The sequence below is a fragment of the Biomphalaria glabrata genome, chromosome 6, assembly GCF_947242115.1.
Source record: "Biomphalaria glabrata chromosome 6, xgBioGlab47.1, whole genome shotgun sequence".
In the NCBI taxonomy this organism is placed as follows: domain Eukaryota; kingdom Metazoa; phylum Mollusca; class Gastropoda; family Planorbidae; genus Biomphalaria; species Biomphalaria glabrata.
In genome coordinates this window covers 47,158,699-47,302,877 of record NC_074716.1, presented here as the reverse complement: position 1 = coordinate 47,302,877, position 144,179 = coordinate 47,158,699, and the positions used below count along the sequence as shown (strand labels likewise).

At 35.3% G+C, this 144,179-nt stretch overlaps 5 protein-coding genes across 18 annotated transcripts in view; 2 read left to right on the top strand and 3 right to left on the bottom strand.

Annotated features, from left to right (window-relative positions):
• Window positions 1-1,361, bottom strand: part of LOC106077731 (cilia- and flagella-associated protein 298-like) — a 10,891-nt gene extending 9,530 nt beyond the window's left edge. The window contains exon 1 of one of the 7 annotated variants that reach the window (XM_056031554.1): window positions 1,230-1,361. Coding sequence is in view for 2 of the 7 variants with exons in the window: in XM_056031549.1 (XP_055887524.1) it covers window positions 387-412 (26 nt within the window). In the remaining 5 variants the exon portion in view is untranslated. The other 6 variants (XM_056031551.1, XM_056031550.1, XM_056031556.1 and 3 more) reach the window with 6 other exon arrangements.
• A 161-nt stretch (window positions 1,362-1,522) lies between these two features.
• Window positions 1,523-29,965, top strand: LOC106078376 (DNA helicase B-like). Of its 2 annotated transcripts, none has more exons than XM_056031544.1 (19): window positions 1,523-1,685; window positions 2,123-2,432; window positions 2,974-3,229; window positions 4,869-5,038; window positions 5,692-5,957; window positions 6,672-6,890; window positions 7,513-7,703; window positions 8,751-8,897; window positions 9,984-10,321; window positions 10,466-10,611; window positions 11,455-11,604; window positions 12,122-12,314; window positions 18,442-18,526; window positions 19,921-20,347; window positions 21,202-21,273; window positions 21,924-22,082; window positions 23,444-23,662; window positions 24,503-24,611; window positions 25,179-29,965. In XM_056031544.1, the coding sequence occupies exons 2-19, from the start codon at window positions 2,225-2,227 to the stop codon at window positions 25,988-25,990; spliced, it is 4,167 nt and encodes a 1,388-aa protein (XP_055887519.1). In that variant the 5' UTR covers window positions 1,523-1,685; window positions 2,123-2,224; the 3' UTR covers window positions 25,991-29,965. The 2 variants fall into 2 exon arrangements, with proteins under 2 accessions (XP_055887519.1, XP_055887520.1); XM_056031545.1 differs by lacking the exon at window positions 1,523-1,685 and adding an exon at window positions 1,751-1,773.
• A 3,542-nt stretch (window positions 29,966-33,507) lies between these two features.
• On the bottom strand, window positions 33,508-74,705 carry LOC106077828 (trithorax group protein osa-like). Of its 6 annotated transcripts, none has more exons than XM_056031699.1 (19): window positions 73,953-74,705; window positions 71,318-72,250; window positions 63,256-63,393; window positions 62,724-62,924; window positions 62,524-62,562; window positions 54,278-54,401; window positions 51,672-51,776; window positions 51,353-51,469; window positions 50,005-51,228; window positions 49,016-49,524; window positions 47,912-47,986; window positions 45,593-45,784; window positions 45,026-45,245; window positions 44,146-44,905; window positions 43,284-43,624; window positions 43,032-43,127; window positions 38,902-39,089; window positions 38,672-38,795; window positions 33,508-38,558 (listed from the first exon to the last, which is right to left on the bottom strand). In XM_056031699.1, the coding sequence occupies exons 2-19, from the start codon at window positions 72,044-72,046 to the stop codon at window positions 36,013-36,015; spliced, it is 7,728 nt and encodes a 2,575-aa protein (XP_055887674.1). In that variant the 5' UTR covers window positions 72,047-72,250; window positions 73,953-74,705; the 3' UTR covers window positions 33,508-36,012. The 6 variants fall into 6 exon arrangements, with proteins under 6 accessions (XP_055887674.1, XP_013093991.2, XP_055887676.1 ...); XM_013238537.2 differs by having other exon boundaries at window positions 74,063-74,705; XM_056031701.1 differs by lacking the exon at window positions 43,032-43,127 and having other exon boundaries at window positions 74,063-74,705.
• Window positions 74,706-88,608: 13,903 nt separating this feature from the next.
• On the bottom strand, window positions 88,609-105,286 carry LOC106077870 (uncharacterized). The gene is made up of 6 exons (XM_056033585.1): window positions 104,919-105,286; window positions 101,627-101,901; window positions 99,891-99,947; window positions 98,550-98,698; window positions 93,531-93,678; window positions 88,609-90,867 (listed from the first exon to the last, which is right to left on the bottom strand). The coding sequence occupies exons 1-6, from the start codon at window positions 104,977-104,979 to the stop codon at window positions 90,715-90,717; spliced, it is 843 nt and encodes a 280-aa protein (XP_055889560.1). The 5' UTR covers window positions 104,980-105,286; the 3' UTR covers window positions 88,609-90,714.
• A 6,134-nt stretch (window positions 105,287-111,420) lies between these two features.
• Window positions 111,421-129,445, top strand: LOC106077741 (alpha-taxilin-like). Of its 2 annotated transcripts, none has more exons than XM_056033164.1 (14): window positions 111,421-111,576; window positions 118,259-118,431; window positions 118,817-118,958; window positions 119,860-120,142; window positions 121,077-121,216; window positions 122,053-122,163; window positions 123,058-123,123; window positions 123,682-123,810; window positions 124,620-124,739; window positions 124,945-124,998; window positions 125,624-125,716; window positions 126,124-126,219; window positions 126,904-127,027; window positions 128,414-129,445. In XM_056033164.1, exons 2-14 carry the CDS (start codon window positions 118,307-118,309, stop codon window positions 128,815-128,817), a joined length of 1,887 nt encoding a protein of 628 aa, XP_055889139.1. In that variant the 5' UTR covers window positions 111,421-111,576; window positions 118,259-118,306; the 3' UTR covers window positions 128,818-129,445. The 2 variants fall into 2 exon arrangements, with proteins under 2 accessions (XP_055889139.1, XP_055889137.1); XM_056033162.1 differs by lacking the exon at window positions 111,421-111,576 and adding an exon at window positions 116,950-117,080.
• Window positions 129,446-144,179: the final 14,734 nt, after the last annotated feature.

Below are 144,179 nucleotides of genomic sequence, written 5' to 3'. Positions count from 1 at the left end.
TACTTAAAATACTAAAATGTTCTGAAATTTCTGATCCATTACATAAATGAATGTTGAATTTCTAAATTGGATCAGACCAGATAGAAATCATGAATTCTAATTTCTAACTAATAGCATCTGTAGATTCATACAAGATCCACAAAGAAATGTTTAGGATCCACTAAAGTTTCTAATTTATGCAAATGCTTGTCCTTAATGCAGTGAATTTCAATTCCTAAAACACAGCAATTATTTTTGTAGGAATTTTCGTTTTCTAAATCTATCAATAACTTTTTATAAGTCAATACTCTGAATGACAAATAAGAAGAACTCTTCACTACAGTGAAGAGACAAAAGCTGTGCTGGTTCAGTCATACTTTAAGATACAATTCACTATAAAATATTACCCTTCAACGTAAAGTCGAGGGGACATGAAGAAAGGGTCATCCAAAGAAAAGCTGGCTGAAGAAGGTAAAAAAATGGACCAGCTTCTCTCTTTATAGTCTGCTAAAAACAGATGCTGACTGGGAGTGGTAAGAGAGGAGGGATTTGGTAGACAAACCAAGACAGCACTCTTTATCTGAAGTTATGACACAAGCCAAGAGGAGGATGTTGAAGATCAATAATATGGCCACAATACTACTAAAATAGTATTTATATTTTATTTTTTTCTATGTGAGCAAGTCATTCAATATCTAATTATTCTATATAAGAATATTAGTATGACTGATAATCAAGTCATACTGATAGATCTAGTGAGTTGATAGTCTACTAACTCAGTAGTAAATAAGTAAGTAACTGACTAACTCACTGTACTGTTTGTTACATTTATAATATATGAAGTATTTATGTTTATGTATGTGTGTGTTTGTTTGTTTACTTGTAGTCTCCCTTGTTCTACTGTTCAGTATGTTCACGTGCTCACACGTTTTTCTCAAGTATGTTATTAGTGTGTATTAAATTAATTAAAGTCTCCTGTTAGTTTTTCACGTTCTTGTCATGTCAATAAAAATACCGTACTTAAATAGAGTTGTAACTTAAACTAAAACAGCAGTGTTGTTATTACATCATTATTGATAAAATAAAACTGTTAACTGAGACAAAAGTTCAAAAGTTAACAAAAGTAATTATATATAACACGCTCATAATTTTAAATTTAGTATTACATCCTTATTAGACTTAGAAATTATTTAGAAAAAAACATAATACTTTCTACACTACAGCCTTCTGTCGTATAAAATATTGCGTACATGAAGCGAGTTCCGGTTTAATTGTTATGATAAGTCAGCGGAAAATGTCATAGCAACGCTTCGAACATTTGTGTTAATAACTCTGTGAAACAAAAACTTTTTACTATTTGTGTCTATCCCCCCTTATGTTAGACGTTGCTTTTTTGAAATTACAATAAGGTTTTGATCTAGATCTAGATTCTAAAATCTAATCTAAAATATCCAGTAGATTTTTCAAATCGACAGTTTCGTTTCCTTTAGCTTTATATATTTTCTTTATTTCCGGATATTCCGAAAGCTAAATATAGATCTAGATCTAGATTTATTTTTTTTCCCAAAATTTTCTTAAAAAACTATTTAGCGCGAAGCAACTAATGAAAATGTGTCTATCTAGACTAGTGACTAGATCTATGATGAATCTATCTATCTACACTACTAGAGATCTAGATGAAGTTGCAGAGTTAGCAGAAAATAAAAGTAGTAATAATTAGTTAGATGTAGACACAACACACTGGGCTGACTGGGCACTAGATGAGATGATCTGAGATCTAGATTCTAAATCTAGGTCTGTATCAGTGTATGTCACAGTATCATGTGAAATATGGGTAGATCTAGATCTACATGTTACATATTCAATGATATTCAAACACATCTGCATCTCTGACTCTATAAACTATAAATGACTATATATAAAGTTTTAAAATATCTACTACACTGCTAGATTTATATATAAAAACTAGTCTAGAATCTTTCTAGACAGACTAGATAATAAATACTTTATCTTTAATAAAATCATAGATCTAAATTCTGGATTATTTTTATGTGAAGAAATATGTAGATATCCAGCCACATTCTATATGATTGTACAGTGTTCTATATCTTTATAAAACTCTTTTATGTTATTTCTTTCCCAGTTATTTTCATTTATCTAAGCTAAGTCGTAAGTGAAACGTGTTGTGATAGTTAATACTCATTCCTGAGCTGAAGACAAAGATTAAAGACAAAGAACAGACAAAATGTCACAATTTCAATCCCCAAAACAATTAAAAACAATTAAAGGTGCCTTGCAGATTCCATATAAAAGTGTCAGAAGTCAAGGGGAGGTGAATGAGAGTGATTGCAGTGACGATGATGAAGAAGAGGATCTGGATGATATTTTTTGTTACGACCCTGGCTCTAACGCTAACAGCTTTGTCTCTTCCAGATTACCCAGAGAAACAAAAGGTATAGTAATTCAGCCCACTGGAGTTTATGGTTACCTTTCCTTGTTCACCTATCCATTTTTTTTTAATTGAGATTTGATTTATAATGTGCTATTGCATGGAATGGGTTGCCTGAGACAGCCAAGAAAACCAGTGACATTTTCAGAATTTAAGTCATTGGTTAACAAGCATGATGTGTAGGATGTAATCGTCTTCTTTTTGAAGTTTGAAGTAACGTCTGTATTATATAAGATAAGATAAGATTGTTTTAATACTGAAATTGTTGGCATCTAACCAAAACCCTAACCTTATCAGAAATTATGTGCATTTTTAATTTATTAAGTAAATATTTGTTAAAATCCCCTCCCCCTTCTTTTTTTAAAAGCCAAAATCTATTAAATGAGCTAATGCCCAGTATTTTTGTTTTGAAACATTTACTCTCAAAGACTTGAATTCTTCTTTAAGGTTCAGTGCTCTTGCTGTGAAAAAAGACATAACCATATACACACAATATGCACATATTGTTTGTTTTTCAGATAACATTTTTTATTTTTAATTCTCAGTTGAAATAAAATCAAGCGACGGAAGAATTCATCCCTGCACTGGCAGATTTCCACTGACACAAACCTTTTGGGAAGTTGAAGTGAAGATGGCCAATGGCTGGTTGAAGCAAGCCCCAAAGTATTTTATCATGAACGTTGCTGAGAGAATTAGACAGACCAACATGGTGACCATATTTCTGAGTGAATGTTTGGCCAAGGAAAAAGATTTGAATGAGAAAGAAAATGCTGTCAAAGCTTGTTTTGAAACTTTTTGCAGGTAGACATTTGATCTTGACATTCATAACTTAGACTTAGATCCTCATGCCCTGTTAGGCGCACCAAGCTGTCACCAGAGAGATCAGTCACTGACAACATTTGTAGCCTCTTCCCAGTCAGTGTCCACTGCTCTGGGGTCCTCATTGGACTTGCGGCACCAAGCCATACGAGGAGGTCCCTGTTTGCACTTTCCTTTTCTCTGCCTCCATTTCATCACAGTTCTTGGGTTTGTGATTCATTTTGTTGGAGGATCCCGCAAACCTTCACTCATTCAGAGAGATTTGTTTTTATAGGTCATAGCAATCATAAAGTTTGTTTCTTTATTTAGATGCAGTCAGAATATTCATATTTAAACATTAATGAGAATTGTGTGACTTTTTATGAGCTTTTCCCAATAAATCTTTAGTTTGAACTATTCTCCAGCTTCTTATTTCAAAAAGATTTTATTTTCAATACATGCCTTATAAAAACTCTGATTTTTAGCTTAAGTTTCACTGTTGTTGTTTTTTTTTGTTATACTAAACTTGTTGATTTAAGTGAAAATTTGCATTTACTATGAAATACTAAATTTCATCATCATCACTCCTTTGAGTTCCTCATGGAACATAGGGCCTCGATAAAAACACGCCACTCTCCACGGTCCCTTGCTAGCTTTTTGATGGTGTCCCAGCTCTTCCCGGTCTTCTCTGCTTCTTCAAGTACACTGCGTCGCCATGTTCTTTTTGGTCTTCCTCTGCGTCTTGTTCCCTGGGGGTTCCACTCTAAGGCCTGCCTAGCTCTGTTGCTGGTATCTTTTCTAAGGGTGTGACCAATCCATCTCCACTTCCTCTCTAAGATCTGCATTTCTATATTTTTCTGTCCACTCATCTCCCACAGTTTGGTGTTTTCTACTTTGTCATACCAGTGTATTTTTAGGATATTTCTCAGGCATCTATTGATGAAGGTCTGTTTTTTTTTTGTTGTGGCTTCAGTTGTTCTCCATGTTTCAGAACCATACAGTAGGACAGCCTAGACATTAGAGTTAAAGATTCTTAGTTTAGTCTTGTTTGAGATGTAAGGGGATTTCCAGGTTGGGTTTAGCTGTGTAAATGTCTGACGTGCTAGATTTATACAGCGTTTAATGTCTTCATCTGTTCCACCTGCTATACTGACTACACTCCCAAGGTATATAAAATTTTCTACTTGGTCTATTGTCTGAGAATCCAATACTATGTCTCCACTTTGTTTATTGTTTACTTTAAGTACTTTAAAATACTAAATTTGCTAAATTAAAAATAATCATTTTAAAATGTTATATTATATGTGGTTTAGAATATTATTAATAATCAGTAAAAAAAATGCCTTTATGAGTAAGGGACGTCATATTCAGCCTACCATGATGACCTTGCTGGATTTAACAAATGCTACATTTTTAAGAAGAGAAGTAGATATGGGTTTTAAAAAATTGAACATTGATCTATGAATCTCAGTAAGTTATCAGGTAACCTAATTTCACCATGGTGGCTGTATGCCATTACCATATGTAAAGCAGTGTGGATTTTTAAATAAAAAATACTTAACACTAATTGTGTTTCATTATTAAACAATCTCATAACTGATTATTATTATTTTATTTTACATTGCTATTTTCTTTTCCCCAGAAATTCAGGGGAGCAAAATAAATTGAGTTTTGAAACTCTTGAGGGAATGCTGAAAAAATATTTAAAGCTAGAAAAAACAGGCTGTTGTCTTCAAAAGTTTGCTGGGGGCAGCTATGGTCGGCATGCTATTGAGGATCATTCACAATATATGATGTATGTAATTGGCTCTGGTAGGTGGAACTCTTGTTTTTCTGGATTGCATTTAGCTGTGTTAGAGCAGATTCTTGTACAGTCTGCGGTTTTAAAAAATGTTTGATCTTCTCATTATCTTCGGCTAACCATGACAGATAGTGTTTGTTAAACTTAGGGGATAAGATTGTGTTCATTAAACTTAGGGGATAAGATTTTTTGTTAAACTTAGGGGATAAGATTGTGTTCATTAAACTTAGGGGATAAGATTGTTTGTTAAACTTAGGGGATACAATTGTGTTTGTTAAACTTAGGGAATAAGATTGTGTTTGTTAAACTTAGGGAATAAGATTGTGTTTGTTAAATTTAGGGAATAAGATTGTGTCTGTTAAACTTAGGGATTAAGATTGTGTTTGTTAAACTTAGGGAATAAGATTGTGTCTGTTAAACTTAGGGAATAAGATTGTGTTTGTTAAACTTAGGTCTCTACTTAAAGAGTCCTGCCTGCAATTGTCCCTTGCCATCCTGCAGGATGTTTAGGCAAAGACATAATAATCTTCATTTGTGAAGAGAAGGTCTGGCTTCCCTGTCAGGATAATTGATTCTTGATACTGCATGTTGTGTTAATTGATGTGATTAAAATAGTTACCTTTGGATGTAATTAGAGAAACATATTTTTTCATTTTATTCTCAGAATTAGGTTCTGTGGTTCTGTTAGCAGCAAGTCATCCAAAACTGGTATCCACAAGCTCAGAGCTTCTGCCTTACTCATTCCCTCAGTTCCTGCACAGGCTTCGACAGTGCAGCATCTTCAGAAATGTCAACTCAGCTTCCCCAGTGGAAGGCAGCCTAGTGAAAGCTAAGAAGCAGGCATTTGAGGAGTCTACAACAGTAGATCAGAAAGTGAAAGATGCTGATGAAATGGCCAGACTAAGTCCATGGGAGTTTGCATTTAAAGATGTGTGTTTTTTTTTGTGTTTTTTTTAATTGCTTCGTAATTTTATAGAAGTGTGTCTCTTTTTATTTAAGATGTTATTTAATCTGGAGTACTGCGTCGTTTTAAGAGTAATTGGATAATGTAGACGTAGATCTGTAATTGTGAAAAGCTGTAATGAACAAACTTGCTTCTGTGGACTTCTTAGCTCAGTATTACTTAAAAACCTTTTCAAAATTTTATTTTACCGAAAGTTTCATAGATTTACATTTAAAATTACCTACAAAGCCTTTGAGTCAAACTTGTATTCTATTGCCATTCCTCCTTCTTCTTCTTCTTCTTCCTTCTCATTTTTTTATGTGGGAGAGCTCAGCACTAGTAGAGATGAACCACGCAGCGGTTTCCACATTAGGCATTTCTCCTATTAGTTCTTCTGCTATAGGAGAGCTTTGAGGTCATAGTCTTCTTCAGGCCTCGTGTTAGAATATACCATCTGGCCGTCATCATACAACTTAACTTTCAAAAATATTGCATTGACATCTAATTTCTTGATTCAAAAATGAGTTCCTTTAAAATAGTTAAATTCCAAATTTAAGCAATTTAAACACTCACAAAAATCACTCTTATAATAGCACCATCCGTTTTGGGATTAAGCTATTTAAAGAAAACTTGTTATCAGTAACAATGAAATAAAACTTTAAAAAAATGTTCACAGATGTTTAAAATTTTCAATATTGCAGATCATCGCCAGAAAACTGAAAATCTATGGCACTGAGGCCAGACTACAGGCATACATTCAGGGTGGTTATTTTTCGAGGATTCCTGAGAAGGAAAAGGATGCTATGTACATCTATGAAGTCTTGAAAGAAGATGCCAGAAGAAATGGGAACATGTATTTGGAATTTAATAAGCTTAGAAATAGCTTCATCTTGCGAAAGCTCGGCTACACTATATCAGGAGTAAGTCAACTACTTATCTTTCAATTAAGTGCTTAGACAGGTTATAATTATAATTAAAATTTCATTAAAATAATATTAGTTTTTAAATGAATTTAATATCTAGAATAAATGTTATTGGCAATGTCTTCAATTCGAAGATTAAGGAAGAGTGGAGTGTTTCATATGACTAGGCCATCTGTCTATTTAAGTTCTCTTTTTGTTCTCTGCACCTGTCTTCAATAATGACTTTTCTTTGGGTCTCAATTGTGTGTCCCACAGCCTTTGTGAGAGCTCTCTGTCTCTTGTCTCTTTCAGAGGCCATCTGTCATTTGGATTTATCAATGGTCCCGTGTTCAAACCCTGTCCGCTCCCATCCCCCGTCGTCCTGCGGGAGGTTTGGACTAGGAAGTAAACTATCTTCAACTCTGAAGGAACATCTGAAATATGTAAAACATTTTACAAACAAACAATAAATCTGTTTGTTGCAGGATTCTAACCCTTTAACGCTTGTCTCATATTTAAATATGATAAAACTCAAAACTGCCAGATTCTTTACTTAGCAAAACATTAAGCAACCCTTTTCCTGCAGCAGATACTATAACAGAGTTTTATAATATAGATTTCAATTCTATTTTCTTTTTAGGATCAGAGATGGGCAGATGCCCTGAACTATCTAGAAACAAACAATGTCATCAAGCGTGAAGTGTTCAATTATACAATAAACATTTTTCTACGTGCCAACTGGCAGGCTGAGGTGGACACTGCGGAAGCAATAAATCAAGTTTTGTATCGACACAGGATGGAGCCTTTGCAGTGGGACATTGACCTATCCAGGTAAGATTTGAATTTGACATCAAAATCTTTTTTTTTTTAATCAAGGTAGTAGCAACTAGGTATATTATTGTAAGTGCATTAAAAGTATATTTATGCCTTTTTTTTAATAAACTGAGTCAACATTCAGACAATGTTTTATAAATACTTGAGATCTTTTTGCAAATAATGAGAAAGCAGTACAATTAGACATACTTAGACTTTATTTTTTATCCCTATTTCCCCTTGTGGGCAATGCATTTAAATTTATATCACTACGTAGAACGTAATAATAATAATTATAATAATAATCTTTATTATCCATAATGAAATTTGTCTTACAATTTTGTGCATTACACCAAACAAAACATTATAACTATAGAAAACCAAAATATACATTCACACCAGACTCACTCATAATTTAAATGTTTATATCAGTTGAATTGTATTTAATGATTTGATTGCTAGGCGAACAAAGGAATTTTGTGTCTGTCTTTGCTGTTGGTCTGCAATCTACAGTAAATCAATACTATTGTGTTTTTGTTTTCTATAACATTATTTTCTTCTGTGATATAAAAATGGTATTGGGTATGTTGAATTCAAACCTTTGAGTTTTATTTTAATTCTTGTAGTTCCCTAATTGTAGCCACTAGTCCTTACAACCTTTTTGTGTGCAGCTCAGGCTCTCTATATATTATAACTTGTGTGCCATATGTTATAATTGTTGTGTGCAGCCCCATCAAACTACACATCTATTATAACTGTTGTTTTCAACCTGTCTCCCTATTATAATATAATATTATTATAATTGCCCTGTGCAGGCATCTTATCATATATATTACAGACCTTACTTCAAAAAAGAAGATAATTACATCCTATGCATTGCGTGTGTCAATCTAGTCATGCATGTTCATCAATGACTTAATCTGCTAAGCCGTTGGTTTTTCTGGCTGATTCAGGCAACCCATTCCGTTCTCTAATGGCATTAGGGAAGAATTTGTTCTAGTGTATGGAATAAGAAATGTGCCTCAGGCTTAACTGATTTACTATGTATTACTCTTCTGCTTTAAGCACTGACTTCAATTACCTGCGACAAGATGATGACCAAAGAAAAGCCACTCAACTTATTTGTCAAATGCCCATTACAGTTTTGTCTGGCAAGGGCGGGTGTGGTAAAACAACTGTGGTGACAAAGTTACTGAAACACCTGTGTGACATGTGAGTACATTTTTTCTTAACAACTATGGGACAGATGAGTACAAGGTTTTCTAAACACCTGAATGACAGGAGTATATGGTTTTCTAAACACCTGAATGACAGGGAGTATAAGTTTTCTAAACACTTTAATGACAGGAAATATAAGGTTTTCTAAACACTTGAATGACAGTGAGTATAAAGTTTTCTAAACACCTGAATGACAGGAAATATAAGGTTTTCCAAACACTTGAATAACAGGGAGTATAAAGTTTTCTAAACACCTGAATGACAGGAAATATAAGGTTTTCTAAACACTTGAATAACAGGGAGTATAAGGTTTTCTAAACACCTGAATGACAGGAAATATAAGGTTTTCTAAACACTTGAATAACAGGGAGTATAAAGTTTTCTAAACACCTGAATGACAGGAAATATAAGGTTTTCTAAACACTTGAATGACAGGGAGTATAAAGTTTTCTAAACACTTGAATGACAGGGAGTATAAGGTTTTCTAAACACCTGAATGGCAGGAAATATAAGGTTTTCTAAACACTTGAATGACAGGGAGTATAAAGTTTTCTAAACACTTGAATGACAGGGAGTATAAGGTTTTCTAAACACCTGAATGGCAGGAAATATAAGGTTTTCTAAACACCTGAATGACAGGGAGTATACATTTTCTAAACACCTGTGTGACATTATCACAACTGGTGCTGCAGAAATGCTTCCCTTATTTAATAGGACAGAAAACAGATGAAGCAAAATCAATCAACTATTTGACTATAAATGGATGAAATTAATCCTGATGTATTCTATTTTATTGCTTTTAGACACACACACACACAAAAAAAGGAAACTTTTCACTTTTTTTTTATACCGTAGTAATTTTGAGTTATGTTTTTTTATAATAATTTATAGTGATATTTTTTTAAAATTAGTTTTATGCATATTTAATTCAAGTATTTTCTTTGAATGTTTCCATCTTGACTTGTTTGTTATATATGAAAACAAAAATTTAAGTCCTTTAAAAATTAACTGGCATGAGTAGTGTCCCCCTGAAACTATTTTAACAGCAATGTTGTCAAAGTTTACCAAATGTTTCCCCAGGGAGGAAATAAGATTGAAAGAGATGGAAGAAGAAAGTGAATTCTCAGATTCTAACAAGGAAACTGTTGATGGCTCAAATGTCAGTCCCAGTGGTAATATCAAGAAGGATAGTGATAGAGTCATGCACAATGTGTTGTCTCAAGTGAGAGAAGATCCAATTAAAAACCCAGATAAACACAGCCAAGGTGGTGCTGCTGCCACAAGGGAGGTTAACTATGAGGAAAAGTTACGGCAGCAAGTGGTGGCAGATCTTATCAAGATTTTAGAGAACTCCAAAGAAGAAGACTCAAAAGATCTGAAAGACTTTAAAAAAGAGATTTTATTGACAGCACCAACAGGTTTCCTAGTTTTCCCACTTTTTTTTACTTACAAAGAATAGTTTCTTATTTATTTTATTTCAATGAATGAAGGGGACATTAGGAATTTAGTTTTCAACTCTACTGTGAGTAAGTCTCAGTCCAAAGTTACCAAATACATTACAGGTAAAGCTGCTAGACTCTTGGGTGGCAAAGCCAAACTCCCATCTGCAACACTGCACAGTGTCATCATGAGTTGGAGAAATTATTCCAAACAAAGTGATGACAGTGAGAGTGCAGAGGAAAAAACTTGGATCTATCAGAATGTCAAGGTCAGTCTCTGGGTTTTTGCTCCCTTGAAGAATTGATTTCATTGGTTGTTTAGGATCCATCATGCATTTCTTTTAAGATGTAATGTTTTATGCTTTGTGTTGTTGAATCTAGAACCAAACTGTGTTGGGTTTCTGTCCAGGGTTTTTGCAAGAGAGGATTTGAATTTCTCAAGCCCTCACTCAAATGGAGTTCTATGATGATGATAGCAAAACTGTAATAGTAACAGGCTTAAACAAATGATAAGCCTTGTGTTGTAATCTAATCACCCACACCAGATTTTAGAATTCATCTTACAATAGCGTGCCTGATATAAAAAAGTAGTTATGTTCTTCAAGTACACATTATTATCAACCTTATTTTTTCACACATTTTTGTTAGTACTTTAGTATAAGCCTAGTTATATAATTGAGAAAAAAATAAAGCTAAATTTAGAATATGGTTAAATTATTATTGTTTTATTTTTTAAAAATAGGAAAAAATTAGCAAAGTGTCCTTCTAAATTCTTTAATTGTGCAAAATTTTCAGTGAAAGAAAAAGTTTGGGAAACATTTGGTTATAGTAGGCTATATCTTATATTCTGTCCAACTAGGTTTACCAGCACTGTACAGATAATAGCAGATATCATAAAGCTTTTGTTGTTTTATTTTCTTAAACAGCGTGGCAAACAAAGGTATATGGGTCAAATTAATGTTTGTTTTGTATTGTTGTTTTGTTTTTTTTCCACTCAGTTTGCTATTGAAATTGCTGAACTGAAAAATGTAGATTTAATTTTTTTTTCTTGCATTTGACTTACATTTGTGTCTATGTTCAAGTCTCCTTACTAACTAGTCCAATTTGTTCAGATTCTGGTTGTTGATGAATGTAGCCTGGTATCAGTTCGCTTGTTTTCTCATGTCATGAACATCCTGCTAGAAAATGCAAATCTGAAGAAAATCATTTTGCTGGGTGATATTCGACAGCTCCCCTCCATTGAACCAGGAGAGTTCCTCAAAGTAAGGTCTAGTGATTGTTTTGAATGATGATAGAAAGTGGAGATAATAGAAACAAGGAAGGATAACTTCTGCTCATTTAAATTTCCCCCACTCAATTTAATAGCGCTTTAGAGCTTAATGGGGTCTCTTCCTGGGCTTAAGCAGTTCATTCATGTAACTTTAGGACAAATCCCAAAAAGCCTGCAGAGTCTGGGAGCACTTGAAGACATCCTCATAGGCCATTGAATCATGACAAAAATGATATTGTCGCCAGTTACAAAGACAAACATAGCTTTCGTCATTGTCTGGTAAACATGTACAATCAGACTTTTAGAGACCACCATATAACTATCTCACATTTACTTAGCCCTATATCCTTGACAAAGCACATACTTTGATATAACTATGTGATTAATTTTCTTTGAAGATGTTTTAACTAGGATTACATTATACTTTATATTATAAAATATTCAGGTTTATTTGAGACCACGGTTTCACATATATATTGTCCCATAAATTTGTTTGGGTTTTTTTGCAGGATATATTTAAGAGTTTCAGTAACATCACTGGTGATGGAGTTGGGTTCAGCATTGAGTTAACACAGAACCACCGCTCAGAGTCTAAATTGATTGTTGAGAATGCCACCAAAATTTCAAACTGCCAGATGCCAACCTTTGACCCTAATGGGAGATTCTTCATGAAAGAAATATCTGACACAAGGGATGATAACGGTGAGTAGGGCCTGCAGAAACTTTACAATTAGACAATCTTTTTGGTTCATGTATATTTAAACATAAAGAATTCATATTGATTTTAAAAAGTGAGCGTCCTTTCATGTTCTAAATAAAAGGCTTCTGCCATCCCATATCTTTTTAAATACTTTGACATCCATCCCAAAAAAAAAAACAACTTAGCCACTCAAGTCATGGTATGAGAACTATTAGCCTTATGAAAGAAGAATCTAAGTGACCATCTTGTTCTTTGACCTAAAAAATTATTAACAGCTTTACATTTATTCTAAATCTCTTTTGCAAGTTTTGATTGGTCACTCTTATACCATCAGAATAGAACTATCTTTTGCAAGTTTTGATTTTGTCACTCTTATCTTATCTTATCTTATCTTATATAATACAGACGTTACTTCAAAAAAGAAGATGATTACGTCCTACGCGTCATGCATTTAGTCATGCATATTAACCAATGACTTAAATTCAGCCAAGTCACTGGTTTTCCTGGCTAGCTCAGGCAACCCATTCCATGCTCTAATAGCACTAGGGAAGAAGGAGTGTTTGTACAAATTTGTCCTAGCATATGGGACGAGGAATGTGCCTTTATCTTTGTGTCTTTCAGAGTATTTTATTAAATTTTGTTTTTGTATTTGAAGATTATGGTTCAGTGTTTTATGTATGATTTCTACTTTACTTTTGAGCCTTCTGTCCTGAAGGCTTTCTAAATTTAGTGATTTTACTAAAGGTGTTACTCTAGTCAAATGTGAATATTCGTTTGTTATGAATCTCACTGCTCTATTTTGTGTCTGTTCCAGTTTTTTAATGTTTTCTTGAGATGAGGGTCCCAAACGGAGGATGCATATTCTATTATTGGCCTAACCAAGGTTAAATAACATTTTAGTTTTATGTTCTTATTTGATTTATAGAAATTTCTTTTAATAAATCCTAATGCTTTGTTTGATTTTTTTGTAGTTTCATCAATATGTGGATTCCATGACAGTTTTTCATTTATTATAACACCTAGGTATTTTGCGTTTTTAGTCTGTGTTACTGGTTTGCCATGAATAAGATAAGTGGAATTAATTTGTTTTAGTTTTTTTGTTACTCTTAACAACTGACATTTTTCTGGGTGGAAAGACATGCTCCAATTTGATTCCCATTTCTACAATTCATCTAATTCTCTTTGTAAAATATCTGTGTCCTGTGTTGTTTTTATTGTTCTATATATTATGCAATCGTCTGCAAATAATCTGACTTTTGTTCCTGAAGTAATGCAATTTGGTAAATCATTTATGTAAATTAAAAATAGTAGTGGACCCAATACTGTTCCTTGTGGTACACCTGAGTTTACTGTTATCGGTGTTGATTTAGAGCCATTTATTATTACAGTTTGTTCTCTCCCTATCAGAAAATATTTAATCCACTAATGCCAAAATATTTTAATTTTTTAAGCAAACTATGGTGGTGTACTTTGTCAAAAGCCTTAGAAAAATCTAGTAAGATAGCATCTATTTGTTCACTATTATCTAAACCTTTTGAAAAATCATCAATTAGTCCTATTAGTTGTGTTTCACATGATCTATATTTCCTAAAGCCATGTTGGTATGGTGTGAGGACATTATGTTTGTCTAAGTGGTTTATGATGTTGCTACATATTATGTGTTCTAGGATTTTACATGTGATGCTGGTAAGTGATACTGGTCTGTAGTTTCCTGGGTCAGATTTTTCTCCTTTTTTTAAATAGGGTTTGACATTAGCTTCTTTCCAGTCCTTTGGTACTCTGCCCTGGTTAAGTGAAGCCTGAAAGAGTATTTTGAACACTGGGGCTAGCTCATTGCTTAGTTCTTTGAGTAATCTAGCTGGAATACCATCAGGTCCAGAAGCTTTATTTGGTTTGGTGTTGGCTAATAGTTTTTGAATTCCATTTTCTTGTACTACTATATCTTCTATGTTGTTTACTTGGTTCAAATTCAGTAATATGTCTTTGTCTCCTGGGGCTGAGAATGCTGATGCAAAGTATTTGTTTAGGATGTTTGCTTTAGTTTCATTATCATTATGTATTATGTTATGTTCATCTTTTAATGGCGCTATGCCTGTTGTTTCCATTTTCTTAGACTTAATGTATGACCATAGGTTTTTGTTGTTATCTTTAGATATTACATTGTTTATGTATTCACTCTGCAGCTGTCTGCTTACTTTTTGGGTTAAGTGTTTAATTTTTATATACTTTTTGTAAACTCTTTCTGCATTAGTTTCTTTAAATTTTTAGCGGCCCCCGTAAGGGGAAAAAGCCGCTATTAGGTTTGTGCAAAATGTCCGTCTGTCACACTCAGATCTCGAAAACTAGAAGAGATATGAAAAATATTATTTCATCATTAAATCCGGCTTGAAAAGTTTAGGTGCAACGGCTACTTTTGGTTTTCTAAAAGCAAACCGTTTAATTTATAAAATTAATTATGCAAGCGATTTTTTCATAAAAATACACCAATTCTAAAACAATTACATAAATGTAAGGGAGGCAATGTTACAATATGCTAACAAAGATGGACAATTTTTGTGTATTTTTAGTATCACTAAGTCAAATATATTTTAAAAATGCACAGGAAATGTTTACAACAAATATAAATAATAGTTAAAGACGTTTTTTCTGGTCAACTAGCTGCTAAAATTAAAAGAAAACATTTCTGTTTGTTTATAAAGGCTAATAATGCACTTTGTATGTAAATATCACGCACATTTTTTTAAATGGACTTTTTATGCAGCGATTTTCGTGCAGTAGCGTAACGTCGCAACATGATCAGGTGCTAAACCAATTCCTTAAACTTTTTTTAAAAATCAGATTTTATTTATTTTTTGTTTAGTGCCCCCATCCGAATAAAAGAAGCTTATTTTTGTGCGTTTTGTCTGTTGGTCGGTCTGTCCGTCACGATTAGATTTAAAAAACTAGAACTCTAAAAGCTATTGAAAATCTGATTTACCCTTTAATGTTCCTCCCATAACATCTCAATAGTTTTAAGTATCTAAAATTGATTGTTCGGATTTTTTTGTGCAAAACTAATCAACGCCAACAAATGTTTGTTTGCTCTTCTAACTTATATTACATTCCATTTCCATGCTTAAACGTTGCAAAAACACATTATCAATAATATGTTGTTCCGTTTTTTATGTAAATAGCATATTAATGCTAAATCATAATCTCTATACTGACTTATATTTCATTAATTGTAAAAATGTTCCGGATATTGTTTTATAAAACATGAATTATGCCTAATGATTGTTTGAAATCGCATAAGGCTTTTAAAAAAAGTAATTTACTAGAATTGATTACTGAAAATTACTTTTTAGACATTTAATTTTCTTGTAAAACATAACATAGAAGTTTTGTAATCGATAAAGAAAGTTCCGGATTTTGTTTCTTACAAATCGTCGCCAGAAATTTCCGAATTTATTTAAAAATCTACTAACGCCAAATAATTGTTTCAACTCCCTCTTCTAATTAATAAACAAATAATCTTCTCATTTACGAAATAATGTTTTTACGGATTTTTATGAAAAATATTTTAACTCACTACTCTCTTACAGTACATTTAACTTTCTACCTAAAACATTAAAAAATCTAATTATCGTTAATATCATGTTCCGATTTTTAAGGAAAACAGAATCCAAACACCAAAGTAAGGTATGAAAATCTCTCCACGTGGCTGTAGTACATCTAATTTTTATACGAGACCATCCAAAAAATTTAATTAACGGTATTACATTTATCTGAAATTCTCTTTTTCTTTTACTATTTATACAAACATCCGGAACAATCTATTATATAAACTTTTCAATTGTGTTCATACCTAAAAATTATTGCGATGTTTTGAAACGTAAAATAAAGGTTAATCAATTTTTAATAACTTTTAGTTGTTTTTTTTATATCAAGATAACGGACAGACCGACTGACAGACACAACGCAAAAACAATGTGGCTTTTATCCTTTTTAAATAATATCTATTAGAACTCAGTGCACCAATGTCTATGAACCCTCGTTAAATATCTCGTGTAAATAAAGACATTTTTTTTATGGTACCGGTACTAGCCTATTGTGAGGTAATGGAATTTTTTTTCTTTGACGTCATATGAATGGACTCTTTAAATGTAATGTTAAAAGAACGCACTCGGTGCACCAATGTCTATTAACCCTCGAAAAAATTGCTTGTATTAATGAAAACATATTTTAGTCTAACTAAGCCGTGTGACGTAGTGTTTTTTTTTTCCTTTGACGTCACATGGAATGAATTCTTTAAATGAAATGCTAAAAGAATGCACTCGGTGCACCAATGTCTATGAACACTCGAGAAATGGCTCGTGTTGATAAAGGTGATTTTTAGTCTAGCTAGGCCTTGTGACGTAGTGTTTTTTTTTCCTTTGACGTCATATGGAATGAATTCTTTAAATGAAATGCTAAAAGAACGCACTCGGTGCACCAATGTCTATGAACACTCGATAAAAGGCTCGTAATGATGAAGGCGATTTTTATTCTAGCTAGGCCGTGTGACGTAGTGTTTTTTTTCCTTTGACGTCATATGGAATGAATTCTTTAAATGAAATGCTTAAAGAACGCACTCGGTGCACCAAAGTCTATGAACACTCGATAAATGGCTCTTATAGATAAAGGCGATTTTTAGTCTAGCTAGGCCGTGTGACGTAGTGTTTTTTTTTCCCTCTGACGTTATATGGAATTAATTCTTCAAATGAAATGAAAAAAGAACTCGGTATAGTAATGTTTATTAAGCCTCGTTATGTGACTCGCGTTTAAAAAAGGAATGATATCTTGATTTAGATCTAATCTAGATTTTTTAAACTAGATCTAGATTTTTATTACAGTATATCTAGATCTGGATTTATATTCTAATTAAAATTATTTTAGAGTCTAGATCTAGAATTTCTAGATCTAGTTTAGACTAAAATAGACTAGATTAAGATGTAGAATTTCAATTTCTAAACTTAAAGTGTAAAAAAAAAGTGTAGATTTTCATTTCCAAACGTTTTGATCAATATTGTAATGTTTTAATATACTAAAACTAATCTACTATTTTTTTATTAAATTTAAATTTACGGCAAATGAATCTTTGAAACATTATTACTTTTGACCATCGGATGGCTGCCTGGTCGTGCGGTTTGCGCGCTGGACTGTCGTTCAGATTTATGGATGGCCCAGGGTTCAAACCCTGCCCGCTCCCATCCCCCGTCGTCCTGCGGGAGGTTTGGACTAGGAAGTAATTATCTTCAACTCTGAAGGAACATCCGAAACGTGTAAAACATTTTACATCAAAATTAAATCACCTCTTGAATATTATTTGCGAATATGCAGATCCGACAGGGATCCGACTTCGACGGGGGCCGCCTCTGAGTTTGTGTAACACAAACTCTCTTTGTAATCTTGTTTATATAGGTTTACCTTCTGTTTACAAAGCTTCTTTAGTCTATTATGTATTCACTCTGCAGCTGTCTGCTTACTTTTTGGGTTAAGTGTTTAATTTTTATATACTTTTTGTAAACTCTTTCTGCATTAGTTTCTTTAAATTTTTTATATAGGTTTACCTTCTGTTTACAAAGCTTCTTTAGTCTATTATTAAACCAGCATTTACCATCAGAATAGAACTATCTTTTTTTTCTTTCTATGGTCTATGACCTTTAATTCAGTATTCATAAACCTTTTTATCCATTTGCTAATAATCATTAACTTTTTATACTTTGCCTGCTAATGTTGTCTGTTGGAAATTGGTTCTGAAGCAACTAACTTGTTATCATCTGATTCATTGTTGAACACTTGACCCCTAATACTTTATAACTAGTAACCACTATTCATAGGAAATTCATTCAATTCTAAACATAGGGGAAAACCCCAAAAATAGCATGCAGAGTCAGGGGGGTACATGAAGGCTGGCTCACTGGGCCTCCAAGTAGTGGAGACTGCCGCTATCCCTACAGTAACTTATTTGTGTTTCCAGACTTCATTTGTCTATTTCAGAAAGGGATCAAGCCATTCGTCATATCTTGAATAATTTCATTGATGTCAAGTCTGACATTGACTCACAGTTTGTACTTATTTGTGTTTCCAGACTTCATTTGTCTATTTCAGAAAGGGATCAAGCCATTCGTCATATCTTGAATAATTTCATTGATGTCAAGTCTGACATTGACTCACAGTTTGTGGCCTTTAGAAAGTTAGTCATTTGTTTCTTTATTTTTTATAATGTTACTTTTTGAAACAACTGTATTGAATTCAGAAATCTATTTAGTATATATTATGGATGAGCATTAGTTTTTGTGGTCATTGTAAAACTGTCTGGATAGAACTTTTACTGACATTATGAAACAATTTCCCCTTTTTTTTTTAAAGCTATCCTGAGTTATAACCTACATTTTTATACAATCAGGAATAAATATTTTATTTTTTTTTTTTTATTGCAGAATTTCGTTGCCATTTTTTTATAATTGGCAATTTATGACATTTACAGGGGAGTGAAGCTTTCATTCATAATTGTTCATTCTGAATCATTTTGTATGGGTCATTTTAGTATAAAATATATACCGGTAGCTTATAATGTTTTTGAAACCATGTGATTAATTTTATCTAGGATGATAAGATTATGCTTTATATTTTTTTTAAACATAGTACTAGAAGAATAAGTTTTGAATACTATCACATATTTATTGTCATTGCTGATTTACTGCTACAGCCAAAATTACTTTTTGTAAAATATTTACTTAGAGGTAAATACCAATATGAAGCTATGTTCTGAAACAATGAAAAATGCTTACATGTAAAATATATAAATTAAAATTTAATTTAATTTAAAAAATATATAAATTAAATTAAAGTTTTTATGTAGCTAAGAGCGCTATAGTCCTATCTCATTTGTGGACCATTGGGGGGAGGGGGTATCTGGGAGAAGGTTTTCCGTGCTGCCTTTAGGTGCTCAGCAAACACAACTCTGCTCGAGTTGGGTGTCGAAACCTCGAGCCCCCTTCATATGCTGCCATTAGCCTCTTGACCACGCTTCCCACAAAGGCAACACTAGGGACCAAACTTTTTACGAAATCAATAGAGCCATTATTTGTCTAATATCTGCCTAACGGCTGTCTGTGTCAGCTCTGTTAAAAATTGTTGGTGTGACGAGGTGGGCTGTTAAAAAAATTTGTATGTGACGAGGTGGGCTGTTAAAAATTGTTGGTGTGACGAGGTGGACTGTTAAAAATTGTTGGTGTGACGAGGTGGACTGTTAAAAATTGTTGGTGTGACAAGGTGGAGGTGGAGCTAGGCAGGGGTATGTGATCCAAATGCTTTGGACACTCTATGGTCTAGAGGTTGGTTAGCTTGCTTATTACTGCGTTACTGCTAGGATTAGTTGCCACATCAGAGGTCACTGGTTCGTGCCCTAGTCGATGCAGTCCCTTATTTTTGTTATATTTAGTTCACTATCTTCTGTCATTAAAAATTTGATCCCTAGTGCTGCCTTTATATATGTTATATGTATGGATTATATATTTACTTAAGTGTAGTTACTTCCAAGAAAAAAAAAATTTTGTCATTAAATTAATTTTATTTGATCTCTAGCGCACATTGTGAGGCTATCAATGAGCTCTGCAGCCAATTTTACAATGGTCACTCTATTGCAACAAGCCGACATGGGAGAAAGAAACGATGGGATTTCCAGATTGGTGACAAAATCTGCCTGGGTAGAAATAACCTGGTGGTCAACTCCCGGGGCCTTGTCCTGAAGAAATATTTGGAGGGCTATAAGGAACTCCAGATTGCTCTGGAGAAAGCCAGTCAAAGAAAGAGCACACCAAGTCAGAATGATAGACAGACTTGTAGTAAATCTCACTTGGATGAACTGTCAGCCCTTGAGCTGATCACTGGGGATGAGGATGTTTACAATAGAACGCTAGAAGAGCTGAAAGAGAAAGACAAGCGAGCTGAAGTTCAACAGATGGAAAGAATTCAACAAAAAACTGTCAAAAGAGAGGAGAAATCTCAAAGAGTCAGTTAATAATTTTTTTCTCTCTAACTTATCTTATCTTATAAATTAAAGACGTTACTTAAAAAGAGAAGATAATTATGTCTTGTGCCTATAGATGTGTCAATCTAGTCATGTAGTCAGCGACTTAAACTAAGCTAAGTCATATTCAAATACTGGCCTAACCAAGGTTAAATAGCAGCATTTTAGTTTAATGTTCTTGTTTGATTTGTAAAAATTTCTTTTAATAAACCCTAATGTTTTGTTTTATTTATTGTTTTAATTGCATCAATATGGGGATTCTTTTATAACTTTTCATACATTATTACACCTAGATATTTTGAGTTTTTAATTTGTGTAACTGGGTTGCCATAAATAAAATTAGTACTGGTAGTTTTTATTTCTTTTAGTTTTTTTTTAATGGCATTTTTCTGGGTGGAAAGTCATCTAATTCTCTTTGGAAAATTTCAATATCTGTGTTATTTTCATTGTTCAATCATCTTATGCAATCATCTACAAATGATGCAACTTTTGTTCCTCGACTAATGCAATTGTATTTATGTCAATCAGAAAGAGTACAACATTGTTTACTTTAAATGATGTCAGTTATCATTTTGTCAATAAGTCCATTGTCAATAAGTCCATTGAATGTTAGCGAATGGAACAATTCAAAATGGCTGCATCCAAAAAAAAAAGGAAATTGCTTGACATGATAAATTGGTCAATTCATGGGAGTACTGTAATGTTGAAGGTGTTTTAATGATGTCAAGGCACAATCTTTCCTATGGTATTTCTTCCCTGTAAATATCTATGAGTTTATGAAAGCCATATTTTTTTAAAATTATTTTTTATGTTCTTGGACTCAATTTGCCCCCTAGGTGACAGGTGAATCTCTGATTGGGGAGAGCAAGGAGAAACTGTGCAATGGAGAAGTTTTCTTTATTATGGATGTGAGTTTTTAATTGGGTATTTTAGAGTCGTGTGTTTGGTTTGTTTTTTTAATTGTTTGACCTAAACCTTTTTTTCTTTTTTTTTTTTTTAAATCAATGGACTTTTTCTATATTTTACTTCACAAGTTTTTAATTAGTCCTTTATAAAAGTAAAACATGAAATTGAAATTATGTCTGACTGTTAATGTGAATTGAACTCAAGAAATCACTACACTCAATACTGAACCTTCACAGGAAAATCACTAAGCTCAACACTAAATCTAACACAGGGAAATCACTACACTCAGCACTGAACCTAACACAGTTAGGAAATCATTACACTCAACATTGAACCTAAAACAGAAAACTACTTTCCCAAGTTTAGTTTAAGGATTAATTCACAATGTCTTAGAGGTGAACATTTGTTCTTTAAATAACACAGTTCAGTCCTAGACCAATGACTTACATGTAAATAATGGTTGCAAAGTTCTTGTATTTATTTTCCATCTTTTCTACTTTTTTTTTTTTACCTGCAAGTGTTTTAATGACAGTGCAATCACTTCTGTGTCCTACAGTATAAATACTTTTTAAAATAAATGTAATAATATATTGATTTTTTTAAAGTATTGAATATCAATTTATTTAATATAATGGTATAAAATATTTCTCAGGATATAGATCAGATAGAAGAAAACAACAGAGTCACCAAATATTTAGTATTGTCTGATAGGGATCCACATTTGCCTCGGGTGGTATGTGCCCCACTGAAACAGTTGCGTCGAATTTGTCGAATGAAACATTCGTGGGCCAGAACTATTCATACTTACCAGGTGAGACTCTTGTTCATCTTTGACTGATTGACTCTTGTCCATCTTTGACCAACTGACTCTTGTCCATCTTTTACCGATTGACTCTTGTCCATCTTTGACCAATTGACTCTTGTCCATCTTTGACCGACTTACTCTTGTCCATCTTTGACCGACTGACTCTTGTCCATCTTTGACCAACTAACTCTTGTTCATCTTTGACCGACTGACTTTTGCCCATCTTTGACCGACTGACTCTTGTCCATCTTTGACCGACTTGACTTATGCCCATCTTTGACTGACTGACTCTTGTCCATCTTTGACCGACTTGACTTATTCCTGTGAGCCCCTGGGGGAGCATCCGGCCTCAAGGTAACCTCTCAATCAAACTATGATCTGAGTAAATTTCTTCATCTGCTCCCATGTCATTCCAGTATCCTCAGCTTCCCTGACTGACCTCTTTCAGGTTTGGTTGGGGCTGCCCTTTTTCCTCTCTTTTTGCAATTCCAATCAAGTGTCTGCCTTTGAACATTGGTTGTTGGTTTTTGCAGTGTGTGTCCTATCCGGCTACATTTTCACTTTTTTAATATCTTGTCCATCTTTAACTTGTAGAAAATATTGTTGTTGTTTTTTTGGTCAATGTTATTTATGTCTCCAAAGTGGGTTATTTAGTTAGCAAGCAATTAGATCTTCTTTTGATTGGAACACATTGTTATCAGATATAGATCAAGAATAGTTAAAGGCTTAGCTGCATTGCCTGATTTAGACTTGATAAGGCCCTAAGCTATTTGAGATTTGGGGTCCCTTGTAACCAACAAAAGGCAATTTTTAATTTTTTTTTTCCAAAATGAATGAAATATTTTGGGAAAATGACAAGCAAGTGTGGGCCATAACTCGAGTTTATGTAAATCCAGCACTGCTTAACTCTTTCTCTCCTAACTGACGATACCAACGTTGATTTGACCCCACTAAATTAAATTAAATTTTGGTGTTATAAATTTTAATTTGTGTTATATAAACAGAGCATGCATTCTTCTATAATTATATACCTAACATAACATTTCCAGATAATATACAAAAAAAGTTATTGAAGTTTAATCATAACAGGGTAGTAGTGAAACACAAATTAGCAAAATGAATAATTCCATTGGAATGTGGAAAATAATTACAGAAAGAAAGAGTTAAGCCGCTGAACTTTCTCAAGTTTTAAATGACTTGAAGGCTGTTACTGGTGAACTCTTAAAGAGTCAAGTTTTAATGACTTGAAGGCTGTTACTGGTGAACTTAAAGTCTTAAGTTAAGTCTATAATTGCTGATTTGAGAGAGTCTCAAATTCTGCTGGCTTTAATTCTGCTCTATTAAGTTCTCTCCCTCTCTTTCACCAGGGCTCTGAGTCAGACACTGTGGTATATGTACTAGGTCAAGCTGTGCCCCAGAACTGGCAACACGTGTACACAGCCATTACCAGGGGGAAAAAATCTGTCTGCATCGTTGGCAAATACTCTGAGCTTCTCATTGCTGTTAACAGGAAAGAACCCTTGCGATCCACTCGTCTGGGATATCGACTTAAAGAGATGATTAATAGACATGCAGATCTAATGAAAGTAAGCAGAATATTTTAGTGAGAGTTAATTAAACTATAACTTTTATATAGCGCTACTTTCATGCTTATAGCATGCTCAGAGCGCTATGGTCCAATCGCATTTGTGGACCTTGTGGGGGGGGGGGGGGTATGTGGGAGAATGTTTTCCGTGCTGCCTTTAGGTGCTCAGCAAACACAGCTCTGCTTGAGTTGAGTGTCAAACCTCGAGCCCCCTTCATAGGTAACCAAGTTCAAGCGTACTTAGCTTCTCGACCATGCTTCCACAAGTTACATATGATTTTTGTTTAATACCTGGACTGTTAGAGAGATGCTGCTGTAGAATGTCCAGAGTTTATCATTAAAAGATTTCATTATACTGTACATCATCCTGGAGCCAATGGATTATTACCAAATATAGTTTTCTTTTTTGTCTTTGTTACCTACAATAATTATATTGAAACAAGCTTTATCCAACCAATACTAGAAAAAGTAAACCAATAATGAAAACTCCTAGGCATTGGGATAAGTTCATAAAGTCTTTTTAATAATAATCATGGTAATTAATGACCATTCAGCCCCCCCCCCTTTTTCCCCATTCTAAAGCCTTTTTTGGTTATTCCACTTACCCATTTTCTTGTATCACTAGTAAATCAAGGGTAATGAATAGTTACTCTATTTCTAAGCAGTAGTTTATCTCTACCTAGCTGACAAGTGCATCATTGGTGTTTACAAAGTATTAGCACAGACCTATATATTTTATTTTTTTTTAATGAAAAGGTTTAGATTTTCTGCTTGATATATTTCATACTATACTGCAATAAGTCTGTAAAACTTACAATCTATCATTTACTTTCTTTTTCAGAAAAGCATGGAAGACTTTGTCCATAAAATCCATCAGATCTCCTTTGGCAGCCCAGATGCTTCATTGAGTGATTTTAGTGAGAGTTTGATTCATGAGCTTGATGAATCAGGTAAATTGTTGTTTTTTTACCTGAAAACAGTTAAGCATGTCACCATCGTATCAGAATGTTTAAATATATATATATGTCAGTGAATGTCATCTATCTTGTACATTTATTTATTAAGTAACGTAACCTTTGTGTCAGTAAAGCATAAGGACCTAAGTTTGAAAAGGAGGTGGGGGTAGTTATTGTTTTCTGGGGTTTTTTTAAGTAGAGTTGTTTTTACTTCACTGTACTATGTTAATTAGTTGTAAAAAAAAAATTTTTTATTAAATTAATACAATTAGCTATTAGTAGAATCATTTAAATAATAGTATCTATTTGTGAGTATCTACTTGTGTGCCGTTTTGATGAATTGAAAAAAAACACTATTTTTTAGCTCTATATCTACAATATGTGCTAGCAGCATGTTTGTGTCTTTTGCTGTTCCATAAGTCAAATGTTATATATGACTGAGTGTAACTTTCTTTGCAATTCAAAATGTTGTATGTGACTGTGTGTAACTCAGTGTTTGGAATGGATAATAATATTATAGTTTCTTTATATTTTTATGCTATTATCTCTATTTGATTGCAGTGGCAAAGGTAACTGCTGGCTACAGTTCATCAAATGGGAAACCTATAGATGTGCCGGATGAATTAGATGTTCCTGGGACTGCTTTTGACTCTGACGTAGAGGATGAAGGTAACTCTACGTCTGCCAGCTCTACCACACCAAACGGGGTCAAGGTTCACACAAAATCCACGCAAGAAACCAAGGCTAGTCATCTCCTAAGTGACAGAGAAATGTATTTTCTATTATCCTCAGATGACAACACTGACCCCACTCATTCTGAACAGACACAAAGTTTCTGTGATAGAACAAGTTTGAGCTACGACAGTGACCAAGATACAGCATCCTACTCACAGCCAACACAAAAAGGAGCTTCTTTTCCACTTGTTACAGTCGACAGTTCTTTCAACACAAGCCGGAGCGATGAAAGTGACCTTGAAGAGGAAAGGCTGATGCTTAATTTGCCAACACAAAAGACTGTCTCACGTCCTGAGTTCCAGGGTGAGGACTCCTTCAGCTGTAGTGATGACAGTGACCTCGATAGTAAATCTAGATTATTCCCAACAAAAAGGCAGCTATCTGATAATGGGCCGCCCCCAGCAGAGGCAGGGCCCTCTTCTCCTGCTGTGTCACAATCAAATCTGCTTGAGGATACTCAACAATTGACTCCTCCTGGACAAATAGCACAAACTGCCAACACTTTCTTGTCACCTAGTGGCTTGTCTCCAAGCAAACGTCTGTGCACGAACATTCTAAGCACTCCTTTTCAAGATACTTTTAAAACTTCTCTAAGCCTTAACAAAGAGGAAGTCTCCCATGTGCGGAAAAAGCTGTAACATCTCAGATATGTCCTTGACCTAGACATAGTTTTGATTATCACACAGAATTATTTTGAATAAAGCTTTTGAAATATTGAGGTCAAGGTTGTTGTTCAAGCTCTTTGTTTGAATCCTAGTGGAATGCTCATGATAAAAGCCCAAATGAGTACCTCCTCTTGTATACATCAAGAGGCTGAGCAAGACAACAGCATCTCCACATTTCTTCACTTTTGGGATGATCTGTAATTCACACATTCTTCAAGTCATGAAATAAAACTTTGATCATAATCATCGCAAGATGAAACTATGGCATTTTCTTAGTTTTATGTGATCTTCTTCTAGCCAGCATTTTGCTGCTGTGCTTGAGCTCTGTTGCAGACTGTTCCAAGAAAAAATTATTTTATGGCAGATGTTCTGTATAAAAAAAATTGTAACTGGAGCCTTCAATTGAACTAGATGTCTTCTTCACAACATAATTTTAGGAGGCAGAAGACAAAAAACAAAACTTAAAATATACTCCCAGCAGATAATGGCTTTGACTTCATCAGATGTGATAAAATATGCAGGTTGCAACTGGATTTACCTGTTCAGATGAAATACTGGATTTATTCTTAATCTTTGTAATCGAAGACAATGCCTTGTGTTCAATATTTCTTTCACATGAAGAATTAACATTTAGATAAGCAATATTCTTTTTGAAGGATGCCTATTACATACCGGGTACTTTCAAGTGTTCAATGTAAAAGCTGCTGACCTTTTGTTTTTCTTGGTGTTTTTTTTTAAGAAATATTTGGTTTTTGTCTTTTCATTAAAAATATACGAGTTAATGCGGGTTGTTGGACAATTCTATATGCCTGCAGCACACGTTGTGCTTTGCCAAATTATAATAACTTGTGGGCTGTGTCAAATAATAATAACTTATGGGCTTTGTCAAATAATAATAACTTTTTCCTGAGCCTTAAACCAGAAGGGGCTATTGTGGAAACTTTTGTAAGTTAAATTGTATTTTGGTGTTTTAATTTTATGAGATCCAATTATTTCATTGGTCTTTGCTATGTGCTTGTTATGTGGTATACATTTCAGACATTTGTCATGATGGTCCAGAGTTCAAATCCTTCCTGCTTGATTTTGAGCTAAGACATAGTAATCTGCATTCTGAAGGAATGTCCAAAACTTACAAAACAAAAGAACCTGACATCTATTATGAAAGTAAAGCTAAGTTGTTTTTTCTCTAGTCATTGTCCATGCAAATAAAGATGATGGACGGTCATCATCATCATCATCAAACTCTATTTGAGTGAGGGCCTGAAGGCCTTAATACTCTTTTACAAAAGATCTGGACATAAACCCTACTCATATCTCATACAGTTCAAGAACTTGTGGCTTTTCAGACCTGTTGAAATAGAGGGCAGCAAGTCTGGGCCATCAAAATGAATATGAGACAGTTTCCTCATCCTCTGCACAGTGAAGGCAAAATGAGTTGAAGTTTTGCCTGAGCCGTGCTAAATATGAACCAACAGGAAAGTGGCCCATCCTGAGCATCGCTATTATAGCTTGTCAGGCTTGGGTAACCCCCATCATGTGCTCTCAGACTCTACTGGCAGTAGAAAATAAATTATGTGCTCCAAGAGTAGTTGTTTTTTTTTTAGATCTTTGTAAGCAAAAAGTACATTTTTTTTTATGTTAAAGCAATTGCTGGCTTTTATACTGATGTTCAATATTATCATGATGTGCCAAAAACTCTGTATATTTGTGTACATATAATTTTTTTTAAAAAGTCAGTTTGGATTGGGTTTTCACCCTTTTTGACCATTCTAGACTTATGAATATATTCAATAATGATAAATCACTGTCTATGTAGCAGTGGTTCTCTCAACCCTTCTATATAGATCTGAGACATGGATATTATTCAGAAAGTAACTAAGACTACTTGAATGCTTTCACCAAAGATGCTTGCGCTTCATCATGGACATACAAATGACAAGACTGCACTACAAACAGCGAACACCGGTATGGACAGTATAGACAGACTTCTTATGGTCCAACAGTTCCACTGGGCGGCACATATTCCATATGGGGGACGAACGTATAGCAAAAGCAGTCGATGTAATAGAGCTGCCCCGCAGAAACACTTTAAATACCAGCTTAGGCGCCAACTTGCCTTAGCTGACATAGAAGAGAGCACCTGGTTGAATGCGGCTTTGAAAGAGACAGCTGGAGGTCACTTACAAAGGCGGCAGGATACACATTTGAGACCAAACGAAAATCCGCCAAGGATAGATGCAGACGACAAAAAGAAAATCTTAATCAACCACCAGCTGACAATGATTATGCTTGTCCTGGATGTGACAACAGCTGGGGCTGCGTAGCCACAGAAAATACTGCATTCCTCTTTAATCTTCAGACTCAAAGACAAGCCTTATTATTAATGATAAATGTTTACTATCTTTATGGAAATGTCTTACACATAACAAAACATTATAACAATAGTAAAAAAAATGTATGTACATTTATACCCCTGTTCAAACATTACATGTTAAATTTACATCAGAACATTGGCTTTTAATTAATAATTTTTAATGTTAAAATTGTGCTCCTACTGTCTTAAGGGACAATAGATGTACCTGGACGATTAGTTAGTTAGTTGTTTTTTTGTTAAATCAGGTCAGAATCTGTTGAAAATAAATAGACCAATTCTAGTCTGGCACACTTTGTAAGTTAGAGGCAGTTATATCTTGTATATTTTCACACATTTTATTACAAAGCTTTGTCTGCCTGATACACGTTCTGCCACTTCCCATGCTCAGATCAAGCTGAAACTTTGCATAATTATTCATTGAATGTTCCCAGCAAAACATTAATCAATCAAAAAAATTACTAATTAGTTTATTAAATAGTGGTGATTACCTAATTTTGTTAAATATAAAAAGGGAAATAAATCTCACAGTATTAAAAGATGCATGTGCCTGTGAACATCTTTTCCTTTGATAAGCTTTGTTGGTTGTTTGTTTTTTTTTAAGCATTTTTTTTTATTTTTTTTGTTTGTCAATGTATCCTAAAACATGTTTTGGCTTTGCCAATAAGTGATTCTGTGTTTAAAAGAACTGAAGGGTATACTATTCAATCATCATTATGTATGTAGTTCAGATATAACAGTTACTATTTAGATCTACTTTCTACTAGATATTTTTCTTTTACAAATTTATTTTGTGGTTTTTGAGAATTTTTAAGCTTGTACCCTGAATCTTTACTTCTAATCTTGTCATTTAAGGATGACTCTAGTTACACCTCTGTGTTAAGTGTGAGTGAATTATCTTTGGACTGTACTGGCTGTCCATTGGCACTTTGCTCTTGGTTTTCTTTACCTATTGTAGCCCATTGGAATTACGTTTCAGGAATTCTTTACATTTATTGGTAACAACATGTTCTGGTTTATCAATATAAAGAGTTCTTGTAAAGTTAACCATCCCTTGAGCGGGAGCCTCAGATTAACATGTTTGAAAAGTGAAAATTTAACCTTGATTAACTGAAAAATGATACATTCAGTTTGTTCAAAACCCTTATTGTGGAGAGAAAAAAAAATTTCAACTTGAAGTTTCAACGAAAAGTAAAAGTCATTTTTTTTTTACAGCTGTGAGCTGAAAACTTTAGCAACTGAGCCTACCTGATGTCTTGAGAGCATACAATTCTGTCTGAGCATTTTTAACACATGTATAGTTGTACTTCATTTCTGAGTGACAGTAGAGAATGTTAGAATATATGTATACTCAGAGTTTCTCAAAACTATTTTGTCTTGTTAAAAAAAAAATGTTTGCTTGAATATCAAACTATATATTTCACTTTGTACTGCATTGCTGTCAAGTTTTAACATACCGGTACCATTAATTTAACCCATTAATATTTATGTAAGTTTAAAATGCATTCAGTTAGTTCAGGTACCTGGTAGTTGGCTTTATAAGTGCAATAAAAGATTTTGTTGATACTACATATTCAGGACAGAAACTGTGTTTATTTATTCACTGACTTATTTCACTATTTATGCTTGATAACAACATTCTTTCTGCCTGAAGACCTCACTTTTTTGTTTCAATTAAAAGCCACATTACTGGCTCACTAATTGCATCAAAAAAACTTAATTAGATGTCTTCATCTCAACTTTTGGCAAAGCTTTGTCAGTCTGGTCAGAATCTTGTGAACATTTCTCTCAATTCAAGCTGAAACTTTGCACAATTATTCATTTCAATGACTACATACATGAATCAACAAAAAAAAAATTGATCAATTTGTCATAATTATTTTTTTTTTATAGAGACAGTAAGGCCTACTAAGCTTAGGGGGGAGATAAGCCTTGTGTAGAGAAATAGGTCATTCTCTAACATTTTTAAGTTAACATTAGACATTGAGAACAACTTTTATAATTAACAGTACTTGGATAGCTCAATGGCTAACAATTCAGCCATTCATCTTGCGGCTCGAGATTGAATTCATACTCAAGCAACTTTTTTTATTTTATTGTTTTTCAAAAAGCAAAAGAAAACCTAACCCTTCCCCCAAAAAAAACTGGCCCACAAAAGTGATAGAACCATAGCACAATGAGCATAAAAAATATTTCCAATCACACAAATGTATTGTTAGTCTAGATCTACTCAAAATTAATTTTACGATTGATTCAAAATAATTTATGCCATTTCACTCATAAGTAGTTTTTTTTACCTATCCCTTAGTCTGTTGGGGCACCAGGCAAGACTTTTCGACCGTCTTTCTCCATTCCTCCCTTTTTTTTTGCCTTGTTTAGAACCTCTCTCAATTGCAGGCCCGTCCATTCTTTAATGTTGTCCTCCCATCGCTTTTTCTGTCTGCCTCTTTTTTTTTTTTAAGTTTTTATATTTTTAAGAAAACATTAAATTTTCCTTCAGCATACAAACACTAAACATTATATTTCATTGTTCTAAATTCTTTTTGTCATGTTCTTGTTTTTCATAGTTTTCAGGATATCTTAGACTTGTTCTTCACACTAATCATTCATATTGTCGCAAGTGGAGGACTTAATATAATGTATGGGAAAAAAAGTATGAAAAAGACAAGGGAACTAGCCAGAAAATAATGTGTTGAGCTTGTATTATCATGAACACTGTAAAACATGTAGCTTCTCCAAGTACAATGATTCATGTCGCTGCTCCAAGTACAATTATTCATGTCGATGCTCCAAGTACAATGATTCATGTTGATGCTCCAAGCACAATGATTCGTGTAGCTGCTCCAAGCACAATGATTCATGTCGATGCTCCAAGCACAATGATTCATGTAGCTGCTCCAAGTACAATGATTTATGCCGCTGCTCCAAGTACAATGATTCATGTCGCTGCTCCAAGTACAATTATTCATGTCGCTGCTCGAAGTACAATGATTCATGTATCTGCTTGAAGTACAATGATTCATGTAGCTGCTCCAAGTACAATGATTCATGTAGCTGCTCAAAGTACAAAGGTTCATGTAGCTGCTCCAAGTACATGTAGCTGCTCCAAGTACAATGATTCATATAGCTGCTCCAAGCACAATGATTCATATAGCTGCTCCAAGTACATGTAGCTGCTCCAAGTACAATGACTCAAAGTACAAATATATTGAAAGGTCTAGAATATTTTGAACTCGCTGTTTAAATCTTTTGCCTATCTTTTTATCGTATAACATACAGATGTTACAAAGAAAAGATGGTTACGTCCTTAGCGTGTCTATAATGTAGTCATGCATGTTAATGACTTCAACTCTGCCAAGACATTAGTTTTCCAGACTGATTCAGGCAAACCATTCCATGCTCAATTAGCACTAAAAGAAACAGAATATTTGGACTAATTGCCATATCCATTTTCAAAATGTAGTTGAAACACTCAGAAAATAAATACCGGTACTGCTTATTGTTTTTTTTTTACAATACTTATACAACTCACTCCATCTGGTACAAATTTTGAGCAAATTATTTCTCCCTCCTTTCTGGAGTCGAATTATAACTTTGCACAATTATTCACTGTTCCTAAAAAAAAATGTATTTAAAATCAACTAAATAGAGGTAATTAATTTTGCTTAATATCAATAAAGGATAATCTTTGTATTTTATTGCTTGGTCATTTAAACAAGTAACTTTCTTAAGCTAATTCATGGTGGTAAAGCGCTTTGCTTCTGAACCAAGTGAAATCTTGGTGAAGAATGGAATTTTTAAGATGCCCATGAGTTCACCCAACTCTAAAGGATACCTGACAATAGTTTGGGGTAAGTAATGTTAGTTGGTCATTTTGCTGGTCACATGACCTTTACATCATCTGCCCTATAGATCACAAGGTCTGAAATGGGTACTTTTTTTCTTTATTCAGTTTGCCTACATGTCATTGTTGATAATCCCTGCACAGAAATTATGGGACCTAGACCTAGCTTTACTGTCAAAGTCTGGAATTCAAACATTGATATAGACATTGTATGCTGGGATTTGATACAATTTATTGTTCATCTGTAGTCTAGGTCTCAAATGTGTATGGTGGGTTTTAATGAATATTCAATTAATTATACCTTCTTGACATGTGTGTGATGGCAAAAAATCATAACTTGACATTAACATGACATTGCCTCTGTCCTGCTTATTGCACCTTTGCTAATAACCTTATTTCTCCTTATAGAAAAATAGCGAATAATTAAAGTTTTATCCTGTTCTTGATAATTCAAACCAAATAAAGCAAATTTTCAGTTTTTACCATTGTATTTGCTTAATAAGCTAGCAGGTTTGTGGCAATTCACCAATCCATAAACATGCTGCTATCAATAGGTTTCTAACATTGCACTGTGTGTGCACAAGGTGAATATGGTACCTTATGTATAAGCATCCAGTGGCCTTGACTGATGGGATGTAGTGAGAAGACTATGACACCTCTCCTATCTCCCCTTTCTTTCAGTCATGCTCACTGCTATATTCACACTGTTGTAACTCCTATCACTTGTAATATCAATATTTTCTAAGTTCTTAACTAATTGGCATTGCCAAGTTCTTCAATATAAAATCCTTCCAGTAACAGTACCTCTTACATTTTTTTTCTTTCTAATTCCTTTTCTAAAGCCTTTCATGTCTGTGCACTACAGTTCCCATCTCATTTGTCAACCAGTGATGGGAGGGGGTAACTGGGAAGAGGTTTCTGTGCTTCCTTTAGGCACTCAAACACGAGTATATAAGTGGAGATTTGAATTCAAGCCCCCTTGTTAGGTGGCTCAGCCTCACATCCCCAAAAACAAAAAAAAACTTTGCTTATGATTTTACTGTTGCAAAGAAATAAAATTTTTTCTACTTTCAAAAAATGTCAAAGATAAAATAACCTAGCATTTGAGGACTTCACTAGCTCTTGAAGTAACTGTACAAAATCAGTTATTTTAAAACTCCATATTCCCCGAGACATGACATTAAGCGGATTCCACTGTGTAATGTTAATGATGACACTAAAGTTATTACATTTATTAACCAGGAATGGTAAAAGTGTATAATGCTGATGCAGCTGTCTCTTAGAATCACAAAAGTTTATTCAATAAAAGTGGACATGACTGATACATCAACTGACAAATCTCTTGGAGTACTTTTTTTTTTTACATGAAAAAAAAAAACACAATAATAATATAAAACAAACAGCACAACAGCTCAGTGACACCTCATCATAGTATAAAAAAAAAAAGGAACAATGGAAACGGTACTACATAAATACATACAAGCCCTAAATGACATGTACACTCAAAAAATGTACAAGTTGGCAGCATTGGGAGGCCCTACCAATACAATAGTGTATGATTTCACCTTAGTGGTATTGGGTTCACAAATATTTATTTTTAAACTTTTCATGTCAATTAGGGGGGATTAAAACATGCACAAATCTTGGCAGATATGTTCAAACTTTTCATATATAATTTAAATATACTTTTTAAAAAAAAGCAAAAAAAAAAACAAAAAAACATACATCTGATTTCTGGCGTACAGACAAACTCAACATAAAATATGCTGCCAGTAACTCTCCGACAGCTCAAGTTTTATGCTTTTTAAAAAGAAACTAGAACCATATGTACATTATATTCAGCAAGTTAAATAAGGAATCGTGTCAAACATGTAACAAGTAGAACCAGACATCAATGTTTGGCTGGACAGAACACACCTCTCTTGATTGCCTACATGACAGCAACAATCACACACCGTCTCCAAACAATCGAGCGCACTTCTTGTCTCAAACCAAATCGAGCACACTTCTTTGTCAGGAAAACATTTCACCCCTTGACCCAGTCACACCTGGCTGATCAGAGAGGAAGCTAGGAAATGTCTGTCATTACAAATAGAAACAAAAAGAAAACAAATACTCACACACACACAAAAATAAATGATTTGCATTATGCCTTGGACATTTGTGTACAAGTCTAGACCATCAATGAAGATCTGTAACACATCAGTTTCATCAATGAACATCTGAAAGAACATGATGATATGGGAGGACTTTTTTTTTTTCATGACATAATTTTTTTTTTTGTTATGAGTAAGTGGGACTGGGATCTCCACAGGAAATAATTTGTTATATTAAACACTTGTAATATATTACAATAATCAAACAGTAGTATCTTCTATTTGTCCAGATTTTTATACATTTGTTATCATCATTAAGGAAACAACTCAGAAGCCAAAAAAAAGCACATAGTTTTAAGACAATCAATCACTGTACAAAATGACAAAAGATATTAAAATCCAACTTGAAAAAAAAAAATTTATATTAAGAGAAAGCGAATCATGTTACGATTTTATATCCATCTATAATATAACAGACGACTTTATATTCATCTACACTAGAGAACATTTTCTGTTAGGAATCAAAGAGACATTATGGCCCCAGTAGCAATACACAGATAGTGCGCATTGCTCTTCAGAGTCTAAAGATCACCTTAAGTCATAACTACACAAGTGAGATAGAACAAATGATGAGTATAGTATCCAGTGATGTGTACCACAGTTAACTAGTGAGGTTAGCTTTGGTTCGCATGCCCCCACCCCCACCCCACTCTCCCCTTCCAAGCCTCTTTATACACAATGATAATTTAGTTTATACACAAGGTAACAGCAATCAGTTCACAATCACATCAACAGTAAATAGATCATGGCAGTTTGGGGTTGGGAAGGGAGTAGGGTGAAGGTGAAGCAGAGAGCTGTATTTTCACCTGACAAAATGAGTTGAAGCAATAATGTACTGCTCTCTACATTTCTCTTGGTCATATTTTCAAACAGGACGTCAAAGGTAAGTAAAAAAAAAAAAAAAAAAAAATTAACAGAACTGAATTCATGACCCAAACATAAGTATATTACAAGGCAGTTACTGGATGAATGTCTGAGAGTGTAGGGTGTTACACTTAAAAGACTCCTAATAGCAAAAAGAAAACTGCTCTAGTGACTGAGTACAAAACAACATAAGAACTATGTTTGTAGCTAGTCAGACATCTTTGAGCAAATAGAAAGGGACAAACATCAGAGGATGGTTTTCAACTTTGTCCAGGGTCCACCAATATGTAAACAGTTTCAATGTTATCCTGTCCAAAAAAAAACAAAAAAACTTCACAGTTTTGAAATGAAGCGTCTATTCCATTTATTTTTAACACACATTTTTAAAAAATCCTTTTGAAGGTTCCAAGTCTATACAAGGACAGCATAATATCTCATGATATCAGTTGAACACAGAGTAAAAAATGATTTCATGTCTATGTTGGGGTTATACAACAAGTTTGGATAAACAAGTTTTTTTCCAATTCAGAAGATGTCACTTTTGAATGTCTATGCTGTTTGGATTATAGCCAAACCTGAACAAACTCGCACTATATATATATATATATATAGCTATAGGGAAGACTCACACAAAGTCAGTGAGAAAGTGACCAAAGTCTCAGGTTGTGAGTTTTCAGATCATAGTTTCATTTGTTGAACGTTTTTACTGTCTCATTTTGGCAATATTGCTGTCCTCTAACATTAGAGAGCTGCCATCCTGTCAAGAAAACTGAGAGCATTCATAGAGTACTTCAGATAATGTGTTAGAGACACTCTGGTCAAGTATCTGGGACATGACCAGGTTCAGAAGACGACTCTGCTGCTGAACAAACATTTTGCGATTATCAGGAACACGGGCCATGTGCAGTAAGATGGAAGCAGCACGGCGTAGCATGTCCAGCGAGGTCCCCATCACTTCTGGATTGCTTTGTAGTACCTCCAGCCCCTGTTGGTTAGCTATAGCCAATGCGTTTTGCTCTGCTGTTTCTAAAAAGTCAACTAATAAAGAAACACATGGGTGCTGCAGCGCCACAGCACGGGCTGCACTAGACTCGCCTGGCACCAGTAATGACAGCAGCACAATTGAAAATTCTCTTGTTATCTGATGATTGCGATCAGCAAGCAGCTTTACTAAAACATTAAAAAGTTCTAAGATTCTCTTGACCGGAGGAGTTGCCAACAGCAAGTCAACATTTGTTTCATGAATGCACAGTTTACACAAAGCTTCTAGAACTAGTCTTTGTGGGGATAGATAAGATCCTGGGGACAATGTGGGCAGTGGATCTCTGGCTACAGATGCAGGACAAATCACCCAGTGGAGTAGACCTTCTAGTAGAGGGAAGCAAACCTGCTCTGAGAAATTGCCTAACAGGAGATGTCCACAAATGTTGGCCAAGATGACCAGGGTATTTTCACGAAGCTGGTCTAAATAGTCCCACCACCAGTGTTCGTCGTCATACACCCTGGGTGGTTCCTCACGCTCCTCCTCCTCTTCATCCCCACTGGGGAGCTTCCTAGGAGGTGGCCTTTCTGGGTGACTGTGGTGTAATAGCAGGAGGCGCCCAAGTACTCGCATGATGCCTGGATGTTTGCAGATACGAGCTTCATTCCCGGGCACGCACGACAAAGACCGTAGGATGTTAGAAATACAGACACACCGTCGCCCTAGCTCATCCCTACTCTCTGGCGTGACACACAAAGGAGGATCATCTCTCTGGAAAGCCTCATCTTCAATGTGCTCATCCTCTTTCAACATCTCTGTGACAATACTGGCAGACAATTCCTCCGTCTCAGAAACATAGCTTTCACTGAAGTATATACTAGAGTTGGCAACTTTTTTATGATTCTCCTCCATCACACTATCCTCTTCCATTTTCTCTTCTTTGACACAACTTTCTTTAATTTCCTCTTTGACTTCATGGATGGTGCTGGTATTTATGACAGCACTAGAGTCTGCTTCCATGCTTATGCTATTGGCACTAGTGTTCATGGTGCTATTCATTGGATCTGAATTTTTCTCCACTGAAGCCTCGTCATCTTCTGCATCCATACACTCAGCTGTCAGTACAGGTGGAGAGCTATTGCTAAATGTGTCCATTTCTTTATCTTCAGGTTTTTCTGGGTTTGTAGTGTCTGAGGATTTTGTCTCATCTGAATTTGATAGTGTATCTTTATTTATTACTGCTGTTACCGCATTGGCTTTGGAATCACTTTCATTTTCAACTTTCTCTTGGCCGTCTGTTTTACCCTCTTTGCTTTCATCTGTTTTATTGTTGGCCTTTTCATCCTTTCTAAGTTCTCCAGCAAGAGTTGGACCTGGAGTGACAGTCTCAGCGGGTTCAACTTTGACTGGCACTCTGTCACTTTCACTAGTCTCCCCATTGCAAAGCTTCGAACTATCTGACACAAACTCAGGTTTATTCAGCTCACTCTCCAGCAAGGGGTCACGTTTATTTGTTGAGGTTTCTGTCATCTTAACAGCAGCAGGACTAGAGCTTCCTTCTTTTTCCACTTTCTCACTCAAAGTATTATGCATTTGCTCTGTAAGCTTTGTGTCAATGACCAGACTGCCATTGTTATTACTTTCATTCACAACAGCCACGCTGTCAAGCTTGGCTTCACTAATGTCACTATTGCAATTTTTAGATTTTTTCTGCTCCCCAGTTCTAGGTTCAGTGTTGAGTTGGCCAGTCTCCTCATTCAGACATCTCTTTCTTCTGAATTTCCCAGAGAGAAAACTGTTAGATTTGCCACTCTCTAAGTGTGTGAGAATATGGTCAGTAATGTCACCACAGCCGTTCACCCAGTGGTCAGGTTTGGTTTTGAAGTCGCTGTACACATCCCAATCTTTAGATTCTATGACTGATGTGTCAGTGGGATTGCTGTCAATTTTAACTGGTAACCCCTTGCGAGATACCATGGTGTAATTGGTACCAGACAGTCGAAACATTTTCAGATCCTCCTTGCTATCCATTTCAGTCTCCTGCGAGTCTGCGTCAACCAATTGCTTTAATTTCTGTTTGAAGGAGTGCTTAGGTTTTTTTGTCTGACCTTCCTCCAAGTCTTGAAACTCATCAAATATCTGCATCAAGCAGTGGCGGAAGTGTTCGGTAAGAACTTCCAGCAATCCAGGTAATGTGTTCAAACTGAAGTAGCCATAAGTGGTGTCGTCAAATAATAGAACATTTAAAGTATCCAAAGCCCATGTACTTTCAGCCAACAGTCCAGACTTGAGAGCCAACATTAGGCGCCAAGCTTCAAAAGGAGCTGGAAAATTAGAAAAATTTGACATTTTTAAATATTACATATAAATTTAGTTTCACTTTTAATAAATACAAGATTTGCATTTAGAAGACATATATGAGATGTGTTTATATTACCTAGATCTTTATGGGTGAGCTTCTTTCTTTTAGTAGTGGATATACTGATGCCTTCCACACAATCACTTGGAAATACTAGCTCCTTTTTTGGCATTGGTGCCATTGACATTCCAGCATAGGCTGGCTGTAAAATAAAATAGTTCAATAAATGATTATATACATTCATTACCTTCAAATATCTTTCAATTTGACTTATTTGATAGTTCCTACATAAATATATATATATTTACAGGCATCTTTTGCTGTACTTGGTAAGTTCGTGGTTGTACATCCCTACTTTGAGGGGAATTCCTATGGCTCACGGGACGACCATACGGACCCATTGGTGGCGTGGAGGGAGGTGCAGGGGGCATATAACCAGGTCCTGGTTGTGGCATTCTGGATCTCTGCATTGGTGACCATGGAGCTCCATCACGAACTAAAACAAAATAAAATCAAAGAATGTGCATATAATAAACTATTGGTATAATATAGTACATTAATGGCAGTTTATAATAGAAACAATGGTCAATGGTACTCAAAATAATATGTTTGCTAACTTTACAAACCATAAAAAGCAGTCTCACAAAACCAAGAAAAAAAAAATAAATGAGCTAAGTAACAAGTGAAAGGGTCTACTGAGATTGTATTTGTTCTGATGTATTAAAAAAAAAAGAGCCAGAACTAACAATCACTATTGTAGAACTGATTAGTTGCCCCTTTTTTTAATGTGTTTTTTCAAGCTTATGATCCAGCCATGTTAATATTTGATACTGGTTACAATTAGGTCTAGAATGTTTGAACTCAAGTACATGAAAATAATACAAAGTATGTAGGGATGCCATTATTAATATGACTTGTCTTCCAGTTTAAAGAGGAGTGCTATATAGCTGTTCAATGGTTTCTCTATACGCTTGTTCTTAAGCAATAAATTTTTTAACTGTCACATGCATAGTTGTAAGAGATCTCCAGCCATCTCTTTCAGAAGCCATATACTGCCAGATATTCTTTCCTCTATGCCAGTTAAGGCAAGATGTCATCTGAGTTGGTCTTTAAACATTTCCAGCATCAAAGAAGATTGACACTTTGGCATATGGTTGTCAACACTAAGGGATAGGTGCCCTAATACAATATGCAGTGCCTCTACACTGACACACAACCAGTATTCACCATCCTATGCTCAGTGACAAGAGACATTTTTATCAGTAGCATGAAGATGAAGACATTATGAAAATATTGTCTGATTGAAGTGGAGTTATTCTACATCAAGATGAATTGGTTGAAAACTATTAACATTAAATGTGTGAACTTATGGCAAGGTCTGCTTTAATAATTACTGACAACTTGTGAGCACATAGAAGTGCAAACAAAACTGCGAAAGCAAAGACAGCCCACAAATGCTGCACAAATCAAGCTGTTTTACACATCTTTATTATAAAATGGGTATCCAAGTTTAAGCATATAAAAAGTACTGGTCATTAGAGAGAGTGAACTGAGTGGCTTGTTAAATGGAAAATCTCAATGAGTCAATAACATTTGAATTCAAGTTATACCAATCTGCTTCTGGTATAAAATCATAAGCATGATAACAGACAGCTGGTGTGGAAACAATACAAAAGGAAACCCTAACTTTTGGGCATTAAATCAGTGCGCTACTGATAACATTTTGATGATGTATTTGGACAAAGTTGGGGCTCCCGTGCCTCATTGTACTGGACTTTTATCGTGGCTAAATGAAGACTAAATTACTCTGAACACATTTATTCTTATCTGTAACAAGTAACATTACGCTGAAACAAAACTTTAGCTTGTTCCACAATCAAACAGAGAAAATGTTACCCTCATGAACTCAAAAGGCAAATGAAAACTTAAAAAAAAAAAACTTAAAAAGAATGTTTTGATAATTGATTTTTAAAAATGTGCTGCTACAGGCTGGAGTGATAAAAGATGTGTTAGATGCCACTAGGGGAGAAGCTGAAGGTGGGAACTTTTAAAGTCACAATTCTATCACCTGCTCATAAATCAATGAGTAATGTCAACAAGATTTGACCAGCAGGATTGTTCACTTTCCCCTACACTACAGTCTGTACTAATCAAGAGCCTGGAATCTACCTCCCCGGCCTACAAGTCTTAAGGGAATCTTGCCTTTCATCTTAAAACTGCCCTTCTATGGACTAATAGAGTGCCTTCAAAAGAAGTGTGAACTGCAACCAGTAATACAAGCTGTCACATTACACATAATACATTTTCTTTTAGTCTACTATTACTTCCATTGTTTTAGTTTTGCAATCAACCTATTTACTTTTATACTTTCCCTGAAAAATGTAATATTTTCTTTAATATTTAATTTATTAGGAGTTTTTTTTTTATGTATATTGCTGAATAAAAAAGGAGTTATGCTCTTTTCTTATGGACAAGGGCCTTTTAGGCTAACTAAAGGGCTAATATAATTTTATTAATATTTATATATATTTTTTTATTGTTAAATAATTATATTTATGATGGTAACAAATTTTATTATTAATATACTACATGTACTCCAAATTTGATGTCTAGAGCATAATCTAATGGCACAATTCACATTTTTAGAAATAAACAAAGGAAAATAATAGAAAAAGTATTTTGGAGACTTGTTCTGGTCACTTGTAGAAAAACATTATTGAGATTTAGATGTCAAACTGCTAGGAAGTCTTCCTACAAATTAGCCTCTTACATCTGTTTAAGGCAAAAGCCAATTGAGAAGATGATTTTAGTAGCATCATCCTATTTATTGTAGATTAAAAGTAATAGGCAAAAAAAGGTTTATCTATTTCATTTTTTTTTATTTCAATTTTTTTATTGAGGAGCTGTGATTAAAACAGGAGACTTACAGACTAATCTACAACTAGGTCTACCACTAACAGAAGTTAAAGATTAAAGCTACGCCATAGATAATTACAATGCCGAAAGATAGTAATGCGAGTTAATATTAAGTTAATGTTAGTTTACGGCCATGTCTGTGTAACTCCCACATCACGTTGTACACAAACAGGCAAGTCAAGCACACAAATAGCACACGGTAGTTGTGGAAGAACAAATTCTGGCAACTAAATCTTCTTTGAAAATAACGTTTCTATGTACGTACATGTAATATGCTAAGTCTATATAACCTAAAGTGCAGCCTATGGGAAGACCACAAAAAAGCTGATGCACTTTACAAGCATGCATTTCATATTTATTTTTTATTGCAATCATTTAACAAATTCCTAAACATTTCATGTGTCTATATGTTTGTGGGGGAAGTGTGTTAGAGAAGACTGCATATGTACCCATACTAATGAATCTCCTTCATACTACATACTGGTAAAACTTGTACTTGCATGCTATAAAATATTAACACATGAACAAAAGGGTTTAATAGAAGAAAAAAAAAGTAGCCATTGCATCTATTTTGATGCACAATGCAGATAATGGTGAAACTGGATTTTTAACAGCTGTTTTTACTTTGCGCATCTTAACCATGAAAAACAGATGAACAGAAATAATTTCCTAAGGGGCCGCTAATATACATCTAAAAAAAAGTAGGTTTCTTTTTATTCTATAAGCTCACTTCAAAATTTAAACAAGCAAAAAAAAAAAAGGTAATTTTGATTTCTTTTTTGTTGAATAAAAAATATATTTGTTTTGATTTAGATGATTTTAGTTAAGTCTATTATATCAATTAGTCTGGTTGCAAGTAACAAAGAGCTTTTCAAAAGAAGCAAAATAATCCAAGTTAAATATTATAGATCTCTACACGTCTCAGATTTGACTATAATATTATACATCTCTACTCGTCTTAGATTAGACTATAATATTATATATCTCTACTCTTGTCTTGACTACAATCTATTGCTTTATTGGCAAGAATTGAGATAGATGCTCTAAACTGGACTAGAGCTATTAAGATGAAAGCAAAGAAGACAATAATTTTAAAAAAAAAAAAAAAAGCAAAATAAGACAGTTTTTTATTTTTTTTAATTACATTTTTTATTTTGGCTACACCAGAACAAAAAGTGGGCCTATTCCACTAAATCAACATGTTTAATACAATACTACTGCATGGTTACCGTAGTTTGCTATCTGCTACAGCACAAAAGCCACAGAGAGAGGAAAAAGAGAAGATGATCATGAAATAATAGCCATTACTTAAACCCCAAATAGTGAACAATATAGCATTAATACACTACTTCATTTTGAAGCCCTACTGTCTAGCCCGTTGGCTCACCTCTAATGTATGTGCCATAAATTCTGAACTACTATGTTCCCATCACTAGAAGAGAACAAGTCACCTTCTCTTTATCCAGATAGAAAACAGAAAAGTGTGTTTTGTACTAACAGTCAAACAAAGCAAATAACATACCATCTGGTGAAGGAGCCTGTCTATCTGTTGGCCCTGTACCATATGGCATGTGATTACCCAGGTTTGAATTGCTCCAGTCTGTATACTGGTTAGGGCCTAAGCAATTAAATAATACCAATAAGTCACTTTTCTAAGTCTACTAACACAAGAAAATAATTTTCTTTCTAAACCACGAAAAAAAAAATTTAAATATAGCATAAAACTATTATATTTAAAACTTGTGTTGTTTTTCTAATTAGAACATTAGATTACCTGATTCATCTGGGAAACGTTTATTAGGTGTTCCATACATGTTTCCAGGTCCAGGAGGTGGCCTTGGTCCATTGAAAGGAACCCCTGGTGTTTGAGAGTAGCCAGAAAACTGTGGACCTGGGTAACCTGGCTGACCTTGATATGGAGGACCTTGTGGAGGGAACTGGGCATCACCAGGCTGAGGAGGTCTCATGCCCATGGGCTGGGCAGGCCCTGGAAAGCGAGACCCTGAATACATTGATGTGTTATTTTCTCCAGGTTGTTGTGGAGGCTGTTGAGACGGGGCCATTCCTGAAGAGGATCCTGGAGGCCTTTGAATATTTGGACTAGATTGATCAAACCTGGATAAGAGAAATATTAAAATGACCACCATGACTTGTTACCAAATTGCAACAAATATCTTAGCGAGTTTTATGTCACCAAGTTTCCCTTCAAAAACAAAAGGTCAGTTGAGGACAGAGGGAGCTTATAGATTTGTGTGGCCTATAGTATTAGGTACGCAGTATACTAGATCAAGCCGAGAGGACAGGAAAGAGCTGGGAGGCCATTAAAATACTGGCAAGAGACCATGGCATGTTTTTACTGAGGCCCTATGTTCCATGAGGAACTCAAAGGAAAAATGATGATAGTATTAGGTAACTTTACTCTTCTAACAGAGCCCTCAAAAGTTCCTATCTCTAGCAGGATTCAATTGCAGAATGTTTCTGTTGTATAGCAAGTCCCCTACAACTTGGACCAATAAAAAAAAAAACATTAACTTCTAAAACTGAGATTGCTTTATTAATAATTATTGGAAATGTGTTATGATAACATGAGTGTTTCTCAAATAAAAAAAAACAACAAAAAGATACATTTAGCTTACCTATCAGGTCTTTCAAATGACTGACCAAAACCAAACTGACCCCCTGTAGATGTTGGTGGAATATTTGGCTGATTGCCTGAGGGGGGAAATCCTCCTAACTGTTGTTCTGGACCACCATAGCCACTTGATGCTGGAACAGGCCTATTAGCTGTACTGGTGTTGGTGGTATTACCCATAGTGCTCTGCTGCATTCCTGGGAAGGAGGAGGGCATGGGTGTTGAAGTTGGTAGGGTTTGGGGAGGGGGTGTCATCTGAGGGGGCATTCCTCGCTGCTGCATGTAACCAGAATCATCAGAAAATGGATCTTGAGCACTTATACTATTAGTTGCCACGCTGTGTGGAGGAATCGGCGGGGCTCCTGTGGTGCTGGTCGGAGGCATGGGCCCACCACTTTGTGTCATCATTGGGCCTCCGTAGCCAGACGGTCCACCTGACATCATCTGATTTCCCATCATGTTGCTTACTCCACTTGCATTGGGAGGAATCATCCCCTGCTGTCCATGCATCATACCTGGTCCTGGTCCACCCATCATTCCAGAGGGACCCATCTGAGGACCACACATCATGCCGCTGTGTGAGCTCTGCTGCCCTCCCATCATGTTATTGTTAGGCATCATCATATTAGAGCCACTCATGTGAGGGTTTGGCATGCCTGCCTCAGGATTTTGCATGTAAGGTGGGGGCATGTTAGGTGGATAGGAAGATTCCATTTGATTATTAGGAACACTAGAAGGGTGGAATGCATCATTTGAATTGGAACCTGTGAATATAAAATATTATAATATTATAACATTCTATTTAATAATCATGTTGAATAATAATTATACTTCAATAAAAATGTTCACTAAACTGAGTTACACTTCTCACAGGGAAAGCATACCTGGAGAAATGGGACGTTTACTTTTCTGCTCGCGTTTGTGGGCTAACTGCGCCTCCATTTGTGCCAAAATGGGTGCTGGGTTAATACCACCTCTGTCAAATTTGCATTCATAGTTGAACAAATACTTGATATAGTTTTTCTTTAATGTGAAAGCTGCACTAGCTGATGTGCCAATATTTACAACAGTGCAGATATCTCTCCATTTTTTGCTTCTTGTAACCTGGTGGGGAAAAAAAAAGAAGCACAAATTTCAGTTTGGTGATCTATTCTTTTGGTATGCTTTTTGAAATAATACTTTTACATTACAATTTCATGTAATAAATTTGTATGGTTATTACAACCAAAAAAAAGGTTCCTTACACTTTAGTTTCAATTAAATCAAGTTTATTTACTTACGAGTTAAACACCACTGGAAATGCAGAAAAATATTTATGCACATCTGAATGCTATCACAAAGATTTAGCTAAATACAATTATACCTATAATTTCTTTAATAAGCAGAACTGTCATAAATTGGCATTAGCTCTAAATTCCTAATGGCAGTTCTATGTACACCATTCAACTCACTTCTTCAAAACCACCTTTTTCTTTAACACAGAAATAGAGTTTATACAGATCTAGTGGAGTCTTGGATATCACTGGCAAGGTTGTCACTGGATGGCCACTTTCTTCCAGGAAGCTGAGGATCCTTTCTAAAAACATACGTCTGTCTGGCTCTGGTCCCAGCTCATACAACTTGGACAAGTCTGATGAGGACTTCTGTGGGTTTAGGAAATGAAAACATAGACAATAATTATACAAGTCAATGTTCCAGGCCATAAGTATATTACAAAGTTGCATTGATATAACTACAATATTACATTGACTAAATGTCATGTAAATGAATTATGCACATTAAAAGTCTTTCTGTTTATTTATTTAAAAAGGTTTGCTGATTATTTAGAAAAACAACTTTAAAATAATTCAGTTTTACTTTTAAGAAATATTTTAGCATTTGATTTTGATTTTGTATACTGGTATTTGGATAACATTTTGTGTTCCACATAGCACTAGTCTACATCTAAAGCTAGTTTAGTAAGTCAGTAAGATAAATTAGAACAACCAGAATATATATGTATATATATCCAATAGAATAGTACACATGCAATTTATACAGCATTCGCCACTTAACTGTGTTTCTATCAACTATTTAGTACCATATTTTATTATATAGTACAGTTAGATGAAGTTTGCTTTTTTTTTATATTTGTCTACACATATAAATAGCGTGTTATTTCTAATTTATGTATAAAGTATTATATAAATCATACAAAGTCTAAAGTAAGTTACAGTGGGGAAACATTGAAGCGGGGGTTGAGCAGAGAATGGACGTGAAGTCAATTGGTATGACTCCATGTTGAGCTAAACATACAATGTTTTTTTCTCCAAGTACAATCAAGAAAAGAAGTTCTCAAACTATCAATTACTCAACAGAATAGTCAAAATAAGCACTTCTTAGGCCAGTTTTGAAAACATCTTAGATGTAAATATAAAAGGACGTCCCCCTAGCTGATTAATAAATTTGAGATAATTACAATTAAATATTTAAATAAATATAAAAATGCTTAGATTAAGTGATTCAAAATAAACATAAAAGAAAACTGGCAAACAAACTAGAAAAAAAAAATGTTTTTCAAAAAAAAAAAAAACAATAAGCAAAGAAAACTTGTTGGCATGCAGTGATAATTTAAGATTTTCCTTGTCAACAGAAATTGATCACAACCATCAATGGTCCAGTACTGTCATTATCATTGCAGTAAGGAAAATAGAAATCAAAAGTAAACAGCCTTATCTCTCAGTGGATAGAATACATGCACATAATAAGCCGTCACTGAACTCTTGGTTCATATGATACTGTGGAACAACAGTTCTTACATTTTCATACACTTTTCTGAATTTGTTGTGTAACGTTTGATCAAATGTCATACACCTAAAGGATCTAAAAGTAGGACTGATAACAAATGCTAACTGAAACAAAAATACACAGAAAAGGCAAAAAAGACTTTTAAAGCATTATAAATAATTAGTTGCTCACAAAAATAAATGAAAAAAAAAAGCCTGGAACAAATGCACACAATTCACAAACTGGTAGAAACTTGACCAGACGCTACTTCATTAGGATAGCCGCAAGGGACACGAATCCCCAGAGATTCGGTTCAATCTAGACTAAAGGTCACTTGTTAAAAGACTAAACCTAATCGCCACACACGGAAGAAGACGGTGCAAGTAAAACAACAAAGTATCAAGAAATTGCAAGACATTGTCATTAGAGTAACACCTTCTCCATCAAACAAGATTCAAACACTAAGAGACACCAAATGAGTTGTCTGCATTTACTCTTGAAACACTAAATGATACTTTTAATTTGCCCAATAACCAATTGAAATAACTTTTAAATCATCTTTTTTTTTTTTTTTGCCATCAACAGAATCATTACATCTCTGGGTCATTTTTTTTTTATTAAGTGGGTATTTTACTATTTCTAGTCATACAAATCATCTTACAATATATCATGTTAGTATAAATTATTCATTTGGTGTCCCAGGGATAAAGCATAAGTAGCAGGAAAGACCAGAGGCATGGTAGTAACACACAAAAGAACAACACTGCTGCGTCTGCGTCTGCAGGGAAAAAGGGTTGAGTAATAAGGCAGTGAATGGGGATTTAAATATACACATTGAAAAAGTGTCGCTATCACCAACGACAAGGGGAAAAAAACAAAAAAAACAAAAAAAACAAAAAAAAAACAAATACGAAAAATGGTAACATGAGCGTTCCCAAAAAAAAAAATATTAAAAAACTAGGTATTGTTCAATTCTGATCATAAAACTCCGTGCGGCCACTTACAAGGGCCCCAGGGCTGTTGGGTTCCTCTGTGTAGTATGGCCCTGCTGAGCCGGCATGAGGCTGGCCCTCCGGCTCCTACATAGTTGGCCAAAAAAAAAACAAAAAAAAAAATAGAGGAGGTAGAGAGTTAGGATGGTGAAATTAAAGGTGATGGGCGTGACACAACACAAGGAACAAACATTGAACTTAATGTGATATGTTTTTGTTGAACTAATTTGACCTGCATTTTATTTGACACCTTATTGTAATAGTCAGAAACAAAAGATTTTCTTTGAAATTTATGACCTAACATTTGTAAAACTGAGTTTCTGTGCAAATGTCCATTCTGCAACACATAAAGCAGCAGAAAGCATTGGATCAACAATATGTACATCATATTTCAACAGTGAAAAGGTCAAAGCGTTCCTGAATGGGTTTTTTGTGGGGGCTGTCAATTTTAAATTAATAGACCTAAATGTATATAGGATATGTAAATGTTCCAAGCCAATGATGTGTTTTAATAAATCAAATAATTGTTTTGAATGTTTTTTTTGTTTTTTCTCTCAAAACCTTCAAATGATAGTAATGACAAGTTGTTTTTTTCACTATTTAACAAAAACAAGACATCATAAAATTTGTCTCAATGACATGCTGGTATAGTGAATATTTTTTTAGCCAAAAAAAAAAACAAAAAAAAAAAGAAAAAAAGAATAACTTTTATAATAGCTCAAATAAGAAATAGATATAATCAAACTAAGACAAGCAATGAATAGGTGATTGAAAACAAATGGAAAGTTTATCAATGCTTCATATCAAACTTTTAAACTGTCTGTTTAAAAGAGAGTACATTGAATGAAACTTTCAATGCATGACTAATTAAATAATGTAATGTAGGATTGTTAATGCCAATCTCATGTCCAGTTGTCCGTGTTGCGAGGTCATATTGGAAATGGTGGACAACTGTACATTAGGAAAACATGTTAGTAAAAAAAAAAAAAAATTAAAAAAAAACTTTTTTGCTTGTACATTGCTAGTAGTTAAAGCCTAGCTAATGTACAAAGCAAAAAATAAATATATACTACAGAAGTGATAGAAAAATAGAAGGCTGAAGAACAAGTTCTTTACCTTGACTTTCTTTTTGGGGGGTTCATCAGAGGGAGTGTTGGTGCCAGCATTCATACTGTTGTTGTTGCTCATAGGAGGCATGCAGTTCATCTGTCCAGGCATTTGACTCATCATTGGGGGCATGTTTGCACCAGCATTCATCCCAGGATGCCCAGGCATCATGGGACCATTATGGCTCATCAAAGGACCGTTTGGACCTCCCATCATTGGGCCATTCTGATTCATATTCATGTTAGGTCCGCCCATGTTTGGCGGCATCATGTGTGATCCAACTAGGTTTGGTGCCATCTGGCCACCCATGTGTCCAGTATTCATCATGTTATTGGGAGGCATTCCATTTGGCATCATCCCATGTGGACCAGGGCCCATCCCATGGCCCATCATGTGTGGAGGTGGTCCTCCGTGTGGACCCATGATATGACTATGTGGGTGGGGATGATGGGGTATTGATGTAGAAACACTCGTGACAGGAGACATAATGCTTTGTGTTACAGATGTTAACATGGGACCTGAAGAGTTGCAACACAAAAATGAAAACAACTGGTCAAAGAAGTAATATGATTATAAAATTGAAACTCAGCAATACTAATATAATCCATGTCTAACGTTAACAGCACTCAAATAATTATTTTTTTTTTAAATCACATTTTTATCTACCTACTCTTAAGTTTTTTTTATTGAATTTCTTCATAAACAGTCCCCCTAAGAGAACTCAAAATGTGTTGTGGGTTTCAAAGACAGATGAAATATATTTAGTGTAATTATTATCGTGATATAACATGTTCACTTAAAAATTAATCAATTAATCCCCTAGTAAGACCCATGGACAGTCTTAATTAAATGTGATAACTTGGCTAAAGGAGGGCACAAAGAAGAAAGTAAAATGTAGCTGCTGAGACAAATCATTATTTTGAAAAAAAAAAAAAAAAAAGTCAAATACAGGTTACATTCCAAATGACACAAAAATTATAGTAAATAGGCAAAGTTACCTGTGTTGGCTGTGGTGACAACACTGCTGCTAGATGAAGGCATCAATGACATGGCAGATGACATAGAGGAGGGAGGTAATGGAATCCCACCATCACTATAAGGCATCTTGGACTCTGGAACCATATGATGATGGGGGTGTTGCATGTGCTGGTGATGTAAGTGATGACTAGCCATATGCCCAGGTGGGCTAATATTTTCTAGCGTCCTAGAGGTATCCCCATTCTGGTGGTGAGAACTGGAAGGTGGTGGAGAGACCCCAGATAAGGTTGGGGTGCTCACAGAGTCCGTCTTGTCACCCTGATCAGAGGAATGGAAACCACTGTCTACAGATGTGGAGTCACTAGGCATGCCACTCAAGCTGTCTGAGCCGGTGGTGGAGTCACTAGTGGGCAGGTCAGGGTGATGAGCTGTGGTGGAGTTCGGCCGAGAAGAAGACTCATGAGTGTCTGTGTTGGACAATGGTGACGTTTGGTTATGGTCACCACTGTGAGCAATACTGGATGACGTGTTGTTAGCCATAGCTGCTGGACTGTTAGCCGGCTTAGGCACTGGCGACGCTATTGAGGTGGCGCTGCCCCCCATGGCAGATGGAGGCATAACACTACTCCGTGCTAACTGTTCAACAGCATTGGACATGCTGTTTAAACTAGGACTTCCCAAGTTTGGTGAGTTGGTCATATTGTTCATTTGAGCCAGAGGACCACCTGGCTGTCCAAACATTCCCCTGGAAGGACTCATTGAGCCCCGAGGAGTGTGCGCCATTCGAGGACCCACTGAATTAGCAGCAGCCATCATAGCTGCCTGTGCAGCCTGAGCAGCTTTGTTCGATGAGCTATTGTGCTGTTGCGACATCATGAGTCCTGGCTGGGCCCCCATGTTCGGAGGTATAGGTCCTGAGGCTGAACCTGGTGGCATTGGCCCGGCACCAGTTTGCTGAGGCATACCATGCTGACCAGGCATAGGTCCCATGTTGTAACCTGGGTATTGGTTGCTTGGCATTCCACCCATGTTGGTGTTACCTTGTGGATAAGGACCAGTGATATAATTTTGTTGACCCAAGTTTCTGTTCATTCCTGGCATATTTCCATACATAGGAGCCCCTTGCATTGGGCCAGGTCCATTAGGGTACATGCTTTGCTGAGATCCAGGGTAACTTTGCATGGGCCCTGCCATAGGAGGACCTCCCATGCTCCCCATACCAGGTTGTTGTCTATTGTAACCACCTGGGAAAAAAAAAAAGATGAATTTACTACCATTGTTTACTAAATTTTTTGACTTTAGTTTAATATACTGACATTTTTTTTTAAATCAAGACTTTGCATGTAATTTATATATTTTTGTGTTTACCTTGTGGGTACTGAGAATTGTACTGAGGAAAATGCCCAGGCATCGGACCGCCCATTTTTCCAGTTCCAGGCATGTACCCCATGCTGTTGGGTGGGGGCATCATTTGTTGAGTGTAACCTAGAAGAAATAATGTCAATGTAGAAGTAACTAAAATAAGAAATAAAATAGCATAAAAATTTAATTGATTCAAAGGCAAAATTAAGTTGTGTGAAAATCTCTTTTTATCTATAATTATACAATAAATATTTGAAAAGCTCTTGAAAATAGATTGATTAAATTTTTTAAAAATAATTTAAAAAACAAAAACACTTAACGCTACCTGCATCCATCCCTTGAGTAGCCATGGGAGATTGTGTCATTCTATTCTGTCCATCAACCTGCCCAGAGGCAGGACGTATTGGCATAGGACTGCCAGCTTGAGCACCTACAAGCAAAGCAAAGAAAAATGATTTTCATCATTGGTATTCAATTTATTTTACAGAAATATCACTACACAGGACCCATACAATTGAGCAAGTTTTCAAATATCTAGATAACTAAAACATATTTTTGTAAAATGTGTAATTGTCACACACACACAATTCCTTTGACAAAGTTAAGTGAGCTGATATATATATACATTGTATATAATTCAATAATAATGGCAGAAAACAAATATACAGTATGAGTGGACGGGTAAACAGATGGGAACAGTCCTTAAAACCTTAAGTGAACACACACTTACTTCTCCCAGATTAAAGGTGCAGTACATAAATGTATGTTTGTGAAAGACTGAGTTTATGTGTGTGTGGTAGGGGCCGACTGATCAGTATCACATGAATAATTAATAGGCCTAGATGCCTCCAGCTATTCTGCTTGCCTTTGTTAAGAGTATTTCATGAGCTTTGCATTTGATTTCTAACAAATAGCCACGTTTTTTTAACACCTTCCTATCCAAGTAAGAAAGCTAAATTATAGCAACAAATGAAATATTGATTAAGAAATTAAAACTGATATAATCAAATGTTGAACAATTCTGAAACATTTTCTTTTAATGATGAGAAAATATTAATTACTTTCTTAATTTGTATTAATTAAGGGAAAAAAATAAATTGATGGTCAAAGCTAAGCTAGGATTTCAAAAGCTTCATTCAGTGGAAACCCAAACCCTACCTGTCTGCAAGACTACTATCATATTCTCTCCCTTTGAAGTACCTTCCTATGATCCCCCTCTTCCTTTTTTTTCCCCCCTTTCTCACTGCTATCATTTACCACCACCTCAAAGGGAAATCCCCATAACTTTTGTCCAATCTATAGAAATGCCCCAGTTGACTTATCACCTTCAATGCCCCCAACCCCACCATTCATTACCTCCCCTCCCCCCCAACATGCAACTATGCTTCATCTCCCCCTCAAACACACACACAAGGAGTTTCCCTCCCCTCCTGTCAAAAGCAGCACATTAGTTCACAGCTCTCTCCTCAACTGGAATCTACCTCTTCTATGTGCAGGGGACTGAATGGGTTTATTGATAGCACTAACAATAACAATAACAAAAGGTCTGCCAGATCAGCTGTAAACCAGACAGAGTATTTAGACAAAGCAGCCTCTTTAATGTCTGCCTTCATTATTGTGTTGTATGGGTTGTGGGGATAACCACAAGTTGTGACTAATACCATCCACTAATTAGCAACTAGACAATGATTGGTACATCTACTACATACACTACAAACTGAGTCTGGATTACATTTAAGAGAGAGAAATTTTTAAGACAATTTCATGTTGAATTAGCAGAACAAACCCATTGGACCTCCAAGACTATTCAGTTCCTGGCTTGAAGGTAAGACAATTTTATGAAATTATTGGAAATAAAGATGTGTCATTAAAATATATTGGGGAATAAAGATGTCAGATTATATATTAATTGTGAATAAAGATGTGAGATTATAGATTTATTGGAAATGATGTAAGATTTTATTAATAATAAATATGTGATATTGACAGTGAGATATTTATAAACAATCATTTAAGCGTAATCCTTATAGTTGAGATTATAATTTTATTTTAAAACTTGTAATGTTTTTTTTTTAAGTGCTGGCAATATTTGTTTTAAAAAAATTAATATTGAGAAAAAAGATAATTTCCTTAAATAATTAATTTTTTAAAATTTTTCATTAAATTTTGAGCAAAAAAATTGCTTCATTGAAATATTCTGAATAAGGCACACAGTAATATATATTAATATAAAATAACTATACACTTTACAGAAATTCAGAGCTATAGACAGTTGAATGTTTTTTTTCTATGAAAAAAAGAAAAAAAAACTAGAAAAAGAAATGTGACAATGTCTGAAATGATCAGAACAAGAGTTGACTAAAGATGAGCCAAAACAAATAGTCAAACAAAATCAGCCAGTCTATACATATTTGTTAACTCTTTCTCACTTGTAATTATTTACCATATTCTGATGGAATCAACGTTTGTATCGTCGGTTAGGAGAGAAAGAGTTAAGCCCTTCTCAAATGTACTATTTTATTTCAGAATTTGATTTATTTGATTCTTCAAAGAGACAGTTTGAAATGTTCACATCTTCAACTTACCCTAATGTTAATAAACATATCAAAACCAATAAAAAAAACTCTTGCAAAAAGCTCTAGAAAGATTGTTGTTGGACTCTAACTAGGACGCTCATGTTCACTTTCAGAACCTGCCACCATTAGGTACAAATTTTAAGACTTTAATTTGTGAGGTCTTCAAATGAATAGATCATTCTAACTGCCTATAAACAGACCCTCCTTGTGATGGATTCAAACTGTTAATGCATCATTCTGCTATAACATTTATTACCTTGAATAATCATTAATAGCAGTGACAATCAAAGAGACAAAAAGAAGAAAACTACAGATAGCTAGAGAAAACAAGTTAAGTGAAGTCTAATCTACTGACCGGGAATGGAAGCTGGAGTGTTTGATCTAGATCCAGAAGAACCAACTGGGGATGGTGCTGGTCTGGGGACACCAGTTGAGCCTCTGGAATTCTCTCCACTTATGTCTTCAGGATTACCAAGTTCCTAGAAGAAGGAAATAAACATCTCAATCTTATAATCATATTTTTCATGCTCAAGTTTCTAACAACACAGTGTTTATGCTGTTCCACTGATAGAATAATTTCTTATTTGTTTTTAGTGAATGTGTTTGTTGAAATACATAGCATAGGGATGGGGGAAGGGTGGTTTGGGATTTTATTGGAGAAATCAGACTAAAAATAATTAAATCAAGTTAGGTCACTTTTAAAGTGGTCTACAAGAGACCATAAAGGCATAAATGACATAGCTTGTTTATTCACAACAAAACAAAGAACAATAACAAACAAGGTCAAGTCTCAATGCTTACACTATTACTAATACTATTAATACTGTTATGCTGAATAAAAACTCATCTACAGTAGCATTAACAACAAATTAAGAAAACAGATTATCAATAAATGTTCAAATCAAATAAGCAATGGGAGCAATTTAGGTGGGGGCTAAATGACAACTTTTTAGGACCTAGGGGCTTTGTTACTGTGTTGTTTTTAGTTGTTGTTGTTTCCATTGACTTAGACTTAAGAAATGATTCGATCTTTTTTTTCACGTCTCCTATATAGATCTAATAGACAGGCAAGATTGTTTGAAACCAAAAGATGACTCGCGGTTCATACATTCCCATCAACCCCCTGACTCCCCTCCCCCTTTCTTTTTCCTTCACTCTTTCTCACTCCTAGATCTAGTTCCACCGCTCACTCGTTCACGCGGTAACACACACATTCAGAGGAGGAGCGAAGGAAAGAACAACTTGGGGAAGAAAACATTGGAAGAGAGAGACGAGGGGACAGATAACGTAAAGAATGACTTCAAGTCTACCTCTACAGCCGATGGACAAGGCAGTAACGAAACTTTCCTCTAAACGTTAAAGGGAAATAAAGAAAACTTACCGAAACGATAAGCGTCTAAAACCTTGCTTCGCCAACTTTTCCCCACTAACACTGCATCAACACTTTAAGAAAAAAAAATACTCGGGCCAATTCCCATTTCTCTAAGGCGTACCATTAAAAACCTAGTCTACATATTCACTAGACACAGTACAAAAAAAAAGGCCTAGCAAAGGCGTTGTTAAAGTCTCTAGCCCAAGCTACAACATTGGAAAAGTATTGGACTGAAACCAAGCTCTATTATCACCTGGGTCGAGCCACTATGTTGTATGCGCAGGCAGGCCAGGCCAAGCCAGGCAGACACTATACACACCAGCTAGGCTCAACACAAGGACGAGGATCGATACCGTGGCGCGATTACGATACCTCATAACGGCACTAAGTATCGAGCTGTATTATTTTAAAAGCTCTGAAAGCGATTACCTATCTTTTTCAAAGCACCATAATTTCTAATGACGTTATATATTCAAAATAAAATAAAATTAGACTAAAAGGGGAAAGAAAGGCTGGAGATAGTACAGAAAATAGTATAATAAAACTGTTAACATCTTTCAAATATACTGCCACACGTCTATTTCATACCGACCAAGTATTCGAGTTACATTGACTGTCATTGAAGCTTTTTTTTCTAAAGGAGAAAAAAAAAGGGGGGGGGGGGGTCAAAACTTGCTAGCTAACTTGAACGTTAAAGTGAAGGCACTGGGCTGTATTGAAGAGTTCCTAGTACAATTTATTACATGTTGGTAGAAGGGAAAAAAAACAGGGTGCGGGTATGAATAAACAATAAAAGGTCTATGATGATACCATTGTAGAGTTGATTAGTATACAAGTACACATTAGACTAGCGTGTATGGGGAGAGGGGGGGGGGGGGGCAATAGACTCGATCCTCTCGCGAATGTCCAAAAGCAAAATATGAGATCGAGATCTAGATGGTGGTGGACGGGTATAAACAAAAAAAAATTGGGATAGAAATAATCTGGCGACCTTGATCATTTATGGTTTATTATTTCGTTGTTAGGGTGATACACGAGATTGAGATGGAATATCTCTTCATTGGGTTCGACACTAAATATGCTTATCTGATGTGGCGAGGTCGTCACAAATGTTTTGTTAGTCGAGACAGTGTTGTAGTGGCAGTGGTTTGGTTTACAAATTACAAAGAAATTTAAAAAAACAAATCTCTCTCTCCAAGATGATGCTAGTTTAATCAGCGGAACTACTCTCGCCAGTTTCTAATTCATTCTGTAAACTTCTCTCCCCTGTCTAGTGAGTGAACGAAGAGAAAGAGAGAGAGAGAGGGCAAGAGAGATTGGGTAGATCCCAGCACATCAATGTGTGTTTTTTTTTTCCTCTCCCCCGTACAATTCTTCACCAACCCCCTACCCCGCTGTGTTGTTTTTTTTTCAGGGAAATCCCGATTTAATCTTCTGGCTACGTAACCCTTTCAATACTTTAGGGTCACACAAAATTCAACAAAAAAACAAAAACATTTCTTCTAATAAGAAACTATTTTACTAATATTTTCAAAAATGTAGGCCTACAAGAAGATGCATGCATTGATCAGCAATCCACCCCCGACTCCAAACCCCCGTCATTTCCTCAAGGTGCAGAAATGAGTATTTTAATTGAATTTCTCAAGTCCCTCCAACCAAGCGTTCGCATTCGGGTCCGTGTTACGCTGCCTTGGCTCGCATAATGGTTTATTTCTAAGGGCCGAGGGAGGCAGAGACTGTTTGCTCTAGCCGGGTCTGAATAGGCAAGATAAAACATATTTCCATACCTGTTCTTTTTTGACTTGAGTTATTTAGTCTTCACTTTAACCCAATCTCCATGTTCTCCTCGCGATAGAAAACGAAGTACATTTACTGTAAGATTTCACTCCCCTTTTAAACTTTAATTTTAATGCCACCTCCCACCCCATCCTTTCATTTTTAAAAGCGTGCTTTTCCAGCGCTTAGGGGGGAAAAAACTGAGAGAGAGAGAGAACTAAACTAAACGAATGAAACCTGCCAACATTAGTATTAAAAGCAAGCGAGGAGAAGTCCCACGTGAAACGAGGGGACGGGTAGGTCAGGACGAAACTTTTTAAGTGTTGGACTTAGTTTACGTTCCACCTTGCAATACTGGCTGTTATTTTGAAGGGAGGGAGAGAGAGAGGCGCAACACGAAGACGAAATTCACGTATTGGCAACATCCTGTTCAGTGCAGCACAAGTTGTGGATATCCGGCATTGCAAATAGACGAGTTGGAAACAGTGTGTTCAACCCCCGTGCCCAATAGCCGAAGCGCACCGTTTACGCGCATTGCTCTTAGGCGGGTTCTTATTAGAAGCACAGCTTGTGCTGACTGCCCGAGCAAGGGACCAGGCAGGAAAGCTAGCTCGTTGTGGGCCGAGGGTAATCTATAGCTGAGGGCTAGAAAATCAATACACGCCAGCATGGAGGAGAGCCAACACAAGGCTTATCACAAAATGAAGGTTTACAACCTGGGGCTCTGTCAAGGGAAAAAGAGTTTCACTATTTTAAAAAAAAACACTGCGTTTGTCTTCAAGGGATGTGAGTGAGGGAATATCTCTAATGAATAGAAGTATTAGAATAAGCAAAAAGTTTTCTAAGTACAAATGAGTGCATTTAAACACAGCAACATACTAATGACGGATACAAAATCTAAATGGAGAAATTATAGATCTATTGTCTTTATAATAGCATGGCATATACTGTTGTGTGGGCATTTACATTATGGCCTAGGAAGAAGTAAGTGGCAATGACCAAAGCAGTACCTACATAGTGTACACAACGTTTTGAGATTAAATGAAACCGGTTGGTCTATATACATTATTTACATTAATAGTTCGGTTATAACGGGATCTTACCAATTCAACCAAAGCACGCGTTACCAAGTTAAATTAATACTTCTATTTCAGATTTTAAAAAAATAATACTTCTATTTCAGATTTTAAAAAATGATTGGGCCCGAATTCATTCTAATTAGACAAATACAAAGATTATATACAGACTACGTGCTAAGGTTGTAAAAAAGGGGGGGGGGAACAAGGAAAATTAATATAAATAAAAGGGGGCGGGTAAGAATTACGAATGCCATCAGAGAAGAAGAGAAGGGGAAAAAAACTATTTCAGTCTTCTCCAATGTGTTTCATATCCTTGACAGAGCCTCGCGGTTTCCTCCGAGGCAGATGTGGGGTTTTTCCTCTTTGCGCCAGTCAAGCTTATTCGAACGTCGACTCTGCACGGGTCTCGTTGTTATTTTTAGACAGGCCTATCAGTCTTTCCCCTCCGCGAAACCCCCGCCTCCCTATTTCACGTAGCCTGAACAAAGAGTAATGGCAAAAGGAGCACCAACTCTCCGTGTTGGAAGATTTTTTTTTCTTTTCAAACGAGGCTGTCTAGATAGAGGGAAATAGAAAAGACCTGGAGAATAATGAAAGCAGGGAGGAGAGGAGGAGGAGGGAAGGGAATTCCTCCAGCGTCGAAGCTGTTTTTGACGTTGTCATTTACAACTATCTAAGCATTTAGTCTGTAATACAGTCCACTCCATAAGTGCAGTGTAGTAGCTTTTTGTTTTGCTCTCCCATCAATTCTTTTGAGTCGGTGGAAACAAATCAACAGAGAAGGACGGCTTCGCTTTACGCTATAGAGATGTACACACGTTTTGAACACAGTTCATTTATTAGATGTGCGGCCTGCCTCCCACTTTAGAAGAAACATTGGTAGTAAGATCTTAAATGATGTTAAGAGCTGTGTTAACAAAGATTATCTTTCTCTTTTTGTCTCACTTGTTTGTTTGTATAATTAATCATTATACTTGTTCACTCTATATTTTTAAAGTGAACCGTCGTGTGCGGACTAATGCTGAATGGTAAAGAGGAGGGTGGGTGGGGTATTCAAGTGTTGCACTGAATGAGACCAGTATGGAAGGGGGCAAACTAGTATTACATTCCGTAAAGAGACTATTTGTCCCCCATTTGTTGTCCTACGAAGCTCCCATTCTAGTAAACCGATACTAAAAGAAACACCAGGACATTGGCGTGGTTCAAGAGAAATACATTCAAGAAAACTAAACACGACAATCAACCCCCCAAATGGTAACTATCGCTGGTATCAAAGCTCGTGTTCACAAGTTGATTGTATTTGATACAAATAAAAATTGTGTGATCATTTCATAGACTATCTTCTTGATCACTAATTCGTTCATTTCCGTTGCGTCTAGCCCGTAGAACTGTGTAAAGTTTGGAGATTTTCACACACAAAAACTAAACAATGTCAAGGGCGATAGATTAAACTTCAATGTTGCCAACTAAATCAAAGCTACAAACGGAAGAGATTAGAAACTATGATTCTGCTGTGCTAAGGAGTTCACACAATTATCATCCAACTTTTAAAATAAAATAACACTGCCTTTATTTTGTACACCGGATATACCCCCAAAAAAAAAAAAAGCTTGCTATTTATGGGTTTTGCCGCAATATATGAAAATCTGCTATGTCGAGACTGAGTCTATTCTGAAACAAACCCTGGCATGGCACACGCTCTTAAAGTCATCATCATTCACAAATTCATGAGAAGAAAAAAAAATCAACTTCGTCTAATAATGACGCTATCAGATTACGAGTTTTCATTTCAATTTCTTGGGTTTCAAATGTAACAAATGTAATGAAAAATAGTAAATGTGGAATAACTACTTTGATATGTATAGAAGAGATGATATAAACATTATAGTAGACATTTATTATTCCTACGAATAGTCCTAAAGTCATTAAACAACATTTCTTTTCAAACTAAATCCTAAACCACATTTGTTCAGTTCTTCCCATGTCAGTGTGTTGAGAGAGATACATTTCTAGTGTGGTATAAAGCAATTAAGTTAAAGTAGTGTTTCTCGTTGATTTGGACATGCGTCTTTATACTTCCTAATCCAATGTTTACTTGTAGGTTTAAATTTGGGGGGGGGGGCAATTTTGCCTAATTAAAAATCATACATTACACAAATTGAGTTATTCCCCGTCCTTAGAGCTATTACTTCTGTTGTAAGAGTGCGCGAAGAGCAAAGAAACCTTGTCAATGATGTAAACAACAGACCAACCACGTGTGTGTGTGTGTAGTAGAGCAATAAGTCCATGGAAAATGCCAAACTGAAGTGAAATTCAAGGCGATGGGATCAGGGCGGAGGTTCATAAAGGTGGGCCAGTGAACAAATAAGTAAGACAGAGGAGGGCTCCTTCAAATGCACACTAGAGGAAAATGATACAGAGGTTTCTAGTCTGAGAACGTTTTTGTGTGTAAGCTGAAGCTTCCAACGAGTGCAGTCACATTTCAAACTGATAGCGCCACAGTCCAATACATGCATCCAAGCTAGATGCCTTCTACAGACGTGTCTTGAGTTAATCGGTTCTTCCTGCTCTCTCTGCGAGCTCAATGTCCACTGGCTCTCTCTCTCTGGCAGCTCAATGTCCACTGGCTCTCTCTCTGGCAGCTCAATGTCCACTGTCTCTCTCTTGGAGCTCAATGTCCACTGGCTCTCTCTCTGGGAGCTCAATGTCCACTGGCTCTCTCTCTGGGAGCTCAATGTCCACTGTCTCTCTCTCTCTCTGGCAGCTCAATGTCCACTGGCTCTCTCTCTCTTGGAGCTCAATGTCCACTGTTTCTCTCTCTCTGGGAGCTCAATGTCCACTGTCTCTCTCTCTGGCAGCTCAATGTCCACTGGCTCTCTTTATTGGCTAGAACGTGCGCTACTCATTTGTTGTACATTTATTGTCCATAATCATTTCACCTCAATTCAAGACCTGATCCTGCAGGTACCCGTGTTGATTTTATTCAAACTTTTCACATCTCTACCTTAGCTGACTGGCACTACACCAGCGGCTACTTTGAATGCGTGTGTAGTGCAGTGGCGGCGCTTCGGTAGAAATATCGGGGGGGGGGGGTCTCTCAAAGTACACCGGTTATAAAATTATGGTTATAAAATGACGAAATGTAACAATATCTAGCGTTGTCCCGAGACCTAGCAATGTATTTCACTAGTGCCAACTGTATACAGGTGTAGCGACACTAGATAACCAGCTGCGATAGCTAGTGCAAACATTGCTTGAGGTAGAAGCCTTACACTAAGAGTATTCAAAAGGCGTGTCAAGTTCAAAGGCACTACATAATGTATACAGCTGAAATGGTTTGAGAATTTCAAACTTAGATATAATCTAAAGAAGAAAAAAAATATATATAACCGAGATATTCTTTGATAACGGAATCGCTGCAGCACAAGTACATGGATTGTCTAACCTTGTTTGGAGTAATGTTATGCTGCATACAGTACGATTTTTTTTTTGTACAAGCTTTGAGACACGTCATTATTACAAGGGTACATTGTTGTGTGTAGGGAGAGGGGAGGAGAGATAATTACTTGTATGCGGCGCCTAATGAGGGCTGGGGCGTGGTGGCCAAGTCGTGAAACGGTTAACCAACGATGCGAATCCTTTTCGTCTAATAGGTTCTAATATAGGTACGTCTCCGTAAGTTTCCAAATGTGGGTCGTTGTGTAAGTCAATGTTATCAGTCCCTGTGGAGGAGGGGGGAGATGTGGGGTTAGCTGGAGCAGGAGAATTCTTTTTAGATTGGTACTCTATACTTTGCACAATAAATAAGAGTGTAGTGTAGAACTGTCCTTGAGGAAACACAAAATGAGGAATAAATATTTGAAAACAACAACAAAAAACGAAAAAAGAATATTAAAAGAAAAGACAACTTGAAGAACAGTAAAACACAGTCAAATGTAGGAGCCCACAAAATGCATGTATAACATTTGTTTTTGTTTTTTAATAAAAAATGTCTGACTATTGGAAATATAATGTTTATAAGTTTTAATAAAATTCAATCAAGACTACTAACAGAAATAAATAGAAGTAGGATGTGTGTATTACAGTAGTGAAGAGTAAATGCCTACACTATGTCAAAGAACAGCTACTGAAATGGAATATGAAGTCTTCTGTGTGTTTTTGTTTAAATGGCTTTTGTAAATGGTCTTATAGGCATTCTATGGTTTAACATGGTTACAAAGTTGTTTTTCCATGGAATGTTTTCTAGTCTATTTGTTCATATTTCACTGTTAAAATTCAAATGGAGTGACAGTTTCTTTGTTCCTAACTTCAAAGTTTGGGCTAGATCAGAATAAAAAACAAAAAAAAAAGTATTTTAAAAAATTCAAAACTTACTGATTTCATGTCTTGACTGTTTTCTTCTTGTTTCATTGACTGTTGAATGAAACAAAAACTTATATAGAATGGTCTTTATTTTAATGATCCCACAGTAATATAAATAGTTGGGTGATGGGGAGAGGCAACAAGAAAATGATGTGGCCAACTAATAATTAACAAACATCTCTCTAAGTGATGAGAACAAAAGTTGAACTTACATATACAGAGCCGTGATCAGATGGAGCAGGTGATGGCTGCTTTGGAGAGTTCTGGACCATGATTTGTATCTGCTGTAATTGTGACTGCTGTGGAGTTGGGGGCCTAGCAGCTGGAGAGAGTGGAGGACCAGGTGGTTGCTGTGAAGGGGGCATATACATTTGGGGCTGAGGAGGGACATGTCCATACATCTGATTGGGCAGCTGGAGGAAACAAAAATTAACATTTCACAATGACATTTGTACAATAAATATTAGTGTTATAGTAATTTTCAGAAGGATTAATGAAAAAAAAAAATATAAAAATTCAGCATTTCCTACATGATGCTTCTGTTTTGTTTGTAATAAGTGTTTTATTGTGTTTACTTTAAATCTTAACACATTTTTTTCCCCCATCATCAATAGTCTCATAGTGTCAGCATGGTGTTACCATGACATGCTTACTTTAACACTTACAATTCATTTTCAACCAATAGTAACAAGTAGAAATAAAATAGCCAGCTTTATTTTTTTTTTAATCATAGTTGAAACTTACCTGTCCACCCATCATAAATCTCTGCGAACCTGGCCCAGGTCCCATGGCCATCTGCTGGCTCATATACTGGCCGCCCTGTTGGGGGTAAGAACCACCCACTGCTGGCCGGCGGCCTTGGCTCATGTCGTTGCCGCCAGACTAAGAAAAAAAAAATCTTTTATTAGACTTTCATTTCCATAATTTAAACCCATGACTAAACAGGAAGTTTACTTACAGCACTATTAAAGACTTAATTAACACAGTACTTCCACTAACAATATTAAACAGATTCTTCTACTATTTAATAATTTGATTCCTATAATTCATTCCAACAACATGATAAATACATAGACATCTGAAACGAGTTTCTATAACTACTAAAAGAATAAAGATAGTGCAATAGGTTGGTAATCAACACTGATTTGTTATGCGTACAACAAATTAGTTTCCTAGTTTTAAGTAACACTGATAAACTAAATACAAGTTTAGCTATTATTGTAAAAAGTTAGTTCTTTTTAACAAAATAAAAACAAATAAAATGAAATAACTAAAACAAAAAGTTATTCAGAGACCAAACAAAACTCACTAGTCCAATTCCAAGTAAAAAAAAAAAAAAAAATTTAACCGAAACAACATTCCTATGCAGCTTAACTCATTTAGTATTCATCAACTTTAAAAAAAAAAAAATTTAATGAACCGCAAAAGCTAAAATAATACTAGGACTAATCTTTTTTTTTCCTACCAGCCATTAAACAAGACATGCTACCATCTGCTAGCATGCAAAACCAGTAGAAAGGAATCAATAGTGACTAATGAATTTAAACAAAATAATAATAAATGAACCACATTTGTACCCCAAAAAAAAAAAATCTCAAATTTAGTATTTTAAGTACAAGTTCTATGTATACAAAAGGAAATGTGAACAGTACATGTTTCAAAATGCTTACAGATTAATCAAGATTCTTCAAGTGTGAGTAAATAATTAATGATTAACCCGTTTAACCCGTTGGAAGCAGGTGGCATCATGTCAAGCTGATTGTCTAGCTATAATTTTCTTTGAATAAAGAGGATTATAGAGAATACACAGATCAATACGAAAAAAAAAAAAGTGTCATGTTTTGGGCTAAGACATGTTAGTCTAGTTCCTGAAATAGGCTGGTGTAGCATCAGTTCACATGACACCAATCAAGCCATGCTGTGAGTTGAATCCAGAGCCAAGACAATCAATTATTGTAGTGAATTAACTTGTGAATGACTCCACTTCAATTTGACCAACAAAAAATTACAAGTGGAACTAATGAATGATTGGAGACCAAGCAAAAAAAGCAATGAGATCAAAGTTGGAAGCATGTTACAGAGAAATGAAATGAAGACATCTATACACACACGGTCCTCTGAAAGTTAAGTGTGATAGGCACTGCCCAGTTGAACTGAAATGTGATCAGCATTTCCTGACCATCTAGACCAGCCTAGTCTGCACCAAGACATATGTCTTGTTACTTTCAAATGAACAGTATGCCAGGACAACATAACACACAAAAAAAAAATAAAAATAAATAATAAAACTTATAAAGAACTAGATAAATAAGACACTTGTCAACCAGTTGATATCTGTTTCAAGGGCATATGTTCAAAAGAATATTATTCAACAAATATCAATGTTTGAGAAACAGTAACTTAAAATTTGTCCAAAAGAAACGCTGAATGCCTAACTGTACATAGAAAAATCAATTCAAATACGTACAGTTCTGAAATAAACACATAGAGATTTTTAGTTTTTGTATAAAAAAAAAAAAAAACTTAAACCATATCCTTATATTAATGTTGAAGAAAAGGTTTATAACCTTTGAAAAAAAATGGGAGGGGGTGACATGCTTCCCATTCTGACTTAATTACACTGCCTTGATCCAATACTTTCTGAGTGATCCTCCCCTAACAATCTTTGAAGAATGAATAAGAGAAAGAGAGGCTTTCTAACTTTCCATTCACTGGGTAAGTAGGAGAGGGGAGAGAAAACATGAAGAGGGGGAGTGAAGAAAGGGGAATCCTAACAAACAAAAAAAAAGGAAAAAAAAAAGAATTCAAGGCCAAGTCTTGACCTCGTTATAGAAAAAAAAAAAAAAAGGACAAAAATAGCATGGTGTCAGCGAGTGCACATTCTATTGCAGACACTTGCTCTGTTCTATTTATTGTGCTCTCTTAAACCAGCTGTCGGGGGGGGGGGGGGGGGGGGAGGGTTTGCTTACGCTTAGCGATCTGCTTTGGTTATTGGCGTGAGTAGTTTTTTTTTAAAGCTGTAACTGAAGCATGCTCCCTAACATGCACAGCTTTCTTAACATTATCTCCACCCCTACCCGCTAACACACACACACACAAACTGATGATTAAACAAATGGTTCACCACCGTCACCTCCCACCCCGCCCCACTCTACCACCCCATTCCATTCATAGTGTTAGGTCACATGAAAGGGACGGTGGGAAGGGGGGGGGGGAGAGGGCGAATAGGAAATGTGTGGGTCTGCCAGAAGTGCTCAAGGCCCCACTGCCTAGAGCATTAAACTGAGAAATGAACTAGGCACGGTGAGAATGAGACGCTGAAGCTATCAAAATTCAAGAATGAAACTAGACAAGAATACATACACACATAGAAGCCAAGATGAATGTGGACATGTACTGTTCAACATAAGGCTCATTCTAAGTGCTCGACGAAGGAGACTTCAAATAAAACGAGAATACTCAATTGAAACGATCGCGCTTAGCCGGTGGTATTTGAGCTTTTAAGCTGTTGATTTATCAGGACAGCTGATATCAAAATCGTGTTTGTGCTGTACTACTGTATGACTACTGACGTTGAAATATCAGTGTTTGCGGTATAAGTTTGGGGTGTGTACGGAGACATTTGTTACCCATCTAACAAGTCCCTTCAAGCTGCGCCTTTACATTTTCTCTCCGTCTCAACCAATGCAATGACCTATACACACACACACACACGAGCTTACGAGAAAAAAAAAGTCATTATTCTAAGCTATAGTCACAATAGCCCCTATAGACAACGAGGTCTGAAAGCGGAACTTTACTTTTTTTTTAAACTTAAACTACTTTTAAACTACTATAGTCACAATATTTAGCACTAAAACATCGTGCTTCTCAAGTACATACATCTACTGAATTTCCTGGAGACATTAGCTTCGGGAAGAGCACTAAGGTGCACACACTCCCTCCATTGAAAGTTCAGGCATGTTTGTAAACTCTTTTACATGTTTCGGGTGTTCCTTCAGAGTTGAAGGTCATCTACATCTTAGCCCAAACCTCCCGCAGGACGACGTGTGATGGCAGCGGGCAAAGGTACGAACCCGGAACCATCGAGGCGACCGAACTACAGTCCAGCGAGCATACCGCGCGACCAGATGGGCCATAGAATTGGAAAAGTAGAAAGCATTAAAGATGACGATTAGACTAGGAAGAGCATATACCACGATTCACGGTTACCAGAGACAAAAAACCCCGAGCCTAGAACATTCCAGATGACTAAATAGGCCAGACAATGCAAAGAACATCCGGTTAACGATAAGAACGATAAGGACGGCTATGCATGGCTTACTTTTAGACGAAACTATAAATGTCTATAAAGTAGGAACCATGAAAGACATTTTTAAAAAAGTCGTATCTTGCAACGCTTCTACAATAGTAAAAGAACTGCACAGTTATCAAAACACTATTTTTGATTCCATTTTCCACTGACATAGCATGGACATTTAGAAAGCCCTACGACTTGGGGGGGGGGGGGGGGGGGGGGGGACTTTGCACACGATGCACACTTTTGAGTTATGGGACGCGAAATGTATCCGTTGCTGTGGTCAAACTAGCGAGAGGTTTTCAGTTGGTCAGCTCCTTGCCCTAAACGTTCCATGACCATACAGAGACGGTTTCAGAGAACATTTCAACACTGGGTCCTAAAGAAATCTTTACAAATGTCGAGCATGTGGGTCTGACAGAGACTACAACGTTTCTCTAGGAAGACAAACATACAGTGAAACTCTTTAAGTACTCCCAATGCGAGTGAGTAGATCTGGCCCCAATAGCTGAAAGACAATCATCGCCCAGGTTTTGATCTCGCGTGCATACGAGTTTAACCAAACAAAGTGAAGGAAGCGGCTGGAATCATCGAGAGCATATGTTTTCACTGTAACTGAAGCATCCTAACAAGCAATATTCACTGTTCTATCCTAACAAGCAATATTCACTGTTCTATCCTAACAAGTAATATACACTGTTCTATCCTAACAAATAACCTACTGAGGTTTTACAGTGATCGTACATTTTGTTCACAATTCTAATATTACACAAATAAATATTCTCAGGGAAACTTTCTTTTCCAGCTTAGAGTAGTATGTTTTTCCTAATCCTTAAAACAAAATTGAAACAAAAATACAAATTGGTAAGCTCCACATAATACACCTGGGAGTTCGATATTAAAGGACACCCCCCCCCCACCTACTTAAAAAAAAATACGTTTCCCTGTGTACGTGTGTTGGCATGCGTCGGTTGGCGACGTAATGCCTTTATTAAAATGCGTGAAAGAGAGGGAGGTGTATGTGTGTGTGGGAGGGGGAGGTAAGGTGACAGGAGTTCAAACGACGGTACCAGCTATCTTCCCGCAACAGGTATTTGTTGTGTCAGACGAGCCCTGGGGTCACCGAGTACAAAGACGATGCTCAGCAGTAAGAGATCGGCAATGAGCATTAACTCCCGACGTGAAGATAAGACAATTTCCTTTTACCTGTTGTTTTTTTTTTTTTTGGGGGGGGGGGGGGGGGGCCCGGCCTGAGGTGTTAACTAACAAACTTTACTAAGGAGGTGAAGGTAGTGTGTGGACAGAAGAGATGCCCCGACACAACAAAACCAATCGCATTGCATTTAACATCAACTGGGCTATGAGAGAGAGGAAGGGCTTGACCTACAAAATTCAAATAATAAAGAGAATAGTATTAAAATTTTATTGGTTAAATTTTTGTGTTAGTAAAAAAAAAAAAAAAAAAAAGAAAGAATAAAGATAAACATAGAGCGCATTGATCTTGAAGTTTCGAAATCGTGTGTTCGACTCTGCATCTTAATAATTATCTCAAAGTAATGGAGTCGTTGAGCAGACCAAAATATTCGTTGAGAGCCTTATCCGTTTTTCACCAACTGTCTGAATGCCATTAAGGAATTTTCGTTCATGGACCAAAATGTGCTATATATATATAACAAAATACTGACCATGTTGTGTGCACGTATTGTAAGAATGCGAGTCTACATATTACTAAAGCCCAAGGTATGTTCTAGTAGCTTCTTGGAGAGGACGCAGGGAGATAATCACCATTCAGTGAGAGGGGCTGATGAGATTTTCAAGAAGCAAACCAACGGAAGAAAAAAAAAATTGTTATCAGGTCACGATGACCGAAAAACTCAACCTTTATATAGTGTCAGCATTAGCAAACAGGGCCCCTTCCCGCCACCTCAATGCGACACACATCAATCGGCCAAGTGACCACAAGTGGTCAATATTTATTGACACTAGTGCGAGGAAATGGGAACGCGAGAAATGGGGGGGGGGGGGGGCAAGCGTGAAAGGGAAAAGGGGGGGTAGGGGAGACGCGGGTTAGCGCAAATGATCAGGCACACACCACCCTCTCTAGTAAACACACACACACAGACTCAGTCATTTATTTGGAGAGCGCCTAGTACGGTGTGATCAAATTAGATCACGGACGTTCTAATAATGGCTCCTGATGATGCAAGGGGGTTTCGTGACCTGGTTCATTTTTTTTTTTATTATTTTTTTTTTTCAAAGTCGTGTCCTTGCTTTTATCCCGCCCCCGACACTGTCTGTGTGGTGACTGGGATATCTATTGATTTGGTGGAGACGCGGCGTGACCTTGAGACGAGGCCATTTTAACATTAATAACTACTTGTACATACACACACTGATCTATTGGTAGCGCCGTGCGTAAGCTCATTCCTATTAAGTTGAATATCACACGAACAGTTAGAATAGAACGCTAATGGAGCCAACTGCATTGACCTGAAGCAACAACGGACTTTTCCCACTTTCGAACATTCTGTTTACCTAGACATGTACTACATAAGTAGGCATTACAATTCCTTTTTTTTTTTTTAAATTTACGCTATTTTACTAAATATAAACGAGAGACAGACATAGACCCAACATCAAAGAATAGTCACTTGTAATCCTGTTGAATCGTGGTACTAAAGCAACAGCCAAATGTTTCCGGAGAACGCAGTTACCATCATGCCCTTGTCTTGACCAGCCAAAGAAATGCACTGGTACAATGGCTCCTTTGCTCGCCCACCATCCAGATCTCTGCCCGTCCCCCCCCCCCTTAAGTAAACGGCTACAACCAAAACAAAGCCCTACATAGGATAATGGCTAATAACTGGAGTGATAACCTTACTCAAGAGTCTGATTCTTTCATACGCCAGAGGGGCTGTCACCAAATAGAACTGACATACATATATACATTATTTGAACCGCCAACTAAGAAAAACTCAAAAAAAAAAAAAAAAAACTCAACACAACGGCATCTGACTTAATTGATCAGAACAAATAGAACGCACTCAAAGAACTCTGCCATAGTGCACGTCTAAAAATGTAAAAGAACATGACCTCAGTTTAAAAACATCATCTCAGTTTACTAAAATTATATTTTAAAAAAAAATTAACCACAATGGACAAGACTATTCCACCATTTACAAAACAAAAATATGCAAGCTAGGTTAAGTCATGCTGTATGAAACACACATAATTGCTGGTAAGACGAATGATCAAATCACCCAAAAAAAAAAAGAAAAGCACTAAGTGGTTGACTAAAAGCTGAATCAAAGACAAAATACAACTCAGGGGGAATAACAGACACTCTTATAAATATCAAATTGTAACTGAAAAATGTGCACCATGGAAGAAATATGATCAAGTGCTATGAGGTCTAAAATAAACACATAAAATACCCAAGAAGTTTAATAATAAGAATAAAAGAAACAAAAAAAATGCAGCAAATACTTTAAAAAAAAAAAAAGGATATTGCCAGTTTTATACACACCTACAATGTTTTTAAAATGTGTAATAATGACAACAAAAATAAATATTAGGCATTTTTTTTTATTAATGTATATAAAGACTGCTAACTAAATGTATTCTATTAAAATTTAGCAACACAACCCTCCCCAGATACACTTAACATTTGATATGATAAAAAAAAAATAGAAAACAAGTGTATAAAAAATGTAATGTTAAATTTACAGATATATGTATATACCCAAAAAAAGGTCATTGCCAGCACACACACAGTAAATCTCTGCTAAACATGCACACAAATAAACAATAGAATCAACGGTGGTGGAAAAATAACTTTTGTCTTATGCAATCTTACTTTCAAGGTCCTTCAGAACCAATTTCAATTTCTTTTTTTTTTTAAATCTTGAAAAAAAAAAATTAAAACATTTGAAATTAATCTATTTTTAACATAAGTTAAAAGAGTTTTGATCTTTAAAACAAAATTAAATAAATGTGCCCCAAAGAAATAACAACAATCTAATCCCTGCCAAAAGAAATTAACAGCAACACTACTAATTACAACCACAAACAAGGCTTAAAAACTGAGGCTTAAATTTCACAGATACTTCATAACTATAAACAATAAGGATATTAAATGTGTAACTTATATTAACAATAAACTCAATATTATAGTTACACATACACTGATGGTATTTCCTAAGCAATTTAAAAGTGAGTATAGCACTGAATGATTTTTAACAATAAAAAAAAATGGTTTGATTCCTCCGGGGAACATATATTTATATATACATATAAAAGCATGCAGAACTAAACACTGGATTTCAATATGTAACAATCATATAATTTTTTTAAAGTCACAGTAAACAAAAACTGCATGCAATTAAAATTTAAAATGTGTAACTGTCAAACTGGATGCAAAATATTAAGCATTACTGAAGCACAACAGTTGCAAGCAGGGGTAACAGTGTCATTGGAATGCCTGTACTGCTATATATCAGATTTTTTTACCTGACTCCTATAGAGCGAAGAGCCAGGTCCCTGTTGAGGATACATGTATGGATGAACACCAACTCTTGAATTTGAGGCCCAATTTGATGGTGGAGGTTGCTGCTGTTGATGCATGGAATATGGAGAGTGCGTTGGTGAGTTCATTTCACTCTTTGGCTGAAGGCTTGCCGGCATGTTTTCGTCACGGCTATTTGATGTGCTAACAGGGGGTGATGTTTTAGCAGGTGTACTTGGAGACTGCAACAAAGTGTTTAGCGTTGGAGTTGTTCCTATATGTTGACCTGGGAATGTATTGCCAGGGACACCATGTATCCGCTGTCCTCCATAGTTTCCACCCTGGTTACCAACCATTGCTGAATAAACAGGATGCAACGGCGGAGACACTTTACTGGTGCCTGGGTAATATCTTGAGTGCGGGGGGTAGTGGTGTGCATGACCTGGATATTGTGAATTTAAGGGATATTCCTGGTTTACATAATTTGAGGTGGACCTGCTAGTAGGACCGCAGACGTCATCTTCTGATGTTTGGGTATTAAAATCTGAGCTCTGAAATTGTGATCTGTATCCAGGACCAGATGGAGACCCAATGAATCCTGGCCCTGTCATCGGGTGGTTGTTTACATTATTTATAGATCCCTCATCCATTTTTTCAAACTGATCAGGATCCCCAGAATACCTTGCTCGTCCATGTCCACCACCCCCAGGATAGCAGTAAGTCCCATTGTTCATATCTGTACTAACAATAATTGCTTAAATTTGCAGCCACTTCTGCAAGTTTTGAAACCGAAAGCTACATATCGTACTTGACAAGTTTTTATCCATCAAACTTTAGAGGCTAAAAAGTTTTCTTCAATCCTATCACATTGTCCATAGTCATATGGATATGCAGTGTTTGCATAGTCATTGCAAAGAGCAATCTGTTCATTTTTACATCTTGGATTTTTAAAAAAAGATTAAATTTCACTCAATCAGTGTTTTAACTTAACACATAATGTCTAGCATCAATTAACAAAATAAAGATCACCTTTGCACTAATTAAAGATTATAAATTTATAAGGAATGCACACACACACACAATAACCACCACAACTAGATAAGGAACTGAACTTTTCAATAGTTTATAAAATTTATTTCTTTTACATTATAAAATTATTTTTTTTTACATGATACTACAGTCATGAACTTTAGTCCGGTGTGTCATTGAATCACTACACATTACAAAGAAGGTACATTTTTGCGAAGGCATTCTTTTTATTACAGCTTATAGACAGAATATTGTAACTTTTGCCTACACCCTATTCATGAAACTTAGGTTACTAACAGACACTGAGATAGCAACATTCACAAAAAAAAAAAAAAAGCAAACAGGTATAGGTATTGTGTAATGTATAGTCTACATCCATACTGAATCAATGTAAACTGAATGAAACTTGGAAGTTTACAAGTTAGAATGTAAAATCTAGTTTTGCGACTTATTATGTAGCTGTAACTGTAATGATATAGAAGGCAGGCCATAGTTTCTAAAGCTAGAATCTGTATATATAGATCTAGATCTCATAAGAGTACTCTTGCCTCTATAGACCTAGTTCTATCTAATATATAGAATATTATAGATCTAGAACTCATAGATCTACATTATACAACCCGACTCTCTCTATATTAGTCTGTATAATCTGTCTAAAGTACTTTACTTTTACTAGATCTACAATCATCTAGGTGACTAGTGACGATCTAGACTATTTCTAGCTAGAATCTACTTCTACTATAGATTTATTATATCTTAAGACTTAAGACTAAAGATTAGAGCTATTAATTCTAGTTAAGTCAGTTAAGACTATATAGTCAGTCTATCTAGTTTCTAGATTTACTTGAATCTAGGGAATATCTAGAATTAAACTGAGATTCAAGAATATAGATCTAAATCTAAATTAGTCTAAATAGATATAATATATTAGATCTAGACTAGAATAAATATATATTATATAGATCTATAGACTAGAATAAATATATATTATATAGATCTAATCATCTATACTTCTATAGACTAGAATATAATATTATAATATAGATGATTAGATATATTCTAGAATCTAGAAAATCTAGATCTAGACTGGAGTCTACCATTCATTATAATTATAGAATCTAGATATCTTTTCTAGCTCTAGATTCTAGATCTACACTCTACAGTTTTAGAGTTAACTGAGTTAGCCTACAGCAGGCTAACTTTAAACTACACTACTACACTCTTCACTCTACATCAGTACATGCATACACGGGCTATATTATTATTAGATATCTAGACTTTAGAATTGAGTCACTGACGTCTTCGTCTATTGTCTAGACATAATTATAGAATATAGATACTAGATCTAGACTCTATTCCAGATTAAGAGTCTACTAGACTAGATTTAAATAAGATTAGATCTTAAATCTAGATTTAGATATCTAATTCTCATTCAACCCGAACTAGACAGTCTCGACTTAACCACCAGACTTGTCTAGATCTACCTCGACCTCCATGTTGGTTTAGAAATTGCTATCGCTATGAAAAAGCGGTTGAAGTTGGTCTAGACAAATCTCTATTTTCAATATAATCTAGTCTAAACTATGCAGAAATGTTTACGGTAATACTCACCGACTAAAGTACAAGACTTTTGTTAAGCTACAATTTCAAAAATAAGTTTTAAATAGTCTAAATCTAATAATATTGTAATATATTTTCGTAACTTTTAAACGGTAACGCACCCTATCTTCTGAAAGTTGTATCCACAACCTTGATGATCCAAAGCAGCTTGCTTCCTGGTCTTGGTTTTCGTTATTCCTAATTATGTTTCACACGTGTGTTCCACGCTGATGCCAATTGATGAATAACAACAAAAACAATTTAACACAGAAAAAAAAAAAAGTTAAGCGCCAGGCAGCATGGTCTTATCATAAACACAAGAGATATTGTACACTTCAATAAGCGGGAATATCACAGATTTTCGACAGTCAGTTTTGAATTCATCCGCTATGGCGTGTTATATGAGGGTAAAAAGGCCTGAGCCTTTATCAATCTGGTTGTATTCATTACTTTCGGTTTGTCAAGCTTCCGTACAAAAGTTACACTCATAGGAGTATTTTTTGGCACACAGCATCCGCTAAACAGTACTTGGTAATTCTTTCTTTAATGCCTTGACTGAGCGCAAGTTTACATTGGAGTTGTGATGCGTCATGTATTTTTTTTTTTCTCGACCAAAACCTTCCTTCATTTCAACGCTTCTGAATGCCTCCTATACATTAGCGGAAGTTTTGTTATGCCTCGTATTAACACTGCCCTGTCAAATTTAAAATTTTAAACAATTCATAATTGAATGCATAATCTATCTTAATTATTTTTTTTCTTCAATATCAGTTCATTTATCATATGGTATCAACTAAAACGAGTATGATAAGTTATATAAATTTGGGGAGGTAATACGAACAGCCAGAAAATACCATTGGGTCTAAGGGTGACGTCAAACGAAGGCCAAAGATCGTAGAGATGTTATCGAGCGAAGTTTTTTTTTTTTTGGTATCTGGCGCTGAAAGTGTATAAGCACGCTAATGATTTACTTCAAAACAATAAAATTATAAATTTTGACACAAGTGCAATGCTTTAATTTAAACTTTAAAACCAAATATTTAAAAGTTTAATAATTATGAGCGCTCTGGGTAAAAATATTTTATGGCTGTTCCCGTTATAAAACACCACCCCTCGTAAAAGCCAAGTGTAGTTTTTCTCTACACAAGGCTCAAGCAACTCAAGCAGTCATTGCGCGCATCGAGCGAGGAAAGGGGTTGACAATCGACTGATAGAGCGCCATGGGTGAAAGGGAGGCAAATCTCACATTCTCAGCAAGCTTTATTTCTGCCCTACTGGTGAGTCAATCGACTCGGCTGTATGGGAAGTATAAATAAAAAATATGGAGAGAAGAAGAAGAAAAAAAAGATTCCTGTAGAAATGAACTATTTTGAACAATATTCACGTCCTAGAAGATGATTTTTATCAACAAGATGAATATTAAATAAACAGATTTATAACATAAAAGGCTTATTATCGTTCTTTCTTTAAAATCATGCAGATTTGACATGTAAGCCCCTTGAGTGGTCCAACTGTGTTTCGGTCTTATTATATTTATGAAGACAACACACGAAGAATTCAATGGAGAAAAAGGACCTGGATCTAGATTTATATTCTTTTAATTTGGAGTACAAACCACTGTACATCTTCGTATCCCAGTTTCTTGAATAACTAAGATAACAGTCAAATTATTTGCAATATAAGTCAAATAGGGAGCATTAGGCTAATTAATTACAATATAGTCAGGTCACGTTATTGAAATGGTCTTATAGTCTAATAGTACTTATTTTAGTAACAGGGGAAACAACTAAGTTATTATTAAATGTCTTTGTCTTACCACAGTTACATTTCCTGTTGTTGTTTTTAATTTTAATTTCGGAATCTTTGGGCGCCTTTCAGTCCGATTCTAATGGGTACTTGCCATTAGTTGGGGTAAGGTAGAGGCGGTTGGTCGTTGCGCTTGCCACAGGACACCTTCGTTAACCGTAGGCATATAAACAGATGACCTTTACATCGCTATAATAGGCATTCATGGGATATAAAGATGTCGGATTTTCAATGAAATACAACTTAACCTTTGTAAAATAATTTGAACGGCTTCTTCACCCCTTCCCTCTGGGGGCGTGGTGGCTGAGTGGTTAAGCGCTCGGCTTCCGAACCTTGCGGTCCTGGGTTCGAATCTCGCTGAAGACTGGGATTTTGAATTTCGGGATTTGAGTTAATTCCACCCAACTCTAATGGGTAGGCCTACCTGATTTTAGTTGGGGAAAGTAACGGCGGTTGGTCGTTGTGCTGGCCACATAACACCCTGCTTGTTAACCGTTGGCCATAGAAACAGATGACATTAACATCCTCTGCCCTATAGGTCGCAAGATCTGAAAGGGGAACTTGAATTTTACTTTTTACATACCCCTTCCCCATTGCTCAGGACTTCGCGCACCCTAAGAGATAGTCCCCCCCCCACTCCAAAGCTGCAGCAGATTATGCAAGTTTGTAATATACTTGTTGTCCTAAGATCCCCCCCCCCTCGATCCCCCTCGTGCTTAGCGGATCCAGAACTTTGGAGGGGGGCAGTAAACCCTAACCATATGCATAAACGCACATACAGCATATATATATATATGCTTTCTTTTGACAGCTAGGGGGTTTGGGGGAGCGCCATAAGTTTCCCTAGTTGGGTTCGGGGCGAAGCCCCGACGCCAAAAGCGTTTTCTTGCATTCTTCACTGCAGAAACACATTCTCCTGACATCTACAGCTCATTATTCATCCTATTAAAAATGGCCTTTTGAATAATGTTTTACTTGAAAAAAAATCTAATATGAATTTATAGGCCCTTACTACATTGCCAATACAACCGATTTGTTCCTTGAAAAGATAAGATACCCCACAGATTTAGATTAAGGCTTTGAGGATCGCCGACGAAAAAAACAATATTTCAAAAGTATTTTTTTTTTAAATAGCTCATTTGTAAGTGGTACATTTTGTTCAATAGGCATGTTTGTAACTTTGTTTTGTTACAGAACTATAATTCAAAGCGCTAAACTAACTAGACTAGAAAATCATCAGATTGAGTAAAGGTTGGAAAAGGGCGACTAAGAAAAGAATATTTGGGTTCAGAACTCATCTCGATTGTTACTCTTATACTGTAAAATTTCGTATCAATTCTAAATTTTCCAAAACAAAGTCTTTTTAAAATTAATTATGATAAATTCATGTGCAATTATATAAACTACGTCAACCTATTTGACTATTCTGTTTTAAAATGTCATGCTTTCGTCTGGAAAGAGGAGGGGGCTGTAGAGTGGAAACTATTAATCCTCGCTCCTTTTTATAATTTCTGCTACTGATTGCATTTGGCATTAAAGAATAAGGATCGACTCGATATAAGAATTTATTTTTTTAGCATACATAAATTATATTAGTGACAGATTTGTTGTTTTTTTTTCAAACTAATAATATACAAAAAGAAAAAGTATTGGTTTGTCCGATGATGGAGGGCGATTGCATGTGTCGCCCCTCCCACCTGGTACAACCTTTTTTTTTTTCATTTTATATTTACTATTAATAAAATTTGAGATAGAGTGTGGTACGACATAATGTACAAATGGGTTCAAATATCAATATGTTCACAATTTTGTTCACAAACTATGATTTCTCCATAAAAATAGGACGCCCCGCCCTACCCAGAGAGCTTGAGTGGGGAGGGCAGTAGATACAATCGCCCCCCCCCCCCACACCGTATCGGCCAAGATACCAGAAGGGGTGCGACATAATATAAAAATTATTTAGTAATTCAACTAATTTTGTTCACAAACTGATTTCTCCATAAAAGTAGGACCCCCCCCCCCACACACACACACACTCATAGGGTTTAGGTGGGAGGGGTTCGGCAGAGTGTGTGTGGGGGGGGGGCGATCGCTCCTACCCCCCCCCCCCCTTGGATCAGCCAGTGGTTGTGTTCACACACAAAAAAAAAATGTCAACAATACGACGGTACTTATGTCGGGAGAAATCGGCCCGTTCTGCATTAAAGGGAGGTAATTCAATCGCGTTGGCGAAGAGACATAGAAATGTTTTCTTTAAAAGAACCTTTGAATCGATTTGTTACTAAGGTAAAAAGGTTCTATTTAAAAGATGACGTCCCTAAAATTAATAATTTATATCCTTTTTTAATTTAGTATTAATGCCGTTTTTTTTTACCTGATTAATACTAGAATATAGAATATTTACAATGCAAAGAAAGAACACATTTGCATTCCCCATCTAATCATGTAACGGTGCGGACATATGGACAGACAAAAAAATAAACCTAATGTAGTACACTAGATATGAAGGATGCACTATTGAAAAGCAATTTCAAAAAAAATAATATCTAGTAGAGTGGGATATATGCATTCATTCATATTCATTTTATAAGGTCCACAATTTATTACACGGTGTTTCTTGCAGAATCGTATGCCTTGCAGTGGCGTCACCAAGGGGGGTTGGGGAGAGTGCGGTCCGCATCGGGTGACACCCAAATAAAAATTGCACTTTGGGAATAACTGACAATTAAAAAAATAAACGACAGTAGCTAAATATTGTAATATGTTTAAAATGTGAAACCTTACTCTCAGATGTATACCATTGGCATGTATGTATATGAACACGGCTTTGATTTAAAAAAATGTTTTACGAGAGCCTATTGAATTAGTGGCTAGCACCTTAATATCAGGATGTCAACCAACAGCTACTGTTTAACAAATGTCGACATTCTTCAGGCATAAAATATTATTGAAATCTCACATGTAATTAATGTAAGTTTTGTAAAACTGGAAAGTAAATAACTGTCCATTTAGATTTCTGAAAATTTTATTGTAATTTCATTTTTGCAAAAGAAGCCATAGCCAAGATAAAGGAAATGTTACAATGTGTCAGTCAAATAATATACTTGAAGATTTTAGGGATTTTTCTTCTTGGCGTGTGTGAATTTCACGTGACTTACGAATGAAATTATCCAGAGCTAAAGGAAAAATACGCCAGTTGTCAAAAGAATGGTTCTGGTTATTCCTAATTATATATATATTTATAGCTTTTATATAGCGCTACTTTCATGCTTATAGCATGCTCAGAGCGCTTTGGTCCAATCTCATTTGTGGACGAGTGGGGGGAGGGGATATCTAAGAGTTGACAGCCTCCACCACGGGGAAGTGCGGTCAGGGCGCCTCATGCGCTCCCAGACTCCACGGGCTTTTTGGGACTTGTCCCAGCACTCAAACCACTTTTCCATTTCAAACTTTTTACCAGACAGACAGAGTGAGTTGATATAAGTTTTTTTTTTAACTCTTTCTCTCCTAACTATCGATACCAACGTTGATTCCACCAGAATGTATTAAATAATTACGGAGAGAAAGAGTTAAAATTCCATTTTGCTCACTTATACGTTCGCTTACTCCCTGCCTATGAAATGATTTTGAGCTCAGGCTCCTTTGGGTGGGGGGGGGGGGTAGGTAAAGATACTGTTCAGAACAAACTAACAGACGTAACGAAGCTAACAGACCCCAATATAGCATGCCTCTCATCGTTTAAGCTGTTTTTATTTCATTACACAAAGTAGGATTTGTATTATTTTATGTAGTTCAATGTTGTTTATTTTTTTTATTTATCTTAATGATGTTTGTTATGTTTATCGCATTTTTTTCAGTACACTACATTAACAATAGGGATTTATAAATCATGCAACCCAAACATTCCTCCATTCTAACACTAGAGCACAAACATGAACTACAATACGAGTCAGCACTCCAGAATACTTCACTAGAACAAAGTAGTCATATATGGCGACCGAGTTAAATTAAAATGAATTTAAATAATTATGTTTTGGAAAATTTAGTATTCATAAGAAATTTTTAAATCTAAAAGTAACACTAGAGATAAGTTCTGATCCCATGATTTTATCCTTGTCGTCTTTTCCCAAACTTTTACTTAATCTGATCATTTTCTATTGTATAAATAAATAAGTTTGGAACTATAACTCACTATTTATAGGCCTACTTACATTATCTTATCTTATATAATACAGACGTTACTTCAAAAAAGAAGATGATTACGTCCTACGCGTCATGCATTTAGTCATGCATATTAACCAATGACTTAAATTCTGCCAAGTCACTGGTTTTCCTGGCTAGCTCAGGCAACCCATTCCATGCTCTAATAGCACTAGGGAAGAAGGAGTATTTGTACAAATTTGTCCTAGCATATGGGACGAGGAATGTGCCTTTATCTTTGTGTCTTTCAGAGTATTTTATTAAATTTTGTTTTTGTATTTGAAGATTATGGTTCAGTGTTTTATGTATTATTGCTACTTTACTTTTGAGCCTTCTGTCCTGAAGGCTTTCTAAATTAAGTGATTTTACTAAAGGTGTTACTCTAGTCAAATGTGAATATTCGTTTGTTATGAATCGCACTGCTCTATTTTGTGTCTGTTCTAGTTTCTTAATTCTAAAAATACACACAATTTAGAGTAAAATCTAATAGTATTTGCAATGCAGTTAGGGCCTATCAATTCATATTAGAATTTTTTAAAAGTAAAAACAGTATTCAAAAGGTTCTTTAAAAAAATAGACATTTTGCGCGCATCAAAACAGTCACATATCGAAAGTGCGTTTTAAAACCAGAAATTTTAATCTATATGTTATACACTAGTTATTTGATACTTATTTACCGCAGATATTTGTCTGTGAGGATTTTTAGACACTACCCCTTACATGATTTTCCGTAGCAACCATTGTTTATTCATTGTTTCTAAGGCTATAACATTATTGTAATTAATAATGTAAAAGTAAAAAAAATGCGAAATAATGAAAGGCAACAGAAAGAAATTGCAATAAGGAAGATAACTCTAAATATTTTTACAAATAGATCTAGAGATCTAAATTTAGATCGCCCCCCCCCCCCTCATTTTAGTATAGAATTCACACAATTTGTATACGAATTTATTACTTGTGTTAATAATATCGTTGTAACTCTCTAAGGCAGGCACTCAACGAAAGACATGTTGACAAGAGTAAATGATGTATTTATTTAGTATAACTAGTATAAGCATCAACAAATAGTAATAGTTACTAGTTAGACTTGGACTTCTGCTATAAAGTCACAGGGAGTAATATGTCTAAGTTCTAAGAGTCCTACTTCATACCAGAACACAGAACAGACCACCGACACACTTCCCAGTGTCGCTCCAGGTCTCCCACACAGTTTCCTAGTATCACACAGGATAGCACTCAGCACCAGACTGTTCAGACTCCCATGACTTTTAGCCGGCTCACAACAGTCCTTCTTCCTGTCTCTATATGTCTTTCACTAGTCGTGTTCAGTAGTGCTCAGATGCGCACCATTAGTGTAGCGCGGAAGCGGGGATACAACAATATTGTAATAACTTAAGTGAGGCAACTCAATGAAGCACATCGATGGTTATTTACAGGACATCACAACTACATGTAGAACAACATGTATTGATCACAACATCTTTATCTCGGCTCTCAACTTGGGCGGAAATCGTTTGTCTCCTAATGTCAACATCCTTTTCTAGTCTGGTTACTAGAAGTGCGCACCTCTGCACTAGCCTGGATGGCGGTGCGCATGGCGGAGTCATAACATTGCCCCCGTCTTAGCACTTTTCGTCCCGAAAAGAAACACTGCAGCCGAGGTTTGACAGTTCAGGTGGAGGTCGATCAGTGGGAGCCACAGACGGCAGGGAGCGTGTTCCCCACGAAGCCATCCGCATTGTTTTCCTCCAGTGCCGCTTTCTCTTTCTCCAGTTGACCAGGCAGTTCTTGCGACGATGACGTGGCCGTTTGACACACAAAGAGATAGTGTCGAGCACTGTTTTCTTCAGCACAGCCGTTGATCGAATACGCTCTCTCAGCAAACCTTCCCGACAGACGCCTCTCAAGGGAGCTGCTGGTTCACATGCAGCCACGTTGCAAACAAAATCCAATGCACCGCAGTCATCCTCAGCTAACAGTCTCACGTCCAGAAGATAGGTCTCTTCAGGTTCAAGTGGAAAATGTCTTCCTCTTGACAGCTCAGATTTAGAGTGGTGAGCCACAGTCCTGACCATGCAACTTCTTCACCAACGAGTCTACAGGCAACTGCTCCGTCACTAACGAGTCTATTCAAGACGAGAAACGCGACAACGATTGCTGTGATGATCTCGAGATGTACCGAATCGAACGGAAAGAGACAAATGAAGAAACTGAAGTCTGTTATGTCCCTGAAGCGTTTGTTCCTGTTGGACCAGTTACCAGTATCTCAATGAGCCGGACAGATCAAGACAACGTTGGGTCCGCGTCAACTGCCTTACATTTGAAAATATTGTTCGTATATGTGAGGGGGCATTATAGTGCATGGAGATGGAGGGCTACAACTGATGGGCCTAACAAGTGTTTTTGCATAATCTATTAATAGGGGGTTGCGCGTCCACTGTATGTAGGATGAAAGAGGGGAAAAAAGAATCTGAGGGCCCGGAAAGTTGTGTTTGGAGTCGGAGGAGAGTTCCGATCAGAGACGTTGTATTGATGGGCTTAAGAGCGTTCCTGGCAAAATAAACAAATTGTAACTCTGATTGGCACCTCTGTGATGGGCACCGACATTTCTGTGAAAGGTGCACTGCTAAGAATTACTCTAGAATGCTGACATTAAGAGAAGGTAAGGACGTTCCGCTCAAGTCTCGGACTTATAAAGAGGCTGTGCTCGAGGCAGACGTCCTCCATGTGATTAAACATCTGTCATATCGTTGAGTTACCTCCCTTAAGTTATTACAATAAAGCATCCGTACAATCCCGAAGCAGTCCCAGCTGCGATGGGGGCAGGCCACATCTGAAGAATGGAAGACCACAGCATCCCTAAATGGCTCCTGCATGGCTAATTAAAGGAAGGAAAAGGCTCTCAAAGATATCGCTTCAGGGACACCCTCAAAGCTTCTCTAAAAGCCTTCAGCATTGACGCAGCCATGTGGGTGACGGAAGCACATGATAGAGCATCATGGCGTCGCGCTGTGAAAACTGGCGCGCAAGAGGACAAGAGAAAAGCGCCAGATAAAAAAAAAAAAAAAAAAAAGCAACGCCAAAGACACTAGATCCAGCTGGAATAACCTGCCCAGTGTGCAGCCGAAATTCTTACATAGGTCTCACCAGCCATATGGAGGACAAACGTGGACGAACTATATACTACAATATACCAAGTATTTCAACCGTAGCGTTGCACGGGTATCAGCTAGTATATATTTAAGCAATAAACCAATTTAATTAATTTAAAAAAAAAAAACGATACCATAACTGCTGATTATTAGTTTTTTTTAATTAAGTATATTTAATACAAAAGACAAATGAAGCTAATCTAATTTGCACAACTATGACAGAGATGAAGCAACAAATGCATTGAATTAATTGTATTTCAAATCACATCTAATTATTACAATAATAATTAATGACAATACCAAACCCCAAGGAAAAAAAAACACCTTGACAAGACCATTTGTTTTTAAGGCAGAAGAATGATGAGAATGCCTTAGTGCTAAGTCACAATATAACAGCTTGTTAGTTTTCTCTATGGTACAAACATACTCATTTTTTTTTTTGTTTAAAGTTTATAAATGTTTGTTGGTATTTTTTTAAAACATGATTTTTTTTTTTAAAAGTACTTTTTCTATTTCTAAGCCATCTGTTGTTAGGAGATTACTCATGAAAACAAGGGAGAAAACATGCATAGAAAATTCTGAAATCTCTTGTAAAAATATTGCCTGATTTAAAGCAGAACCAAACATCATCTTCTAGCATGACATTTTAGGGTTCATCTACAAACTCCATTGGTTTAAATGTTAACTCAATTAAAAGTGAATGGTGTGTGGATCCAAGATGGAAGACTGCAAAAGATAATTATAGTAACTAATGATCTATGCATATTTAGTTAGAGAACTTTGAATAATCTGAAATTGTGTAAATATGAAGGTAGAAAGGGAAGATAATCAGCAATATTAAATATGAAGATGTGACTGTAAATTAAGAATGATGAATAAAATTTGAATATATTACAGGGGGGAAAAAAACATTTAAAAAAGCCAAAACAATCACTAGGGAACAAAACAAAGTGACCACTAACTTTTTGCCTGTCAGTAATTCAACACGACACATTACACTCCAATGAGTTAATAATGAAATTAGTGGATACTTTGCAACACCAAAATACATAGGCCCCAAACATGCCACATTACAGGTAAAAAGTTCACTGAATGATATTTGCAACTCAGACTGACCCAAATACTGCATAAAAAACTCAAAAAATATTGTAAAAAATTTAAAAACAGCACCAATAGTAAATGACTCCAACTAAGTAAATGGCACACTGAGTACCAGGAAATTGACTTAATTAGTAATTAATTGATAAAATTTGAAAAACAAAAAGTACAATGCATACACATATACAAAACCAACTGGGTTGGGAGTTTAAAAGTCACATGACATTATAAAAAAGACAATACAAGCTGGACTTAGTTCAAGCCTTTAAGATCTGTAGATTTTAATGAATTATTTAATTGTCTTAACAGCAGAAAATATACAAAACTGATGGATAGAGTGTGTGATACCTACAGGTGTTACGACAAAAAGAACAATGAAAATAAAAAAGGGCCTAATGTAAAGCCCAATTTTCTTTGCCAATACCTACAAAACTTTTTTCACTAACTTGCAAAACATTTTCCACACACCTACAAAACATTCTTTGCATACACCTGAAAAATGTTTTCCCTCACAAAAACCTTTCAAATATTCTTAGCCCTGCACATTTTTACTAGCACAAACCTGTAAAACTGACTTTGCACAGACAAACACAACTCTTTGTAAGAACTAGCTGCACACACACACACACAATTTTATCTTTGCACACACAATTTACAAACATATCTTTGCACACACACAATTTACAAATATATCTTTCCACACACACACAATTTACAAAAATATCTTTCCACACACACAATTTACAAACATATCTTTCCACACACACACAATTTACAAACATATCTTTGCACAAACAATTTACAAACATCTTTCCAAACACACACAATTTACAAACATCTTTCCACACACACACAATTTACAAACATAATTTTCCACACACACAATTTACAAACATCTCTGCACAATCCTGCAAGATTCTCATGCACTCACTTACGTGTATAGAAAATGAAGTACTTAAAATGTCAGGCTGAGCCCATCAGATACAAATCTACATGTACTGGTAACAAATTGTTATACACACTTATGTATGGAGATATACAGGTGTTGGACACATCATATAAAACCACATTGTCATGAAGTACAATGAACATCTCCCAGTAGAATCAAATAGTTGTATCAACAGAAATTATACTGGTGGAGCTGCCCTTTATTTAACTAAAAAATGCACACTAGTGTATTTAGATCTAGATCTATCTGAATTTTTATTGCATTAAAAATATTGACAAAAATAAGTTTAACTTAAGAGTATTTACTAAATGGGAAGTAACTATGAAAATATGGAGTTCAGTATTGTGTGAAAGGGACTTAACAATAAAAAAGTTTTCTTTCAGGGGAAACAATTATAAAATGCTTCAGCAACTGAGTAAATATTTTTTTTCTTTTATCTATTTGATAGCATGGATATCAAAATGTTGAAATAAAAAAAAACTCAAACCAGGCTTTAAAAATATTTGACAATGATATTGAAAAAACAAGACCAACAACAACACAACAGAAAGCAATATGAATATTTAGTGTTAAAGAAAGCCAGTCCCACAAATAAAAATTTGCTCCAGTTTGAAGCCATTGGATACAAATAATAATGATTAGAAAAGACAACAAATAATATGCCCATAAAATAGATGTATATAATGATAATGTATATCTGAAATATTTCATATCAATAAACATGCTCAAAATCACGTATAAGGACACAATAACACTAGTAAGATGTAGAATAAAAGAAATAAGCACATTAAAATTTGTAATATCTAAAATGTCTTAAAAAATCGAATCTGCCATAGAAAATGTTATTTCTGTGGAACAATCTAACGCCTGAAAGATTACATAAATCTGTGTTTGTCTTAAGGTTTCCCTATTCTTTTCTTTTGTCATCTTTCTATGACACAAGTAATAGATCCAAGTAAATATTGAGATGGCACCAAGGTTTAGGGGCACAGCAAAAATAAAAAGAAAGGAAAAAAAATTAATATACGAAATACAGCAAAAAAAAAATTAAAAAATATATATTTATATAATTTCTTAAAGATAAAGAGTTTCTACTCAATAACAGCAATAGTACATAGATATTGCTGTGGAAATGTTACAGAAAAAAATATAAAAAATTATAAAACAAAATCACAGGTAAAAAAAAAATATATAAAAAAAAGTATCACAAAGATCACCCAAAATGACAAACCTTGAAAGTTTATCGACCAGGGCAACGCTTTTTCAGACTCACTGTGGTTCTCAGGTGGAAACGGTCGTAAGAGAAGACCCATAGGGAAGCAAAAAAACAAACCCATTGGGGTGCCTAAGGACGGAGTCCATTGCAATGGTGGGCATGGAAGAAAGCCCCAACAAACAAGTGTGGACAACTGCACAAATGAAGTGGTATGGTGTGCTCAGCCTTTGGCCTCACTTCCATCCAAGCATCTTGGGATACAAGCCATCTGTAATAGAGATGTAATAATTTACATCTTCTTGGATCTTTCCCAGACAGAAGTTTGTTCAGATAGATGAGGCTAGCTTTCATAGGCTTTGAGTTAAATTTTTTTTATGACAATTGTGAAGAAGAAGAAAGAAAGTTCATTTATAGATCTAGTATTGATGTTTCTGACCTTGTGATCTATAGGACAGATAATGTTAAGGTCATCTGTTTCTTTGGCCAATGGTTAACAAGCAGGGTGTCATGTGGCCAGCACAACGACCAAACGCCTTTACTTTCCCCAACTTAAGTCTCATTAAAACTGATTGGACATTAAAAATCCGTCTTCCCAGGCTCAGAAACCAAGCACTTAACTCCTCAGCCACCAACCCCGTTGTTACCCTGTTTGTTAATTCTTAATCCTCACCAAATCTTAGGCTAATTTATTTAATTTCTCTCACAACAACAGCACAATGGCATCAGAGAATAGGAAACAAATACACAATAATGTTATGATATGAACACACAGAGAATTAACACAAAATTCAATAAAAGGTTTCAGATATGGCAGCCAACTTACACTATGATATGCAAATATTTTTCAAATACAGATGTTTCTCAAATCTGGAATTGGACTTTACAAACTGGCAAACAATTGTGGAGAGAAAAAGGATCCAAGGGAGCAGAAATCTGCCTCATTAGCAAGCCAGGAAATGAAAAAAAAAAAATAAAGCTTTGCTTGAATTAATTGGGGCTAAGTTCATCACACAGTTAAAGCCAAAGTACATCAGTGAGTTAACTTAGCACATATTTTGCCATGATAGAAAATGACATGCCAGTATTTAAATATTATGACCAGCCTTTGCTTTCAGATACATCACAATCAAATTCAGACAAAGTCATAAAAACAAATATTGCAATAGTAAAATTGACTAGAAGGGAACAGGAAAAATTATCTCAAGGAGTTTGGAGCACCAGAGTGGTGAGTGGTTTATGGCACATTAGCATTAAAAGACCATGTCATGGCTCTATATCTGCACCTAGGAAAAAAAAAGGCAAACAATGAAATAGATATAGTGCACACACACGGTCATATAAAAAATATCTGCTGCAAATGAATGAAACAAGTGAGTATATTGCTGCAAGATGAGAAATACAGAATATAAAATTGTAAAAGCAATACAAAAAAAAAAAAAAAAAAAGCAGACCAAAATGTTACAGCCATTCAAAATGTTAATGTTAATGTTATAATCAAGTGTTATTAAAATACATGAACGGTGCATTTTGTTTTTCAAATTCAAATATATGAATAGGACGAATATTTTGAGGTGTACAAACTTGATAACTCTTTTTGAAATTCATTATGATCACATTGGTTGTAAATGTTTGGTTAGGTGTCTAAGTAGTGTATATCATTGCAAATGAAATGTCATTATCAAGATCTTAGAACTATCATCAGTGCCATGACTCAAGGCAGAGAGGGTTTAACTAAAACATCCAGCAATGAAAACAAAACATGCCAGAGAATGGCTTCAGAGAGTAATTGTTTTTGTTTTTTTACAAAATGTTAGATTGTAAAAAAAAATTATTAAAAAATGGAACATTGGAAGTTGCAATTAAACCCAAGCCTCAATTTAAATATTTTCTCATTTAATGATTAATTCTGATTTAAAAAGGACTCTTGACATTTTTACAAAAGCCACCATTTTAGAATCTAAAACAGACAAGCATACTTCCCAAAGTTTTGTTGTTTGTTAATGAAATTTCCAAACAGTACTGCAAAGTCCCAAAATTTTGTTTTAAAATGATTGCAGTGGTTTCCAATTCGCTTAAAAATAGGAAAGAGAAATGTTTAAAAATCAAGGCAAAAACTGAACTAAGAGTCACAAAAATCAAATATCACCCTTTAGAAACATAAGCACAGAAATGGAATTTAAGAATGACAGAAAATGTATAATATATGTATATACATATTTCAAAAAAAGATGACAAAAAAAAAAAGAAATCTTTTTTAAATAAATTTGCATAAATAAAACTATTGAGTATCCGCATAAATACATCTTGGTAAGTAATTTCATTTTTCTAATAAGCTATTTTAGTTTCTCTACAGTGAAGAGTAAAAGAATTATTTTCGTATACACTTAAATTCTATTTCAATTGAAAATTCAGTTTTGCAGTCTGCTATACTTTTAATCAAAAGTTACAATGCGCAACATCCTTTTTAAAAAAAAACAACAAAAAAACTTTACAACATACTCTTGGACAAACATTAAGATCATCATCTACACACAGTCAAAAATTATACAAGCTAAATTATGATCTAGGCATGAGATAAGATATATATTTCTTTTAATAAAAAGAATTTCATTCTAAATGAAGAGCTCTAAATTATAAAGTATATATGAAAAAGAATTTATGTTATCAAAAAATAATTTTAAGTTACTGTAATGAGATTTATTAAAGGCACAAGTAAAATAAAGACAACAGAAAAACAAACATTCTGGTAAATAATGTTTTCAAAACTTGAAAAGAATATTTTTCAACTGATGCTACAATTTTAACAAAAATATGTCTCAACATGTATAATGAGTAAAATAGAGATATTACTTGAGCTATGTTATAGAAATGCGAAATTAAAATGTTTAAATATAATTGCAATAACCTAAAATAGAGCAAAGGAGGCAAAATTAAAGTAAACTACCTTGTGATTTACTGGGCAAATGATGTAAAGGTCATCTGCTTCTATGGCCAACACAACAGCCAACCACCTTCACTTTCCCCAACTTATGTCAGGTACTCATTAGAGCTAGTTGGAATCAGGGAAGTCCTAAACAAAAAAATCCACAAATTCAAAATCCCAATCTTTCCCATGATTCAAACCCGAGACCTTCTGTTCCAAAGCCAAGCACTGTACCATTCAGCTACTATCCCCCCCGAATCACAATATTATTAAGTGAAAAGGGTGTCACTTAAAAAAATTTATTAGTATAAAAGCTATTAGAAAAAAAAATAATTTTTTTTTTATCTCACAGGGTACAAAATATTGTCGTGTACAAGGTACAGATACATTTATAATAAAAAAATATCCTTGAAACAAATATTATAAGCTGAATGCACTTCTATATGGCACAGATGCTAACAACATTAATTGAACCCAGAAAGTGTTTTATTTCCAATCAAATTGTCAAATTGAATTTCATTTTATGAGACAGATATAATTTAAAAGTTTTTTCTTTAAAACTTAACTAGAAAAATGCCTTTGTTTCATCATTATTCTGATAAACTGATTTTGAGATTAATGCACCAAGGAAAGTTATGGAGGTTTTATTATCACACTACTAGAAAAAAAAAAGCTTTTTTCTGTCTGGTATTCTGACTTCTCTTCTACCTTACAATGTGCTACCTGACGAAAAAGATTACTCAAAAACACGTTTTTACATACAGAAATATATATTAAAACCAACATAGTTTAGTGCCATATCATTAACAACCAAACAATATTTTCAAATTAAGATTTAAAAAACTGTAGAAATATGACTATTAAAAAATCTTAACATTTTTTAAATCAATGAAACAAACAATTGAGCAGTATGGTTATGCTTGCTCTTGAGTGTGATATTCCTGATATGCTGATGTTACATTGGCTTTTTGAAATAATTTTCTTTAGTAGCTATCTACTGTACACACTCAAAAGTCTTTGCAACAGAAAAAGACCTATTTGTTGAGGTTGTAGGTATATAATAATTCAGAGATGTATCTTCAAAGAAGCTCAGCTGCTACATATTTTATGAAAATAATATAACTATTAATTATGCATGAATTATTTTACTGACAAGTCAATGGCATTTTTGCAATAGACATTTCAACATCTAACATCTTTATAACAGACCAAAGCTAAAGATAGCAAGCCAAGACAGAACAAAGACAATGAAAACTTAGAGATTCCTTTTATCGCATGCTTTCAAAACTTGTGCACTTTGACATAATACCTAGATTGCCTGAAGTGTGTTTAAAGAATATAATTTGAGACACATAATATAAAAAGAAGAACAGGAGCCTGACAGCCGATCTCTGTTTTGTCAGGCTTTCTGGTCCCGGCTGATGTAGTCCTTACACTTTGCTGGGAATACTTTGGTCATAGTACTGCTGCGGGGGTGGATAGTTGTAAGACTGCTGGGTGTAGGTAGCTGCATTAGGATCAGCCTCCAATGGTATCATGGGCTGCTGAGCAGGGGACAGCACAATCCCTCCAGTTGATATGGTCTGAAGAGCAAAAAAATGTGTATTTTATATTTATAGCAAGAGTATAAATCCTACTCAATGCAACAGACCAGGGGCATCTTGGTGTATTCAATGTACCCCATTAAACAAGGGCCTTTCAGTTCAACTCATGAAAGCAAACTGAACATGGATAGAGTAGAGCAGCACATAAAGGGAAAGTTCATGAATGTGTTTTTCTGTTCTTAATTTCTAAAGTCAAAACAGCCTAATGCAACCCAATGCCTACAATAAGAGCTCTGGTCATCATTGTAAGATAGTAGCATGGAAAACTGGGTGTCGAAATTGGCCCAGGCATTACCTAGGATGAACTTCAAGTGGTTACAAGGCAGGAAGGCTCAGGCCTCCTGTAGTGCGCTAGAACTGCTGTTCAGCGCAGCACCTCATAACTGTACCATAATTTTAATAAGTTGATGTATGTCCTTTTATAGATATATACAAATATTTTCACACTTATGCTAATTCTATGTCTAAAGATGTATAGTTCTTATGTGGTTTGTTAATTGTTTGATGTGAATTAGGGCTTGAAGTCTGCAAGAAGCACAGAATACGGGCATAGGCTATTACATTATTTTAGAAAATTCCTTAGTATTACAGTGTATAAATTTTTTTTTTAAATTATAAAGGGAAGGCTAGAATCAATGGTAACACTTTGAGGGTTTCTTTTATATGAGATTATGATGAAAATCTTTCACAATGTTATTTCCTTTCATGTGCTTCAAGTGGCACTTGGCCATTGGGAACTGGCCCAGAATTTGTAAACCTCCAAGCACTAACAATCCATGCTGAGATTTATCCCTTATAGCACAGTCCAGGATCTGGCAGTGTTCAGTGCGGTTTACCTGTCTCCGCACAGGGCAAGACCCTTGCATGCACCAGTTGTGTTACAAGACTAGTCATGTCTTCAAATGTGTTTCTGTGCAATAATTGAGAATGTGTTCTACCGTCTTATCCTCCATGTGACAGTGTCGACATTTGGGATCATAGTTCTCTTGGATCCTAGCAGGCTCTTATCGGACAGTGTCCCGTGCAAAAACGTGCCATAATTGTCTGATCCTTTCTGTCTAGGTGCCACCATTTGTCCTTCTTGTTTGGGCATTTTAGAAATTTCCAGACTTTCCGTCCAGTGCTACAATGGTCCCTGGTATCGTACCACTTGGGCTTTATCCATTCACAAATCCTAGCTTTTGCAATCTCATATGTTTGTAGCTCCTCTGGTGGATCTAAATGGGTTCCAACCTTCGAAAAACTGCCTTCTCGTTTCCTCTGATTGCACAATGCGAGGGAATCCATTGCATCACAATACATATGTTTTCTTTCTAGGCACTCCACAAATGCCATTGTCTTTTCCAGTAGGGTAGACCACATCTCTGAGCTTCCGAGAGTTTGTAGGCAGGAAAGTGAGTCAGTAAAGAGGATCACATTGGCAGAGGCCGCAATATGTTGCTCTATAGCGTTTCTGCAACATAGTTGCTTTTGCCTGGACATGTGCCTAACAGTTCATCGCTTTCAGTTGCACAAGGCCCACCAGAGATTTGTCCAGATGCCCATTTACCCAGTACATCACTGTGTGGTATACATTTATAAATAGGCTAAACAGAAACTTCCTTAAAAATCAAGCAGTCTATCTGACTAGTGGACTGAAGCTCTCTTTAAGATCTAGCAGTCTATCAGACTAGTGAACTGAAGCTCTCTTTAAGATCTAGCAGTCTATCAGACTAGTGGACTGAAGCTTTCTTTAAGATCTAGCTGTCTATCAGACTAGTGGACTGAAGCTCTCTTTAAGATCTAGCTGTCTATGGTACAAATGAAGTTCTCTTTAAGATCTAACGGTCTAAGAAACAAGTGAAATGAAGCTTTCTTTAAGATCTAGCAGTCTATGGGGCAAATATAGTTCTCTTCATGATCTAACAATCTATGGGGCAAGTGAAGCTCCCCTATTTATGTCGCTATGCTCAGGCAGGGTTCTGTTTTGCTTCCACATTAACCTAATAATGACCATCTCCATCTTGGCACCATGTTGGGGCTGAAAAGCATTGCCCACGTCATCTCCTACTATCGCAATATACAAGAACCAGAGCCACCCATAGTTGTAGAGGCAAGTGATGACTCATCTGCCAAACTTTGACAAATACAATATCACAGTGATGCCAAGCCTTTTTCAGCCTAGGTGTCATTTACAAAACGTGTTACAGGCAGTATCACCACATAAATTAACTAGCTCTACTGGAACCAAGCCTCTGAGGTTTCATTATGCATAGTGGGCAGAAGTTTTGATCGACCAAATAGCTCTGCATCTCAGAGTCTTTCAGGCCATAGTTTGGGTATGATAGTTAGGGCATCGCTGCAATACCTTAACATTTTCAAGGTCAGAAATATTTGGAAAGGACAAGTAAAATAACTGGGGGCTTGCAAAGACCTTCCTTCAGGAAACAGTACCAGGAAAAAGAAGAAGAGGCAGACAGATGGGAGGACAACATAAAAGAATGGACTGGCCTGCCATTGAAAGAGGTTCTAACTAGGGCAAAAGACAGAGAGGAAAGGAGAAAAATGGTTGACAGATCTTGCAAGGTGCCCCAACGGTCCAATAAACTAAGGAATAGGTAAAGGTATAGGCAAAATAACATAAGGTTGTTGTTTTTTCTTACCTTAGCACAGCAGGTGAAGTAGCTACAGATGATTAGCATCACCAAGACAGCAATCCATCCGATGACGATAAAGCCAGTGATTGACATCAACAGGGAGAATACAGAAGAAATGGTGGAGCAACTTTTGAATTGGTTATATGTTTCACCTCTGAAATTTGAAATTAATTACAATGTAATGTAATCTATTGATCTTCTTATCTTATATGATAAAAAAAAGAAGATGATTTCACGCTATGGGTCATGCATCTAGTTATGCATGTTAACCCATGACTTAGATTCTGCCAAGTCACTGGTTTTCCTGGCTGGCTCAGGCAACCCATTCCATGCTCTAATAGCACAAGGGAAGAAGGAGCACTTGTACAAATTTGTCCTAGCATATGGAACAAGGAATGTGCCTTTATATATATATATATATATATATATATATATATATATATATATATATATATATACATATATATATTTTATTTTTTATTTTTTTTAAAAGCAGAAGCCCTCACTAATTCATTCACTAGTTACTAATATTTCAACTTAGCTTACAAGGTAAAAAAAAAAAGGTATGCATGTCTTTCCTTAGCATGTCCTTGGAATAACTAATCCCTATTTACTTTCTAACAGCCATCAATTCAACCAGATATAAAGAGAGTGGAAGTTTCCACATGAAACTCTTTAATAGGCAAAGCGATGGTAATAATTTTATTTATCCATTTAAATTAGACAACCAACAGGCCAAATATGATTTAATGTGTGTGAGAAATAAAACAGCCAAAGGGTCTAACATTTCAACTGATACTTGAGAATGTTTAAAATTAAAAATAATCAATATTGTTGTAACTCTAGGTTAGGCACTCAACGAATAGGCATGCAACTCAACACAGTGTAACAGGAAATAAATACAGGTGTTTATTCACTAGGACAAACACATAGCATCCTTCAGCTTCCTCAGAGTCTTTCTACTAATTTACCAGTCCTTTAAACAGCAACCCGAATGTGGACCAACGACAGCCTTCCCCGCTTCGCTCCAGGTCCCTTCTACAACCTTCAGGCAGCACCAAAAGCTGGCTTCTTAGTTTCCAAACATTCAGACTCTTCACAATCCCTGATGCAATGTTATTATCTCTCTCCTAGTCTCTTCCTGTTTACGTTCACTAGTGCGCTAGTGCGCACCTCAAGCACTGGTGCAAGGCAGGGTTACAACACTACCCCCACCTTAGTCTTTTCGTCCCGAAAAGAAACATGTTCACGGTTGGCCAGTGCAGGTGGAGGTCGGTCAGTGGGAGTCACAGATTGCATTGATCGTGCTCCCCACAAAGCAATCCACACTGCTCTCTGCAGGTGCCGCTTTCTCCTTCTGCTCCAATTGACCTGCCTTTGGTTAAGGGGAAGTCGTTTCCGTTGTCTGGCCTTTCTCTTAGTTACCACCGACGGCAGACTCATGGCAAGAAGCGATGCAGTGGATGTCATAGCGTAGGTCATCAAGACCATTTGTCTTACACGTTGCTCCAGCAGGCTTTCTCGATGTGCCGTGGGCCCCCAGGAGGCCAGGTTGTCAAACACGGTATAATCTTTAAGCCTGTCTGAAAGACATATCTGTGGGGCACGTTTACAACGTCCTATGTGTCCATCTGCTGTACCACCATCAGCGCTTCTCTTGCTGATACTGGTATCAGGACAAATACTTAGTTGGCAGGTCTTCAGGTGCTCGAATTCTCCCTTTGAGGAGGTCCCGTCATCACAGTTATTTTTCAACGTCTGAGTGTAGGCAGGAATCACGATAGCATGATCAGATCTGTGCTCAGTAATTTCACAACAAATGTTAGGATTCTTGTCGTAGGAGCCAAGCTTGCACGGCTCACTATTACAGTCATAGACAGCGCCACCATCAACGGCGTCTCCGTTGAGTAACGGATTGTTTATACCTGTCGACATGGTAGCCATCTGATCGTCGGTCTTGCTCATCACGGTATCAAACGTATCATCAGTCTTGTTCAGCGAGGTACTGATACCTATCTGTTTAATCATGGTACAGATCTGCTCGTTGACCTCTTTTAGCTGTACCTGGAACGAGTTCATCTGATCTGTCACGGTATTCATGAGCTCTCTGATATCTGGTTGTACTTCGAACAGATACGAGTCCGGATCTTCATCTTCGTCCAGCAAGGCTTGTCGAAGGCGTTCTCTCATTTTTTCTTTGGCACAGAAGATCCTCAGCTCCCTGGCTCGGAGCTCCTCTTTTAACTGTTTACAGCTTAGTTCATCTAGCTTCCTCAGCGTTGTCATTGTTTCCTTTCGTTGAGCTGCCTAAATCCCACTTCTGATACCAATTGTTGTAACTCTAGGTTAGGCACTCAACGAATAGGCATGCAACTCAACACAGTGTAACAGGAAATAAATACAGGTGTTTATTCACTAGGACAAACACATAGCATCCTTCAGCTTCCTCAGAGTCTTTCTACTAATTTACCAGTCCTTTAAACAGCAACCCGAATGTGGACCAACGACAGCCTTCCCCGCTTCGCTCCAGGTCCCTTCTACAACCTTCAGGCAGCACCAAAAGCTGGCTTCTTAGTTTCCAAACATTCAGACTCTTCACAATCCCTGATGCAATGTTATTATCTCTCTCCTAGTCTCTTCCTGTTTACGTTCACTAGTGCGCTAGTGCGCACCTCAAGCACTGGTGCAAGGCAGGGTTACAACAATATTAATAATTATTACACATTGAGAAAGTATAATCTAAGTTAAACATTTAACCAACTCCAAACTCTTACGAGAAAAAAAAAACAAGTAGAGTCTGAATTAATCAATATGATAAACAAAAAAATAAACATTTCTTCTAATCCCTTATAGACTTATAGTAAAGTTCACATTTCAGACCTTGTGGTCTATAGGGCAGATGATGTAAAGGTCATCTACGGTTTGCGAGGGTGTCATGTGGCCAGCACAACGGCCAACCGCCTCTACTTTTTCCCAACTAATGTCAGGTACCCATTAGAGCTGGGTGGACTCAGAGGGGCCGAAAAATTCCCAAAATTAAAAATCCCAGGATTTGAACCTGGGACCTGCAGTGGAATAAATAGCTCCACCTGCCTACAAAAATCTACCAAGCAGTGGTTCTCTCAAATAATATATTAAGTACATTTGAAAATGAAGATGAAATTGATATAGACACTGATCATGAAAATTTAGCACTAAGACAAACATCTAGTTTGATTCTGAGACCAATAGTGAAGTAAACACTGGATCTAGATCTATAAAGTTGATGAATCTACACTTCTTCGACAAACAGTAGGGGATGTTGTGTGCGCATGAAGTTTTCTTTTCGTGTTTAATAGTTGTGTTTTTATGTATAGGAAGTAGTTTGTATTGGGCATGTTTTGTTGTCAATAATATTGTGTGTGTTTACGTCAAGCTTAGTTCCTGAATTGTTATTGTAGCAGAGAGAACTTTCTAGCTGTAGAATCTGGTTACGCTACAGTTTCACTGTTTCCCGTTTTAACGGGTGTTAGGCTTGGGGCTATGATGAAGAGTGGAGTCTAGAGCGCGTCCTTGGAGCAGTGACTGATTCTTGAGTCGTATCATAGTATTTGAAGCTACTGAACTGTATGGCCAAAAATGAGTGTGCATGCGTGAGGTGTGTATATGTTCGAAATATTGTTTAATGAATTTATTATTAAATATTGTTCTTGTTGAACGATCATTGACCATTTATTTCCTGTTCAATCTGAATGACCATTTATTCACTGTTCAGTTATCATGCAATTTGGTATGCTGTTGCTCGTTGGTTATTGCATTAGCCTGTTGAGGTGGGGAACCCGGTCAAGTTAGTCATCCCCTAGATAAACCTGTAAAACTCACCTAGACAATAACTTCAATACAATTGAAGCAACTATAAATTTACTTTTATTAAATAGTTACAGTAATACTGCTGACATTTACATTTATTTATATTTTACTATGAAAAACTAGAGTTTTCCCCATGTGGCCAATGAGCTAGTGTTAAATTTCTAGAAAAGTCATTAGAGCAGTACCGGTATTCGAGATTAGGGTCCAACCTCCAAGAAGGAGTAACTTGAATAGAGGTATTGTAAAACATTTTTATTTTTTTATTTTACTAGTTTTTATCTTACTTGTGTCTTCTATTTCTACACCTCCTCTATAAAACTTTGTCAAAATCTTAAAATTTAAATAAAATATTACTCAAACAAACAGTGACGACAGTTATTGACGTTTGTTTTTAATTATCACGGTTAATAGTTTCACTGAAAACTAGTCGACCAGCGGCATAGCATACGCCGCTATTTTGCAGGGCCGGCCTTAGGTGACCGCAGTGGGCTCCACACTTATGTAACCGCAGTAGGCCCCGCACTAATTCTAGGTGTATAAATTATTAATATAAACTATTGTATAACTTATTACAGATTTTCCGCGGCCTCCTGTCGATTTAACCAGGAGCTCCTAGAAATCTCATGAAATTGCAAAATAGACGGAAAAGTCCTGGAGATATCCAGAAATTATTAAAATCTTAAGAAAACTCATACAAATCTCCTGAAATATACAGATAAAAATTGTTTTTATGGGGTGTCATTCAATAAGGAAAATGCTAATCCTACGAGCGATAAAAAAAAACGGCATTATCCCATAATTTTGGAATCTGGTGAAAGAAGCTTCTCGCAACTTAAACTAATGAAGAATTACTTTAGTTAAACAATTCTCATAGATAGATTGAAACATTCGATGATTGTTGCTATTGAGCGTGATCTAAGTAGGAAATAAAATTTTCATGATACACTGTATGATTTCACTACACGCAAGGCTTGTAAGGTTCATGGGATTACTCTTTCCACAGAAATAAAAGAGTGATCTTTCCTTTACTTCTTCTTCTCATCCAAACTCTTGGGCAAAGAAGAGAATTATATAAATAGATTCTAACATCTATATTTTTTCCTATTTTTTTTTTCTTAGAATTTTAACAGGTTAGGAAAACAGAAAAACAGCATCAAAATGAAGCAGTAACCTTACCCACACTTGCAAACACCATTCTCATCGTGGCACTGGCTGGAGACAGTGCCTAACACAAACAGCACAGCAAATACAAATAAGAAACCAACTGCCGCCATTGCCGCCATTAGGAGCAGAGATATCACAGAGAAGATGATGGAAACAATGTACTAGAGGAAGAAAACATGAAGGAAGGAATTTAAATGAGGAAAAAAAAAGGGAATTTAAAACAAATATTGTTAAGACACTAACAGTCAAATCATCATCATCATCATCTGTCCCTTGACTTGCGGCGTAGGGGTAACTGTGACAGTTCGGGCAACCTAATCAATCCACTTTCCTGGTCAACAGCTGTTCTTAGCAGGATATCAAGAGAGAGGCTGGTCCATTCTTGTATGTTATCCAGCCAGCTTTTCTTTGGGCAACATTTCCTTCATGCTCCCTCCACTGTACACTCCACCTTGAAGGATGACTTGACAGTGAGCCATGGCTTACAATATGACCAAACCAGCTCAGCTTTCGTCTCTTCACAATAGTGAGGCGGTCTTCTTTTTTGCCAGCCAGTGTGTTTACTTGTAAAAGTACAAACTCATTAGTTTTCTTTTCCTGGTATCTCATACTCAGCATTGTTCTGTAGCATTTACTCTCAAAGGCTTCTATTCCTCTTTGCATGCAGTTTATAAAGACTGCATTAACAAGATAAACCTTTTTTAAAATATTTTTTGTAAAAAGACAATACCTCCATTATTAAAATTCAAATATAATAAAATAATAAAATACTAAAAAAAAGTAATAAATTTTTTTTTGGTTTGATTCGAGTATCGAACCCGTGACACTGTCAGCTGCTAGAAAATATGCATTTCCTGATCTGGCCAGCGAGATAGGTATATTTGTGCGATTATTTATTGGTATGTTCTAGATCAAACACTAGACCTTAAAACTCTTTTAAGATCTAGTCTAGATCTACTTCTAGATCTAGAATCTAGATGTATTAGATATATTAGATTTACGTAAAAATATAAGCACCGCTTATAAACTTTATAAAAATTAAAGCAACTTTACATTTACTCAGTTATCGCATTTACAGTGCTATGGCTGACTACAACATGTTGGCTCTAGACCTAGATATAGTCTCCAGTCAAAGTCAAATTTATATTTATTTATTTTTTACATTGAAATATTATAACAGAGTTTTCCTTATGTGGCCAACGCGCTAGCAATTCTTTTCTCAGCAATATAAATCTACTGTTAAATTTCTAGGAAATCATAAGAGCTGTTTCTGAGATCAGGATCCGCCCACCCTCCATGAAGAAGTGACTTGAATTGAGGTATCGTAAAAAAATAAATGGTTGATTTACTCACCAAGCCTTTCTTCTGGAATAGAGCGGACAGAAGACCAAACAGTCCAGGGATGACATACTGTTGAGAAATACAGATGAAACATTTGATCTTGACATAAAAAAGAGAGAAATGATATGGAGAACTGGCTCCACAGGCAACCACTTCTCAGTGTATCCCAAACATAAACCCAGTTAGTCTCCATTGTTTCAAATGCAAAGAAGCACAAGGTAAGACATAGTGCTTCTTGCAAATATTTGCATAGTAATTACAGAGTGTGTGTGTGTAAATGTTTGTATTGACTAAATAGATTATGATGTAACCACTAGTAAAACTATCACAGAGGAGAGGATTAAAAGTAATAGCAAAAAAGAATACTTTTATAAAAACAAAGCTTATCTAAGGGAAAGAACCTCTAATTACTGCCATTTATCTGAAAAATTACAGGGTTTAGCTCCCCTTCTGATATAAAACAAGATGAATTAATAAGTACCAAATGATTAACTAATTGGTTAATTTTTTGATTCATTTGTGTATGCCATTGACTATGAATAATTATACAAAGTTTCAACATGATCTGAGAATGGGGAGTGGGAGAAAAAGCAAGTCCAAAAGTAATAAGGGGATTAAATCCTTATATACGCCTACATCTCCCATTAAGTAGCATTTACTCCCCTTATTTTGATATAAAACATAATAATTAATCCCCAACAATCAATTAACTAAATTGTTTTTTTTTTATCAATTCATGTCTTGTCAGGTTCAATGAATAATTGTGCAAAGTTTTAACTTGATTTGAGAATTGGAAATAGGAGAAAAACATGTTCAAACTTTTTACCAGACAGATAGTTGCACAGACACACAAAGTGAGTTAATACATGCTTTTTAACTCTTTCTCTCCTAATTAACGATACCATTGTTGATTTGACACCATTAAATTAATTTTTGGTTTTATAAATGTGTATTAGTGTTATATAAAAAGAGCATTCATTCTCCTATAATTCTGTACCAAAAGTAACGTTTTCTGATTACAAACAAAAATGTTATTGAAGTTTCATCATAACAGGTAAATGTACAAATGTGAAAAATGAACAATTCTGTCAGAACATGGAATATAATTGCGGAGATAAAAGAGTTAAAAAGAAAAAAAAAGGGGGGGGTGAATGAATGATGAAAGGGAGTAGAAATTGGAGTTTTGGTCCATTTTCAAGTTTTATGCTTTACTATTTTAGTTATATCAAATAGTTGCAAAGGCATGTAATGAAGAATTCAATTTATAATGATTAAGGTTGCGATTGTACAGTAGATTTTTTTCCTACTAAAGGAGACTTCATATTGCCTCCAAGTCTACCAATATATAGAAATATAATAGGTAGTGCAAAAAACACATTTGTATTCATGCATTCAGTTTTTTGTTTCTTAATCAAACTTTATTTATTTTGAGTGCAGATACCAATAGATGTAGATCATATGACAATCAAATTGTGGGCTGGTTCGTATGGTACTACAGGGCCAATATTGACACATAGCCTGCCACCGTAATTAACAAAGCTCTAATAGAAACCAGAAATTGTTTTTAAAAAAAAAAGACCTTTTTAGTGCCCATGGACCTCTAAGTTTCAAAATGATTCTATACTGTTAAAAGAAAAAAAGGATGTACAATACAGAACTAAGAAATTTTTTTTAAAGTTATTAGAATCCTTTTAAAAGAGCTGGTAAATGTGTTTAACTATGCCAACTATTGAAAACAAGAAACTTACAAGGAATCCTAAAATCCAAAAAGGATATTTGGTAATGAATAAGTAGGCATTGTTGTCACTTTCTGAGTCTCGAGAAAAAGCTGGATATGGTAGATCATATGACTGGTTCAGTATCTCTATCGCCCTTTTCCATTCCTTATGGCCTGAGTTATCTCTGCCTCCAGATTGGTATCTACTATGGCTTCTGTCGTCAAGTTGGATATCAGTATTCCGTTTGATGAAACCATCTTCTAAAGTACTCATTAAGAAGTAAATCAAGAGGGAAAGGATAATCCCTGTAATGAAAGAAATTTCAACAGCTATTTTCTGTGTATATTAAAGTTAAATGTGCTCATAGCAGAATAACTGAATTATTTACTTTAAGCACCCCATTTGTTACATACTAAACCTAACCTCCTGCAAGACGGCAGGTGATAGTGGGAGACATGGTTTGAACCCAGGACAATTGAAACCTCAGTTCAGAACATGCTTATGAATTTTTCCTAGCATCTTTTTTAACATTAATATAGAATATCTAAATATTGTTAATTGTAAAAGTAACTACTGTTGATCTAAAAATATATTCTAGGTCTAGATCTAGTCTAGTATGTTACTAGAGTAGATCTAGAACTAATAAATTAGTAAATACTAAGAACTATAACTATACTAGAACCTAGTATAAATATTATATAAGTACTATTTAGACTCTTACTAATCTAAGTCACTCTACTATCTAGAGCAGTGATTCCCAAAGTGGTCTATATAGACCCCCAGCAGTCTACAAAAGTGGAAAAATAAATTGGGTTCATTGAGATGTGTATGGGGGTCTACAATAATGGATTTCATTTAAGCAGGTTGTAACTTTAATGTTCACATCACATACATTAATGTAATTATTTCATACACTAATATGTGATTTGTAAATTAGTTAATCCTTTAAATATTTATGCTGCTAAACAAAAATTGTTGTGTATTCAATTTCAGTACTTATTTAAATAGCTTAATTTGGTCTATTCTACATGTAGCTAATGTTTAACCCGGGTACGCTATTCTGCTCAATGTGGCACCCGGGTGGAAACGATTACTTGAGGAAGTAATTAGGCTAATGAATAGCAAAACAAAACTCATGTGGGAGTGTCCAAGGGAATGCGAGAGCTTTCCCATTGCTCGTTTTGGAGTTGAAAGAGAGCTTCCACCTCCCTATTGATAATCCATGTGCTGTTCCTCAAGGGACCGTTACACTAATGGCGCGTCCTGCATGGTTAGCTTGGTACAACATAGGGAAATGGCGGATGTTCCTGGTGTACTCGGCCTTCGGCCATACATTCTAGTCCATGCACTCGGAGTGCCAGATATATATCGGAAATAGCAATGCTTTACACAGGCATTGACTTGGACCTCTTCCAGACAGAACAGTTATGTTCAAGCAGGTTTACACGCCTAGAGCTCGAAGAGCCTTCGGCTCAGCTCTTTTGACAATCACACGCTAATGTTTAAAAAAAATGTAGACTGTACAGCGTTGAGTATTTAAAATTGGGATTCCTTCCTTCCTTGACAAACAAGCAGTTGTCTTAAGTGACTTTTTTTTAAACGATATGAAACCAATTATGTTGGACGATCATTTGAGAAGATGCCACCCTGATAAAAAATGTAGGTTTGTGAAAATCTTTTGATTACAACAAAATCTCTATTCGACCTCATATAGAGAAGATGAGGGTTTGTAAACATGTTAAAATACCTATTTACTTTTAACGAAATTGGGAAAACACAATAGTAAAACATTGATTTTACCAGCAATTGAAGAAGTTTTACAGACTCTTACACAAACCTACAAATAATATTATTAAAAGACTTTCTTTAAACAATATTACAGTGCAAGCGCCGTGAGTTAAAACATTAAAAACGTCTTGTGTAATTCTTTACAAACGACATATATATACAATTTGGGATAGGCGGCATCACAGGCTCTGACAGGGTGTAGCGCTGTGTGCTGCCGACTGCCTAAGGGTCGCCAGCTCCTTATTTTTCTCAGGGTTGACCCACGAAACCTTTCCCATGTTTAGGTATAGCTGCAAGGCAGCATGGGTTTTCCTTCTGCTAGATGGGTAGCAAGCCAAGGCTAACGAGCCCCTTCTGCTCAAAGCTTGCTTGTTTAGGCTACAGCTACTTGCCTTTGCCCCTTCTGTTAGAGAAAACAGTTCCGGGGACCCAGTATTTGAGCAACATGTGAAATATCAACAAATAAAAAGAAACTGCTCTTTGCGAAAACTTTTACAATGATACTTAAGGCTAATTAATTTATATTTAATGTTTGAAGGACTACTTCGTAGAACAACAGTTTCCTATATTATATGAAACATAATATCCGTAGAAATTAGGTTTAAAAAAAAAAAAAGGAGTTGATGATGAATTAGCAAAATTGTAATACAAGTTAGCAGAAAACATGGGCAAGGGGTCTATGAGACAAAAAAGTTTGGGAACCACTGATGTAGAGTCTATATACTATAGCATCTAGTAGACTCTCTCTATTACAGCTGTCAATACAGTACTAGACTACTCTCTAAGTTAAATACCGGTAATCCAGTAATTCCAGAGAGACTATATAGATCTTATTATCTTATTTAATGTAGTGATCTAGACTAGATAGATCTATCTATTATCTATAGTATAGAGGCCTACTATGCTGACTATAGGCCTACTCGTAGAACTTGGGACTTATTATATATCTAGAGTCTAGACTAGAGATATCTAGACTCTATAATACTCTATATAGATATAGAATAGACAATTCAATATTGAAGACACAAAGATAAGGGCACATGCCTCATCCCATATGCTAGGAAAAATTTGTACAAATGCTCCTTCTTCCCTAGTGCTATTAGAGCATGCATGGAATGAGCTAGCCAGAATTTAAGTCATTGGTTAATATGCATGACTGAATGCATGACATGTAGGACGTAATCATCTTCTTTTTTGAAGTAACGTCTGCATTATATAAATAAGATAAGACTAGTTAATAATACCATTAAAAATTTAGTAGAATAAATTCAACAATAGATCACCTAATTTAGATATCTAGACAGAATCTAGATCTAGATTCTATACTATAATTATAATATAATATTATATTAATATGATTAGATTCTATATCATTAGATCTAGATCTATCTGACCTGTCTTGACTATACTATTTTATTACTATAAATTAAGTATAAAATTAAGTAACTAGAGTCTAGTAGTACTACTAGTAGTTGTAGTATTATAATAAATTATAAGTAAGTCTTAGTAAGTAGATAAGATTATGAAGATATACCTGAAATCATTACAAAAGCAGCAGGGAGTCCAAGAATCAATGCTGTTTTTTTATTTATCATGATTATGTCTATTGAAACTATATATCCACAATATGCAAAATATTAAACAGTGTATCTTAAAATAATTAGAGAAAAAAAAACGACTTGAGCACTTGAGGGATACAGATATTGTCTGTGCAGTGCAGCTGTAATGATATGCAAAACATGGTAGATAGCAACACTTATCCTGAGGCTCTGATAGGCTGCATCTCAGTGAGTGCTAGGTTAAAAAGCGCTCACCATTTTCCGGGGAAACATAATAATAAGCTGTCGTGTCTCATCGTGGAACTAAAGTAAAGATCTAATATATTCTAGTGTCAATTCATGGTCTTATAATCAGTAATGGTCTCATGAAGATTGTTGCACTGAACTGTATAGCAATTAGAATCTAGTAAAATGCTAGTAATGTTGAATAAGAATGTTTATTATTAATTACGCCCATTGAGAGAAAAAAAAAAGTCTAGATTTAGATCTATAAAATAAAAAATTAAACAAAAATTTTAACTAAGCCTTAGTCTAAGGGAAAGAACCGCCAAAATCATGGCCAAAGTTCTTTTTTTTTCCTATATAAAACAAAATCATGGGTTTAATTGACTATTACTATTATTATTATTTTGCTGTTGTTGATTCATGTATTAACATCGTTTTATTGAGTGTGTTTCTAGTGTGACGGTGGGAAGAAGTTAGCGATTGGCTGTGAATGATACAAGATAAGTTACATACATATAGCGACCTATAGACTATAGGACGTTATAGGCCTACTTCAAAAAAAGAAGATAATTACGTCCTACGCATTTTATGTGTCAATCTAGTCATGCATGTTAATCAATGACTTAAACTCTGCTAAATCGTTGGTTTTCCTGGCAGGTTTGTTCAATGTTTCGCAACTTTTTCTTTAAAAAAAAACAACAACATTTTTCTGAGTCCTGTGCAAGCCCACCAATCGGAGGCCCTCGGTGGAATGCCTAGTTTACATATGCCTAAGGCCAGCTTTGCTAGAATGGATGTGGGAGAAATAACATGTACACACTTTTTTACAAGACAGACAGAGTTGATCTAAGCTTTGTAAAAATATGACTATCCCCAAAAAGACAGGGGCGGACTGTGTGTCAAAATCCCCCTGGCAATAAAATGAAATCCGCGAGCTACAAATGTTGTTACTTATGATGAGCATCCATATTCGTACTTGTCCACATAATATCAAGTTTGAGAATACATCAAAAGCTGAACACTCGCATCAATTGCTAAAACATGTACATGGAATTCTTTAAATTTAATTATACTAAGCTCTGCACCTTGCGGTACCATACATTACTCTGAACATGATCTCCAAGTCGCGGTCAACGAATTTGCGCACGCTGTTAATGTCTCTTTAGGTTTAGGTAACTATAAACCTCTGAAAACCAGAATTCATGTTCCAGAAGACTTACTTAGACTTAGACATAGGTCCTCCCGAGCCGTTCGGCGCATTTGGGCGGCAAGCTGTCTCCATAAAGGTCTGTCATTGGCATAATGTCTGAAGCCTCCTCCCACTTGGTGTCCACTGTTCTGAGGTCCTCCATGAAGGTGTGTCGCCAAGTAATACGAGGACGTCCCTGTTTGCGCTTTCCTCGTATTGGCTTCCATGTTATCGCAACTCTTGGTGTGCGTAATTCATTTTGTCGTAGAATATGTCCCGCAAACCTCATGCGACGCTCTGTCACAACTTCACTAAGTGTTCGACCCCCTGTTCTGCATAGGATTTCCTTGTTTGAGACCCGATCTGTGTAACTGACTCCCAAAATCCGTCTTAGCCATTTTTGTTGAGCCACATTTAGTCTTTTCTCAATTTTGACAGATGACTTCCATCTCTCACATGCATATGTAGCAGTTGGAATGACGATTGTGTTGAAAAGATGTATTTTTGTCTCCAGTCCAATGGCTTGGCTAGTCCAAATAGGCTGCAGCCTTTGGAAAATGCTCCCTGCCTTTCCTATTCGGCACGCTACATCATGGTAGACATCTCCATCATTTGTTATGATGCTGCCAAGGTACGTGAACTTGTCCAGCTCTTCAAGTTTTGACTCACCAAGTCCAGAAGTCACCCATTAAAATCTACGTAGCCACTAAGATCCCCGTGAATGAACACCCTCTTAACGTGGTAGCCTAGACCACTTCACATATCTGGAAAGCATATAGTATCAAATGTCAGTGGCGTCACTAGGGTAGGTGTCACCCGGTGCGGTAAGTTTAGGGTGTCACCGCTCTCAGCTTTCCTTTCAAATCTTCCCAGTTAAAACTTATTGTTTAGTTGTTTTTTTTTTGTTGTTTTTTTTGTTGATTTTGTTGTTGTTGCGCCATTATACAGTGAGCTAATTCCCTACATTTGTTAATAGTTATTTCTGAACGTTAAAAAGAGTATCGATTTTATTTTCGTTGTTTCCAACACTTTGTCATTAGTTATTGCATAATTTAAAATTTAAGATTTTAAATTAGAAAAATATTTAACATTAACTGAACATGCCTTCCTAAGTCGACTTTAAAGAGCCCCTAAATTAAACAGTAAACATTTGTACCGACGTCGAATTTACTTAGTACAAAATAATAATAATAAGTATTATTATTATTAAGCTTAACATTTAAAAGCGTACAAGCAAGTTTCAGGACTTCAAACTTTTCAATGGACAGAGTCATGGGCGGACTGGCTATATGGGCGTTCAGGCAAATGCCGGTCCCCAAATGGGCCGGTATTACCACAACAATAATCTTTTTGTTTTAAATTACGTCTGTATTTTATAAGACAGGGGCCTCATTGATGTCTCTAAGGCACGTATTAAATAACTGTATACATGCAACTGTATCGATACATTTTCTAAATAAATAGAATCATTTTGAGGACAGGTAGACCTAAAATTGTGTGCCCATCGTATAATATACAATTTATGGGCTGGATGGTATAGAAATGCCTGGGCCGATCTTGACACCCAGTCCGCCCCTGGGTCACAGAGTTGTCCGATTTGAAATTCATGTCTCAAAATGCCTTCCTAAATCGATTTTAAAGAGCTCCTAAATTAAACAGTAAACATTTGTACCGACGTTGGATTTATTTATCAGTACAAAATAATAATAATAAGTATTATTATTATTAAGCTTAACATTTAAAAGCGTAAAAATAATTTTCAGGATTTCAAACTTTTCAATGGACAGAATTGTCCGATTTGAAATTCATGTCTCAAAATTTCTTTATTAAAAGTTCTTTATTAACTTTATTTTTGAAAAGCTTCTTTCAAAAGACACCACGTTGACATGCATTTGGCAAGAAGCTGTTGGAGACTTTATCAAAGAGCTGGTAAAGGTTCCTTAAGTCTCTTCGATATTTTATTTGAATTGTAAAATTCAAGTACTTCCAAGTTTTAGCTTCTTTAAAAATTAACATTGCTGCCTGTAGATGTATTCTAGTTTTGATATTTCTGTTAAAATATCTTGTCGTCTGGCTCATTTTAAAAGGGATCAATGCTCTCAGTATTAACCTCTTTAATTTGAAATTACCTTCTGTAGTGTTGCCTTTTACCAAGCACATCTGCCCAAAAAGTTAAGCAATAAAAGGTATAGGCCTACATGTATATATTCACAGAAAGCTGGCAATGGTATACGAGCTGTGCATCTAGTGTCTGTATTCTTAGATCGGAGCTAAAGAGCTTCAATAGTCGTCACACATTCATCAAATTGTTCTATCACCGTTTCTAACATTACTATGATGAGCGAATAGTTTATAGACATTTTAGTAATATTCCAGTATGGTTAATTTAAATACCTCTTCGAATTGTAAAAGCAGCTATGAAAGAATTTTTGTAAGAATACATAAATACAAAAAAGTGATAAAACGTATTGCTTTTGAATTTTTACCAAATATGCACATTTAAAAAAAAATCTAATACTTTTTAATCTTTTTACTGACACATTTTTTAGAAATATATTAATTTATAAAGTAGAACCAAAAAGTTAAGAGATTTCAGAACAAGTTCTTCATAATGTTGTCCACCAGGCTTCAAAATATTCAGAGTTACCAATGAATGACTCTTTTATTTCGAAATTATCAACATCCAAGAACTATTAGGGATACCTTTTCTTGGTGAGAAACATCTGTGTGTGTGTGGGGGGGGGGTGATCAAACATCAGAGAAAAGAAACAAACGTGCTTGACTTTCCCAACAATTGATTCCCTAACTTTATTGCCCATCAAGTTTATGAACTCATTTTGAATTTATGGTGACAAATAATGCGTCTTCCCATATTCGATTCTATGTAAGTGGTGTTTCGTGACCTCATCAAATTCTGCTAGAAATTTCAAAGATGCTAGGAAGTTACCAAGATTGGGTGAATTCAGTTTTTCGTTGTGACCACGTAAGTTTAGAGTTTGTTTTTGCCTACTAATTGGCTGCTGCTACATGCTTCAGAAAATCCCTCCAATACTGCTGATCTTTTAAAAATTTACGCATGAAACCTATGTGACAGTTTCTCTGGTTCTGGCTTAAGCTTGTCTTCTTCTAGCTTCCACTTCAAAAAAAGCATGTTGGGGTGGATTCCTTCTTCAAGTTTTTTCCGTCTCTCTGGTTTCTTCCATTTGGTGAAAGCAAGTTCTGGTTTGCTCACTGCATTATATGTCTTTTCTGATGCCTCAGAAAACAGTACAAAATAGACATCCCAAGTGTGGAGAGAATTTTAAGAGGAGACAAGATCGGTTGCAGATTTCTCCTGTTCGAAGCTTTCTAGTGAACCATGATGTCAACCTTCGTGATTTATTTTGGGTAAACTCTACTGGAAACAACGCCGTTCATCTTTGTTTTGGAAAAATAAGCTACCCTTTAAATTGTTTTGCTCACAGTTCCTCAGATAAAATTCCAGGCTGGATATATTCGAAGTCTTTTTACTTAATTACAACTTCTTCCACTTCTGGAGAAAGTGATTACTGAGTCCATCCAAATCTAATGGGTACCTGACTTTAGTTGGGGAAAGTAAAGGTGATTATATCGTTGTGCTGGCCACATAACACCCTGCTTGTTAACTGTTGACCAACGAAACATATGACATCATCTGTCCTGTAGAACGCAAGGTCTGAAAGGGGAACTTTACTCACAAATCATATATATATAAATATATATATATATATATATATATATATATATATATATATATATATATATATATATATATATATATATAATACTGCTTTCTCAATATATATATATATATATATATATATATATATATATATATATAATACTGCTTTCTCAATAACTTGTAAATCTAGTTTGACTGTCTGCATCTTAGAGCTGAACACAACAGAACATGTTCACTTGTCCGAAAGGTAATTTAATATCCCTACTTTCAGTAAAACAAATGCTGTTAAGATTGTTATATATTTTTAGCAAAGCCTCTTTGTATTGCGACTTAATTCTCTTTGTCGTCTTGGTATTAGTGTTTCTTTAGGCGTTGAGCCTGTTCATTCATGAATGTTCATTATAAAGTGAATCTCTAGTGCTTGCGAGAAAACATGAATAATTTTACTACATTTTTTTTTTGCACAGGATTCCAGCAATAGTTGCTTTTTTTTTCTTACTTATAGTATATGCTCCTTCTTTTTTTCCATTCTTTAGCATTTTGATTCCAATCAACATATCGCTACACCGTTCAAGATAATGTAATTGTGATTTGTGAAGGACATCGTAGGGGTCCAGCTCGAGATCATGCAACAACTCTACCAAACCAATAAGAATTCGTATTTGACTGGACATGTCATCTATAATATATGGCACTTGGAACGTTATTTTTAGTCTCTTTATAAATTCATCCGACTATATAGCCTATATTCAAATTAACGTCGATCTCTATATAGGCTAAGCCTTAAGTAAGGCTTAAGTTTCTAGTATATCGTTTAATATGTATAGGGCTATGAGGATTTGACGTCTACTAGAAGAACTAGCCTATATGCGGATGTAGGATATCTACGATTTACGACGTTTACGACAATGCTTTTTAGATTATCTTATTTTTTCTTATATAATACAGACGTTACTTCAAAAAAGAAGATGATTACGTCCTACGCGTCATGCTTTCAGGCATGCATATTAACCAATGACTTAACTTCTGCCAAGTCACTGGTTTTCCTGGCTAGCTCAGGCAACTCATTCCATGCTATAATAGCACTAGTATTCGACAGTTAAGCTTTAAAATGTGTAAGATGTTTCTAAGTGTTGCTTTTAAAAAGGGCATTATAGGCCTACAATCTTAAAACAATTTACTGGCATTCATGTGGCCTTTTCGGTGGCTCTAACAGCCCTATTGGGTACCGGTCCTTCAAAATTGAAATCTTGTAGTTCGTGAGCTCCGAAACATTACAAAAAGGGTTGAGGGAAGTGTTAGGTTATAATGTGCAAGGACACTTGACTCAATAGGGCTCCCCTGTTCTAGAACTTTATAGTCTATGAATTACACCCCCTGACTATTGACGTCACAAAATGGCCACTGCCTGTAGAATGCCTTTGTGAACTTATTCATTGGCTGCAAGTTCTACTAATTTAGATCTATCTTAGATCTTTTGAATTATTCGCTTCGAAAGTTTGAATCAATTATATTTTCGGTAATAAAAATCTAGTAGATCATATTTTCTTTGGTCTAATACTGAAAGCAAGAAGAATATCTTAAATTTAGACTTAGACTTTTACTTTTTAGATCTAATCTAGATCTAGATCTAGATGTCGACTAGATCTATTCTAGTTAGAGTCTTAGACTGTCTTAGACTTAGATCTAGATTATATTTATCATTATATACTAATATAGTCTAGTGAACTTGTCTTATTTTTAGTCCTAGACTCTTAGACTTATTGTCTTATAAAAGTTATAATACTAATACTACTAATAGTCTTAGATTAGTTAATAATACTAATAGTCTTAGATTAGTTAAAGTTAAAGGGTAACTCCGATGGTTTTGACAATTTTTGATATAATATGTGTTTTGATTTATAGATAATGAATATATTATTCTTTTTTTTTTTATTTGCAAGAATAACTTAGTAATTGATGTTTTTGTGACATAATTTTTCTGCGCATCCAAAACAGTCAGATTTTCACTGAATTTCTGTGTGACGTCACGACGGTGCACTCAAATCCTATTGATACTCATTGATAGGGAGGCGAAAAAGAAATTATCTTTGATAAAAAAAAATTTTCGTTATTACATCATTAAAATACTTTAAAAGAAATTTCTAATGGTGTATAAATTATGACTGTATGTTTGACCGTAATAAAATTATGATTTTTTTTTGCTGTTTCGACCTAACATTGGTTGACATGGAAAAAGTGATGAGAGAGCTTGACGCTGGCTCAGCCGGCGAGACACACCCCCAAGGTCAAAAGTTAAAAAGTTGGAATTGAGTTTCGTAGACGATAGATCTACTTATTAAATAAGAAATTTAATAGTAGATCTAGTAATCGTAGTAAATTTCTAGCTCACAAATCTGATTTCATTTATATTTATGAACTTCAGTTGTTTAAAATGTCTCAGTAGTATCATTAATTGAATTCTTTGGCCTGGAAATCCAATGTATTGTTGGTACTGCACCTGGTATTAACTTCAATTTTTTTTTTAAATCCCATTTCCACAGCAATGAAGTTGCTGAAACAGCTTCTCTCAAAATGGTTTGAGCACAAGCAGGAATTAGCTAATGCCTTTGTAAAATATTTGCTCTTCAGGCGAATAAATTTTCCCTTTAAAACTTCATCTCTTGGAAACAAATGAAAAGAGACACTAATTTCTGTATCAGCATACTTGCTGATTTTATCTTTGTGATTGGAACTACTGCAACAAGCTGAAGAACAATATTTAATTTTCTTTAAGTAGAAATAGAGGTTTATAAACAATGACCGATTATAAATCAACGTGGAGACTAGATCTAGCTGTGAAGCGTAACAATAAATGCGATCCGATAGGTCTAGATCTAGACTAGAGAGTTTAGGTCTAGATCTATATTTAGCCAGCACCTTCGTGACGTCACGTTTTTAAAAACTAAAAACATCTCGCAGAATCCCGTTTTTTGGGGGGCGTGGAGAATTTTCTGTCTAATTTATTAAATATAAAATTTTCCGAGCATTTAAATAAAAAATGATATAATGTTTACTATTACAACTTTTTACGCAGAATTTAAATATGTCAATAACTAAAATTTGAAAAACTATCGGAGTTTCCCTTTAAGTTCCTTAGAAAATATAGAAAGGGTTAGATTAGTTAGATCTAGTTAACTTAGTCTTAGTAACTTCACTTAGACTGTCTTAGACTTACTACTTAGTCTTTAGTCGACTTAGTCTTTAGACAGACTTAGTCAATTTAGACTTATATTTTGGATTCTTACTTATAAATTATAATTATTACTTAAGTTACTCGTATACTTATTATTAGGGGTTAGTACAAACTACAAAAGTCGAATAGTTACTATATGATAGTCTTTATATATATATTAAATATTTAGAGTCTATCTAGAATTTGTAGAATAGATAGATCTAGATTCTAGTATTCTAGTACTACTAGTAGATCTAAGAATCTTATCTACTAGTCTAGATCTAGAATAATCTAGATCTCTGTATCTCTAGATTCTAGATCTCTCTCAGAAAAGACTACGATCATAAGTAAATAGATAGATCTATTCGGTAAAGTAAATGGTAAAGTACCCCTTTCAGACCATCCATGCAATCTATCTATATAGGCTATAGGGCAGATGATGTAAAGTAAAGGTAAAGGTCATCTCTGTTTATATGGCCGACTGTTAAGGATAGTGTCTTGTGGCCAACACAATGACCAACACTCTGCCAACAACCTTTACTTTCCCCAACTAATGTCATTACCCAGTCTTCACAGAGATTTCGAACCGGGACCTCTCAGTTTAGAAGCCCATATATATATATTTTAATATTTCAAAACTTTAATCTATTAGAAATCTAGATTCATAATATTTATAACTCTATACTTATAGACAACATAGATCTAGATCTATATTAATACTAGACAGACTAGAGTCATGGAAATTTCTGATGATGATCTCTAGATCTTCAACTAGAGTCTAGTCTTTAGATCAGGTAGACTAGATTCAAGAGCGAACATTTCTAGAGATCTTGATCTGGGTAGAATTCTTTATCTACATCATAAATACATGTGTTGGTGATAGAAATGATGAAGCTTGTTATGAAAGATCTGAATATAAAAATCAGTATAGATGTGTTGCAGCCAACTAGAGACTTTCACACTGTGACTTATCATTCACCTGACAAATACTTCACCGAAAACAGGTATCTAGGAGTTGGTTTTCCTTGCTGCCTTTAGGCGCTAAGTAAACACAACTCTGCCCGAGTCGGGTGTCAAACCTCGAGCCCCCTTCTAGGTAGCCAAGCCAAGTTCAAGCGCACTTAGCCTCTCGACCACGCTTCCCACCATTTAAAAAATTAACATTTAAAGATCAGATTTTTAATAAATTTAAATCTGTCAGCATTGAGGCTAGGGCAGTTGACTTAATATTAATATATATCTAATAATAATTATTTGTAAAAATGTTTTACATGTTTTGGGTGAACCTTCAGAGTTGAAGATAATGTACATCCTTGCCAAAGCCTCCCGCAGGATGATGGTGGTGGGGGGGGGGAGGCAACAGAAAGGATATGAACTTGGGACCATCGAGATGATTGAAGGATAATCCAGCATGCATATCACATGACCAGGCAGCCATGTTTTTTTACAAAGCTTATATCAACTCACTCTGTCTGTCTGTTACAAAATTTTAAGTTGTTTTTTTCTCCCATTTTCAGATCAACTTAAAACTTTCACAATTATTCATTAATCCTCACAAGACATGAATTAATCAAAAAAATTAAACAACTAATTCATTGTTGGTGATTAATTATTTTGTTTGATTTCCAATATTGGGAATAAATGCTACTTAATGAGATATATATATATATATATATATATATATATATATATATATATATATATATATATATATATATATATATATATATATATATATATATATATATATATATATATATATATATATATATATATATATATATATATATATATATGGATTTAGTCCCCTTATTATGTTTTGACACATTTTTTCTCAGATCAAGTTGAAATTTTGCATACTTATTCATACTTATTCATAGAAAATAACAGTACAAGTATCAATCCAAAATTAACCAATTAGTTAATTGTTTAGTACTAATTAATAAATTTTGTTTTATATGACAGAAAGGGAGATAAACCCTATAATTTTCAGATAAATGGCAGTACTTAGCAGTTCCTTCCCTTAGATAAGCTTTGTTTTTCTTTAAAAAGTATTCTTTTTCCATTGATTGTTTAAGTTTAAAATGTCAAACCCTAATAAAATATATACTCATTAAGGTGCCACCTTAACTACACAGGCATATTGCCATACCCATTAACCCATAGATTGGGCTGATAAAATTTAAACAAATCTTATCTTTTTATTTTTTACCTATCAGTCTTTCTCAAGTAATATTTAATATAGAGTGTTAAGTCATTTTTAATAATCATTTTGAAATAATGCATCTACAATAACAATTTGTATAAAAATTAAAAAAAATATTTTGTGATATTGTTTCATCTTCTTATTTGAGAGATATTATTTGTATGCCTGTCTCACTCTCAGAATTAATAATAAGAAGAAATTGTCTAAAGTTTAAGGAAGAGTGCCATATTTCATCTGGCTATGCAAATGTAGTTGTGACTTACATATTTAGTCAATTGGACGTATATATATATCCTTAATTGCTTGGGTTTAAGTTCTTTTTTTCTTTTGCTTCTTTCTTTGGGACTATACTTTTTTTTTACTTTCAAAATGTATTTTCGTTTACATATAAGTATTTATGTTTAATTTATATTTTGTGGAATAATTTTAATAAAATAAAAAAAAGCAATTAAATTAATTCAAATATTTTTAAAGTAATTTGATTACTATCATTTTAACAAATTAATTCTAACTAGCCTCAGGTCTTAATTTGCGTATCACTGTCGATATAGCCACTGAGAATGTTTAGGAAACAATTAAACGAAAAAATAATGTTATAAGAAAGGGAATGAGTGAATGTAAAAATAGTATGAATGGAGCTATCAAAATAGCTAATCGGCCTAAATCCTTTTTTTAAAAATAAAAACATTTGCTTGTAGGCCTTCATATATTTAGATCTAGATACTATTATAATAGATGTAGACCCACTATTATAAAAGTGAATTCAAGGGCTCAAGAGGCTTATTAATTATTGTATGTTAGTTTATTTAATATTCCCCATATAGAGCCTCATGTAGCCTGTCTAATCATAGTGTGTTTACAATCGGGAGGAGGGTTAGAGTCAGAGAGTTGGCATGCGTGCATGGTGTCCCGCATGGTTGGGCGATTTAGAGAATTAAATATACAGATAGTACTCTCATAATGATTAAAGAGGAAAAAGGATATTACATTGGTTTCTAATTAATCTTAATAAAAATGCCCCCCCCCCCCAATTTAATACATTTGTATATAAATTAGTTCAATTCATATTATTTGGTTACTCCTGAGTACATTCTCTGTGAGGCTGTTGTTTACTTGTAATTGTCCTACTTCCTCTATGAGCACACCTTTCCTCACTGTTCATTTACTTTTTCCCTTCTTTTGTGCTGATGTCAGGGAATTCAGACTCCCCCATCCCCACCCTCTCTTCTCCCTTGTTTCTCTTCTTACCTGTTCAGCTGGAGAGTACACAGCCAACATGTGCTCTGTCAGTGTAGCATGGCTCACTCTATCTTGACATGTGGGGGGCTTAATGCTCTTCTTGATACATTTGTCAGCAGCATTTCTGCCTTTAATTTATAATTGCTTCTAAAGTATATATATATATATATATATATATTTTAAAGTTATTTATTTTAATGTATACATCTTAGAATTCACTAGGCTCTGTTTGAGATTCCATATTGATTTGTTCTTAAGTAGAGATGTATTAATTTAACAACTGGAAAGTGGATTTAGTTTGTATAGTCCCATGTCAGAGATACCTTTTTTGAAATACTTTATTTGCTGTTCTGATGAGGATACAGTAAGTTGTCTAAAAGCTTGGTTGAGTTTTTGCTGAGATGTATTTGTTTTTTTTTTTTTTTATTTTGTTGCGATTGACCTTGTTTTAATTTCAATTCAGAATCCCTTTTTTTTTTTTTGCTCAGAAAAAAAATTAAGTCGCTGTGTAACCAGATACAGAAAGAGCTCAATTAGTCAATATTTATCTTTTTTTTTTTTAATTTTTTGTTCTCATTGAGATACATCCTATTTTCATCTTTATTAAACTATATATAGGCATAATCTTCTATAGACATTTTCTTCTTTTAAGCCTTTAACTCTTTCAGTGGCTATTATTTTGATTGAAAAAAATGGAGTTTTCACAGTTGCAAGGGGGTAGTGTTACTAGAACTTAGCTAACTTTTTTATTTAAAAAAAAAAAATGTTTATTTTATTTTAAAGATAATGAGTTGGCTACAAAAGTGTAGTAAATAAAATAAATTATTTACGAACATTTAAACAAAAAATAAGTTTAAACTGAGTATGGAAAAAAACATATATATAAAAAATTCATAAAAAAATTGATATACTGAAATATTTAACCTTATAACCTTATAATTAACCTTATAATTCTAAATTAATCCATAAATATTGAAAAATCGCAAAACCTTGACACTATTTGTCACTTCAGATAAATAGAAGATGAAAAAAAGCAATAAAATCTATTATTATTTAAATATTTTGGGTCCTATGATATAAACTAAACAAGCAGAACCACTAACACAGTGTTGTCATTTATATAAAAAAAAAACGTCTTTGTCCCACTTCCAATTTACAACCTAAACAAAGACAATCACTCTCAGATGCAGAAACTAAAAAATAAAGAGAGAAATAAAAAGTTTAATATTATAAAGATAGAGAAACAAATATTGTATTCCTAGTAGCTCCCCGAGAGTAATGCTGCACTGAAAGAGTTAACTAAAAGAAATAGACATCAAAGGGAAAATTAGCTGGCATAGACAGGCATTTGAACATATAGATATTTATAGACCTATACTGACTATATTACTTTAGGGAACCAAGTAACATTTGTAAACCTATACCAGGAACATTGCTTTTGGGATTATATTTAGAGTTTTTGAGCCCTAATGAAACTATAGTTTTTGTATACATACTTGCATTTATGAAGCAGTATATGCATATTTACAATTATTTTTCCAGCCTAGTGAAGCACCAAGCACCTTAGCAGATCCCAAAGAAGTTAACAAAATGTCCTCACCAGCTTCAGATGTGATTGTTGACCAGCCAACTGTGACAGCATCACCTCCTGTTGAGGGGGATGCCACACCCTCCATTGAAATATCTAGTGCTGCAGAGCCTGACAGTATTACAAAGTAAGAGCTCTTTATTCGACATAGTTTTGCTTTTTCATTTGAGAATCTTGAATTTTAAAAAAAATGGCAATTAAGAACTTACAAATCCTAAGCACTGAATATTTTTTTTTGAATAAAAGAAAGGCTTTAATAACTTAAAACTCTCAAGCTGAACTTTAGTCATCTTTCAATTAAGCTTAACACTATTCATGTAGCTAACCTATTTATTGCTTTAGGCAACTCTATGTTTCATTTCCAGTACTTGACACTTTTTCCTCTGATTAATTTATTATCAGTTGCGTTTCCCAATGTCCAGGTATATTAGCTTCATTGGTTATCAGTGATGGGGTCATGGATATATTGGCTCCTTATTCTAATGGAATGATTTTGTTTTGTATTTTACTAGTGAACCAAATCCTGTAACAAACAACCTAACAGATGAGATTGACACTGATGGTGAGGATGGAGATATCTCTCCTATGGCCACTGTGGTGCCTAGCAATACCCCAGTTACAGGAGACTCTGGTCAAGGCTCACCCAACATGCAGGTAATTCATGTAATAATAATTGGATTTTTAAAAATTTATTTTGGATAATAATCATTCAGATCAGTAACTGCATGAAACAAAAACTCTTTATATAGTGTCTGGGTTTCTTATTTTAAAGCTTCCATTTAAAGGTATCAATTATTAATTAGGAATACAGTTATAGTTAGTCAGTTGTACACAAAGAGATTTAAAAACCTTTATTGGGGACTATTCCTTTTTTAAATTTAAAGATGAAAAATCTGTTGTATTTTGGATTGCAGTTATAAATCCATATTTGAAAAAGAATCAGGTAAAAATGACATTATTGCTTATGTTTTAACAACAACAGTTATTAAATTAAGTGACATCCTTTCATTTTCTAAGTAGAATTGCACTGGGATTTTTTTTTGCTGGAGGCATTTCCAACAAGATTGATTTAATTAAAGCATTCTTTCAAAAAAATAAAAATATAATGGGTATTCAAGAAAGGGATTCTAAGAGTGTACTCGTTTTTCTTATGTCAGAATGGTCAAATTTCAAACAAAACAGGATCAATACAAGATGATCTTATGACAATCAAGCCTATTACCTTGTCTCAAACATTTCAGCATCGCCTGTCCCAGCCTTTCTTTTTTTCTTTGACTTGCACTTTTTTTTTACTAGCAGAATTGTAGATGACATGAAAAGGAATTTGGAGTGAGGAGGGTTACTAGTTTAAATTTGAGAAACACTATACTAGTGGTTTGATATATGTTTGTTTTTTCACATGGAGCAGTGTCTGAACGTAAGTGGATGGTCCACACAGAACTATAAGTTTATTTATTGGTTTGGGTTCTTGCTAACTTACTTAAGTATTGTCAGTCCTCAATGGATTTTAGCTTTTGTAACTTTATTGCTCCTATGTTTTCGTATGCCCCAATAGAGCAGCACAGACAGCCTAAGTGATGATGCTACTTTAAAATCAGAGAAACTCTGCTCTAAGACACTTGAAGAACTGTCAGAAACTCCTCTGCCACAGGAAGAGGTCACTTCAAATGGTGGAGCTGATCCCAGTGACTCCGCTGACACTGTCTCCAAATTAGAAGCAGCCTTGAGCCAAGGGGATGATGCACCAGACAATAAGGTCAAAGCGACCAAAGCTGGAAGGAAAGAAGAAAAAAAAGAAGAGAAAAAGAAAAGCAAGAAAAAGGAAGACAAGAGTATTGGTAAGTTGTCTAACTGGCTAGGAAAGTAATGGCAAGGGGTCATAGCACTCTAGCCAACAGTGAAACAGGAAATTTATGACTTCACCAGCCCTTTAAGACTTTGTATGTTTTGAAAGAAACTTTAATTTTCTTGTAAATAAACTTTTTTTTTTAAACTTATGTTATCATACTAGGGAGCTGTTATGGGTCAAAGAAGCAAATTATGCAAAATTTCCTCCTATATACAAAAATTGAATTGTGAATATTTTTGTTTGAATTAAACACTATACTTTCTGTGACAAAGGAAATTAAAAGGAATTATCTAAGGAGAGAAAGAGAAATTGTTGCTACTATTACATATTCAGGCTGAATGATCGTCTCAGATATAAAAAAGCTGAAAGTTTTGTACAATCAACTTGTCTTTTAATATTAAGGGTACAATAATTCTTAGTTCATTTATGAAAGGCCTAGATAGCTAAATGAGCTCTTTGATTTGAAACAGATGGAGTCAGGTATTCTCAATTCACATTTGTACAGCACAGAAATAGTCCAAATACTTGTTATCTTCATTATGAAATTAAAATTTTGAAGGAAACATACATTTTTTTTGGGGTGGGGGAGGGCACATATGTCGTGGTACAGTTTTTTGTTCAGGATTATTTTTAATTTATTTCTAAAATTAGTAGAGCTTGCATGATTACCACTGCAGAAAAATTTTGTTCTGAATGGTTTGACGTCAAGCAGAGACCTTCCTCATTTCACAAGTGTTTTTAAATAAACTATCACACACTCACATGAAGGGCTCTAGCACAGCGAATAAGATCCACCAGTTCACATGATTTCATATTTATGTTTTAGTGTTCTGCTTATGAGAATGACTTTGTAATGATGTTTTGTGAATGGTGGTAAAGTACTTAAGCCATCTATAATTGACACTTATTCATTTTTTATCCAGACTACATTCTGAGAGCACTGAACAGTCTCCAAAGCCCTGAAGAAAAACTAGCAGCTTTGTGCAAGAAGTACGCAGACCTCCACGAGGAGCACAGAGTGCTGCAGACATCCTTCAAAACTCAACAGAGAACTATAGCAGTGGTAAGACATGTGAAGTAAGATAGGGGTCTCATTTGATGCTTTTCTTCCCAACTCAATTTTCTTGTAGTTGGTGTAAGTTTGGTGTAGGTTTTTTATATTCCCACACTATTACAAAATTGGAGCATAAGAAGAAGTAAAGTACTCCTTTCAGACCTTGCAATCTTGAAGGTATATGATGGAAAGGTCATCAGTTTCTGTGTGTGGTTAATGAGCAAGGTGTCATCTGGCCAGCACAATCACCAAAGGTGATTTCAGGCACCCATATAGAGTTTGGTGGACTCGGAGGCATCCTAAAAATCCTGAAATTCAAAATTCCAGTCTTCATCAAGTTGTCACCATGCCCCTGCATATATAACTCTGGGATGTCTTCCTTGCAGGAAGGATTTGATTTTGTTTTAATGTCATTTGCTGTCCATTCAGCTGACCACTGGGCTATTGAATCAAATCTTAGACTGAATTTCTAAAAATGGAGTTTCCCTGTATGTTGTGGAGTCTAGATTAAATAGAGTAGGCTAAGAGACTTGTTATTTTGCTTTGTTTTACGTGTTTTGATGTTCCTTTATAACTGAAGATTATTACATATTAGCAGAAGATTGGGGATGGTGAAGGGCCGAGTTCGAACTCGGGTGCCATCAATTCGACAGTCCAAAGCGACATGATCTGGCAGCCATCCAATGCTTTTCATAACATTTCCTGTGGAAACCTCATAATGAAGTGTTATGTTAATAAATTTGCTACAAGCTGTGTTATGACCTAGTTAAATTTTTTTGCCTTTGACTTTTTTTTGTTAGCCATGTACTTAATAAAATTGTTACGGCCATAATTTTTCTCCTTAGGTCATGAGAGAAAAAGATCAACTCCAGTCTGAGCACACCAAAGCCATGATGGCCAAAAGCAAGCTTGAATCTCTTTGTCGAGAACTTCAGAAGCATAACAAGATAATCAAGGTAGGTAAAGGCTTTAGGCTTCTCTACCACTTATTTGGCCAACATCAAAAGCTCTGCATCTAGATAATGCACAGATTTTCAAAGGATTAAACAAAAAAAATAAATTTAAAGCTTCAGAACTGTTACATTTAGTTATTAGAAGCTGCTTGTCATGTATGTTGATGACCCTTTCAAAAACACTTCATTTGGATTTTGAGTTTTTTTTTTCATTTATCTTGTAATGATAAAAACATATTATTTTGAGTATTGAAGTTAAAGTGTATGCAATGGTACATTATACCACCTTTAGTCAGCATCATCTGGCTGTCTAAACTGTGTTAGAGACTAAAGAAATTGTATCCTTTTTTTAAAAAAAACAAAACCCAGAATTTTTATTTATAAATGATTCAGACCGCTCATTTGTATTTTGAACATGGATTGGCCTACTTATTTAATGTTGCTTTTTTTTTTTTCAAATTTTTTTTGTATGTTTATTATTTGAGGTTATGATTATGTTTGTTAGTGTTGATCCTTTGTTAAATCCATGTTCTTAGAGTTAAGAATAGTATTACAGAAGTTCTAGAAGGATTTGTACAATTTGTTTTAGAATGTATGAGACCTTAGAGGTTGGACATTTTTGTGTTCTAATGACATTGAAGGCTTAAGGTTTATCAATGTATCCAAGTTGGGTCAGCTTTCCTTTTGCTGCTCTTAATTTTGTGTTTGTTTGACAATTTAAGAAAAAATAAAAATTTACACATAATTTACATACATACAAGGTTTTATTATCACTAAATCAGCTAAAAATCTGACGGGGAGGTGGCTGTGTCAGGCTAAACAAGTTATTCCCCAAAAATATTTTTTTTAATACATCCCCTTGTTTATTGAATTTAATTTTTTTTTTCTTGTCCTCAGGATGAAAGTATAAAAAGAGCAAAGGAGGACGATGAAAAGAGAAAAGAAATTTCATCTCAGTTTAATGTAAGCGGTGAACCACTATGTCTGTGCCATTTCATTCAATTTTAGACGGATAGCTAAGAATGTTCTTATTGTAATACATCAGGGGGACAGTTTCTAATTGCATTAGCATTTACACAAAAGAAACAATATGATTCATGAGTTAGAAGTGTAATCATGCTCCTTTGAAATCATTGAACAGCTTAAAAAAAGGCCTTATGATTTTTTAGCGTTCTGGGATCAGCAAAATATGGATTGCCCACACTTCACTGACTGAGAATCCTTGGATTCAGGGCTAAGTAGTTTTATTGTGAATAAGGACAACATGGGAATAGTGTGACATGGTTCAGATTATTTTTATGGTCATAATGTGTTTAAATGAATTATTTCCCTTTTATGAATTCTTAACTTATAAACTGAATATTTAAGAGAGACATTTATTTGTACGGGTACGTTAAGTGGGTGTAGAATTAAAAGATATTGATCTCAGAAATACAGTTGTTCTTCTGAGAAGCTACTTCTAGTTGTAAGCCTCCCATGAGTTGTATTGCAAGCACATTTCAAGATGTATTTTATTCGCAGCACACAATTGGTGAAATACAAACACAGATGGCAGACAACAGTGAGAGGAATGCCAAACTCAGGCAGGAAAATGAAAATCTAGCGGCTCAGCTGAGGTCATTTATCAAGCAGTGCGAAGTTCGAGACTTGGTAAGAGAAGTGATAATTGGCACTACAGTTTTCAATCATAAGCTTTTATTATTTGTATTTATTAGATGTGTTTCATACTAAGAATACCATTTTTTCAACTACCTGATGTTTCCTAGGTAAGACACTTATGTGTCAATGTATAATTTTTATTCTGTTTTTAGAAATTGTTTAATTTAATTTGTGAAAACATAAAAACTTTTGTTACCTTATAATTAACAGACATTGGTTAATTCAAGATTTAAATTCTAGCAAGTCATTTGTTTTTCATTGTGTTATTCACACTTCTCGATTTTTCACAGTAAATAACAGCAACTCTTTTTCATAATTAATTTCATGTGAAAACACTTAATGACGCGACTTAATCTAAGACATAGAAATAAGTTAAGGGCTCCTGAACAAAAATGAGGTGCAGGACCTTGACCACTACCTGCTGTTTTGATTCCATTTAAGTGTGACCGCTTGAAGACCAAACAGGGTAAAAGTCTGGGTCATTAAACCAGATATCTGAAGCTCAATTCAAAATAGATGTTGGAACTTTAATTTTGTTATAAAAATGTCAGTGAGTAACAGTAGATGATTTGACTAGCCATTTGGTACCTTTAGATGAAAAAAACAAACAGGTGAACTATTTTATGCCATAGACTTAGAAGGAAACGTCATTTGACATTGAAAATAAAAAGACAGAATGTATGAAGGTGTGAGCAAAGATGGTATCTCATAAGATGACCCCATACAGCCTATGAGCTTTAAATCTAACAACCCATAAGATGTACTTTTTTATGAAGGCTTGAAACTTGATATCTTGACAGCAAGTAACCAAACTTCAAGAACAGCATGAGTTAGAGAGGCAACTGGCTAATGCTAAGGTGAACCAGGCGCAGGCTATTGTCAAGGAACATGAGGAGAAAGGAATTAAAGAAAGAGAACTGGTGAGTGTAAACATGCCATTTAAATACTTGTCTATCTACTTAGTGGAACTTTTTCTTCTAAGCAGCAAGACTTATACAAATTTAGAGATACGAGAGTTTTTCAATTCATATTCTTTAAAAATGTTTCTATTTAAGATATTGTACATATGTACCAAATTAATACTAAATACAATGCTAAAAGAATTCTTTTTTTTTTTATGTCTAGCTGCTGTTAAAACTTGCTGAATCAGGCAAGAAAAATCAGATATTAGAAACTCAGGTTTGTCATTTCCTTCTCTTTAACTAACAACATTTATAAGATTTAGTTGGAATGAAACAGTTTAAGGCATAAATAGTTTGGCTATAAAAGGACTAGTTGGACCAAAGAGATGGATTATAAACATCTTGCTTTTAAAGGCTTTATTTTTAAATCATGCAAATAATTTAACTGGCCCTTTCTTCTCATTTTTCCTTTTTTAAATGATATTGTAAAATATAAATTGATCGGTGAAGATGTGTATAAAAACTATTCATAAAGTGCATTAATGTAATATATAAACCTATGTATTTTATTTTGATCTTAAGTAAAGTATGGCTGATCAAACTATAACATCCTAGATGCTCTGGTCATAATCTCTTTTGTGGACATGTGGAAAGAAGAGAGTATGTTTCTGTACTGCCTTAGAAGTGTTCCATGAACACAATTCATCATGAGTCAAACCCTTGTTAAAAATTCCTGATTCAAATTGGGATTTGAACTCGACCCCCTCTTATTAGGTAGCCAACCGATTTATGCCACTCAGCCAGACATCATATAGCTTATGGTAGTGTTAAGATAATTAAAATGGTATTTAAAAAATTAATTCAAGTAGTTGAAATTGAGAAATAAAATGACTTCATTTCAGGTGGCCATGTTCAAAGAGCGCTATGATGACTTTGAGAGACTTCATGCTAAGAGCTCTGAGACCTTTCAGAAGTACAAGACTGAGATGGATAAGGTGGGTTTTGGAAGATTGTAGATTTCTCTTTGGTGGGGGGGGGGCATCTTTAAATTATTACCTCAACAGAATAAATTCCACTCACCCACCCCTTTGTAGACACTGCGCCCACACTTACTAAACTGTGAATCATATGCCCCACTTTAATCCACTAGACCCTACTTCCACCACAACTCAACATAACCAACACTCTGTATGGCAGTGCTGAACCACTGAAAAAAAACAACCAGCATGCTATTTTTCCTTGGCACAGACTACAAAAGAGCTTACAGCTCAGCAGCAAAAAGCTGGCTAGAAGAAGTGACAAGGCTTTGGGTGAATTTATTTATTTATTGTGTACTGTACTTTTACTCTGCTGACAGTTCTCAAAAATCTAATTTAAATTTTTTTGTTTTTTTTTTTTGCAGATGACAAAAAGAATTAAGAAGCTGGAGAAAGATGGCTTGCAGTGGAAAGCCAAATGGGAAGGCACAAATAAAGCATTGATAGAACAGATTGAAGCAGTAAGTGAAGTGATGTTCACTTGAATAGATGTTGTTCTGTGAGGGGTAAAAGAATAATTAAAAAAAAAATTTGATATTTGTCTTGAAGATCTAATCCTTAAATCTCACCACTATTAGGGCTATCAGTATCATAAAAACACAATTCATATCAGCATCATTCTCAGCAATAATTCTATTTAATGTTATTTCTGTGGCAAGTAGTACATCTTTGTGTACTAGTCTTGAGTGACCTTCACTCAATAGTTTTACTGGAATTCCTCCTCTCCCTGCACCAGGGTCCACCCTACTCTAATAGGTACCTGACTTGGGGAAAGTAAAGGCTGTTGGTCGTTTTGGCCACATAACACCCTGCTCGTCAACTGTTGTCCAAAGAAACAGATGACCTTGACATCATCTGATCCATAGGTCACAAAGTCGGAAAGGGAACTTTACTACTACTACTGTTATTATGGTTCTCATTTAAATTTTTTAAACTTTCCGAGAAATATTTCTAAACCAATAGTCTTCTATTCCCTGCTCAGTTTTGCTAATTGTTATAAGCATGTGTCACATATGAATTTTCAAATTGTAAACTCTGGTGTAGGCATTTTTGGATGCTACTTTGGATGCAGTTGTGCAATAATTAATTTTTGGATGTAACTTTAATCAAGTGTGTCAATGTTTTGTTGTTTTTTGTATTAACAGCGTAGCAAATCCGAGAAGGATTGCCTTATGTATATACAAAAGTCTAAGAAGTTAGAATCTCTGTGCCGAGCCCTTCAGGCAGAACTTCATGGCAAGAAAGTCGTGGAAACTGATACAAAAACAGGTATGGCACCAACATTATAAGTAGATGGATTTTTTTCTTCTTTGCTTTTGTAGATAGTCTTGAGAACAGTACATCAGCAAGGGGGGCAACTTTAATATTTATTTTATAAAGAATACATTTAATTTTTAGTCCTGGCTTGTGTCCAAAAAAATGTGGTTACAAGTTTAGCCTGACCTATGTATTAAAAGTGTTTAGTTTAATCAAAATGATGAATGGAGCTGGGTATTGCCAATGATAAACAGTGCAAGTTTACAGACTTTGTTTCCCCATTGATATAGTTTTTCTTTTTCTATGGCACTCCCATTTTGTAAAGCAAGAAAAAGTTTAAAAAAAAATGTGTTTTTATAAATTAGTCAAATGATAAAATGTTAGAAATCAAACTTTGTTTCTATCACAATTCACATCTCACACTCATTTCTTTGTGTCTCTTCCTATTGTTTTTAAGCAGGCAGTTAAGAAGATGATATCTTAAATAAATAAGTTTGGTATAATAATATTTGTTGACATATGTATTTATATACACATATTAAACAGATGCATAAGCTTAAAAAAATAAATACATCTTAATTATTGGTCACCCTGCAAAATAGCAAATGATAGGATAGCGCTGACAAAGTTCCCACATTTTTTCTTTTTGTATCCATTCCTCAATGTTTCATCTTTTGTGAGGTTCAAACATTCTTTGCGTTTTGTCTTTCTATTATTTCAATTACCTTCCATTCTCCAAAGTCCTGAGGATATTTTGACATGACTGTATCACCTGAGCTTGTTGTTTTGTAGTAGCAGGCAAGTAGTCGTCTTAGGACCTAATTTCACCTGTCGTATTCTTCTTATTTGGTAGTTTCCTAACCTGGGCTATGCTACTCAGCCGTAATGTGTTCAGGTGGAAACGCTTGTTAAAGGAAGTACTAGACTAATAAGGTAGTAAAAGAATACTATTGCTCAGGTGTGGAAGAACATGGTTTCTTTGCACTGGTTGGGAACTGAGAGTCCCAACAACCCTGTCATGACCCAACTGCTGTCCCTCAAGAGGCCATTTCAGTTACTGTGGTTAATTAAAGGAAAGTGGTGGAGGTCCGCCGGTATACTCAGCCTTTAGCATTATCTCTAGTCACGAGCATTTTGAATTTTGAGGCACTGGTAATAGAGATATAGATATAGACATCTGCATGGAGCCCACTAAGACAGAACAATTCTTCAGACAGGCCATTGGAAGGTTGCTTTCGCTGGCCTAGAGTTTCAAGAGTCTCAACTATTACAAATTCGGTAGCTTCGTAAAGAATCTATTTTCTAAGGTTTTGATTTTTTCCTTTTGATTGTGTACATGTTTTCTCATTTTGTTTGATCAGAATGTATATGGGTTAATTTTTTACTTTTTTTTTTAAGAATCTCAGGACAATGGAACAATGTCAGCAACACCTAGCAGCTCTCCTGAACCCGCTAATCCTAAACCTATTGAGTCTCCTTGTAACACAGAGCTGTCTGAAGCACCAAGCAGTTCTCCTTGTAAGCCAGAGACTTCTGAAACAACGACATCATCAACTGACCCCTCCCCAACATCTTCCCCCCCACCGCTGGAACCCGCCTCGTCTGATCAATGCCAGCCAGAGACAGCAAGCGATGCCATCTCAACCACGGCTGAGAACAGTCCTCCAGCTATTGCCTCCACTAACAGTTGTGAGACAGCACCTGAATGTGCTGGAAGCGGAGAGCCTGCTTCTTGCAAGCAAGTTACTGATACCAAAACTGATGGGTCATTAGAAAATGATCAAGCGGATAGTGTTGCGTGATAAGGATGAATAACCCAATTCTGTTTTTAACCTTTTTTTTTTTTTTTGCTTCCATTTGTATATTTGTGTTGTATGCTTGCACAATCTTTTAGTCTCTTTTAGTACCTAACAGATTTTATGATATAATCATAAATATTTATGATAAAGTTTTTATTCAAATAAAAACTCAGCATCTATACGATTCTAGTTTTTTAACAAATGGTAAAAAATTGTGATAATGACATATCTCATGAGGAATATTTTATATCTCTGAAACGTTTTGTATACTTCAAGTTTATTTCTTAATTCATAATGATTTAATATATTAGTAATTAATATTTTAAATTATTCTTTTTAAACATATTACAAATAAATATTTTGTTTTAATGAGTGATTGAAAAACTATGGGTTTCAAAAATCCACAAACTGTTGCAGCATCAAGAGAAACTCTGATGGTATCGCAATCTACCCTCTAGCTTTGCTTGAAGTAACCCAGGTTTGTGAAGCGTAACTAATATACTTATCCCCCCATGTCTTTGTTTTGGAGTTGTCTCATTGTGTGTGTGTGTGTCAGCCATTACTTTTATATTTATCAAGCGTAGAATTACATTGACAATGACATTAAAATCTATTTGCCTTAAATGAAAAATGTTTATTGAGTTTTGCTTCTTGTGTGAAAAAAGTAAAGTATCACTTTCAGACCTTGCGATCTACATCTACATGGCAGATGATGTAAGGATTATCTGTTGCTATGGCTGACAGTTCACTAGGGTATTATGTGGTCAGCACAATGACCAACCACCTTTACTTTCCCCAAAAACTAATGTCTCGTACCCATTAGAGTTTGGTGAACTGAGGGTCCTTAAAATATCCTGAATTTTAAAAAATATCAGTCTTCACTGAGGTTCAAATCTTAGACCTCTTGGTTTGAAAGCCAGTCGCTTTACCACTCAGCCACCACACCCCCTACTTCATAAGTGTAGTGGCTTCATAACAAATGTGTAAACTGAGTTTACGTTGAGTGCATGCTTTGTTTTTCTTAAGGGGCTCCTCATTGTTGCGATGACTCCCTTAAAGAAGAGTTTTGTTTTCTAGCAAAAACTAGCTGTCTGAACAGAGTGCTCTTGATGATAACTCCTGCTATACACTGGGATTTCATTTAGGGATGTGAGGATGTACTCTTAGTAATTTTTGCTGTCTGTAAGTTTCAGACCTTCCTTTAATAAATATTATTACATCTTACCTCAAACACTGGACAGTTGAGTATGAACTCGGGATATCAGGACTACAGTAGGAGGTTCATATCATACAGTTAGCTTACCAACTTTTGGGATGTTTATATGTAACTTGATTTTTTTTTTATTTGGTATATCTCCTAGTTCTAAGGGTGCTTGGCTGTCCATCTCTATTGGATAATATCAGAATAATTTAAAGGGTAATTAAAATTGTGGCCACCACACAAACTCAACTGACTTAACATCATTTAGGTAAATGTTTTATTTAGTGATATCTATTCTAGTCTTTTTTGACATGACTACAATTTCACTAATTAACTGGCAATACTATTCCTTTGGCCAGGTTATTGTAAGTTTAGCAGACTAAATATTAATATAAAAAGCAGTAAAATTTAAGGAGAAAACAAAACACATTTTTTAATAATTTTTTTTTTTCAAATTGTAGGCTGCATTAAAATATTTGCTACCAAATATTTATATCTTTTACCAGCAAAATGTGAAATCCAGGCATTCTACTGGAGATTTTCACAATAAACCAAACAATGTCAAGGACTAAATTGAACTACAATAAAAAAAAAAGAATTGATCTCTAATTGTAACACTATCTCAATGCATGGGACCTGATCTTCATATCAAATCTCATTTATTACTGCCAGTGAGTTGGCCGAGTTGTTTTTAAATAGGTTTGAAGTCTTAGAGTGCCTGAATGAAATTATTTTGTATTACAAACAGAACTTAAACATTGGATTCTGCAGTGCTAAAAGAGTATACAAGTATTGCCACAGAGTTTAAAAAACAACAACATAGCATATCACCACTTCCTCTATTCTGTACACCAGATACACCGAAAAGCTTTGCTATTTATAGAATTTTACTGCCATGTATGAACATCTCCAATAGATATTTATTTCCATGCAAAATAATTCAAACTATTCGTTGTCCTTTTAAATTTTGAAATGGTATTTTATACCTTTTTTTTTGTGTGTAAATTCAAATTATGTTTAGGCCAAAACATAATTACTAAAACAGTATTTAAAAAAATAGTGATTATATATTTGAAATACTTATAATTATTGAAGAAAAAACCATTAAGTTTCAAGCACATTTGATACTTTTGTTTTTTTTAGATAACATTGGACATAGTACCCTTAAAATATCTCTAGAATAATTCAAAGATTACACATTTTCTTTTATAAATATCTTTTTTTTGTTTGTAAAGAAACTTTATAGATGTGAATACATGTTAATGTTAATTATCATACAGATATACATTTTCTCCTATCCAAATGTTACCAAGAATAACAGGTCAACTAACATTAAAGTTTATCAAGTTCACAATTTGTAATATTCCAGTTTAGTACAAAGCAAACCATTTTTAATGCACAACTACTTTTTTTTTTCTTAATACACCATGTTGCATCGTAAGATACGAAACAAAGTGTCGCAAGATATGTTAAGAGTTGTGACGAACTGGAAAATAAATATGCTGCATATGCAGAATTAGTAAAAGCTTATTTTCAACAATGACTACAAAGATATATAGATTTCCACCTATTGTCTGCACAAGTATCGATACTATATAAACAATGGGGTTAAAGCCCATCTTAGTGCCGATTCTACCTACAGATAAAATACAATTGTACTCATATGTGCACACAGAAAATGAAATAGTGCTTAGCATAGATCATGAATGGATTGGCTTAAAGGAAGAGCTTAAAAAAATTGGATTCTGCAATGCTAAAAAGTGAAAACAATTATATTACTTATAAACAGGGAAAAAAAAACCACTTCCTTTTGTATGTACACCGGACACACACATACACACAAAGCTAGCTATTCATAGTTTCCCGCCACATTTGAACATCTCTATAAACACTTAAATGTTAAATATTTTCACCCCATCAATTTTAGTTGATATATTTTTTTGGGATGGGGGTCAGAATTTTAAGCATTTCAAGTAGTCCCTGATGCACTGTGTAATAGTTTCACATTACGATGTAATGTAATTCTATGATAGTGAATATAGTTCAGTAGGCTACACTAAATCCATTCTTTCAGACATCTACTCCGAGAAAGTCGAATACCGATGATATGAGGTCACAGATGGGGTTCTTCTTGGTGCCTTTGTTTACAACTTTGCGAATTTGATCTGTAGGCAAGTTCTCAATGGGCAGCGGTCCTTAAAAAATGCGAACACGAGTCTAAATGAATTCCATAACAACATGAGTTAAACTTTTAAGAATTTCAAAAAAAGAGTCAATCTTTATATCTGTTAACTTGCCTCGTGCAGCGGCGAGGACAGGTAGCAGTCGTTTCTCGATGTGACCGCTAGGGGCCCCCTCACAGCAGAAAGCCAACACGGCAAAGGCTAACACGGTGGCCATGACAACACTTGACATGCTAGACTCACCGCACAAAGACATCCAAAGACGAGCCTTCTGGGATTTCCGTATCGTCTGGCAATAAAAGAACTAGATCGAGTAGCGCAAATGTATTAAATCTGTTTATCTTCTTTTATATACTAGCCTCCTGTGTTTTTCTGTGTATATCACAGATGTCACATTCTAGGAGCTGCAATTAACACCTCGAAAAATATCAGATTGAATTGTGACCAATCAACGAGAAGCTTCCATCTCCATTATTTCGTTATAACGTATGAGCGGTACGCTGTAAGATTAAATGGCTACACGAAGTGGGTTTATTGTAGCCTTTTCTGTAGTCCCTAAATCTTGTTTTCTTGATGTAGGTGATTAACCGCATTGGCTTCCAACCACCGTGTTTCCATCTCAAGAAAATGCGCAGTCATCTTGTATACGAAAAATCGAGGAAGAGGACACTACTCCACAAGGCTACGGAGACCCAGCGGTGACCTACATTACTACGCATTATCACACGCGATGCAGCCGAAACCGTAGTCTGCGAGGAGACAATTTAAAAACTCCTTTTAAATACGGTTGTAGCCTGGTGCCGCCCATGCTAGTGCGAGTCATTGGTTACTATGCATGACTAAATGCATGACGCGTAGGACGTAATCATCATTTTTTTTTTTTGAAGTAACGTCTGTATTATATAAGAGTCAGCTGACGCGTGAGTGGATGTTAAAGTGTTTCCGGAGAGCTCTTTGCGAGGCTTGTGATGAGTGTTATTATTATTATTATTATTATTCTTTTAAAACTTTCCTAGAAATCCATGACTATCATGAGGATCCCAGGTGGTCATTGGGGCCCGGGCGCAAATAGCCCATTTGTTCCCTTGGTAAATGCGCCACTGATTCGGATTCGGATACGTTTATAGCTCAAAACTATTAAGTTACAAATCTTTTAGGGACAAGAGTTATCCTATTCGAGCCCTCACTGAAGTAATGTCACCTGACTCGTTACATAAACTAGAGAAAAATCTTTGTCCCAAAATTTCGCCATAACTCATTTTTACAAGGTCCTCGATCTAATCCAGGTCATATTAATTGCACTCCACATCAAGTCATGTGACTTCATCCGAGAAATATGATTCGCTAACTTCATAATGTATTTCTACAATAATTGATTCACTGATATCAGTGGCGTAGCTAGGAATTTGCCATCATTTGGGGTTCCGAGATGCTTGACCTCTTTGGGGGCGCCTGCATTTTGCTTATATTTAATGTAAAAAAAAAAAACACTCATTTGGGGCCCCTCCCTCAAGTGGGGGCCCGTCCGGATGGGGGGGGGGGTCATATTCCCTCCTTCCTCCCCCCAACTCTAGCTACGCCTCTGACTTGGATGTTTCATTGATTTTATTTCTTAGAATAGTTTTCTAGTTGAACTTAGTATTTTTTTAAATTGTATTTTTCTATTGGCTTTGTAGGCTTTATTCTCCCGTGGGCGTACAGATGTCTGGTAACCCTATCTCTAATTTTTATTTAAAAAAAAATGCATTACGGTTCTAATTCACTGATCAGTGTTTGAAATATACATTAACAATATTTCTTCATCTCCATAAGTAACCTCCACTGCTCTAGCTTTCACATTAAAAAGATTTTACTGTTGCACGGGCGGTAATGCAGAGCTGTGTTACATTTATGTATAACAAGATAGCTTCCCTTTTATAGTATTATAAATTGTGTTATTTTTCGAGTCCTGAACAAATGAATGAACTGACCATAGATCTAGTACATTCTTGTAGAAAAACAAACTTGATACATAATTTAAAACAATGAATTTTAGTTTTAAAGATAGACATTTTTTTTTCAATAGTATACAATCATAACTAGACTTCACACCAACGCTAACATTTTTAAAAATACAATACATCAAGACTATATTTGCGGAAACTTTAATTTAAAAATAACTTAATCAATTGATAGATCGATTATCCTTAAGTAATATGTTAAAGTGATCGCCCCGCTCCTAGCCAGGAGGAAGGCTTTAAAAAATGTTGTTCTATATATTATGCAATTTAAACTAAAAAAAAAAGCTGAATTTTTAAAGTATATAAACTTATTTAAGTTTACTGTAAATATAGTTTGCTTAATTTCAATATTTTAAAAAATAATGTTTTTTAAAATAAACATTTAAAAAATATAAACAATAATTTATATAAAAGCATGTATCAAACAAAAACATATTTATTTTATAGCGGTAAAAAAACAAAGAAATGAAGCAAATTTCAAACTTTTGATTTTGTTAAAATATAATTATTTTATAATTATCTCCCTTTATTTCTTTCGCAACCACCAAAAAGACTTTTTGTTGAAGACTTTTTCATTGATTAAATTTCTTTCGCATAATTTGCACAAAGTGCGGATTGGTCATCTGTCCACTCTGGCAAGTGTGCCGATGGAACTGCCGCCAAATGAGCCACTTTGAATTGTTATATGATGACAATGATGTCATATCGTGATTGGATGGCTGCCTGGTCGTGCGGTTTGCGCGCTGGACTGTCGTCCAGATTTATCGATTGTCCAGCGTTCAAACCCTTCCCGCTCCCATCCCCCGTCGTCCTGCGGGAGGTTTGGACTAGGAAGTAAGAATCTTCAACTCTGAAGGAACATCCGAAACATGTCAAACATTTTTACAAACAAACATTTGGTCCTGGCCTCAGTGCTTGATTTACGTATAGCACCAGCTTAGCCTTAGAGCCCCCCACTTTCTTGGGGCTTCAAACATTGTTCGAGTGACTTTGTTGTTATTAATAATGATTTTATGTTAAAGATGTATTATTCCCCTATCTATCTATATTTTTTAATGGTACAAAACAAGAAAAAAAATAATTGAAACAGCCATGAAAACCAAATCAAAGCCGAGTCTTATGTTAACAAGGAACGTCTGCAATTTATAATGTAAGACTGTGTATCATTTTAACCCTCTAGATATTCTAAAATCATATTTTGCATTGACATATATTAATCTATGGAATTATAAAGAGATCCATATCTCAATGAGCTTAGGGCCTTATAAAGTTTGTTCCGCCCTGCCTAGCCTTACCATTTATAAAACATCTTTGACAGACGTAATAGTGCAATGTTGTTTTATTGACACACACCATACATACATAGTCAGCTCGTTAATGTAGGATCTTATCTTGAATGTGGATATGTTATTGTAGGCCTATAACTTGTACAAATATTTAACTTGTACAAATATTTAATTTGTACAAATAGGCTATTTAATTTGTACAAATATTTAACTTGTACAAATATTTAATTTGTACAAATAGGCTATTTAATTTGTACAAATATTTAACTTGTACAAATATTTAACTTGTACAAATATTTAACTTGTACAAATATTTGTACAAATATTTAACTTGTACAAATATTTAATTTGTACAAATATTTAACTTGTACAAATATTTAACTTGTACAAATATTTAATTTGTACAAATATTTAATTTGTACAAATATTTAATTTGTACAAATATTTAACTTGTACAAATATTTAACTTGTACAAATATTTAATTTGTACAAATATTTAACTTGTACAAACTTACATATTTAATTTGTACAAATATTTAACTTGTACGAATATTTAACTTGTACAAGTATTTAACTTGAAGAAATATTTAACTTGTACAAATATTTAACTTGAAGAAATATTTAACTTGTACAAATATTTAACTTGTACAAATACACAAATACAATATACGCAACGTAAGCCCTCGCATGCAATCTTTGAGTTGTCGATGCATAATCAAGAAACACTGACATAGATCACGTGACCTAATTTTTCCAGTAAAAAGACCTTGACTTCAGATATTGAGCTGCATTATCATGTCCAAAAACACTCGCTGCATCGAAAACTCAAGCTCATTCTAGATGAGATCATTATCTTATCTTATCTTATATGATACAGGCGTTGCTTCAAAAGCTTATATAAGAAAGCTTATATCAACACTGTCTGGTGCAATGTTTGTACACGTTATTTCTCCCATTTCCCATTCTCGGATCAAGTTGAAACTTTGCACAATCATTCATTGTCCCTAACAAAATATAAATCAAATCAAAATATAAATCAATTAAAAAATTTGCAATTATTTAATTAATCAGTGGTAATTAATTTAGTTTAATATTGATTAAGGGAAATAAATCTTACAGCATGGATAAATAAGTTTATAAATGTACAGTTTTTTCCTTATATAAGTATTTAAGTGTTTTTTTTGTCATTATTATTCTTGTTAAGAACTTATGTCATCGGCTTTGTTTTTTTCTTCCTGTTTAAATGAGAGAAAAATCCAAAAACATTTGTGATCTTTTAAATGTAATATTGTGTTATTAAAGAATAACAGCAGTATCTGAAGTAAAGTTCTGTTGATAGTTATTTGAGCAAGATGTCATAAAATATGACGCCATTATTGTTTCCTTCTTCCCGCCAATCCTAGCAATGTCTCCCTTGCAGAGCCTCATCTAGACATACAAAGGCCATAAACTACTTGATTTATGCTGCCCCTTTATATAGGTCCGGATTTTATATGTAAGTTCTAAATATCTCTTGAGGGCTCTGATCAGGGTCGGACTGGTTGTTAAAAATCGTCCCTGGCATTAAAATGTAACCCGGGTGACAAGTTGTGTGACATAAGATAAACATCTAGATCTATATATATAATGTAAAGTTTGAGAACGCGTCCAACGCAAATTCATGTGTCAATCTAGTCGTGTATGTTAGTTAGAGACTTCATCTCTACTAAGTCATCGGTTTTCCTGGCTGATTCAGGCAACCTTTTACACGCTCTAATGGTACTAGGAACGAATGAGCACTTATATGTCCTAGTGTGCGGAATAAGTTATGTGCCTTTCAGTATGTCTTATGAGTATTGTATTAAGCTGATATTTTCAAATTGTAAATTCTGGTATTATAGCCACTTTACTGGGTTGTAGATGTGTTGATTTCGTCATTGGCATACATGGGTGTAGAGGCGCGGTGGTTAAATGGTAAAGCGCATGGCTTCCGAACCGGGGGTCCCGGGTTCAAATCCTTTTTAACGCTAGGATTTTTTATTTTGGGATCTTTAGAGCGCTTCTGAGTCTATCCAGCTTTAATTGGGTACTTGATATTAGTTGGGGAAATGTAAAGGCGGTTGGTCGTTGTGTTGGCCACATGACACCCTCGTTAACCGTGGGTCACAAAAGCAGATGACCTTCAAATCATCTTCTCATCAGACCACACGGTTTAAAAGGGGTACCTTACTCTTATCTTTCTGTGATACTTTCATTTAGGTAAAAACTAACGGACATGTATGTAACTGAACTGTAACTTTATTATGGTGCATGGGTTTGTAGCTGAAACCTTTTAATGTGTGCTCTATTGGGGGGGGGGCAGGGGCGTATCTAGAGATTTGCCATCATTTGAGGGCCCGTAGGGCTTGACCTCTTTGGGGGTGGGGACCCTGCATTTTGCGTAATATTTAATATTTAAAAAAAAACAACACTCAAGTGGGGGCCTGGGGGGTGACTTTCAAATTCTCCCCCATCCCACCCTAGCTACGCCACTGGGTGGGGGTGGGGGTTTACGATATTAGATGGGTTAAAAAAAGGACTCATATCGGACCATCCATATCGGACCACATCCCTTTGCAAATACACGTACCTTTTTGTGTTACATCATTTTTAACCTCTGAATGGTGACGGGAAGCGTACCGGAACTTAACATGAGGGACAAGATAAAGAACACGCGGTATGATGGGAAGGGTTTGGAAAACGGAAAAAAAAAAAATATAAAAATTCCACAACTCACAAAAACATCGATCTCCTCGTAAAGTATCTCTCCGGTGCGTACGTGCGGAAACGCGCGTACGCTACGCCCGCCCTCGGGCGGTCCGCAGAGATCTTGTTGTTTTCATTCAACCTAACCTGACCTGACCTGACCTTGCGAACCATAGTCCTGAAAGGCACTACTGGTGAGTGTGGACGTGCCTTTTGTGTATGTGTGTGACTGTGTGTGACAATGTGTGTTGTGTGTATTGAAAGGCAGCATTGGTGAAGGGGTGGTGGGTGGAAGCGGTGTTTACGCGCAAACGTTTCATCACCATCTTTTTCAAGTAGAACACGCTGACCTACTTTTGCGTGTCTAAATATAGAGCTCTTTCCTTTCTCGTAAATTTTGCGTATGGCTCAAATAGTCATTTAGCGATAAGAAGTATGACTCCTGCTAATGCTGCTATAGATAATTACAAAATTAAAATCTGCCACCACCCCCCTCCCTTTTTAAAAAAACTATTTTGCTATTATTTATAGAATTTTGGCAGTGTGATTAAAAGATCCGCGAGACTACTATTAAGACTATCCATTAGTAAGAAAACAATATACCAAGTTTGGGTATCAAAGTTTCAAAAGTAAATATGGAAAAGCGATAAAGTGAATGCTCACAGCTAAGAAGCCCGAGTTAGTGACTCTTGTTGTCCAGATGTTACGTTCGCAAGTCCTTTCGGGTTTACCTTTTTCTTAAAAAAAAAGATTTATTGAATATATATATGGGTTGGTGGACACTGATCTCGAAAACGGCTCTAACGATTTACCTAGAAATTTGACAGTTGTCGTATATTGTTAGGATAAGAATTACTAGCTCGTTGGCCACACTGGGACTACTCTAGTTTGACCGTTATAACTTTTCAAAGTAAAAAAAAAAGAAATTTAAATTTGGCTGGAAAACGAGAAACTATTTATCTTGAACGAACTAGACGTCATCGGGTTTTTCCGCATTCATTCAAGAATTTAATAAATTAATATTCAGGAACATTTTGCGCTTCGTCTTCTAAGCCTAGATCTAAAGACCTATCTTTGGAATACTACAAAGTCTGGTACACAGACCTATATATATTATATCTAGACTGGAAAACGGAAACAAATTCTTAATCGCGATTGATCAACTCACAGACCTATATATACAGATTGTTATGTATTAATCACTGAACTATATATTCAAGCATATTTCAGGCAAATTCATGAAATAAAGCCATTTCGTATTAGTTTCCATTAAGATAATGTCTCGAAAATCCGTAATCGAAATAATTCACGTCTATTTACATTTAATTAGCTGATTACCTAGATCTTTGTAGATTATGTATCTAAAAATTGCAAAATAATAATTATGAGACGGTAGTGCTCTTTTTTTTCGATGTTCAATTACTAGATCGAGATCTAAACATGGAACTATATATGTTACATAGGTTAGGGTTGAAAAAAAAAACAGCTTTACTTCTTATAACTACTTTACAAAACAACGCCTTGTTTCATCTTTAAAAAAAAAAATTCACGACATTTTTTGTAGTGTTAAAAGATCTCCATGCACAGTCTAGATATAATATATATAAGTCTGTGGTCTGGTAAATATATATATTCGCTTAACCAGGATTCTTTCTCTGGAGAAAGGGGAAGAGGGGGTGGGGTAAAAAAATTGCTCCATTGTTTTTTAGTCATGCATTTGTTATTAAGAGAAAAACAATCGTTTTTATAAAAGTAGGGATTGTCTTTTTTTTTTTTTTTAAAGGATTTTAATGTGTTTTTTTTTGTTCTTCACAGTCATGATATCATTTATTGTAATGATGACCGGGGCTCGCAAAGACCTTCCTTCAGGGAAAAGGCAGACAGAGAAAGCGATGGAAACACACACACACAATAAAAGAATGGACGGGCCTGCCATTGAAAGAGGTTCTATCCAAGGCAAAAAGACAGAGAGGAATGGAGAAAGACGGTCGACAAATCTTGCATGGTGCCCCAACGGTCCAACAGACTTAAAGGGCGTTAAGGTGAGGTGAAGGTGATTCTTCACAAAGCTAATGGTGTGAGATTTAAATTATCATTTGTAAATACAATTATTACAACGCATTATTAAAAAGATCTGTAAGAAATGCAGACATCGCCTCATGTTACTCAACCCAAGAAGGACCAGGAAAAAAATAGGCAATACATTTAAGATTGTTTCATATTACTTTAAAAGAGATGACAGTTGATATCAACTCATGTTACTCAATCCAAGAAGGACCTGGAAAAATAGGCAATACATTTAAGATTGTTTTGTGAAACAAAAGATAAATAGCCTATCTTATCTTCTTATCTTATAAATTACAGGCGTTACTTTAAAAGAGATGACAGTTGATATCAACTCATGTTACTCAATCCAAGAAGGACCTGGAAAAATAGGCAATACATTTAAGAATGTTTTATATTGTGAAACAAAAGATAAATAGCCTATCTTATCTTCTTATCTTATAAATTACAGGCGTTACTTTAAAAGAGATGATAGTTAATTAATATCCATGAGTATCCGTGTATCAATCTAGTCATGCTTGTTAATCAGAGACTTAAAATTCTGCCAAGTCTTTGGTTTTCATGGCTGATTCAGGCAACATCTAACCAAATCCGTGCTTTTTGACTCTTAAAAAAAAGGGCAAATACCAAACGTGAATGACATTTCTGAATAAAGTGCAGCTTTTATAGTTACGTGCATGAAGCTTTCGTCCTGATCTTGTAAAAGACTAGTTTGCCGAACAGGAAGCGAACCCTAGATCTCCGAGTTTGGCACCTAACCACCAGACAAGCCTATGCCCATAACCAACAATCAATAAAGTGTTTGGAATAAAAATTAAAAAAAAAAACCTGGCTAAAATCGTTGGTCTGAAAACCAATCGAAAGAAACATCTCGAATTGAATAGAAAGTAGGTCAAGTTCATGATGATGAAAACACACAGGAGAAAGGAGGTCACGAAAATACGAGAATTCACAATTAATATGAACCAGGGTGCTAGATCTATTTACTAACTAATTCGTTACACTTCCATTCCCCACGTGCTCCCCCCTCCCCCTTTTTAAAACCCTTACAACTCTTAGCTTATTGTAATTTCCAATTATGAATGTGTGTTTGTACGCCCGTGGCTGTGTGTGGCGCTGTTTTTGTGCGCGAGTGTGTTTACGTTCGCTAGAGTATGGGGGCGTGGCGAAAGAAAAAAAAAAAGAATGAAGGGGCGGGGACAGAAAGGTAAAGAAATGTATGATTCCCTTTTTTGGAAACACTGCCAACTTTGTCTGGTAGATTTCCTGCAAAGGAAACGGAAGTAGATCTAGATCTGTATTGTTGGCATGACATTATGGCATATTCCCAATAGGACTGGTCGTTGTGAAAAGTAGATTAATAGTAGGTCAATTATGTACCTTTAAAAAAAAGTTTGTTTTAGTTTTTACCACTGACAAAAACTTGAGCGCGCTGATCTCAAAGTAATGGATTGCTACTTTGAATATTATCGAGGCTTTTTATGGGATGATTTGAAAATCCCCCGGGTCCCCAGTTGAGAGGGGCCCCTAAATGAGTGTTCAATTTTTTTTTCATTAAATATTAAATATTACGCCATGTCATGCCATGATGTCGATTGCCAAAATGCGGGGGCCACTAAAAGGGCCAAGCCCCCCTCGGCCCCAATATGATGGCTAATTCCTAGCTACGCCACTGTCCTTATAGGCTAGTAATAGTTCATTGATCGTATTGTATCTTAAACATAGATTCGGAGACACTCCAGGGAAGACGGCTAAAAAGTAACATTAGTAATATAATACTTTAAACACTAAACAATAACTTTGAATAAAAAAACAACAACAACTAATAACATACTTAGAAAGACACAAAGATAAAACATTTCTTAATGTTCTATATGCTTGGACAAATTCATTTTTTTAAAGTGCCATAGTTAATGGAATGGGTTACGTCCCAGAAAAACCAGGACTCGATTGAAATCTCCACCATGAAAGACCAAGGCTAAATGAAACTTTTATTTTAGATCTGGCTGTTCTCAGACCCTCTAGCGCCCAGTGTCACGCGGTGGGGTGCAAAGTAGTGTCTTTTTTCTTCTTTAAAAAATGCTTTGAATTTATTGGAGGTTTTCAGGATAAACTAAAAAAAAATTTCAAGGACGCTGAAGTGAAATTCACTGTTGCCAACTAAATAAAATAATTGAGCTATAAATTGAACTCATTCGTCTCCTAACTGACGATACCAACGTTGATTTGACCCAATTCAATTTATTTTCGGTTTTATAAAATTTAATTTGTGTTCTATAAAAAAAGCGTGCATTCTTCTATAATTATATACCTAACATAACATTTTCTGATCTCAGACAAAAAAAAAAAAAAGTTAATAATTCCATCGGAACGTGGAAAAGATTTACGGAGAGAAAGAGTTAACGAGATCTCAATGCGTGGCATTCGATATTGGCATCAAATTTCCTTTATTACCAAGATAGCTATCTTAAATAATTTCCAAGTGAACGTTAAATAATACATTTTACAGCACCCAATTAGTTTGTGCTACAAACGGAAGAGCTTGGACAATTTGTTTCTTATCGCCTGCCAAAACATCCCGCTTGTTAATGTATCTGCATGGATGGTATTCTTGTATCTGCCGACCTAAAAAGTTTCCAAAAAAGTATAATAAACCCTTTAAAAATAGAGGTTATCAAAAGTTGGGAGACTATATACACCGGATACGCCCAATAGCTAGCTTTTTATAGTTTTCCGCTATGTATGAAAATCTAGCTCGTATAAAGACTTCTGAGATAATAAACTATAGATACTCACATAAGCGCAAAATAAGCTATTATATAATTTCAAATTTAAACTGTTATAGGTCTATAATTAAAACACTAGATAAAAAGTCTAGGACTAAATCACGTGCTTGTTAAACTCAGCGAACTTCAGATGACCTTGTCAGCACTGACACTGGACATGTACACTGCCACCGCCCTTCGTGTTTTAATATTTAGACAACGAAAGTCTTGGCCTGTCCACTTGACATTTATTTTTTTATCAACTACCTGGCCTCTGGCGTTGACAAATTAACTCTTTCTCTCCTAACTGACGATACCAACGTTGATTCCACCAGAATATGGTAAATAATTACGGAGAAAAAGAGTTAATAGAAAAAAAGCACGTTCATTCTGCTAGTTTGATTTTGCAACTGTTCACAATATTGCAACTAGCTAACTCAGCCTATGTATATAGAAGATGAGAGACTAGGTTTTTAGTTGGGGGTAAATCAGGCCCGTCTTCAGAAATACCCGGGCCCGAAACGACTGGATACGTGTAGGCCCAGTGGCGTGGCAAGGGTATTGGGGGCCCCGGGGGGGGGGCTTGGCATCTTTAGGGGCCCCTGCATTATGACATTCTACAATCTACATCATGACATGAGATAATAGCGTAATATTTAATGTAACAAAAAACAATCGAACACTCATTTGGCCCCCTCCCCTCAAGTGGGGGCCCGGGGGGATTTTCAAATTCTACCACATACCCCACCATAGCTACACCATTTTGTAGGGCCATCTCCCTCCCACCCGTCTTTTTGGTGTCGGGCCTAGGGAAGGGACTCCCCTCCAATGACACGTTCAATTTCAACGCGTATGGAGCTAAGAGTCCGCGGGTCATACGGTGAGCATCACTGATCGATATCTGTTCTAATTTTTTTTACCTTGATTACTCCCCCCCCCCCCACACCATCCCCACGAAAATCTCCGACACTCATTAACTGTGAAGGTAACCAATGTACCACACTCCAGCCTTAACGTGCTGTGTTCAACCAAAGCAACAACAACCACTCCAACAAAACAGATAAGAAAAGATAAAAAAAAAAAAAAAGCGACAACAACAAAATAACTTGAAGTTCTGCTAATGAACATCAAACGTCGTTCAG

Excerpts from the sequence above, each read along its gene's own strand:
- LOC106078376 (XM_056031544.1), top strand. The coding sequence starts at position 2,225 with ATGTCACAATTTCAATCCCCAAAACAATTAAAAACAATTAAAGGTGCC. Across the intron at positions 5,958-6,671 it reads GGGAGTTTGCATTTAAAGAT|ATCATCGCCAGAAAACTGAA; the intron begins GTGTGTTTTTTT and ends TCAATATTGCAG. Across the intron at positions 21,274-21,923 it reads AAGTTTTCTTTATTATGGAT|GATATAGATCAGATAGAAGA; the intron begins GTGAGTTTTTAA and ends AATATTTCTCAG.
- LOC106077828 (XM_056031699.1), bottom strand. The coding sequence starts at position 72,046 with ATGAACAATGGGACTTACTGCTATCCTGGGGGTGGTGGACATGGACGA. Across the intron at positions 54,402-62,523 it reads ACAGTCAAGACATGAAATCA|GAACTTGGTAATCCTGAAGA; the intron begins GTAAGTTTTGAA and ends TCCTTCTTCTAG. Across the intron at positions 44,906-45,025 it reads TAAACGTCCCATTTCTCCAG|GTTCCAATTCAAATGATGCA; the intron begins GTATGCTTTCCC and ends TTATATTCACAG.
- LOC106077870 (XM_056033585.1), bottom strand. The coding sequence starts at position 104,979 with ATGATAAATAAAAAAACAGCATTGATTCTTGGACTCCCTGCTGCTTTT. Across the intron at positions 99,948-101,626 it reads TTTGGATTTTAGGATTCCTT|TATGTCATCCCTGGACTGTT; the intron begins GTAAGTTTCTTG and ends ATTTCTCAACAG. Across the intron at positions 93,679-98,549 it reads AATGGTGTTTGCAAGTGTGG|AGGTGAAACATATAACCAAT; the intron begins GTAAGGTTACTG and ends TTCAAATTTCAG.
- LOC106077741 (XM_056033162.1), top strand. The coding sequence starts at position 117,027 with ATGTCAGAGATACCTTTTTTGAAATACTTTATTTGCTGTTCTGATGAG. Across the intron at positions 118,432-118,816 it reads GAGCCTGACAGTATTACAAA|TGAACCAAATCCTGTAACAA; the intron begins GTAAGAGCTCTT and ends GTATTTTACTAG. Across the intron at positions 118,959-119,859 it reads AAGGCTCACCCAACATGCAG|AGCAGCACAGACAGCCTAAG; the intron begins GTAATTCATGTA and ends ATGCCCCAATAG.